Below are 122,773 nucleotides of genomic sequence, written 5' to 3'. Positions count from 1 at the left end.
CAATGATTGTCTGCTTTTTTTTCTTACAGTGGCTGTGGGATATTATGTTAGGTTTCTTTACAGGTATAGCAGCTGTTGTCTGGTTCCTTTGTTTCGGCTCTACAGTTGTTGCTCTTGCTTTCTGGCTGTCATATTTTTGCCTTGTTTTTCTTCTTCTCACTTTCTCCTTCTCCTCACACCACCCATTCACTTGTTTCCTGTTGTTAGGTCCAGAACAAACATGGAACTTAGCAATAGTCGCATAGAAAGCAATATTCAAGCATTAGAGGGAGCCTTCAATCCACAAAGCCTTATTTCCATTATATCCACTGAGATCCCCTTGACTAAGTTAATTTGTTCTGCACAACACAGCAGCCAGACCATCATTCTGCTAGCTGTAGTGCTGGACCTGACAGGTAAGAAAATGTTGAAATAGTCCATTACATTTGAGCTGCTAAATTCTTCCTACAATTTAAATGTTGGTGACCCAAAATAAAGCGGACAGTCTGCACTTTAGGCTTGGATTCATAAATTTATGTTGTTGTGTTTTTTAATTGTTGATTTTTCATAAATTTTGAAAGCTAAATTGTGTCCTTATCCAAATACACCTGGTCCTAACTGTGTGTGGACACTAGATGGTGCGGTAACACTGTTGAATGTTTGCTCCAAGGTTGAACCTGTTGGTGCTCTTTGGGGTTGGCTATATGTCCTCTAAACTGAGGCAATAGACAGTGCCACTTGACATTTTTGCTGCTACAAATGAGGAAAAATGTGGATTTTGCACTGTAGACAACACCATTTCAAATAGGTTTATCAAATAAATTATACTCTTACATGATTCTTACTATTTAAACTATGAGGATAGCAAAACAAGCAAACATAAATAGAAGTTATTTGTGTCAAATATTCACAATCTTAAGCGACAGATTCATCTCTAAAAGGCTGTATCTGTAATGTGATTTTTTTCATGGGGGGCGGCAGACATTGTTAAACCAACTGAACCGTGTTTCTGGGTGTGTGTACTGTGGAACATATCTAATATTACATACTGATCTGTTGATGCAGTATGGCTTTCTTCAGATCTGAACAGTCTTACAGAAAATATTCTCATTTATTGTGGCCAATGAATAAAGGTATGTGTTTGTATGGATTGCTTGTTTAACTGAAGGAATGTGTTGTTCAGAAGCTTTTCTGTAACTCCACTTCTAGTCTGCAGCATGCATGTTTTTGAGACAGGAAAAGATTGGAAATAATTAGATTAGAAATAGCATTAACATAATTAATGTGGCTAGTCTGCTCATGGGAGCTGAATTGACTACAAACAGCAGTGTATCCTGAGACTCTACATCAAAATACTACTGGTATTCATCCCACAAGCCAAATTACATGCATTCTGGATTGATTCATGCTCTATTTACAGAGCTTTTTATTTGTCTTTTCCATAATACCAGGATTAAGTCCACACATGTCAGTAGCCATCTGTTAAACTCAGTACAGTGTCCCTCTTACACATAAATGATACTCATGCACATATACACAATATACTGTAGGTTACAGTGGATGCTTTTAGTATGAAAGATTTTAAAAGGGAGGGTTTGTTGAGTGTGAACAGTTATTTTGAGTGGGCCAACGCCCTCACACCTGGTTCTAATGACTTGCCTATGCAAAAAGGAACCAACAGTGAGCATCCCTTTGCTAATCTGCTTAAAATCAGCATCTGCATTCTCTTCCTCTTTCTGTCAATGGCAAACTCACACACACACACACACACACGCATACAGTTGAGGTTGACCACAGGGCGTATCCGCTTCAGTTCAACTGAACTAAAAGCCTGTCACATTTTTTTAAAGCTTTATTTCTCTATATGATGTGCACATGCTACAAGGAAAAAATAAATAAATAAATAAACATCCTCTATGCTTCTGCTACTTTGGTTAATAAGTCATGATAGTGTCATCCCTTGCCTCTTGTATTGTAATCTAATATGGTGATTTTACATCTGTGCATGTGAGTTGTGTGCTTGCCAAACAGACTGTAGATAAATAAACGGCTCACTCGTTTTGCTGCTTGGTGCATAAACATACAGCTCACAGGATGTGGCCACCATAAAGAACTGTAATTCATAACTGCCCCCCACCCCCCAAGGAGAAAAAAAAATCCATGCTAGTGTGCAAATTTTTCTACAATATCGCCGTGGCTTGCAGTTATTCTAACAGCATGGGTAATACCATGGTTATTATCTATGGAAATAGCCACAGAGTTTTAGATTAAATATTCAAATGTACATGGGGTCACAAGCAGTTATCTTTTCACTTTTTTTTTTTTTTTTGCTTCATTTCCTTTGTTAGACTCATAGAAGTTGAGAATAGAACATATTAAGTCAAGTTTGACTGCCTAAAGCATTGACTTAACTTATATTAATTTCATGTGTGTAAATAGTTTGCTTCCACTAGTGTTCTACATCTGTGAAGCAACCAGAGAGTAAAGATGTCAAATCATGGAACAGAGTGAATGAAATATATTCTCCTCAGTTGCATCAAATCTAATCTTATTCATATAGGTGGTCCTGACTTTCCACTTGTGAATTCAGTAAGCCACAGTGCACAGCAGAGTGGTTACTGTGTGAAAATGTGTGTGTATATGTGTGTGTACTTTCTCTTCTTGATGAGGGCACTAAGATGAGTGGTGAGACATATAGCCTAATTAGATTTAGAGCTGTTCTAAAAGAGTCACCGTTAATCCCCACACACTGACTGGCAGCAGTCACTGCAGCTAAACATCGTTCCTGGTTGAGAGACTGCTCAACTGTTCTTAAGTCCCACATCTCTTTTGGGTTGGACTGCAGAGTTTGGAGTGCTTTCCAGGCCAGAATCAGGCTATTCTGAGGAATGTGGTCATAGTGATCTCAGAAGCTTGGGCCAGTGGGCTCGAGTGTAGGCTGATGATACGCTGATGATGCACCTTTAACCTGAATGGATCCTAAATCCTGACCAGACATTCCTCCTGCTGAGCAACTTGTTTATTCTTCCATCTGTTCCCTTTGGCCCAAGACCAGTTTCAACAAAAAAACAGTGACCATTCATTCTTTCCAGGCTATTCCTACACTGCTGTTCATGTCTAAAAATATTTGTCTTAGCTCTATAATCCCTCTGCAATAGCGGTCTGCATTAACTTTGTGTACTGTCTGCCAACTGGACAGTGATGCAGATGCATAAATTGAATTCATTCTTGATCATTTTTGCAAAAGTGAGAGACAGATATAAAAGGTTTTCCGCAACAAATGTCAAAGGATGATTTTTCCCTTGAATTAACTGTGCAAATTTATTTTTGTCACTTTGTCACTGTAAAGTCATCTTGTAAAAATACTCAGTCCCAATTTCTATTTAGATGCATAACAAGTGGTCCACTCTGTTCAGACTCTTAAAGCCTAATGGATGACTTAATTTGAATGGTGAAAAGCACGTTGCATGTGACAACGCATAATTTTGCACCGTGGCCAGCATTTGGCAGTGTCTGTGCTGTAGTTATAATGATAATAGAATTAATTCCTAGTCATTAACAGCCAGTAAAGCCCACAGAAACAGCAGAATAATTATGTTTTGTTTATTTTTGCATCGGAATTGTATTTCCTGCAGGAAAAAGTCATAGGAGATTATGAAGATAAGGCACCTGCTGCTGCCTGTGGGATGGGTATGTAGGGAGTAATTCTGTCAAAAATAATGCATTGACAGAAGAAAAACAGGGAATAATTACAGGCTAATGGATGAGGTGCTGATCTAGCTTTGCCTATTGATGCAGGTATTATTTTTTGATAAATCTTAATTGTGATTTAGTTTTGAAGGGTTAATCATATCATATAGCAATTGAACCAGATCTATGATGGATGATCTGCATCAAAGAGATGGAAAAAGAGGAAAAGCTGTGCTCCAACTATAAAAGTAGGTCCCTCATTCTGGCATCGAATGCTACTTTGCACATTAGGTTTTAATGAGCTGACTGCCACTGCCAAAAGTACAAAATGTGAAATTGCTTGTAGCATATTTCCTTCTTATACTTCATGGAAACATATTTGCACAATTTTAACAAACAGAGACTAATAAAGCATTCCTAATATTAGTTTGAATTTCAAACTATTTTAAAGGTCTCTTAAGTGGCTACAGTTTCTAATTGCAGGATTCACATTTTGACACTAATAGCAGGATTCACAGAACGGGGAGGAGACTGTGGGCAGTAGCAGAACAATAAAAAACAGAGGAATGAATTATCCAAAGTAATTCACAGCATTTATGTTCTAAAGCACAAATAAGCAGCTCTGTACAACTCCATTTGAGGGAAATGCGCTAAAATGTTGGAATAATGTAAAAGTTCTGTATCATACTCTGCTGAGGGAGTGGAAATGTGTGTGCTGTCTATAGATTTTTAGATCAACCAGAAAGAGGAGAATTAATTTTATCTGTAACCTATTGTTTTATAGTTCACACAGCCACATGCTGTTCTATACAAACTAACCAAAGGCTGCAATAAAAAAAAAGAGAAAGCAAAAACAAAACAAAAACGTCACTTCAAACTGGAAACTAGGGTATTACCAGCAGAGAAAGCTAATTTTCCTGTAGAAAAATACACCAACACACTTGTTTGTCATTAGATGTGACTTAAGGAGATTGTTTCTTAAATAATATATGGAATCATTTCACTAATAAAGTTACAGATACTGGCAACTTATAGTAAAAGAAAAGTTTCCCAAAAGCCAAGTTGTTAACATACAAAGCTTATGTTTTCCTTTCGCTCTTTATTGTAAAGTTTTATGGGTGTGCTCTTTTAAGGTCAGGGCAAGATTAATATGGCATAAACTGGCCTGTAAAGATTACTGAATATTTATTAAGAGAAAATAAACATATGTAAGCTGACAGTTTTCCCGAAATGCAAAGCACAGAAAAAGGTTTGAACCACTGCACTTATGACTCAGAGTGCACTTCTTCTTGCCCGCCACTGTTGGGCAAGGATTACCCTCCATACACACTGTGGGCGGTGTTGTGTGGAGCCACACCTCCACTGCCGCTGTTACTGCTGCGGGACTGAAGCTGAATCCGCTCACCAGATCTCAACAACCACCAGCAGCAGTGGCCTGGCCGGAGTATGGTTTCTGTACGGAGCGCATAGATGTGCAAAACCCCTGGACTATCCGCGCGCTGGAGAGGCCAGAACCAACCTCCGTGGGGAACTGTCTTCATTTAGTCATCAAAAGGGAAAGAGCCACGGGGAAACCATGGCGGTAGAAGAGGAAGGTCTTCGGGTTTTTCAGAGCGTTAAAATAAAAATAGGTAAGAAGAAAAATCCCTACCCCCAGTCTGAACGCCTTTAATGGATGGCTCCATATTTACAGGGGGAGCAGGCAAACAGTGAGATCTGGCGACAGGACGGACCCAGATCTATGTTGTTCTACCTTTTATTGTAATTCAGATCACACACTTCCCCCTCAGCGCACAAATTGAGACTACAAATTGTGCAACTAAATAAGTTAAACGAAAACACCAATAATAATCGAGAATATCAAAGCTGTGTGGGACATTGTGGGAATTTGGCAGCTGGTATTTGTGTGTTAAACTTGAACCAATCTGAACACTGTTCAGACTGGACAGAAAGACTCCACAGCTGCAAATATCCAGATGCTTTTTCTGTCCAGTTCTTGGTCTTGTAAATCTTTTATTACTCCATAATTGCTGCTATCCATTCATGTGGTTTGCATCCCCGTTTCTTTCGCTCCCTCCTCAAAAAGCATGTTTAGCTATTGATTGTTAACCCAGATTTCTATATTTAGATATAGCTGGTCTCAATGTGTACCCCTGATTTGTAGGTGTCATAGTGCATACATACCTTGTGAATGGAGCCATGAGGGGCCTGAGTACAGTTTGTAATGAAGCCTTTGGTGGAGAGGACAGTAATTTTTTATGTAATCATGTTTGTCCAAAAACTTAACTTACCTAATAACAGATATAATATAAAAATGTAATAATTGTGTAATTGTATCTAATACACTGCAATAATAATAATGGTCAGCATGGAAAGTATTTATAATAATATTTTAAGTTCTACATATGACATGTGCTTAATTTTAAAATTAAATTTTTGCACAAAGAGTACCAGTCATAGCTCCCCAGAACTTAAAATTATGTCTTTGAATAGTTTTCTGCAATTCAAGTCCAAAGATTATAAAACGGTATCACTGTAAAAGTAATTAAAGCTACAAGTTTTGACCCAAGAAAATCTCTGTAAATTGTGCAAGAAATTTTAAAACGTTATTAAAATAGCTAAGCCATTCACAAGCTACTTGATTTACTTTGACTTCAGGGGACAAGGTTTAAATTGCTGCTGCCTTGACAACATATCCACACTACTGTATATCTTTGCTTTGTTTCCATGCAAAACCATTTAAAGCTGAACATCATTTTCTGTTTGCACTGTAAATGTTATCTTGGGTCAGTATGGGGCTGACTGACACCCGGCACCCATGTCATCCTGTCTGTGCTGTGCAGTTTGTTTTGACTCCAAACACATGACAGAAGGGATGAGCTTTGGAAAAAATGACAACAGACATGCAAAACTGTAAGGCTGTGGGGCGATGCCAGTATGTGACAGTGACACTCCACTTGTCCTCTTTTCAGTCAAGCTGATGTTTTAAAGCCATTACCTACAGAATAGAGGGAAAGAAAACAATCCTATTTAATTGTCCAGCCGCACTTAGATAATGTACACCAGGGAAGGGTTGTAATATGGAAATAACAGTTTTCTGCTTTTCTGAATGGGTGCTCAGTCATGCAGCAGCTTGAGTTCCTGTGAATGAAAACTGAACGACAGGAACACCTGTTTTGGATACAAATCTGCCTTTCAATAACGTCAACAAATGACTCGGTTCCTTTACTCAAGTAAAGGTGTAGTTAAAGTACCTAAAATAAATGCGGCCAAATAACCTTTGTGAAAGTTACATGCAACTTCATCAATATTGAATTATCACTCCTGAATTAATGTTATGTTGGAATATTTTGTGACATAACAAATAGATGTGTATAATTTCTTCAATCGACAGAAACATAACCTACAGCCGTATCTGCGACCCTTTTTTTCTGTAAAATAAATTTTAGTTTTAGCTTCTCAAATAGGAATATTCCAGTATGTGTTCAGTTTTATTGTAAATATACATTTGATAGTAAGATTTGGAACTAAAGAGACTTGATTGGATATTTGTCAGTCTTGTCGTAAAAATACAGAATGTCTGTTTCTGAAACCATATTTCTAAGAAATGGAAATTTCTACATAAGTTAATTAACTTTCAATCCTGGAAAATTCATTTAATTATACATAAAAAATCATGAGTTCATAATAACTGCTGATGTTCATGAGAAACCTTGATTTTGTCGTCACTTCCAAGACCTCAGTGCTTGTTCTGAGTGACAAAAACAGAGTTTACTGTATGCTGTTACCAAGCAGCATTCATACTCGTCAGTCGGATCCCCACAGTGCTCTGCTCCCAGTAATGTCTATGAAACACTTGCATCACATTGTTTTCATCAAAGTCTTGTCCTTTGGAATAAGGCTATGGTTGGCTGATGACTCATAGCTGAAAATCATCCACACATTTGAAGAAAGGAAAGGTTTTTTATTGTTACACTCTGCCAGGTGATGACTCTTCTCAGTTTCCTGGAGGAACACATGAACGTCGGAAACTGAATGGGGCTACTGGGCCTGAGTCCGTACTGTCTGGGCAACACAGGAAACAGGAAACTACCCCCAATTCACTTCCTGATTGGCTGGAATAGACTACAAAAGAATTGTGTTTTTTCCTGCATGGCAACAAGCTAATACAAAGCAGATGTAGTGAGACACAGAGTGGGGGACAGTGGTGGTGTCTCACTTTCAGAAGCAGACTGTGCTTCATCTGTCAGCAACTCAGCACTTGGAGATGGGAATTCTCACTGGCACAGCTGGAGTCGGGAATAATTAACAACAACATATGTGCTTTTGGCCTCTGCTGCTGCGATAAACATCGTTTGACAAATGCTGGCACACATATGAAACAATATCATGGCACGCATTAGTGAGCACCTCTTTAAAGAGACATGTAAATCAAATTATACATTTTTAACTCCATTGTCCTACAGGTTTGTTGTTACAAACAAACACACAGAGGTACCTTCTAAAGCAACAAAGATTTAATGAGGGGGTTCCTGCTTTGTTTGTTGCACTCACAGTATGATTCAACACCGGCATGCTTACAGATATATATTCAGCACTCTTGAAAGTGATAAAGCTGCAATAAATGTAAAACTGTATGATGTAGGTGGAACTAAAAAGAAGACTTCAAGTTCACAAACATGAAAGTAATTCACAACTCACAACTGAAACAGTTCCACCATAGATTGGCAAATGTTTTAAGAAAAAGGACATTTGAGTTTATTGCAGTCTAATGAATTCTTTTATTGCAGTTTGTATGAATTTTGGGGAAATGTGGGTTTAGTGTGTTATATAAGCATAATTTAAATGAGATTTTGAGGTCTAAACTATGTATAAAATATGATGTTATCAGAAAACATAATATAATCATTCTTAAATCAGCAATTAGTAATTTTTGGCCACATTTTTGTAGCATAAATAGCAATAAACCAACTTTTTGATTTGGAAATTTACAAGCACATTTCTACATGTAACAAGCAGAAAATATGCTTGTTTCCAAAATTCATGGTTCTAAAAGACTTTAAGCTGCTTGTGATGTTAAAGTTGGATAGGTTTTGTCCGCAGTTGGGAGATGGATCCACCTGCCTGTTTTAGATCTAAAACTGAATGAGTATCTGCTGAGCTGTGTTTTTAATTTATCACAAAGGTCACCTCAGCTAACACAATACTGTCTAAACTAAGGGCTAAACATGCTAAATGTACCCTCTCCTTGCACTTCCATCATCTGAAAAACTGAAGCTCAATGTATTTTTTAACATTTAAAGACAATATCCCTGACAACAACATTATATTTCTATATTTATATTCATATACAACACTATATTTCTATTGTTAGCTAACTGTATTCATACAGTTAGCATAAAGCTAGCCATTAGCTTCACGCTACTTTCCATTTTTTAAACCTGCAGGTCTGCACTGCTAAAACCTTTATTGTTTGACTGTAATATGGTTTGACAGAATCACCAACACAATTTAATAAAAACTAAAATGTGAGTTTGGTTATATAAATGTAAAAGTACGACTCAGAGCGAGAGTTGAAAAAGTTCTCATTTAGCTGTCAGAGTATTAGTGAAATTTAGATGAACTTGTTTGACATGTGTATACGCCATGCAAATCTTTCTTGAAGTCTAAAATTGCATTATTTTAACAACTCTGCTGTTTTCTTTTTTGTTGTTGCTGACACAGTAATAGACATAACAGCTAAGAACAAGGACACCAAAAGCTGCTGAATGTCTATTCTATATATACACTGTAGTTGTTCAGTAAAATCAGTCAGAATAATGCTGATAAGGACTCTGAGACAGAAGAAAGAGAAATTGTGGGTTGAGAAGCTAAATCGTTAGCTGAAAAGCACTAAAGAGCTCCCTGGTGAGGTGGATATGTAAAAATGATCACATTCTAGTTGAACAATGTCACTTTGATCCATTCTGTATGTAAAATCATGAACTCCTGCAGCTTTAAAAGAAAATATAAGGAGAAACTGCTCAGTCATCAAAATAAGTGTATTTTGTTATCTAGATGACAGAAACAGGTGCTTGCAACAATTACATGACCAAATTTGTTGTTGGTGGTGCATTTGTGAATATTTACATTTAGCTAGTTTCGCCATTTTATTGGTAGAATGTGCTGCTTAATTCCAAGTCATTTTAAATTAAGTAAAAATTTATTTTGATCCATATGGTGAAAGAAACCCTATACACATCATGTAAAGCAGTGGTTCCCAGTCCCAAGGGGGTCCCCCAAAAGGCACAGGGGGTCCCCGAGGCTTTGAACATTCAGAGCCATTATAATTAATGTCCACACATTGGACTTCATTCACCAACTGTTCTTACAAACAAATTTGTTCTTAAATCTTACTAATGTACATTTTATGAAAAGTGTGAAATTCACCAAAATCTTCATATCTCGGGTTTGTTCTTGGCTAAGAACAAATCCTACAAACACTAAGGTGCAGTCTTACAAACATCTGTGTGCTGACGCGTTCGAGCAAAAATAGCATTTGTGTTGCTTTCTGCTGTTCTGTTTTACAAACTACAATAATAAAACTACAGTAGTGTTTTGTCAGATTTTAAATAACTTTTGGTGAAATGCAAAGCAATTATTTTCATTTAGGATAAATAACAATATTGCAGATCCAAATGTTATGATTTTCCTCAAGGGAAAATAAATTTATTATTCATCCATTTCATTTATTCAAGAACAAGTCACAATCAAGACAGATCTAATTCTGTTGTTGGTCTTCCTCTAACACCATCAGTGCAAAAGACTTCACACACACCAGATCTGTTCCCTCAAGAATATCACTCCAGATGTCTAAATCACCTGTGACTTTCAGATCCACCTGCTGAATGTGGTCTTTAATAATTAACATTTACTACAACCGTGTCTTTTTATAATAATAATGACTTTATTGAGAAATCAAGGTTATTTCCTGGTTAATAACACCTGTCAGACTCACCTGGAGGATTAATCAGATGCGCCACTATATAGGTGTGGTTAAAATGATGCAACAGCAGGAGGAAATTTGCTTTACAAACTATATAAGGTGCAGTAGGCCTTGTAATGAAATTTTATTCTACAGTGTCCCACTTTCCCCTTTAGCCACGGCACTGCGACGTGCTCATGGGACCAGGCTGCAGGCTGCTGTCCAAGTTCAGGAGTAATTAATGACCCGTTTGTATATAAAACCATTTTTATATTATTTGAAGCTCACCATGTGATTATTTGTGATCAAGTAAACATGAGGAAGATTAGGGTTCATTGCACATCTTCATTAATATCTTTTGTTTTCATTAATCATTTTGTCATTCTGTTTATTTTTCCCAATCTGTTGTCCTCTGTGTCTGTTTGCACACGGCTGTAAGTCATGACCTTTTATGGGCATTTTTTGGGCGTTTTCCTATGCAAAGTAGGGCCCGGCTAGTCTGTCCTGTCAACTTCCGAGAGATTGGTATTCACCATTCTAAGAGGAAAGATACAATTCTGTGGTCTACAAGCATGTTCATGAATCTGATGGAGAGTTTTTGTAAAAAAAAAAAAAAAAAAGAAAAAACCTCCCAAGTGCAACTTAAGAACAAAGTTAAGAAGATTTTTAAGACGATATTGGCGAATGAGGCCCATTTCCTTATTTAAATAAATAAATAAATTAGGCTACATGTTCTTAATTTAACTTTGGCTTTGTCAAAGGACAGGACTCAGAATACATTATTTATGATGAGAATCTCACTTTTGAAAGCATAAAATCAAGCATGGTTTCAGCACAGGGTGGAGCAGGGTGTCCATGGCTTTTTAGTATTTGTATGAATGGGGTCCCCAAGGAAAATAGGTTAGGAACCACTGATGTAGAGGGTGTAAAGTGCTGGAAGTCCAGGAAACAAGAGTCAGCGGCTTAATTGGAGTTAGCCTGGAAAGAAAAAAAATTGAGTTTAAGTCACAGAGGCCCCCATCGTCCCCTTGACCACTGGCCAACAAAGGTTCTCAAGTTACCTCCTGTTCAGACTGAATATGGGACATGTCGTGATGAGGTGGGGGAAATACTGGAGTCCTCCCACTATTCTTAAAATAAAGACTTTAGAGATATGACAAGTTTATTTTGTGGTTGTTATGTTCATACAGACACTTATTCAAAGCTCTTAATTTTGTCCTAGAAAGGTAGCTCTCTGGGAAGTTTCTTGTAAACGTATGTTGACTGTTGAGACATTTAGGCTTTAGGCTGGTGGAATAATCCGGGTTGAGAATGGCAGCTCTCCTTGTCTCGCTAATGTGTCCTCCATGAGAACAAAGTACCAGGAATAGTGGGAAGTGTCAGGCCCAGCATGCAGGGTCAGCGGGGGTAAATAAAGGACTGGAAGACTCAACCAGAGAGCCACTCCTTCAGCATGTCCTTCAGATGCCCTGTGTGAGAAGTCGTTTGGGACAACCTTTAACTGCTAATAATTACATAAGTATGAAAATATTCACTTTACAGATGATTCTCAGGTGTCACTAAATGTGGAAGCAGTAGTAGTAGTATAAAAGCTATAAAATTTTGTTTAACCCTTGCAGGCCAATTGGCTTCACACATGCTGATTAAACAGAAATTGCAACACTGTTTCCCTCCTTTTAAAACACCAGCAATGTCATCTTGCCACATGCAGGGACTTAGGCCCAGCTCACACTCCTTTTCCTGTACTTGCAAAAAATATAACATCTCACCATTGTGTTTGCCAAGCTTGTTTGTGAATGTATGAAGGAAGGTGGTATGGGAGTATTGACCCTTTTTTTAAATAGTTTTTTCCAGAAGTCAAGAAACAAACAGAGAGTATTCTGAGAATAATGTAAATGAGTAAAAAGCCTGGAGGGAGCATTGAGGTTAAACTGTGTCCTAACTCCTGACCAGGATGTGCAGCCCATATAAAGCTGTGAAACCAGCTCTCTCAGTTCAGCCTCTCTTCTAACTGCACTCACAATATGTACCCACACTTGCTTAAAAGATTCATGTCCTGCACGAACATTTGTGCTTTTAAAAGATAAATATCCCACACTGCTACAACACATAAAGGCTTGTGTGTGTGTGCTTATTTGTTTACTTTAGTTTGACTCAGATTTTCCATTGTGACTAGCACACTTGTGTGAACATTAGCTCTAGGATGCACTAATACAGAGAGTGAGTTTGATCAGTAACTGTATGTTGTTTTATCACAGCGATGGTGGTAGTGTGCAGTCTTTAACTAGAGCCTCTGTGTTTTTTTCATCCTGTTCCTCCACATGCAGCTCTAACATCTACTGGGCTTGTGTGAAAACTTCAGGCCAGAGCAGCTCAGCTAACTTTTTTTTCATTTTTTTTCTATCATGGTGGACAGTTTGTGACAAGCAGCTCTGCATGTACACGTTGGGGTGGTACAGTCTGGTGCCACAGCTGCAAATAGCTTATTAATTAAATCCAGATTTTTAAGAACAGAAAAAGACTTAATACTCTTGAGGAGATGTTTGAATTCATCTTAAAGCTCATTTCTTGGAGTTAAATGTGTTTATATTTACTGTAGACATAAATATGGCTTAAATTAAATAGCAGGACAGTTCAGCTTTATGGTAATGTATCATCCTGTGTATTTAACGTAATCCGATGTGGTGGGATATTATGTCATGGAGACTTTTCCCCTCCCCCATTGGAGGACATTGTTACAGAATTGCCTGAATGCCTTTTTTTTGTAACCTGGGTTGTACACAGCAGCTGCTTCAAAACTTTTGACCAATCAACTAACCATTCAGAACTGACTGGACCTTTTGGGAGGGGTGTGTGTGTGTTGGAGGGGGAGTCCTTAAGGAGACAGGAGCAAAAACAAAGCTTTTCTAGACAGAGGATGATGAACAGCATGGCAGCAATGCACAGTGAAAAAAATTGTCTTCTAATATGGTTGAATAATTGACGCTAAAACTTAGCTGCTTTTGGCACCATCTTCGGCCAGTGGAGAATCATGCTGCATTAGTGAAAAGCAGACCCCTTTAAAGCCTACTGCTGTTAGATACCTTTATACTGAGGAGGAACAGGTGAGTTTGAGGTCTGATCATGAAAAAGAAGCTTTTAAAAGTAAACTGATTTTTAGTGAGCTTATGTTTCAACATGAACTGGTTCAAAGAGTTGCTGTTGTGCACTGCCTGTAGACCAAAACAAAGGGAGTAATGAGCCACACCCCCCTCTACGTCTAGCCCCACCCCCAACTCGCCTCTTCTGTGAATGAATGTGCAAAGTGCAAACACACCATTTTGTGGAACATATCGAAGTAACTTAAAACATTCATGTTGTCCAGGAGCAGAGCTAACCCTCAGTCAAATTGTAGCCTCTTTAGCTCTTGCAGTGCTCTCCTCTTTGAAAACACAAGCCCAATGTTAATCTGGGTTATGTCTCTTTCTTTATCCAACAACTTCTTTGCCAGCAACCATAGTTTTTTAGAGGTACTGTCAGATCCTGGTCGTCTGCAGGTGAACGTTTCATTCTACTCTCCACCATTTCACTTTGAAAATAGGAGCTGCAGCTGCCCTTGCTTGCTTGCTGAAGACTTTTTTAGGGAGGGAGGGATGAGGGCTCCAAGAGGAGAGAGGAGGCAGTGATTCACATGAACGTACATGAACGGACCGGCTGGTAAACACGGGGCTGGAGATCAACACAGAGATGGTGTGGGACATCATGCTATACTTCAACTGAAATTACACCTCTAGTTCTTCACATAGCGATTATTTAATTCCTTCAGTCTAGAAATGAAGAATTTCCACTTATTGCCCCTTTAATATCCTCAATCGTAATGTTTAATCTGAGCTGGGCCACTTCATGAGCGTTTGCCTTGGCCTTGCCTTGGGTTATTACAGAGATGCAAGCATTTTCTTCCCTTTGAACATTTTATTGTCATTAAAAATCTTATAATTTAGGGGATTTTTTTTGCCTTTCTAACCAAGATCAAAAGGGCAAAGCCAAAGTTTTACACAAAAACATGATCATGTAAATGTTTAATTTGGGTTTAGTCTTTAAATTTAATGTAGAGTTTGTACATGGCAAGAGAAGAGCGTTGAGGTATTTAGGGAAACATGGATTTCTATTCATTTTTGACAGTTGCGCTACGTGCACATATACTGAAGAGATTACGCAAGATACTTTGCCTGTTTTTATTGTTTTGTCTTTTCTTGTATGAAAAGGTCTTTGAGACCTGCTTGATGTCACATGACTTGTAATTTCAACTGTAATCAGAACCCAAACTATCTCCACTGATCGAGAACTAATTCGGTTCTAAGTTTGAGAGACATGTTTAGAGAAACTAAATATTACCATATATCACTGTTTGATGCTCTGCATAATTTGAATATGTTCTCTAGATGTTGGGACCTTTTAAAGAGTGAGTTAGAGAAATAAATGAGCATATAGTGAATGTAAACAAAAGTTGCAACCCTAGTTTCAAACTGTTGTGTAAAATGCTTTGAATATCTACAGGAAAGGCCTGTGACTGTTGCGTACGGGTGTGATGTTTTAATGTTTGTCTAGTCATAGTCAAAGTCAGTAATGCCTTCCAGTTTGGTTTCACTTCTTGCTTTGCATCTCTAACTAAAACATCAAAGGAGCTAAGAATTACCAGTGGGATGATATAAATGAGTTTCACTCCTTCTTTCCATTCTCACGGTGTCTCCCTCTGTCTTCCACACTTGCATAGTCTCAGGGGTAACTAGGTTGTTCGCTGCTTTTAAACTTCATCTTGGATCCAATTGAAATTCCTTTCTCCTCATCTCATTTCCTGTTGTAGCTTTCTCCAAAGCTAACTGCACTCTAGTTTTCTATCTGGCTGACTTCTCTCTCTTTTTCTCTCCAGTCTTTCTCCTCTCTCACACTCGATTGAGTACACTGCTTGTATTTTCCTCACTGACAACCCCCTCCTTTCCCTTTCTTAAAGCCTGTGTTTCCCAGGCCTGCTCATAGAGCACACAGCCACTGAAAGCATTTGTGCCTGTGTATCCTCGAATGTGTTCATGTCAGTGAAGATTAGAGTAACGAGTCAAGCAGCAAAGCTGTAACTGTACACACAAGTGTGATTGACTGAATCTGGTGAACAGTGGGAGAAAAGGAACAAAGCCTTACATTCATGACCCCTTTTCAATCACTCGCGGCTCCTTATTTCTTCCATTTTGCCTTTATTGCTGTTTTGCTTTTACTTCACTTTCTTCCGCAGTGTTGAAGAAAATAGTAAGACATTTTATTTACATGTGTTTGTCTTCGTTGCTGTGCTCCTGTCATTGTTTATTTTGCCACAATTCTGCACAAGACCCCCATGTTTTGCATGAATACACAGGCATGCCATGTATGTGTTATGGTCCTGTTTTGCTCCGATACCAGTGCAAGATACTCTTCAAGGGCAGCGTCAGTAATGGTTGATGAAAAGAAAAAGCTGGTGGAGTTTTTTGTTTGTATTTGCACTTGCATACAATCTTGAGGAGAGAAAACAACGCTGGAGAGAGTAAAAGAGGGAGGGCTGACAAAGGGAAGCATTTTAAAACAGGAAAGTGAAATCAAGTCAAAGCTTGTTTTAAAATAGAAAATGAAAGCAGCAACACGAGAGATATCCTACACAGATGAAGACAAAAAAAAGAGGCTTCAGATGGTAAATGAAAATGGATGAATGAAAGAGTTTGATAAGACAGAGGATTACAGACTTGTTTATAATGAAGTCTTTAATCTAACATGTTGACTGGAGGGTTGCAGAACAGGCTTATCTTTTTTTCTCTCTCTTTCCTTCACGCATAAACACTCAAATATAAAAACCTTAAACTTGGACATTCCTCCCTAGTTTTTCTAGTAAAAGTGATCCTTATCAGTTCAGACAGAAATATAAGCTATCCCATCACTGCTGTCTCCCATGACAGGAATCTGCTGTATGTCACACAGTGTCTATGGTATTGACTGTTAGTTTTAGATCTTTTAGCCACACCATCAGCCAAAAGTTTGGATGCACTTACCCATTGGATTTAATGGAAAAGTGTATGAATTTATGAAGTGTAATTGTTTTCTGCTTCTGAGTAGTTTAAACATCTAATATAGTCCCTGTGTTGTGAGAATGTAATTATATGGACCATTCTCAGTGATGTTACACTGTTCTTTTATGTTACCATGTTGGGTGGCAAAAAGCTAGAGTGAGTATTAACTGTTTCTCATCAGGGCTAGCGGACTTAGCACTTTACAAACCAATATTTTGAAAAAAACATGAACTTGCTGGTGCTGAAAATCTGTATGAATTTCCAAATTCCTGGTTAAAAAAACTCCTAAACATCTAGCTGACGGAAATATTGCTACCCGAGTCATATTAGAGGCTTATAAATATTTAATGGCAGGATGGATATCAGACCTTCTGCTGTGGAAAGTGCCCCAAACATAGTGTTTCCTCTTCATGTCAAAGCTGAGTAAGAAAACAGCAGCTGTAGAAAATGTTAACACGATGTAAAAATCAGGGATGTCCTGGTGATATATTTAGGAGTTAACCTTACTAATAATTACTGTGAGAAAGCATTGCTATTTTAAGACTTGTTTTGTTTATTGAGACTACAAAAGAAAATACATGTCCAGCTTTTCATTAACACTGAAAACTGCCGTTGCCGTGGTGATCCGCGGTGAAGGTTGAATTTGTCTAATATCCAACCAATTTCACTGTGGTCACATTTACACTGTGAGATAATGCTGCTTCACATAAAACATGACTTACATATGAACTTATTATTTGACTGTCCTCCTGGTCACACATGAACAATGTTTTTATGTTTTTGTATTTGTTGTTAAATGAAAAAAAAAATTCTGTTCAAGAGTTAAACAAATTAACAAGACCATTTTAAAGACTGTATGTAATGTAGTGCAATGAATTTGTACTCTTCTCTTTTTTGCCTTTTGTCGTCTTTCAAGTTTTTCCAGCTCATCCTTTTGCCTTCTTTTCTCAGGAGTGCAGACAAACACAAAGATTGACTGGACATAGGTTAGGGGCAACAGGTTTTCTCAATTTTACCTTAGGGAAGACAAAATTAGCCTCAGTTACATGTTGGTTAACAACAGACTAACGTGAAGTGTCTGGTCAGACTTGAAAAGTGTACAAAACAAAATGTTTGATAAACTTACCACCTACAAAGTGCTTACTACACAGCTGAGAGCTCTCTGACAGCTGCAGTTATCTGGTTTGATGGCAGCAACCCATTTAGCCCGTCTTTCAGAGTCAGCAGGCTGTAAAATAAAATCCCATTCTTGGGATGTCGATTGGAACATCCAAAAGCACAACACGGATGTACCATTATATTTTTTTTTTGACGCAAAAAGCTAGCTGTAGCTCCTGAGCCAGGTAGCAGTATGCCTGATTTGTTTATCTTTTTGCCGCCCACGGGTGTCACAGACATGCAAGTCACCAGATCAGTCATGAAAGCTGATTATGGTCTATGCAAAAGAGAAAGGAAGGAGGATGTAACAGCCGAGATGTTGGTTTGACAAGTAGTGTATTAGGTCTGGCTGAGTCTTATGAGTATTTTGATTAACTGATTCACTGGCTCTTTTGAAACTGAATGTAGAAGTGAATCTGATCACATGGCTGCCATCTTGTCAATTACACTGAACCTTTTTTTGCTCATATGCAGGGATACTTTAACAGTGTAACAAACATACACACAGAGCTAATGCTAACTATACATCAAATGGATATTCACCTTATAATAGTCATTTGCTTTGCTTATCCTCTGAATGGAGTTGTGCATGTGAATAGATGTTATTCTTTAAGACTGTGTCCGCATTTTACTTTAGTTTTTTTTATACTGTGTTTTTTGTGCCTTTTTTTTTTTAGAATTTACTGATGTTTTTTATATACCTCACATGCATATAGTTTTTTTCCCCCAAAACACGAGACCTGCTCATCTAACCAGGTTTAAGATTGACACTGCCTCTTCTTGGGACAGCAATAATATACCTGCTGCAGTCAAATAAATAGTGGTCCAGCAAAGTGAAGAAACAGACATGTGTAGACAAACTGTAGTTGTCAACTCCAGGTCCAGAATGGTGATGCGGTTTTCAAAGGTATCCCTGATCAAGTTGTGCTAAGTGATGACGGGAATGCAAAAAGTAATATTACATATTACCCCTTTAAATTCTATGCAGGTTTTCAGTGAATAACAAGCAATGGTATTTTCCCAGTTACTCACATTTAGACAGCTACATAACATCTCCATGGATGGTGTGATTTTTGTCCTTGCACCAATCCTGTTGCTACTCTGAAACATGATGTCCATTTTTCACATTCTGACAAAAAACAGATATGCCTCTATCCTCTGTCCTCTGATGGTTTTAAAGAAATTTAGCAGGTAAAATATACACCTCTTGGACAGAAAATTTTACTAAATCTCTTGGATAGTCGTTGAAATTTGACATATGCAAATGCCATAAAATGTGAACATTATACAAACTGTGATCATATCCTTTTTTTGTACATGTTTTTCCTGCTCTCCAGGAGTCGTAGTTTTTTTAATTTTTTTATGGCATAAGTTGAGTCATGAAAAACAAAGACAGCTGAAAAAGCTGTGGTAATCCCATGTTGTTCTGAATGACCTGCATGGTGCAATCCAATCAAGTCACCTTGCAGGTCATTAATACGCACGTGGGTGAAAAACAGAGATTGGAGGGAATTTGGGAGTGCACTGTGAATAAGGGGGATAGGAAAAAGGGGATAAGAGGATGGAGATGAATTAAAAATAGGAGAATAGATGAGAGAGAGGCAAAGAAGAGGTGGAGGGAGGTCTAATAACAGAGGCAAGTGAGGGGATAAAGACAGATAAGAGAGAGTGACGTCACCTCACACGCAAGAGCTGCAATCTACAAGTAGAAACAGTGGAGTGTGTGTCATGTTGTGTAGCTTAGGTGTCTGCTGCATTTGTGAATGAGTGTTGTTGTGAGTTGTTGTGTAATGATTCACTCAAGGCATGAATCAACTTCCAAAGAAGCAGTCATAACACAGTTGTATTGCTAACCCCACAGAGAGCAGTTTATCACCTCTTTGTCTCAGCAGGATTTGCGTTTGTCTGCTGTGCAGAGATACCAGATAGTTCTTTTGTTCGCAGCTGGTTGCTTATCATTCTGATTGCAAAAATTGTGTAAAAAAGTCCAACATTTTTAATATGATCCTTGTATAGTGATATTGCAGTGAAGGATTTTGCCAAGAGACACCAAATATGTAAATATGTCACAGGTTTTACTCAAACAGTTCAAATACGTGTTATGACTAATATGATTACTCACTTCCTTTCAGTTATGATACATTTCACCTTTCCTATTTACAACACTGAAGTGGTTTTGTGATGATATCTTGTTCCTGGGGACTCCTGAACCAAACCGTCACAGAGAAACAGAACAGCTGTAGTATTTTATATTTGAATAGTCAAGAGTGTAGAATCATTGAGAAGTCCCAGAGGAATACTGAATCAATGTGCACAGATGATGGTAGGAAAAACTACTTCCGTAAAGTAAGGGTAGGTTATCCGTTGAGATGTTTCACAGCTATGAGCATATCTGACCTGCTTTTCTTGGTGAAGCTAATTTTTTTATTACATGAAAGATTGCACATTTATTTATTTGATTGCTTAAGAGTCATTTCCTCTGTCACAGGTATCACAGCTGCAACACCTGTCCAAAGAATGATTAAGCCACTCCCACGCTTAACTGTTGGAAAGGTTCATGTTCAAGTACTCTAACTAATACTGTAAATAGCTCATTTTGAATTTAATCAATTCAAAAATTAGCTTCCAAAATGCATAAGGAAAGGTTTTGCTATACATATTTCTCCAAAAATATTTTTTTTATGTAGCACCAGTCCAGAGGCTGCTAAATCCTCTTGAATGTCTGTTGATTGTATATCTGCTTTCTTTAAGGATGATGATTGTTGGGAACAGGTTTGAGAGGTCAGATTTAAAAAGTGGTGAGATTACCATCACCTTAACGAAGTTTATGAATAAGCTGCTGCCTTCACAAGCTTCTGAAGGCCTTAGACGTCAGTACAAGTAATCTCACAGCTGAAATCTCTTGGGATGCGTAAACCTTTGCATGCTTCCTTCCCTCTTTTTCACTTTTAAATAGTACCAGACTAAAATAACAGCTTTCACTGTGAGGAAGTTGCTCATTTAAAGCCAGAAATAACAGAGCGAGACATAGCAGCATCAGACTCCCATACAGACAATGGGACATTATTGGAGCAAGCTCTGACGATGTTAGTTAACACGTGTAACTCTAAACCACAGAGTCTTGTGGGTCCTTGGGGTGAGGACAAACAGAATAAGGAACAGATCACTGTGCAACATGGATCCAAAGCTTCAGGAAACAGACTATATTGGTCCTGCAGGGCTGGAGCACCACCTTTGTGGTTTTGTTCTTCCGTGTGCAAGTGTGTATGTATGTGTCACTGGGTGGCTGGACCACATTTTTTTGAAAGGGTGTGCTATCTGTCACACAAATTTGATGAACAGATTGAGCCTCAGCAGAATTCAGGAAATATCCCACGCAGATTCTTTCATTCATAGATCTGACAACACAGACACCAAAACCGCTGTTAAATGTCATGACATCAAATGTGCATCTGTCCTCCACACCACAGCTCGATCTTTGCATGTCCAATGTGAAAGTTGTGACCTCGGCGGAGTTAAGCACATTATTTCTGCTGTCACATTTATTGGTGTGATGATAATGAGAAAACCTATAGACTACAACACACATCCCCAGATGGACATAGACATGCATGCATTCCAGGCCTTGACATTAAACTATTTTATGTTTTACTCAACCAGTTGCAAAATATACTTGATCAAAATGAGGAACGATTAAAAAAACATTAATGGTTAACAACAATTATAGATAATTTAGAGACCGAATACACAGTGGGTGTGGCCAGTACATTTGTGACTGTGCAAGTACAATGTGCTGTATGTAAGTTCAGGAACATGAATATTTACAAAACCTGTGCCTTTCAAGAATGCCATAACACTAAAATTAAGAGTTTTGTGCAAAGCAATATTTGTAGCAACTTAAGTTGTTGAAACTGGTGTCTAACTAGGAATCTCCTTAGGAAATGAATGGAGAAGGAGCGACGTCGCCTCCAGTGTATCGAGCCCATTAGAAAGCAGGCTGGTTAAAAACAAACCATTAAAGTTTTGCTGATCAAGTTGCGCTTAACAGTAACCTTATGCTGATGATACTATGCTCATTTTATTAGGGTGTATGTTCAGTAAGTGACCAAGCCGAGTACACCTTTTGTAAAACAGCACTACTGAACTTTGCAGATATTTGCAATATGGCGTCACTTAGCAAAGTCTAATTCAGCATCGGTCTTGTGTCCTGCTTCTTCTCTGAGCTCTCTCCACCCAGTAAAAGTCAGTGTGGTATTAAATCTTGTCTTATCTCTTGTTTTTTGGTTTTTGGTTTTCGGAATCAGCCGTGGTATGTGTTCAAAAAAGCCGACGTGTTGATATCTAGTTGCATGCGTATGGCACAGTGCTGTAAAGCAAAATGCACCTGTAAAGTGATGTGCCGGGCTAAAAAACGTGCGGTTTCTCATAGACCTGTCGCGATAAGCAATAAGTCAATTAATTGCATGGTAAGAAAAAATGAGCGCGATAAGTTTGCCAGCCGCAATAATTTTTATTAGTCCCCCCATGTTCCTTTACCATAGACTGTGTATGACAATAAGTTTCACTATGGAGTATTTCGACTGGCCGCTCTGTTTTCTTGCGGAGTGATCTCTCTGGCGTCATACTTGAAGCAGCATGTTGCAGCAGGAGACAGTGGTGAAGCAAGTAAAGTGGCTTCTCACACTCTCACGCTAAACCTCTGATTCTCATGCTGAATAAGTAAATAAGTCGAATGGAAAAATAATAGCTGCGAGCACTTCCTCATTTATTGTTTCGCTGCTCCCCGCATGTAGGTATTTTTTTTAATACATTGATACAAACTGGCAGTTTTGCCAGTTTTCCCTGCCTGAGCCTCATGTTTATTGGTTTTTTTAAATATATATTTTTCGAAAGGCAATTTTGTTATTATAGATCATACTTATTGTTTTTGGTTATGTCTGGTTTTCATTCATTGTTAATGAGACAGAGTCCATTCTATTTGTTTTTGTTTTGTTATTTAGAATTTCTTCCAGTTCCAGTGGAAAATGTTCTTTAAAAATGAAAGTTTATTGATCTTTGAAAGGGTGTACTTGCATTATTATAGCATTGTCATTATATTAGTTGAAAATGGTCTTAAAATGACAACATTATCGCTTTGCGCAACATTATCGTTTATCGCGATAATTTCTGAGAAAATTTATCGCACAGCAAAATTTGTTATCGTGACAGGCCTAGTTTCTCAGACCTGGGACACTGTAGGGCATCAATGGCCTCAAGGAATGTAAATAAAGAATGTCACTGTGCCGTCAAAACATGGCAGAAGCACAAAGTTTTGAGGTTGGAAACTTGTGCTGTGTTGCTTAAGGACTTCAATTCTGTCACAATGTAAACAAAGTGAATTGGTCATTGAAATGTATTTAAATCTACGCGTTTTATTTTTTAAGAACACTTATTAAGTAACAGACAACATCATGTCATTCTCTAATCATAGCTGACCCAACTCTGTAGGAATTTCTTTAAAGTTTCAGTTTGTTGCTGCTTTTTTGTTTGTTATAACCATTTGGCTTTATTGGCTTCTTTCCTACTCAAACTCAGAAGGTTTTAAATCTAAATTTAGTCAGTTGCTTGCACTGTGTGTTTGAATCTCACAACATGAGAACTGGTCCATGAGTCATGAACACAGCCTGTGATTTCTAAACAGACGTGTGTTTTATTTCTTTGCTTTGTGTGCATTCACTGGTCTTAAATAAGTTATCCCTTCATGCCTGAATCAACACAGTCTTTTTTCCTTCCCAAATGACAGTTGTTTACTCTCTATTTCCTGCTTTTCTCACTTTCAGGGGAAGCAAAAAACATCCCACCATACCCGGGGCCAAATAGGATGAGGGACTGTTACTGCACTGTCAACCTGGACCAAGAGGAGGTCTTCAGGACCAAGATTGTGGAGAAGTCACTTTGGTGCGTTAAACCCCCCCCCCCCCCCCCCCCCCCCCCCCCCCTTGTTTTCCATGTAAAATCAAAGTTTTTCCCTAGTTCTTTAGTTTCCTTAGAAGCCATTAGAAGCTCCAGGAATTTGTAAAAAATGTCATGATGGTCATATCAAAGAAGAAACTGCTCAGGTAAGCTGCACGTCATCTTTTGAGGACTGTGCATAACAACCTTAAGGGACAATGGACAGCAGATAAGAAAGACAGGCTGAGTAAAAGAGGAAAGGTTTAGCTGAGAGGGAGTCCACTAAACTCAAACAGGCTCAAACTGATGTATATATAGTTTTTGGTATTTTTATGGACACAAAACTTTGTATTCAGTTGCATTGCTGTTTAATACAATAGAATCTGGTATAAATAGTAAAAGTACCTCATAAGTCAAGCTTGAATACAAACTACTGATTGAATTGAGTCAGATGCTCAGCAGATGGGTATGTATGGTTTTCCTAGAAGTGATTAAAAATTATAAATGGCTGAATATGCAGGGTTAAAATTGATTTATATGTCTGATTGTCATCCATCCATCCATCCGCTCCGTTTCGTGTCTGCTGAGTAACAGAAGAAGTCAGTAATTATTAGCAGCTTCCCTGAGGGCTCAGCTCACGAGATACTCATTGCTGTGATTTCTATGGTTGTCATTTAGGTAAAGCCTACTGTGGAAGTAAATGTGCTTTCCAGCTAGATGTCACAGACAGACTTTTTGTTGCATGCAAACAAGCTGGGGAGTCACATTTCATGTGATTAATGGAAAGATGTAAATACCTGCAGGCTTTATTTTTCTGTATGTGGAGCCATAAATTGACCAAATAAGTCATCGTAGAATGAGAAAGAGGAAAAGATTATCAGTTGAGATGTTTAAAAGGAGGTAAAAGTTCACTTACAGACTAACTGCAAGCTGAAGACACACCTTGTCAAACACCACAGAAAATTGTTACAGAGACGGGAACAGTTTACAGATTAACTTATTAAACTTTAAATCAGTCTGGTAAATGATGTGATAATGCAACTTTTAATAATGAACTGATTTAAAGAGGCCTTTCAGACACTGGCCAGATGCTGTCATGGCTGTTAGTTTTGTTACTTGTACCCTTGTGAATTTAGCATAAGATGAGTTATAACCTCAAAGCATGTATTATAACAGATTTCTAAAGCCTCAAAGGCAGATTTTTAGTTTACCCAAATATAAAACATTTCAACTACTTTATAATCTTAACCTCTGTGACTTTTATTACGAATTTTCTCATAACCTTATTTACAAAACCAAGCTGCAATATTAAGGATTTTGGGATCTGCTTATTGAAATTTCTAACAGACAATTGCCATACTCATTTCTTTTTCACAATATGCCCTTTTTAACATTTTCAGCAAGCTTCATATATTCAAATACATTTGTTTTTGTTGTAAACCTGCTCCATCAGACGAGTGTCTAATCCCAGTTTGTCTCATGCCTCCTCTCTTCTGCAGTCCGTTCTACGGGGAGGACTTCTACTGCGAGATCCCACGTAGCTTCAGACACCTCTCCTTCTACATCTTTGATAGGGATGTCTTCAGGAGGGACTCTAGTATCGGTGAGTTGACTATTCTGTTAAAAAATTGCTTTTTCAGACTGGAATTCTCAGACTGAAAAAATCCAAACTCAAGCTTAAAGTAACATAATAAATAAAGAGGACCATTAATTCATATCTTACAGTAATAGACCTTTGAAGATTTATATAGTGATCACAGGTGTGCACATTTTAGGTACGATTATATCACTCACATCTGATCTCAGAGCAACCACCAACATAATTACTTACAGACTCAGCCTCGCTGTGTTTTGATTGGCTGTCACTAGATGTTTATATTCTTACAAGCACTGATTGGCTTCAGGTATCTGTCTCCATGGTAACATGCTGAGTCAGTGATGTTTCATAGTAGAATGTGACTAAATATGAAATCTCCAGCCAGCAGCTGGTTAACATCTGTTTGACTACCAGTACCAACACTCAGGTTCTTCTCTGTACTGAATCAAGCTAATTTCTGGACAGCAGAGTCACCCCCTTTTCAGACCATCAATAACTTTTATCCAAATTTTTACTTTTCGTATATTGTTTAAAGGGATGCCTTAGAAATGTTGCTTGTTCTCCTCTCCGTGGTGCAAACATCTAAAAGGCATCTTGCAAATAATGCAAAACCAGTACCTCTCTGTGTGCACTTGTTTCCATAAATACTGTAAATTCGACATAAAGCTGGCTGAGAAACCTGGTTGCAAAGACAACTGATAGATTTTATGTGTTTGTTTTACATTGAAATACAGCTGTTTGGTCAAAATTTCTCTTAATTTTAGAGCTGAAGATGAAAGGATTTCCTGAGGGCATTAAACTAAAGATGATGAAACTTTTCAAGCACATTTAATGTACACTTACAGAGTTTCAGTGAGGAAACATTGAAAAGAGCGCCATCCCAAAGTTGGAGCACTACAAGAGATATGAGCTCTCTGTGAACTTTTTCCCTTGATATTAGCATGTAAGTAGTGTTGCTTGCTCTCAGTTGTCCTTAAGAAAAGCCACGTGATGCAAATAAAGAACTTCTATAAAGACACTGACTCCTTAAACATACAACAATCAGCAGCCATGGGCTCAACATGATTCGCATAAAGCAAGACAGCACTATAAGAAGACAGCAAAGTGATTTCAGGTGACTGCTTCCTCAGTTTGCAGTTTGACGTAATTAAGGAATGTCAGTAAACAGGAACTGTGGAGGTCAAGTTGAGATTTGGAAAAATGAGAAAACATTCTGAGAAAAATGTCTGCTGCATTGATAGAGACAAATTAACGTCCCTTTGAGTCTGGAGGTTTTGGTGTGCTTCCCTGTTTGCAGGAGCACTTGCACTAATATGATGTCTGTGTTAGAGTAAACAAAGAAAACCTTTCCTGCATCCTCAACAGAATTTAGCAGATCTGAACAAGCCTGTTTAATTTTGGAAAAACATGTTCAGTGGACTAATAAGGCTGAGGTAGAACTTTGAAGTTACAATGAAAATATATGTTTGGAAAATTTCATGAAAAAATTTCATGAAAAGAACATCTCTTTAAGTTTTAAGTATGGTGGTGGAGCAATCATACTTTGGCCATGTATTACAGTCAGTGGCACTGGGAACATTTTTATAGCAGTGGGAATATAGCAGTGGGAATATTGGGATTCAATTAGGATGAAAAATTATTGACTTCTACAACAAACTCCTCACCAAAACTGGACTTAAAAAGATGTTACTCGAACTGAAAACATACAAACTCGAAGCTCAAAACCAGACTACCACAGCCAGAAGACATTGAGGATTGGATGTTTTCACTCAAACAGACTTTAAATAAGTTTAGGTGTTTTGTATGTTTTGTATGTTCCATCTTTTTGTAAAGCTTGTCAATACGTCTTTAAAGCTGCTCTCTATTTTGATCTTGTGTTACACATCAGATATCTTGACTAAAAAGCTGCTACATGTCAACTCGTGGACACTTAGAGTTGCTCTGTTTTGATAAAATCCTGATTTATTACCATTATTAGCATCATCTGACAAAATCACCTCTCAGTTAATGTATGACGATCTCCTCTGGTGATGTGTTCCAGAGTGTTGCAACATCAGACAGACTTCAGTCAATAACTTGATCCCCCTCCCATGCATGTATGCTAGGACAAGTATTGGGCAGCCTTTTTCGTACTTTGCTGTTCGCATTGACAGAAAATTTGAACAGGGGTTTTTGCACACCACAGTAAAAGGGCTTTTAGTTTTCCTTTTTATTCAGTTTTGTCCACATCCCTCACTTGTTTTGTGTGTGTGTGTGTGTGTGTGTGTGTGTGTGTGTGTGTGTTTTTTTGTTTTTTTTTTTGCTGTAACAGGGGTTTGAGTTGTTGTTACTAACAGCTAGAAACATTGTATTTTGGCACTTATTACTATTTAGTGGACTATTTTCCATTTCCACCCCCAGCATCATCTTGGCTGGAAGATTAAATGTGTGAATGCTTTGAGATAACTTAATTTTATTTATTTTTTAATCTCTACTTTGAATCTTCTACTGTCTTTAACTTGATCAAATTCGTATTAAATTATAGCTTTTCCTCCACATTTTACATTTTTATTCTTTTCCTTAAATCACCTCCTTTTTAAAAAAAATAATTTTAAAGGTAATTATTATGTTGTAACTCAGGAATCACCCGGATCTTCTCAACTTTTTTTAAAATTCATTTAGCAGACGTTTTTATCCAAAGCAACTTACAGTAGTTAGGCAGTAGTGGTAAGGGTCTTGCCTAATAACCCAACCAGAAGGTGTTAATGGGTGTTAAGTTTATGGGTTAAAGGGCATTAATGTTTCCAGTTGATATAAAAGTGAAAAGGTGTGTCTGTTTGTGAGGGTGGATGTGTCTCTCAGTGTTTTTGAGTGTGTCAGTGTATATATTAGTGGCTTTGTTTGCTGAACACAACTGAAAAACCTTTGCGTCACTGCATCTCTTGTTTACGTCACATGTGTGACTGTGAATGGTTGCAGGTGCATAAAAATATAACATATAATATATTTAACAAATAATATAACATAATAAATTCACTTCTAGGGGTCATCAGAGTATTTCTGCTCCAGGTGCCTATGTGACTTTAAAAAAACAAGATGGATGGTGTGTGGATTTATAGTACATGAGCAGACATGTGAGCGTGTGTGTGTGGGCGTTTAGTTGTAGATCACATCTGAAGATGGAGGCTTTTTTGGATGCATAAGGTGAGTCAGGTTTCTGAGCTCATTTGTTTTTGTGTGTTAATGTGTGCATAGGCAAGGTTGCGGTGCAGAAAGAGGATCTGCAAAAATATCATGGGAAAGACACCTGGTTCCAGCTGCAGCCCGTCAGCGCTGACTCAGAAGTGCAGGTCAGTACAGACAGAACACACAATCACACTCTTTTCTTCCATTTTCTTTGTTCTTTCCTTATTTTAACAACCAGTCTAACTTCATATTTTCTTCATCCTATGTTGTAGAATTTTCCTGCTTTGTTTCAAACAAGGCTGGAGATATCAAATACTGCATATCATACTTTAAAACTGCTTTTTGGAGTCACCATCAGTTGCTGCTTGAGTCGTAGACTTTGTGGGCAGACTTGTATCTGAGGGTCTATGAGAGGAAATGACGCGAATGCAGCTGTACTGATGCACTTAATCTTGCAGGAACGTACATTATACTAAATTTACATTTAAGTAAATTATTACACTAGACATCAGGTAATGTTCTACTTTTATGCAAAATCTGCCTTTTAATAAAAATAGCTGACCATTTTACATAAACACATTAATAAAAAGCTTCCTCTCTTGCAGCGTTTGTTCTATCTTTAGGAATCTTGATGTTCTGTCTGATCAACATTTGAATTTTGGATCTAATTACCAGCCTTACTCAGTCCAGATTAAGTCCTTAAGTTATGGAGAATCAGAATGGAGCAACATTCTGGACCAATTCTATAAAATCTAGTCACCATCCCAATTTGTGCCTCCCTTCATTGACTTCTAGAAGAATTCAGATTTGATTAAAAACTATTACTCCGATATAAGGCTCTCCATGGCTTGGCTCCATTATAGATAACAGATTTGTTGCACCCCTCTTTCAGTGGTATGCCTGTTTCATCTTCTGGCTGAGTCTTCTCACCTGCTCCCCTTTTCACTTTTAACTCCAGAGATTACCAGTCCTTTGAGGTCTTTGCTCTTAAATTCCAGCCTTCCCCATTTTATCAGCAAATCTGCAAGATGTCTCAAACAAAAGCTAAAAACATCTTTCTTCAGATTAGCGTTTTCAAGAATATTTGTCTGCGGACTTCTTTAACTTAGTCTAAACTTTGACTTGACTTATTTTATATTGGATTTGGTCTAGTTTTTGAAGCACTTTGTAGTTCTCTAACTCTAGGTGTTATATCAAATAATTCTTCTTCTCCGTCTCACAACCAATAAACATATACTTGAAGAGGAATGTGTGATGTGTAGCTGACATCATCAAGTAACTATGTGGACTGTATGTCTTCATGCATACATGACTTTAACATTAATATTGGAATTTTTGCATATTTGATAGTAAATGGGACCTGAGATGATTCATCGATAGAAAGACAGTTGTATCAGGATTGCAGCTGAAAATCTGACGTATGTGTATAGTCATATGAAAACAAACTCACCCTGCATACAGGATATACATAGATGTATTTGGGTGAATCTGTCGGTATGTTTGTGTAAGAATCAGGACAGAACCCAAACAAACACAGTGTACAGTATCTGCATCTGAAACTTATGACAGATCGCTGTGATGCAGTTCTGACAAAAAATCTTAAAAATTTTTTACATTTTTGTTTTGTTTTAAATTTGTCTGAAATGGGGACTCAGAGTACTCCACAATGATTGAACAAAGATATAAAAAAAAAAACCAAAATAACTTATTTGCAAAAGCATTTTAGCCATTTCACTTTGGGAAATTACCTTTAAGTTTAAGTAATCTTGGGCATGATCCTGCAGTACAGTAAGACTGGCATGTATTGCTCTATAGGGACCCTAAAGACTCACAATTAACTCTTGATGAAGTTTTTTTGGATTCGAACGTTTTTTTTAAATGAAATTTGTCAGTACTGAATTTTTCATGTCTGGTGGGACCAGTGATGTTGTATGTTTTAGAGACAGTGGTCCTGAGGAAAAGACAGGTGACACAACTGGAGGTAGTAGACTTTACAATGTTGAGGTACTCTTTGATTGGTAACAAGGATCAGGGATGAGTACACCAGGGTAGGTCTGAGCGATATGGCCTAAAAATAAAATCTCCAATTTTTCATAACCAAACCCGATTTCCGATTTTAATCGATTTTTTTCTTTTCTTTTACAAAACATGAATAAACTTATTAAAAACATTTATTTGTTTATACAGATGAATGCCAGCAAAAGTAAAGCATATAATGTCATAGCTTTTCCACCATATAAACGACTTCATATCTTACATAGAAATATGCGACACAATGCATCCGTGATCTCTTTCCATCTGGATCCTTATCATACAGGATCCACTGCAGAAATAATTCCCCTGATGAAGGTTGTCTCTTAACCAGGGTTTGTGGGTTAAGTTGACTTCTGCAGCATAGAGAGCAGCATTTCTCACTGCAGTTATACGCACAGTTAAATCCCAGGCGTGAGTGAAAAGTCACTTCACTGAAAATCTGTCAAACAAACACCGTTCTGGTGTGGAGGGAGGGCTAAATCTGCTGCTAACTAACTATGGAAAAAAACCCAATTTTTATCTAAATAAATCTCCAGAAATAGAAAATTCGATTTATCAATTTTATCGATTAATCGCCCAGCCCTATACCAGGGGGACAGCACATGTTAGATGTTTTGGAGACAAAGTCAGAGAGTCCAGACTAAGGTTGTTGTGGCATGTACAGATGAGGGAGAGTGAATGTATGAGGTAGGATAGGGTTAGATGGAGCAGGTGATTTGCTGTGGGAAACAGCTGAAAAGGAGAAGAACAAGAACTCTGTTTTTACCATCTCAGCTTGCCTGCTTGACATCACAAGCTGGGCTTCTGATATCCTTTTCGATTTGCTTTCAAGTGATATAAAGTATTAAAGGTGAATTGAAAGCATGGAAATGGAAAAATAATATATTCATTTACTTTCTGTTTTGAAGAAGATATAATTTGTATTAAAAGATGCAGCCTGGTAAATTGCTTCAGACCTAGCAAAGATTAAAGATTAAAATTACATAATTCCCCAGTAGTTTTTGGTCAGAGGTGGCAAACAATAAACTCTGAACCAGATTCTTCCTCTTACTAGGTTTTGGTTTTAATACAAAGCACTTAGAGACTCCTAAAGAACGTTTCCATCACTTTGTTGCTAAAGCCCCGAAGACGTAGCCCTTACTGAAAATACTGATGACAAAGAATGTGCAGTCTTACAGTAAAAAGCAGACGTCCACAGATGTTTGAAGTTATAATCAGAACAGCCTTATTGACTCATATCTAGTTCCTGCTGCAGAACAACATCCCACAGAATGATGCTGCAATCGCCGTGTTTGACTGTGGGCATGGTATAAATGAGTTGACAGCCTATGCCTCATTTCCTCCACACATTATGTAGGAAACCGTAGACAAATTGTTTGATCTTTGTTTTATTAGCTGAGAGTATTATTCATAGTTGACTGTTATTTTGCCTTGTAGTGGCAAATGACTTCTCTTTCTCTGCTCCATCGTAAAAGGCTGATTCCAGGAGTACAGAGCTGATGGTTGTCTTCATGCACAGGTTTCCCATCTCCACAGCAAACTTCTAGGTGTTTTGCTGGGAGGCCAGGAAGTCTGTTGGTGCTTTCAAATTTTTTACATTTTAAATTAAAAGAGTCTGCTGTGCTTTAAAACACCCAGATCAGATGACACAGACTCTAGGTGGTAAATTAATTTGAACTCCAAGTTGTGATTTGATTTGCTGTTCTTTTGAGTTGGAGAGACAAGCAAATGAATTTACGTCTTTCATCTTCTGCAATCTTAGAAAGATATTAAATGCTGGGAGCGCACATATACACATAAACACCGTAACATAGCAATGTCAGCATTTGCCTAATATTGAGTAGGTCCTCCTTGTGCCAGTAGGGTGTGTGGAGCATGACCTTTTAAGGGTTTCCTGGAGTTTTTTGTAATGGGATGTTAGCAATAGATTGTTTGGATCCTGTGGGTTGTGGTGCGTCTGAGTGGATTGGGCTTGCTACCAATTAGATTGGTATCTGGGCAGGCTTTCAAACCTGGAAGCCAGGTGAAAAGTTCAAACTCTTTGCTGTGTTTGTTTGAATTTGGGTTTTTAAAAGGCCCTTCCATGCCAGCAAACAGGTTTGGATAAGCAATATCTGGGTAGCTTGTTTATTACAAGCTATAGAAAAAAATGTGTCTTGTTTCATGTTTGGGTCAGTTTCATATTTTTTAACTTTCATATTTAAAATATTCTAGTAATGAAGTAAGCAGAGCATTTTTTTGACACTTGCAACATACTTTTTTGTTACATGTACAATATTCTTACTATTCACTGTTCAGCACTGTCACTCACCTACACACAGACACACTCACAGACAGAGTGAACAGTGAGCAGTAACATCTGCAGACAGATGGGTGTGTGTAGCCCCGGAGCAGCGATCTGAAACAGAGACACATTCATCGGAGGAGCCGGGGAGAGGAAGGATGTGTGAGAGAAGCAGAGTGCAGAGAGAGAAGCCAAGGAGATGGATCAAATGAAGTAGGAAGATAGAGTGTCTCTCTTCTCTTTTCAATAGAGGACACATTGTTTGGCCTGTGCACACATGTGTGTGTCTAAGTGCTTGTGTTTCTTCCCTGCGCTTGAATCGCCCAGAAAGAGCAATGCCTGTGAGTTTGCATACTGATGTTGTTAATTAATGGAGCTTTTCTAGACAGCTGCACCACTACACTGTCATTATGTCATTAATCTAATCACTTCATAGGAGGAATATCTTTAGCATGACGTTCAGGCTCGCAGCTATTTAGAGGACAGAGGTGTGCTGCTTGTTCACTTGTGTATTTTTGTTTCACACGACAACTTTCAGGTCTTCCAGACTTTGATATGCTATACAGTTTCTTATCTTTACCACTATGTGATTTTGATTGGAAGTGTTTTCAGAACTGAGACCTGTCTAAAACAAGCTAGCAGATTTTAGATTAGGTTGCACTTTCAAAACACAAATTCAAAATTGAACATTGTTGGTGTTTCCTGCAGGGAAAGGTGCACCTGGAGCTGCGTCTGAGTGAAGTCATCACAGACAGTGGAGTCATCAACCACAAACTGGCCACACGGTGAGCACACACTCACACATATGATCCAAGCTTTTCATTTCACATTGCTTTACATGACTATCCTATGTTCTTTGTTTTATTGGACCTACATGGACAGAAGAGAGTTTATTTCACTGAATTTTGAATGAAAGATCCACTCAGGGCATATTGAAGCATTGTGAAGAACTTTATTAAATGTGACTGCAAAGGTACATAGTTAGAAAAAAGCTGTGTTCTATGTTGGACCTGCGATGGACTGAATTGGAATAAGCAGTATAGAAAATAGATGAATGCTTAGAACAAGCATTTGTTTTGATGTTGTGTTGGTCTATTATGATATTGATTCATTTCACTTTATGAAAGACACATGCAGGTCCCTATATAAAAGAAAAAAGAATAGAAAATAAAAAAAACAAATGGAAAAAAATTATGAAATATAGTCTATTGAGGTAGTTTGCATTGTCATTACAGAAGTAGTGACCCCAGGATGAATGACGTTTGCTATGTAAAAGCTAATGGGGGATTAAATCAGTCACTGGAAGTGTAATTCACATTTGTGTTTAGTCTTTCTTTTCTGCTACATTTCAAAATTGTTCTTCAGATTCACTTGATTATATGGAAATGTGGCTAGTGTGTGCAAATTGAAAGACAAGTTAGTTCTGTTTTACTCTTACCGGCACATTGCCACATTCTCAGCATGTTACTGCTGCTCGATGCAGATCAGTGAGAAACCATCAGCAGGAATGTGTACTGCTTGCTTAACTGCATGTGTTTGGGCTCTTGTCTTCGTGCATGTATACAATACAATCCAAACAAGGACTCTTTTCTTTTAAACATGAGGGAACAAAAATCCTTTGAGCAAATAATGTTAACTAATTTATAAAACCTGATTTAAATCAGCATTGATGTTGTTCTAACTCCAGATGATGTTGTGGAGATTCCAGCAGGATTTCTGTTGCTATTCTGTTATTGTCATGCTTATGTGCATACCTTGCAATCATGAGTGTCACAGTGGTTTCAGTACACGCTTTCAGAGTGCTTTATTCCACCTCTGTGGTGCATGGCCGGTTGCTTAGCAACAGCTTTTGGCTGGCAGCAAGTCGGCTCAAGGTTTGAGGTTTACGTTTAGTAAGTCTCCTTTTGAAAGTGTGAATCAAAACACTGGTGTTGTAAAAATCACAAAGTCAATATGACATCCCAAAAACACTGTCTGTGTGTGATCGTATTCATACGAGATAAGTGAACTTGTGTAGGAATGAATGATACACTCATGGATGGATTATTTTCTGTGGGTTTGTTTCCTAACTTCTGTTGCACACAGCAGTGTGTATTCTGATGATGAGCCAGCATGGCTCTGTTTCCAGAGCACATTGTTGGTAAGGAGCTTAGAGTGGAGAGCAGGAGGTCATCTAGTCAGATTTCTCTAGAAAGACACGTGTGTGAGAGACCGAGGGAAGGAAAGAGCTGTGTACATTCAGCTCTACAACCAGAGAAATCATTCACAGCTCTGACAGCTTCAGAGTTGTGTTTGAACACAGAGAGAAGAAACTGTTTTTAACTCTCTCTGTTTGCATTGATTAAACTTTTTAAAACATCATCTAATTTAAATTGCCTACATTTTCTCTTCATTAAATATAATCTCTTGATACCTTAAAACTGCCTCTAGGGATAAATTTGGAAAATGCAAATTAGTTGCACCCGTATCGCAACAAGCCGCCTGGCTGCAGACACTCACTCTCAACTGCTGATAATGTGTTGCTAATGGTTAATAAATAAACCTTGTTCCCAAACATCAGCTTGGATGGTCCCACCTTGTAGCCCTGAGACTGTTGGTATGCTGCAGCTGCAAGGCAGCAAGGCTCAGCTGTGGTGGTGAATGCTTGAATAACTAAAGATATATCTTACAACATATAAAAAGACACATTAACAGGATAAAAAACTTTGAGGAAAATCACTTTCGTTTCATGTGGCACCTGCACCACCTCATTTTGTTGTCATTGTGGTTTTACCTCATAGTGAATGTCACTGTTTATTTTGAAGCTCTTTTACATAAAGCTTTTACTGAAGTATCTGAAACTTTTTCTCAGCAAAATAACTCATCACTGGTTCAAGTGTGGGGCTTTAGAAGCGCAAAGGTGTCATACTTCACACTGTGTGAACCATTTGATGACACCCAGCTATAGTTTATATGAAATGAATGGATAAATGTACAGTTTCGATATATTTTTGCTGAAAAGAAGCAGCTGTGACGGAGACAGATTCAAATAATCAGCAATACATATGTTTAAAGTGGCACTACTTCTAACTTCAATAGCAAACCTAATCATAGAAACATTCAATTAGATTATTCAGATAACAAATGTAATAAATGTATTTAGTCCTGTTTTGTCTTAAGAAATTTACTTTTACATTTACTCTTCATACTTTAAGTTTATATTCAGTGAATACTTCTTTATTTATTTACTTTCAGTTATGTAAAGACGTGCAAATAACTGTAACTGAGTTTTCAATCTCCACCAGTCGCCCTAAAAAGTCAAAATTTATTGTCAGTGACTCATGTAAGTTTTACCAAAAGGCATTTAACACAAAAAACACACCAACCGCAGTTTAGTCGAGGCTCTGCTGGCAGCACCTACTGTAGCCTCGAGTTTCTGGAGATGAGCAACCCACCCTCAGGTTTCATTTTTGTTTTCAAACACACAACCACAAATGTCACTGACTCAAATGACTCCCCTTGAGGTTGAGCTGTAGATTTCACATAGCTACGTATCTCAGGAGCCAAAGAACAGCCTTACAGCTTTTTGCACATATTCGTGTTTGCCTTCAAAGATTTACACAAAGATTGTTTAGGAAATATCAAAATAATTCCTCTACCCCAGCAAAACTGACGAGCATTAATGTGGGTGGTTGGGCAAGACCATGAATGGCATCTGAGGACAAGAAGCATCCTATAATCTCTGTTCTCATTAGTGTAATAGTGCAGCCATAACGACAACAACCTATAATCACATCTTCATTACATATGCAGGTTATTCGGGGTGGCAGGCGGGCTGTGATGTAATTTGTTTGCTTTTTGTTTTCTGTTGTCTTTGTGAGAAATCCTTTTTGACAGGAAACGTAGGCGCAGAAACACATTAACCTAATATGAGTAATGTCGACTAAAACAAACAGGTCTGGTTCACTGCCACTGTCTGGCATGTCAGAGCTCACAGCAGTGATGACAGAGAGAGGGGGGGGCAGGACTGTAGGGCAAGCAGGGGTTATATAAACGAGCTTACTGGACAGGAAGTGCTTTGGCATTAGCTAAGCTTAACCCAGCCCATTTCTTACTCCTTATTAGGGACCGGTGTGTGTGTGTGTATGTGCTATCAGGGTGGTGCATGCTGCTGCATGTGTGTCAGTTCAGCTTTGGGCAGCGCTGTGATTTGCTGTGTAATTCGTCATGTGGTGTGACTAGTGGCGCATCACCATGACACACAGGAACTGTTTCGTCGTGCTGGATGCCCTGTTTGGGTGCTAATCCCCTTACAGCATGATGTCATCGGGCAGCAGGTCAGCCGTTACAGACAGGCAGATATAAAACATGCTGAACTCTATGTTTACACATGTACAATTAAAAAAACATGTGAAATCAAAAGCAGAATACCAGCGAGTGCATGGTGCATAGTCTCTCTACTACTGCACACTCTGGTTGCAGAACGGGTAACCAGTGCATGATGATAGCGCCTGTTTCTGTCATAGTTTGGTCTCACTTTTGTATAATAGGTGGAAGTGATTAAATGTGTTGTTATGTTTAGATTCAGTACAAATAAAAAAAAACCCACACATTTTCTGTAGGAGAAGTTTTGAAGAAGCTTTTAGTTGCATTTTGAGTTGTATATATCAGTATAGGAGAGACTGTGTGACCTATTTATCCATGTGTTCATGCCTCTTTAAGCACTGTGGTATTGTGAGTGAGTATACTTTAATTCTCTGTGAAGTAAATTCTCTGTGGTTAAGGAGCGTGGCTCTGCATGATTGTCCGTGCAAACGTGTGATGAGATTTATCTGGATTTGGTTTTTAGAAAATGAACGTCATCATTATTTTACATAATACAGCTGCATTAAGCCATGTTTAGCACAAGAAGACTGAGAGGCTCCTGAATAAACTCATCACAACTGCAGCATTATCTGTTAATAACACGATTATGTAAGAGAAAATACTTGATGATAATCAAACTTCCAAACAGCCAGCACTTTGTTGGGATGATGGCATAGATTTGGTTATTCTCAGGTTTCCTGGAAACATCTTCAGTTTTCTACCATGCAAGAGGATTGATGGCAGCACTGAGACTGTGTGTGGGGGCCGATGAAGCTAAAAGCTTTGCAGGGGTGTTGGATTGGTCAATTCTCAGTGGGCTTGCCCGTTTATGTGACACTTTGTTATTAGTCCCTTGACTCTTTGACAGTATAGTTTAAAGAGCTTGAAGAGTCTTGAGGGAGAACATTGATTGTTTTCTGTGACCCTGGCAGGTTGTTTATTCTGGCCCTCGTTTTTGGGTGGCTATTATTGTTTTTAGGATGTTTAACCCTTTAAGACCTGTTACAAGAAGATTGTGCAATTTTGTGTTGATACATTCCTGGTTTCTGCAGAGTGTTGGAGTGCCAAGGTCTTCCAATTGTCAATGGCCAGTGTGATCCCTACGCTGCTGTCTCCTTACTAGGTCCTTCAAGGTGAGCTTTTGTTCATGTTCATAGTTTCATTTTTATGGCTTTGGCTAAATTTGGTTTTATCCTTCTTCTTTGTCTCAGGTCAGAAGCCAAGAAGACCAAGGTGAAGAGAAAAACCAACAACCCCCAGTTTGAGGAGGTTTTCTATTTTGAGGTAGTTTAGCATTAACTTCACCTTTAAACACATGTTCTCATGCTGAGTTTCAATTAAAATCTTGATCATTTACTGCACATGCTGTTCCGTTCGACCACACAACAAGCTTATGACTTTGTTTACTGGAGCGTTGTCATAGTGAAACATAAAAACACAAAGTTGCAAGCTCGATAATTTTAATATTGAGTTAATACAATAAAATTCCTTATAGAAGAAATTGTATAACTAGAAAAATGAAAACATCGGAAGTGTGAACATCAAGTTCTGAGTAATTTTCCTCTAGTAATACAGTAGATATAGTTCTCACTCTGTTTCACACTGCCCTCATTAACCCTCGCTCGCTGCAGCACTGCTCTGGCATTTTTGTTCTGCTCCTCCCTCTGGCCTCCTCGCTGCAGCAGACAGCAGGACAAGAGTATGATTGATTCCGACAACCCAAACAATCTGGCCCATTGATTTCTTACTGACAAGACGGTCTTATTTACTACCACATGAACACAACTGCACACACACAGTGGTGTTTTCTGCCCGAATCCACACTTCTGTGTCTCACACACACAGACCATCGATCATGTCTCTGTCATGAAACCATCCTTTTTTTATCCATGCAAACATTCAAGAACCCCCAAAGTGACACATTCAAGCAAAATATCAAATTATTTTATGTGAACCTTTTAACTTAAATATGTTTCTAGGTTACACGGCCACTTAGCTACACAAAAAGGCAGTTTGATGTCGAGGAGGAAGATGTGGACAAACTGGCACTGAGGTAAGTTGGTTTCCATCTTAACTGGGATGAACAGGACGCCCCTTTGAGCTTCTCCCATGTTTGAATGTCATCATGTGGCTTGTGTTCAGGGTGGACCTGTGGAACGCTAGCAACCTGAAGTTTGGGGATGAGTTCCTTGGAGGTGTGCGGGTTCCTCTGCGGGTCTTGGGTCAAGCTGGAGTGCATGATGCCTGGTGAGAGGAGCATGATCTCAGTTTTTATGGTTTTTCCACTCAAAAAGTGCTGTGCTGTACCCTTGATGCACCTGTGCTGGGTCTCATGATCGTTATCAACAGTTTGTGCTGCCATAGCAACAGCAGGGACATCAATGTTGCACCAACAGCTGTATTTAAAGAGTTTAATTAACCAAATTAGACCCAACAGAGTTGGGTTTATTTAACCTTTCATTTGAAAAGCTAAACACTTTGGATTGATCAACACTGAGAGCAGTGCTTTGAGTATCAGAGCAGGGACAAAAACAAAGATCATGGCAATGAACCAAAACACGAAATTATATGCAGTAAAACCAAAACAATGATGTAAAAGACTTTAAAAACAGCTGAAAGACATTAAACCTACAGTTCAGAACGTCTACATCCAGGTGACGTCCTTTTACATTCAGTCTGTTGGCAAACATGTTTACACATTGTAGATTTAGCCAGCTGTCTGTTCTAAATGTCATTAAATGTGGTGTCTGAGCTAACTTTGCTGTCAGGCTGGTTGTGATGCATTTTAAGCTAACCAGCAAAGATTGGTTTGCTAGCAGCTAATAAAGTACCTGTGAAATTTGTGATGCTGCAGATTTTTAAGTAATGCTTTTGTAAGCATTTTAGTCATGAAAAAACATTAAATTAATGTTAGTCTGAGGTTGAAGATATTACTCAGTTTCTGAGACATCACCATTTCTTCAACCTTTTTTAAACTTTTGGGAAATGTTGCTGAAATTTGTTATCTAGAGACAGTGTTTAGGTGATTATTCTCTGTGCAAAAACAGGACTGCAGATTTAATAAATACATCTATTAGCACAGCTAATTTAGGATGATGGCTGTGGTTTTGATGCCCGTCCCTTATTTCCAGGTACTTTCTGCAGCCCAGAGAGAATGGAGGAAAGTCTGTGAAGGTAGACGAGCTCGGCTCTCTACGTCTAAACATCGTTTACACCGAGGACCACGTCTTCCCCTCTGAACACTACACTCCCCTCAGGGATCTGCTGCTGCACTCTGCTAATGTTGAGGTACGTGAACTTTTCCATTTGCCATTTTGACCCCTGCAGCTTCTCGCACCGTTAACTGTTTCACTTGTCTCTATTCAGCCCGTGTCGGCATCCGCTGCTCATATTCTGGGGGAGGTATGTCGAGAGAAGCAGGAAGCTGCCATTCCGCTTGTGCGTCTCTTTCTTCATTATGGCAAAATTGTGCCTTTTATCAGCGCCATCGCCCACGCCGAGGTTAACCGCACACAGTGAGTGATTTGTTAAATTATTTCTAAATCCAACTCAGCAACAATTTATATAACTAATGTTGTAGCTTTATGATTGTTTTAAAAATATAGATTTATTCATTGGAACACATCCAAAGGTTATATATGTTAGATTTGTAATTAATGTTGCATAATAAATCAGTAAATGAATCACAGCTTTTGACATTATCAATTACAGTGATAGTAGAAATCAGGTTATATGGGAATAAGAGCTAGGTTAGCATTTTGATCTGACTGTCAAAATGTTGCCATTGTAATAATTTTTACTTTGGATATTCAATGAATAAATAGTTTATTTTTTCTGGCAAACTTTGGAGTCACGTTAAAACAAAACAAGATGTAGTTTTGATCTAATTAAAAACCACTAGATCTTCTTTTGTAGGGATCCAAACACCATTTTCCGAGGAAACTCACTCACTTCTAAGTGCATTGATGAGACCATGAAACTGGCAGGGATGCACTACCTGCAAGTCACACTTAAACCGATCATCGATGAGGTGAGATATTACAGCACCCCCATGCATTTTTCCCCCGTCTGCTCACAGTATGTGTCTCTCAACTTTACCAAATCCCTTTCTCTCATCTATTCTTGAGGATATTGTGGAAAATCAGTCACAAGTTTCTTTATATCATCACAGATCTGCACAGAACACAAATCCTGTGAAATTGATCCAGTGAAGCTCAAAGAGTCAGAGAACTTGGAGACAAACAGGGTAAGAACAACAGTATATGTTTATCATTTGTTTGCATGCATGATGTGGCTGTGTTATCTGACACCTCTGACCGCTCCATCAGGAAAACCTTCGTCAGTATGTCGACCGCATCTTCAACGTCATCACCACCTCTGGCGTTCGCTGTCCCACCGTCATGTGTGACATCTTCTTCTCTCTGAGAGAGTCTGCTGCCACTCGTTTCCAAGGTAACTCACTTTCTGAATGACTTAGAAGTGATGCAGGAAAGCTGGTCACAAGCAACTGGAAATGAGGGACAGTAAAGAACAGGATGAGTAAAATGCCCAAGGACACTTTTTTCTATTTGCCTCAGACCACAGAAAGGCTTTTTGTGCTCTGCTGCTTGTGTCAGTCCCAAAATCTCACAAGCCTCCCACACACTCTTTAAGGCTTATGTGCACTCTAGAAATGTGTTTGCCTCAAACTGTAGTGCCTCCTGTTGGTCATCCTTCAGCACTGCAGCCATACAGGCAACAAGTGCTTTTGAGTGATAGTTATATTGCTATTACTTGGCAACAGTGCATTGCTTCAACATTTAAAATTTAAAAACATGCATCTTCTGGTTGTACTTATACACATGAAAGCATGTTTATGTGGAAAAAAATAAACCGTACAGCTAAATAAATTGCTGCAAAGACCAAAATTCACTTAATGTTGTGTCAGCTGGCAAATTGTAATGCTTAAAGGTGGACAATTTTATTTCATACTCACAAAATCAATGTTTCTACTACAGCATCATTTAGTTTAACGCAAAAATGGCAAGTGAAAGCAAATATAGCTCAGTTTCTAGCTGACTCACACAACAAAAGGATTTACTACTGACATGTAATAAAGATGGGCATAGAACTTACTTTAAATGTTCAGTTGGGAATGGTGGCTGTCAGTGGCCAAAATTCTTCTGGACATAAACATGTTTTCATCTGTGAGTAGATTCAGTTGCCTCAGGTGCAGCGATGACTGCACTACAGGTAAATACTTCAAAATTGTGTACATGTGTACTTCTTTTATGAGCATTTTAAAGCATTATTTATCCTAAACAGTGCTCTATCACCTATCAAACAAAGCTGGTACTACAGTTTTTAAGCTAAGAGGGTTCTCACATCACACACAGAGTTGTTTTTTCATTCAGAAACACCATAGTAAAAACAGTGGCACAAAAATAGTAGCTGCAATGTATGTGGATACACTGCAAGTAGATATAAATGGTTCATGATAAGAGAATAAAAAATAACTTTAGTTAAGAAAAAAAAAATATTTTAGTAAAATGATCAGATACCAATAGAAATACAGTTTTTAATGATGTATTCTTTTTTTTTCTTTTGTCATTGACCTTTAATTTTGTTACACACTGCACCTTTAAGCAAGTACAATACGTTTGCTTTCTCTGCTTTCCAGTTGACCAAGATGTCAGATACACAGCGGTAAGCAGTTTCATCTTCCTGCGTTTCTTTGCTCCAGCCATCCTTTCCCCCAACCTCTTCCACCTGCGGCCACACCATCCAGTGAGTCTGATGTTTCATTTCCACACATACACACACAACACAATGTTTATATAATCATGTATGTCTGAAAGCAGAAGCTACTCAAAGTGTTAAGAATTTTCTTGATAGGTTTTATGTAACACAATCTTCTTCAGTGGAAGACACATTTCAGATGTTTATATTTCTATTTTAGCTTAAACGCTGAATGTTTCACTTTATTCTTGACTTTGATGTGAACTCAGCAGGCTGTACTACAAAGTGAGATTAATGATTTACTGAGCTATGTTGAACTGAGAGGCAACATTTTTGGGTCATGGAAATCTTTTTATCTGTTGGTCACCACGGTAACTGACTCCAGAGAATGGTAGCATGATAACCTATCCCTGGGAAGTTTATGTTTAGAGTTTTGGATTAAATCCTCAGAAAAGGATGTCTGAAAAAAAATTATTTCACTGATTCTGGTCCAGACAGCAAACTCAGACTAAAACAATGTTCAGTAACATAATTTCAGCATTAAATCTCTAAAATGTTTACATTTTACCAGTAATTTGAATTTTAATATTACAAAAAGTCAACATTTTTGACCAGAACTCAGTGATGGAGATTGTCAGCTGAAGGAATATGTTAAATATCCAAACCTCCTGACCCAGCAAAGAAGCTTTGTAGTTTTAATAAAACTAAATGTAGATCATGTTAACATAGGAACCATGCTTTCAGTAGGTGAATTAGATTTAACTTCCATGGTTCAGCATTGCTAAATTTTCTTCTTATCCAGTAAAATATCTAAGTTTTGTTATGTGAAACTCCTTTGAAACAAACAGCAGCCAGTTATTAACATATTTTCACACCTTTCTGCTCATTTGGACTTCTTTTTTGTGAATGAAGCGCCAAGTCATTTGTGTATTTGTGCAGACACTAAAAAGGCCCATCTGAAGATGAAAGCCTGAGTTTACAAAGACAGATTAGAACCACTGCTTTAGTATCTGTTAAGAGTAGAGCTTTTAGATGTGCGGAACAGCTAACACAAAGAAAACCTGGTTGTGTTGAACGTTTGTAGTACACCTCTTAGGTCTTTGGAGTTACATTACTAAGAAAATATTTTCAGTGTGGTGAGAGGAGATAAGTGTTCTCTAAATTCATGTCTTTGTGTGCGTAGGATCCCGCCACCTCACGAACCCTCACCCTCATCTCCAAGACGATCCAGACTCTGGGAAGTCTTGCCAAATCTAAATCTGTGAGCCTCACTTTTGACATTTTTGTGACTCTTTTTTCAACCCCCAGCCTGGGCTTCATTTATCTGTACCTCATTTTAAAGTGCTAAATTTAAACACAACTTGACATCGTTTAATTCTTTTTTTTTTCTTGTCAAGGCCAATTTCAAAGAGTCTTACATGGCTGCATTTTACGACTACTTCAACGAGCAGAAATACGCGGACGCTGTGAAGAATGTGAGTGGCGTACTGTGAATCTTGTATGTAGTAGACACTCAGTCAAATCTTATTTGTTGCCTTGTACATCAGCTTGGTAAAACAGGGAATGTGTTTTTTAACAAATGTGTGTGTGTCAGAAAAGTCTGAAGAGAATCAGGGGATGTTAACGCATTATTTTTCACGGCCAGAAAAATGATGTGCAAGACTGAACAAAAGTTACAGCCTCACTTATTTTAATAAATGACATCACTTGCCTCCACAGTTCCTGGACCTGATCTCTACCTCTGGCAAATGGGATCAAAAGAGCATTGAGACACCAATTATGCTCAAAGAAGGGTAAGGAGCTAACTTACTCTGTTATTCATGGAAAGAAACAATGCAATTAAAATGTGCAAATGTGCAGCTATAGTTAACTCTTTCACTACCACTTCAGGGAGGTCCTCTATAGGTGATATTATAATGGTTCAGAGAAATTATGTAGCAGTTGCATAATATTTCAGTAAAACTACCCCACATGCTCTGGCTCTTACCCTTATTTATGTTGGGGTTTTTATTATTATTATTATTATTATTATTATTTTTGCCTTCTTTACAGACTTATTAGGGTTACGTGGATTTTTAACTATATATATATATATATATATATATATATATATATATATATATATATATATATTATACATAAACGTTGAGTAACTCTTGGTAGAATAGCTGAAACTCCAACACCACTGTAGATTAGGTGGGTATTCTTTATGTCAGGTTTTTATTTAGCAACAAACTGGCATAAATATGAAGTCTTACGTAACAAAAAATGGCTAATTAAAGCTGTTTGTATGGTGTAACTACCTTAAAACTATGCAACAGTCTGGCAAGTAACTATTTTACAAAGAGTAAAGTGGCAAGTTTTAGAACAGATTAAATAGGCAAAATATAGGTCATAAAATGGGAGCTTAACAGATTCCCTGTTTTCATTCTGTATGCAAAGTTAGGCTTATCATATATCAGGTAAAGTGTTTTATTGAACTGAAGTGAGTGGAATTCAGTCTTCTCATCCATCATCAGTGGAGAATATATTTCAGTAAGATGTATTTACTTTTTTATATGTGACCTTTCATGTCTGATTGATTTCCAACGTGAATAGTTGCAGTTAGATGCATCTGAGGCAGGAAACGCAGTCCTTTCTAACAGCACATGGGCTGTTGTTTTAATGGTTTTACTAAAGAGGCTGTAAAGAGAAGCAAGAGCATCCAGCTGACAGTAGTTGTGTCAGCACCTCACTCATCACCATCCCCACCCTCTTTTGTTTCTGCTACCGGGCATAGGAGTGTAAAAGTCACTATAAAGAGGGTTGATGGGAAGGGGTCTAAAGGCACGAAGGGCAGGTAAGAGCTTCTCTAAGGCTTTGCCCTTGTGACCCCCCTCTCCCCATCCTGTGTGTGCACCGTGACCCACCCACCCCCTGAGATTCAAGCTGGGCATTTTCTTTACCACCATCATCATGCGCTACTGTAGATGCAGCTGCACTTTACTTTATATCTGGCATGTATACATGCACTATTTAAAGGTGCTGATACATTTTTCGGGCTCTGAGTGATTGTTTCCAGTCTCTGCATTCACCATGTTTGCTGTATACTGAGTGATTAAAGTAAAGTGTTAGCCTTTAAGCCTGCTTACCCAGGAGGTGTCACTAGTGCTGATGACCCGTCACGTTCCTCACCTTGCCAGACATGGTTGATGTGACAGTGACAGCAGGGGGTTGTCTAGGGTGTCATATCTGGCCCACATCCTGACTCTTAAAAGCCTTGATCCAAACCGTGACCATGTCACCGCCATACACGTAGGAGTCAGATGTGTAACTAGAGTCTGTAGGGGTGAAAAAGCGACACATGTTCCTGTAGGAGATTTATTGTTTACATTCCTGGTGATTTGTATTCGTAATCATCTCCAGTTTAGGTCTCAGACTCTAAACCCAGGACATCCTATTTACTCTCCCTTTGAAGGGACCATTCCAGTGGTTTTACATGTTTTAATAACAGGCTATGTTTACACTTCAATACACACATTTTACAAAGTTTAAATGTTTGTATAGATTTATTTCATGTTTCAGTACAGGCAGCCATTGGTTCTATTAGAAAGGTGTGTCCTAGTTTTAATCAGTTCTGTATCTAATCCATTGTAATGGCTTTTGCACACAATTACTTATTTATTAATCAAATAAAACAAAAAAAATGCAAGCTGAAAAGTGCTGTTCATGGATGTCATTAAAATTTTAAATAAAGCAAAGACTGTAGCTAAAAATGGTATTTCTTTTACCGTCCACTTCTTATTGTCTCTACATGGATCAATTGATAGTAAGATGTATAAAAAGACAGAAAATATGGATGCATGTCGATATAAATTTTGCTTTTTCAGAAAAACAAAATGCTTGCATGTTATTAATTAGGAAGTGATAAAGCTAGTGCATGCTAAAAAAAAAAAAAAACACTGCATTTATAGATGCTGTCAGAAAACCAAACCACAAAGGTGCAAAGGGCTGCACCTGGTAATTATTTTTTACTAGTAGTTTAACTAATCAATCCACTCAAACTCATGGCCACATTGGAATTAGCAACATGGGGGAAAAAGTTACAGAAAAATCCAACACAAAGGCCTCACCTGGACACCAGATTCAATTCTGGATCCTTCATGATGTGAGGCAACAACACCAACCACTACGCCATCGTGCAGCCCTGGAACCAGTCCAGTTTTGCTTTTAAGAAAATACTGAAATGCTGCAGTAGTTGCTGATTCATCAGATTTACTTGTGCTGTCACCAGTTCTTTAGAAGCATCCTTTAATGCAGCCACACATGCTACCTGTGTGTATGTGAAAGCATCACTTCTTGACCTAATGAATCTTATCAGTCTGTGGGTTTAAAGCAGTGCTTTTCAAACTTTATCTACCATGGCCCCTTTGGAGGAATAAACATTCACAGGCGCCCCCCGCCCTTATATATACAGAGCTAGGGGACCAAGTATATATATATATATATATATATATATATATATATATATATGTGTGTGTGTGTGTGTGTGTATGTATATATATATATATACTTTAACTTTTAACTATGTAACTTACTATACTTATAACATCACTGACGTGAGGAAGATGTAATAAGAAACACATTTACTGTTAAACCAAGATAAAGATATCTGCCCTCTTTCCCAGTTACCTGCTTCTCCATATCTCCCTCTTTATTTTCTCCCTTCGATGCGTTCAATAAACCCTGATTTCTGGGCTGCAGTTCTTATTTATTTATTTATTTATTTGGTGGTTGGCAAAACTGAATTGGTGCATTACCGCCACCAAGTGGTCTGGAGTGTGGACCCCAACGTTTCCAAGAGCCCAAGTTGTCAAAGCCTCAGTTTGTCTGCTACATTTTCCCAGTCCCAGACCCAAATGAGAAAAAATAAAACAAATGTCTCTTTGGAAGGTTGGGATAAAATCTAGAATACCATGTTATGATTATGTAAAAAGTCAGTATAGATGTACAGGTTTTATATAACTGAGAAAAATGTGCAAAAGCAACGGTACCCACCTTTCTTTGCTCAAAGACTGAAATCTATGATAGCTATACGAAGGCTTTTTACAGTTTTTACTGCAGCAATTATGACAGCACAAAAGCAGCTCAAAGAAAATAGTGTTCACTTTCACAAAAAAGCTTATTTGACTTCTTTTACGTTAAGGTGATGTGCTTTTTAAGCGCTTTAGATAAGAGTGTTGTGCAAGAGAGATAAAAATCCAACATCTTTATGAAGCAAGAGCTATTCCTATTTTCAATGCCTTTGTTTCTTCATTTCTGCTCAGATTTATGATAAAAAGAGCACAAGGGAGAAACCGGTTTGGAATGAAAAACTTCAAGAAGAGATGGTTCCGCCTCACTAACCACGAGTTCACCTACCACAAAACCAAAGGTGAGGTCAGTGGGTTCTCGGTATCGCCTTACAGTCGCTGTTTCCTCATCGGTGTTTTTGTATGTGTTTGTGTTAGAATCAGCAGGAAAATGAGATGGTGGAGAGAATCTGCTGAGTGGGCGTTGAGTCTGCACACTCATCATCCAACACATGTGGATGAAATTAAGTTACTGAGCAGGCAGCATGTTTAGGCATCCAATTAAGCTGTTCTGAAATTTCTTAGTGAAAAATCGAAGCAGGATTAGTGTTTGTTGTTTGATGTTTTCCTGCAGTGTGTCCTGCAGTGTATTGTGATGTTTAATGAGTGCAATTGACTGTCAGTTTAGTTTGATTTAGTTTAGCTTACACCATTTAAAATACACAAAACAAACAAAAATATACAAATAACTTAGAGAGCAAGGAGCAACAGCACATACAAATATGCACAGTGATGAGTATGTATCAGGGGATATTAGTTCATTAAACAGACAAGTAAAAAACACTAATAATAGACATTAGCCTAAGTAAATTAAAGTAAGACATTGAAATATCTTTAACAATATTTCTTAAAGTGATGTTTTAAGCATCTTCTGAATATTTTTATAACACAAGCAGTTTTTACCCAGGCTTTACATATACTTTACATGTTTTATCATTGATATAGTCCTTATTTCACAGATTCTTCTACATTTTTTAAAACATATTTATGATCTTTTAGAAGAGTCAACAGGTTGCTGTGTGCTGTTTTAGTTCTTTTTAATTTCTTTTTAGTTCTTTTAGTTTAGTTCTTTTGAACCTGTAAAGCACTTTTGTCGACTTTGTTTCTTTTTAAATGTGTTGTAAAAATCATTTTGACATCAACATTTTCACTTCCTGTGTCTGAATATGGCACCTGTTGTTTCCAGGTGAGGGAGCTCTTTACAGCATTCCTATAGAGAACATCCTGGCTGTAGAGAGGCTAGAGGAGGAGTCTTTCAAGATGAAAAACGTAAGGACCCCTGCACTTTGGTGTTTGGATCTCCTGCAAGTATTTAGTCTCTGCTCACTTGTTGTCTATTTTGCTTTCCTGCAGATGTTCCAGGTTATTCAGCCAGAGCGAGCACTCTACATCCAGGCCAACAACTGCGTGGAGGCACGTGACTGGATCGACATCCTGACCAAAGTCAGCCAATGCAACCGCAAACGCCTGAGCACCTACCATCCTTCAGCCTACCTCAATGGCCACTGGCTCTGCTGCAAACTGTCAGCGGACACAGCCCCCGGGTGTACGCCCTGCACCGGGGGTCTCCCAGCAAACATCCAGCTGGACGTAGATGGAGACAGAGAAACAGAAAGAATTTATTCCCTCTACAGCACATACATGACCAAACTGATCAAGATGCAAGGTCAGACACTTAAAAAAGCATGATTGTCTGTTTTCCACATCTATTTCCACACGTCCATTTTTTCTTTATCCCTAACTCTGCTGCCTGTTGTCACCTGCAGAGGCTTGTGGCAGTAAGTCTGTGTACGACGGGCCCGAACAGGAAGAATACTCCAGCTTTGTCATTGATGACCCCCAGGAGACCTACAAAACCCTGAAGCAAATCGTTTCAGCCGTTCAGACCTTGGAGCAGCAGCACACCAAGTACAAACGGGACAAGTTCAAGAAGACAAAGATTGGCAGCCAGTATGTGATTTGTTTATGTGTGGTTTGGACAGACTGTTTATTTTGTTTGTTATATATACTCCAAAGCTGGCTTTGGGCCTATGAAGAGAAACTTCCTTTATTCAGCCAGCAGATGGTGCAATGGTACAAGAGAATGTAGCTCATAAATCTGAACTCTAAAATGATTTTAACTACTACTGTGAGCTATACCCTTAATTATCACTGCAGTCCAGTCACATCAGATTTTTGTCTCATCTCACCCCCTCCCGCTAAACACCACCTTTCTCTTTTTGTTTTTCAGGGAGCATCCGATTGGAGACAAGAGTTTTCAGTGCTACATTCGCCAGCAGTCTGAGTGCTCCACCTACTCTATCTAGCAGTGGCCCTGTATACTGTTTCCACTCTGCCCAGAACCAGCATATCTTTCTTTACTGCAGAAAAAATATACCATAACACAGCTCTGTGTGTAGCGTTGAGTTTTAAATCTTCATCTCTTTTCTAAGCAAGGTAAAAAAGAAAACCAGGAGTTCCCATGCCAAATAACTTTTAAAGATCGTTCAGGAATCAAAGATGCAGATTTAATGAGAGTATAACCTGATTTTTTTTTTTTTTTTTCAGTAGCAGTTTTAAGACTCGCTGCCAGACTGAAAGAGCTGTGTTGTGTAGATCCACTTTTTCTCGCAGTGTCTCAATGTGCATTTCTCCAAATTGGAAAAAAAACAGTCCCTTCTTTGATGTGACCAGAGAACGAACATTTTCACTGGACAGTTTTGACAGTGACCAACACGCACTTTAATCGCCTCCGAATCTATGGATGAAAAAGCCTCACAGCACACCTTCAAAGAGCTTTTTATCTTTTTGATTTGCGTTTGGTTGTTGAAATATTCTGTTGTATTTCAAGTCTGATAGACCAAACTTTGAAAGGAAGGAAGAACTGGGGTGGGGGGGGGGTGTCGTTGACCCCATGTACATTTTTTCTTTTTCAATTTTTTTGTTCTCAACCTCCTCAGGGAGGCTGTGCATACCAAGGGGCCACAAGAAGAGATCACTGGGACCAAGCACAGCTGAGAGAAGATTGATGTTAGTAATTGAAATCACTCCACACACAGTTTTATCACTCTTTTTTTAAACCTTATCTTCACCGTTCTAAGCTTTGTCCTCTTGTGGTTGTATGTTGTGCTCCTGTGTGATGAGTACATCAGGTTAAAGGAAAAACATGCTGTTTTCTTTGCCTGTTTTCAAAGAGTTTTTGAATCCGGTTTTTAGATTTGGACAATTTTATAGATGCCAAGGTGAAGCCTCTCATTGTCACCATCAAAACCAGTTTCTGTAGATAGAAAAGGAGAGTAAGGAAGTTAAGCTGTGAAAATTTGCCCACTGTGTACATTTAGTACATTGTTATTATTACTATAATTAGTAGACATTTAGGCAAACAAAGAAAGTCTCAGGCATTGAAACCTTAAATAGATTGATTGGAACTTTGCCAGCTCAAATGAACTTGTACTTGACTCCCATGTAAGAAAAATCCTGCTTAAATGGAGTTTAGAACTGCAGTCAAAATTAATTCTGTAGTTCTTAAGCAGGACTAATGCAACAGCAAGAACCTGTCCAGTTCTCTGCTTGTCAGATCCACTTCTGCTATCCATGACAATTTAACAGCTTAGCCATATGCTAATGTGTAAGCTAATAATGTTCAGTTTCTCTTCACTTTATTTTTATTTATTGTATATTCAAGAGGGAGGTAGAATCATAAAAAAAATCCACTGGATGTAAGTCAGTCCTATTTAAAACATGTTCTGGCAGAGTAGGGGATTGGATTATAAAACCATACAGGTGTTTCCACTAACTATAACATGGCCCGAGCCTTCAAACCCCTGTAGGTCAGGAGCCCATTTAATGAAAAGCTTAACGTTTGCTGGCTCTCACATACCTTTATTAGGTCCCTAAAAGTGACTTATACGGTAATAAAACTGTTTCATATTAATATGCATAAAAAACTAGCTGCTGTGGAATCAGGTAAACTTGCACATCCCTTCTTCTTCTCTGTGCTTCAGCTTGACCTCCAAAGTTCCTCTCTGCAGTCCTGCACAGGTTAGTAGCTGTGGCGGCTATAGAAGTGGCAGGGATTGACTGATTGACCTCTCCCAGCTCAAAACTGGTTGTTACAAATTGCAATAAAAGTATTACAGGGATTTAAACAAACCTGATTTTTCAGTTTGGCCATTTGGAAAATGAGAAAGAAATATAAAGAAATTCTTCTTTATAAGATATGCTCATACTTAGTAACCTTTAGGTCAAGATCACTATGCAGCATAGGCTCAAATATACCTTTTTTTTTAACTCTGTATGTTGCTGAAGCCCATTAGTAAGGATGTTTTAGGTTCTCTTCAAATTAATCCATATACTAATATTTTAACCAGTTTTGTTTCGAGTTATAATCATGATTGGATTGTGTGTGGCTGATTCTGTTGCTCTGCCAGCCTCGTTGTTGTTTTATTCTTTAAAAATGAAGTCCCCTCCTTGCTTGTTTTTTTTCAAAGCTTATTTATATGCATTCCTCTGAGAAGTCGTCTGCTGTGAATCTTGTCAGACGGCAGCTCAGAATCTGTTGAAGGTACAGGGATTTATTGTAACTAATCAGCTGTTTTGTGTTGATCTCTGCTTTGCAAAGGCAAACGCTCTAATTGACATAAGCGCTCACTCTTGCCAAAACCAGTGCTTGTTTAAACAGCGACGGTGGCCCTCCACGACAAACCAGAGGCAAATTTTGTATTTTCCAAAACTAAATATATGTGTAGTGTAGCCTCATGGGTGTTACTGTGATCACAGGATCCAAACCAGTGCCAGTCATCACTTTTCTTAAGCTTCATTTTTGAAAAACAAACAAAAACTATCTTAAATATCGTAGTAGCAGTCAAAAGTTTGGATACACAGACTCACTCAAATTTAATGGGCAGTTCTGTCCAAACTTTGACTGGTACTATGTGTAAAACAGCTTATAACTGTTTTAAAAACAGTTGAGCAGTTTTTCCTGTGACATGTAATTCTTTATCAAATATGTTGAACTTTAAGGTTCTAAACTATTTGAATCCATTTTCTGTATTTTTTCTGTCATACACAGATCTTGAACTGAATGACTGAGGTGTGTGTATTTTGTGCTTGTTTGTCAGCGTGAACAGAAGTGACTGATGGGTTTTATTGCCAACTGATTTAACCTTGTGTTACAGGTCCTGAGCAGAGAAGGTAAAGTGTCACTTGTTAAAAACAACCACTGCCTGTAGTTATACTAAAGACACTGTTGCTCCGCTCTGGCCTGATGTAGTGAATTCTTCTTTTCCTTCTGTAAAGAACCTCTGTTCTTACTTAAGAAACCCTTTGCCAATTTTGTTCTCCCCAAACATTTTCTGTAAGAGAACAGTGTCGCTTTAACTTCTAAACTTTGGTGAGTGTTTGTTTCCATCAGTTGCTAACTCTCCTCAGGTGTATGAAGCTCATATTTATTATAATTTTCCATTAAAACCTTCCCAGAAACATCAGCTGAGGCGGTGCAGTGATGGCAGTTACGGTAACGGTGCCTCCCTCATCCTGAAGCCCACCAAAGGGGAATAAGTTATGCAATAAAGATGATATGCAATATTATCCCAGTTTAACACATCTTCTGACCTTTTTTCAGTAAAATGCATATTCAGATATTATAAAGGGAGAACAGTGTATTTTGTACAAATATTTTAAAAGTATTAAAATAACCGTGTTAAATGTGTATATAAAAAAATGAATGAATGGTGAAAACGTGATGTTTTTTTTTTCCTGAACTAAATGAAACCAATATTAATGCCAATGTGTCTGTGTCCTTTATTATTTAACCCTTTATGGTACGCATTATGATACCAGTGAGGAAAAAAAAAGTTTGTAGTGTTTTAATGTCTCAAAATAGACCAAATAAAAATAATCTGGAGAAATTTTATTTTTATTTTTGGAGGTTTTTGGGGTTTGTTGCCTGTAGGCAACATTGTGCCATAATTATAGGCAAAAATATTCAATAACATCCGGAAGTCACAATTCATAAAATTCTAAATTCAAAAGAATTATAAAACAAACTCTTTAAAGGTTTCTTGGCTAAATGTTGCCTTATAGGCAATATTGTACCATTTAGGAACAACCCACTGAAATAATCATATAAAGTGTAATTGTTCTAAGTTTAAACTACTTAAATCAATGAAGAAAACTATTACCATAACCATTAAAAAAAGTATCAAATTCTAGTGTTTGATCATCACTGCTTCATTTCATTGCATGTTTTCTGTCAGTCCCCTTTGTCTTTGGTGTTCCTGCTCAATGCTTATGGAACTCCATGAAGGACAGTTGCTGGTTAAACAGTTATCAAAAAAGAGCTTGTGGGATTGGCTGGCTGGGAAATGCTTGCAAGTCACAAAACAATGATGCTACTTGCCCCTGTATCTGGCATGCTATTTATTGGTGAGATTTGGCCAGTGTGGACCTCAGAGTTGTACACATCCCACTGTTGTCATTCAAGACATATATCTTGTAACCTCAGCATTATTTTATTTAATTATTTATTTATTTTTGGATTGTACTGTTTCAGGCAAATTGTGCCATTTTTCCCTTTATTTTCCCGAGAGGAATTTGCTCTGTACTGTCAGAGAAGGGGATGTAGGGTTTTATTGCCTCCCAGCGATGCATTGACATGATGTTGGCCACACAGTCAACCCGAGAGGATGAATTCCAGTACATCCGCGATCCTGGCAGCCCATAGTGGCTTGTGTGGATCACACTGGACAGCAAATAGATTGGTTCGCTCGATCATGTTTTCAATGTAGAGGTGGGTTAATAGATCATCCCTGAAGCCTTCTATGGGAGTCTTCCCTTTTGTGGCTTTTGGGAGGCTTGTTGGACTGGAAGGATATTCCTGCACTTTTTCCACTCCAGATCCTCGGCCTTTTCTATTGCTTCTGAAAGAGGAATTGCAAACAAGCAAACTTGCTGAGCTTTCAATAAAAAATATACAGAATAACTGTAACTGGGTTTTACAATACACCCCATCTTGTGCTGTACTAGAAATACCTTTCACTGTACTGTCACTTTGGCTGCCCTCATCCCTTTCTCTTGGCAAGTATTCTTTAGGCTCATCCTTGTCACTACTTAGTCCTTGGTCATCGTCACTGTGCTCTGCTGGAAGTTTAATTTCTACCCTATTCCTTAGAGGGGCATCGAATGAGGCTGAATTCAGGAAAATAGAACAGGCAAACTTCACTGGTTTGCCTGTGATATAAAAGATCAAAACATAATTATTGTAAATGATATGCTTTTGAATATGATATATACTTAAACACACTACCAAAATACATATGCATTTTTTACATATGCAATTTCCCATGATGGCTCGTTGTTTCCTCAGGGCACCAGCTGCATTTTAACAAGTTTCCAGTATTAAATTAGTAAATAAGTTGCATGGAACTATCACAGCTTTAAGTTTACTCACCTATTAGTGTGAATATATTTTTTTCCAGACAAAAAAGGACTGGGAAATAACGTTTTGACAGTCTTGTTTTGCAGCAAGATAGCAGAGCTGTCTCCTTAAACGAGCCCTCCCAAAAAGGGTTTCAAAGTGGCTTCAAGTAGGTCGTGTGACAAAATAAAAGTATTGTTATTGGTTCCCTATAGATTTCCCTCTTTTTAAAGTATTGCACCATTTAAAGGGCTGCATTGTGGAGACATGACAGGGCAAAAACGGATTTGTTGTCTGGGGCAATGTGGTACTATAGAGGGTTACACTTATATCAATAGATTTACTTTTTACGGGAACCAGTAAATTTTTTATTTTTGTGTTTATATTTGTGGCACTTCATCTGTTACAATGGGGACATTGTAACAGATTTTTTTTCTTTTTTTTTTTGCACAAGTTATAAAACTGAATGTGTTAGACAAAAAGCAAATTTGGTAATTTACTAATGGATTAAAATAATCAATTTTTTTGCATCTGTGAAAGGTGAAAACCATTAAACCTTAGCTTTCAGTTTTTGATGACATGGCCCACTTGTGGAGCAGTAATTGCATCCCTAACATTCATGGTATCTTAATCAGTTCTGCACATCATAGAGACAGAGACATTTAGAGACATTTATCCTATTCCTCCTCACAGATTAGCAACAAATCTGGAATGTTGTAGGATTTCATCTCATGAACTTCTGACTTTTAAGTTGGTCCCAGTTCTTCCACTTGATCCTACCACTCTCATGTAACATAAGGTGTCTCTCTTATGAATCAAGAAGCAGTGGTCATCCAACTCTTCCACTGGGCTTTGATGTTAATTTGTATGATTAGATAACTATTACTCCTTGATTACTTAAAGACAGAAGAGTTCTTTACCTCAGAAAAATTGTAGGTCAAGGGAAGGAACTGGGACATTCTTTTGCTGAATGAGTTTTTAGGATTGCTGTCTTGCTGTTACGTTTGCTGTCTCTTGTAAAGTTAAAAGATTTATTGCTAAGCATTGATAATTTATTGTTATTGTAATTTCGTTGCACCTTTTGTTGCAATGACAATAAAGTTCTATTCTATACGACAATAATAAAATAAATACATTACAATAATACATTTTTAAACCTTTTGTTTGCAAAGTTACTATATTATATCCTCATAAAGTATACTTAATAAATTATAAAGTACACTTGTAATTTTTTTTCAAGCTTAAAACTTTTTTTTTTTAAATATACACAGACATTTAGAAAATTACTAGCAGATTTCTAAGCATCAGTGAAGATGGAAAAGTCCATGTTCTGTATTAGTCACCGCATAATCATTAAAACTTACTGTAATATATAATATTACGTAATGAGTGATTGTTTCTAGAAATCCTTTGTGCTCTGGGCCTCTGTCCTGTATTGTATTTAGTAAACCCATTTTCTGCATGAGTTCAGCTACGTTGAGTAAACAAAGGCAGAGTGTGAGTGTGTCAGCAGCGCTCCCTAGCTGCCTCCGTGTCCGTTTCCCCCTCCTCTCTCTACGAAAACACTTTCGGGAAGAATAAAGTTTTTTCGCCCTCACACGGACCTGCACTCAGCCAGTCTTTACCCAGAGCCAAACCGTGGCCTAACAGGAAGAACGGCTCGACTATGTGGAGACAGAAGCGGGCTCTAGGGAAACCCTTGGCGTGTCTCGTATTACTTGTGACGCTCGTCGATGCTCATCGATGTAAGTACCGTTTGTGGTTTTTGCGGCGTTCTGGGGCAGAACTAGGAAGTAATTCACGAGGGAAAACCTGTCAAAGTGTATTAACTCTTAGTCTAATCTCCCAGTTTGAAACGAGAAGCGACCAACCGGGAACGGTTTCAGGATTTTGTCACCGTTAAGTGATTGTCCGTGGGGGTCACACAAAAGCCTGGACAACATGAGCTGCTTACAACTACAGGGGGCTTATTTCTGGGAAATAACGGTTTCGCAATGAACCCTTTTTAGGCCAGTTCACAGAAGAGCAATTAGGTTGGTCCTTGAAGGCAGCAGCAGCCTCATGAGCCATCTGTCATGAGCAGAGAGGGGAGTTGCATTCCAGCATGGATCAGTCATGTTTTTATTGTTTTATTATCATGTAATAATCACAAATGTTGCCCTACACAGTTACAAATTCGTCCTGACAAGCGAAGAGTGTGCATCAACAGTGGAGAGAAACTGTAGTATGTTTTAAATGAACATGTATATGTGTGTGTTTTCCAGTCCTGAGCCAGAGGACGGCCTCCCAGTTCTTGAGCAGGCATCGCAGAGCCAACTCTCTGTTTGAGGAGAGCAAGAAGGGCAACCTGGAGAGAGAGTGCATTGAGGAGCTGTGCAACAAGGAGGAGGCCAGGGAGATTTTTGAGAACCAACCAGAGACGGTGAGACCTGAGGAGTAGATGGTGGACAACTGAAGCACATCTCAGATTTTGAGAGCAGTTTAAACAGTGAATGACAGGACATGAGGTCAGTCTGTCAGTTAATGAGGAAAAAATGAGCACCATGAGATGAAACAAGCAGAATGGAGGAAAATACAGGTGAACATGACATTTAATAGATTTGTTAAATGTGAGAAAATTACATAAATGAGTCACAAGTCTCTACAGTTCCAGCTGATGTCTGTGGCAGTGATTTTTGCTGCTTAACTGATGGTTCAGTAACCTGAAAGACAGGTGGTTAGAGCAGATAACAAATGAGGAAAAATGCCCTCAGCAGCTGAGAATAGGTCAACCTCTGACTGAACTTTTCCTACAAACCCTGGTTTGTAGGAAAAGTCCAATGCAAAAAAGAATGAAAGAAAGAAGCTCTCCATGTTAATTTTAATAAGCAGTATTGTCAGATGTATATCCGTGCTTTTTTGCATCAGTAAGAAAAAAATCTAATTCTTGATGGTCTGTTTTGTTTTTTCCAGGAATACTTCTACCCTAAATATGTTGGTGAGTTTGCTAAAGTCTTTATCTTTCTTAATTTACTCAAGTGCTTTACACAAAGGTTGCATCAAAAATAATCACAATAATACACTGCACATAATTTCCAACGCTATCCAATAGTGTGATATAATTTCATACTTGCCCTCTTGTAACCCTGTTTTTTTGCAGCGTGTCTGGGTTCCCACCGCGTCGGCATCAACAACCAGAACTCAGATTCAGACATCCCATCAGACCTTCGCACCTGTGTAACAGGTGAGCGGCTTCACCTGAGCTTTTAATGACGCTTGGGTGAAGAAGCAGCTGTTAAATGATTTCATTTGTTTTGTTTCTCCAAAACCAGAGATCAGTAACCAGTGCACGCCGTTTCCGTGCTACAAGGAGGGTTCGGAGCGCTGCGTGGACGGTCAGGCCTCTTTCACATGTGTGTGTAAGCCTGGCTGGAAGGGACTGCGCTGTGAGGACGGTGAGCTCTTATACGTCATCTAGGATTTTTAGCTTTGTAGGTTTGTAGGTTTTTAATATTAAAGCCCTTTGAAGTGTTTGAACTGGCTTCTGATACTTGTTGCTGTGTGGTGTGTTGATCTCGCAGACATTGATGAGTGTTCAGATCCTGAATTTCCAGCAGGATGCAGCCAAAAATGTAACAACTTCCCAGGTAGTTTCCGCTGCATGTGTGAAGAAGGCTACTTCATCAATAACAACATCAACTGTGTGGGTAAGAAGGCTTGGCAAATTCTGACATTTGGTAGTCACCATTTTATATTAGGAACAGATATCATTATAGAGCTTTGTTCAACAGCTGAGCACACACCGGCTATTTTCCTTTCTGAGTTTCCTTTTTATTTATTCGTGTAGATGTTGGAACCCTGCATACGTCAAAACACAAACTTTGTTCCCTCAGCTGTTCCCCCTTATTTGTTATTTCTGAAAATGACCTGAGGTTACATCTTACACAACAGAATGTGAATGGCCTGTAACATCTGAAAAGATGGACCATCCTCTTTTTTGCTTTAAACACAGCCACACACTCACAACTCTGAGCTATTTGAAGCTGCTTAGTTTTTTAGATACTTATTGCCTGATTACTGCATATTTGTACATGTCCTGCTTTATGTGGGTAGTTCACTGTTTATCTTGTGAGTGTGTTCAGTACAAAGTCTTCACAAACATGAACTCATTCAGTTTCATGAATTTGCTTTCTGTATTCATTAGATGATCTGTTGAGATTAAGTTAAGTGTACACATGAATGTGCACACAGTCATTTTCAAAGCTGATTAAAAAAAATGAGAACTCAATCTGGAATAATCCCATGCTTAGGGAAGACATTGATGCAGCTGTGCTGAAGAAAATGCATCCTTTGTTAAGGATGCATTAAAACACAGTAAAATTCTTCTTGGCATATCACAATTTGTTTGGGAACCCGTGGTGGGTCAGTCATGAAGGGGTTAAGGACTTTGCTCAAGGGCCCAATTGTGGGCGCTCTGTGGTGCTGACGCTTCAACTTTTGACCTCTGAGACACCACTGCTTTAAGACTTAATCCATTTATCAATGAAAGGGCCTTAAACCTCTATAAAATGATCTGTAAATCGAGGACACACTTGCAAACCAGTTACTCATATTTTAGATTCTAATAAGATAATTTGCACACTGTCTCAAACTGTTTTCCAGATATCAATGAGTGCCTGTTGTACCCCAGTATCTGTGAAAAACCAGCTAAATGTGTCAACACACCAGGCATGTATGAGTGCCAGTGCCCGCCAGGGTTTAAATACAACTTCACTTCCAAGACCTGCAATGGTGAGATTTCTATTTACCGTTTCACTCTCAGTCCCTACTTACACGTGGCATTCACACACCCCTTAATGTGTTAGGTTTATCCCCACACATGTAATTTAGCACCACTTGTGCTTGTATCACACTTCCTTTTGATGTAGACAAACATTTACACAATTATGGTTTGCAGAGTCCTGCAACACTGCAATCCTGTTTCTATCCTGATCTGCTTTGTAAGGTAGACTGATTACTTATAGTTAGTCTGCAAGTCAAAAACAATCTAGCCAGACTTGTAAACCCATTTAAAATTTACACAGCTGACATATATAAACCAGCCCCTACTATCCCCAAAAGTGGTCAGTGGGATCTTAATGCATCCTGGCTGTGCTTTTGATCGGATCGCCCAAAATGTCTGTTAAAAGCAAGTTTGAAAAGAATCTTCCTACCTAGAGTCATAAAGTCTGAGAGGTAACAAATTTGAGTGGTTTAAATCTAACTGACACAACACATCTCCCATTAATACAGAAATCAGTGCTGGTTAAGTCTTCCTCTTCTGTTGTTGCAGATGTGGATGAGTGTGATCTGAATGTGTGTGAGGGGACTTGTGTAAACACGGTGGGCAGCTATACATGTCACTGTGATGGTCGAGAAGGTTTACAACTGGCAGGGAATCAGCGATACTGTGAGAGAATCCCTGTTTGCGTGGACTTGTGCGACCATAAACACCCTGAGATGCTTTACCTGGGCGAGCAGTTTGCAGGCCTGCCTATCATCTACCTGCGCTTCCGCCTGCCAGAGAACACAAAGTAAGTTTTTACCACTAGTTCGTACACACCTATTTTTTATGCAAATTGCTTATCTTGAACTGAATACCCCTGTTTTTCTAAACCTTCTACTCCCAGTTCAGTTCTGCTTATTGAGTGTGAAAACTGGTTCTTGAACGTGACAAAAAAAAGATTTCAGCTTGATATCATTGAAAGATGTGCCACAAATGCTATCAGTCAAACATTTTAGAAGTGGACTTTCACTCTATTGACAACAGATAAATGCTAAAATCATATGTAAGATCCAAAAATGTAAGCAAATTGAACAACAGCACAGCCTAAGAAATAAATAAACATCACTACCCTCAACTACGCTGATGTATCTACGAATTTATTATCCCCAAAATGTCAACATTATTCTTCTGTAGTTGAATCTAGCAATATAGCAACTGTGAGTGGACACACTGGCATTAACAGATCAGAACAGAGAAGAATAAAAGCACAGGCAAGAAAAAGATTTATAAGATATTATTTGAAAGAAGAATCTGGCATGTGGAATTGTTTGGTTTGTTTTTTGTAATTACATAAAAGCCTGGAAGTTTGTGTAACACCAGGGCATAAAAATAGCTTGTTTTGTGCAGGGAGATGAAAGTACTGCAGTTTGATGGATGTGCAAACTCACGTCTCTCTCTCTCGTGATAGATTTGCAGCTGAGTTTGACTTCCGAACGTTTGATCCGGAGGGAGTTGTTCTGTATGCAGAGTCTTCCCATGACTCGTGGTTCATGTTGGGGCTAAGAGCTGGTCGTATTGAGGTCCAGTTCAAAAACCAGCACACATTCAAGGTTACCAGTGGAGGAAAAGCCATCAATGATGGACAGTGGCATGTGGTAAGAAAGTGCTGCAGTCCAGCTGGGTGCTGGATAAGCAGCTCGTCCTCGTTTGGCTGACAGAAAGGTGGCTGTGCTAATCAATATGCCGAACTGATGAAAGATGCACTGCAATGTGTTCTGATGCTTAACTCTGTATTGGTATAAAATGTTATGTTGTTAATGTGTAACACACAGATTTCTGTTGATGAGCTGGAGAGCAGCATCAGTGTGAAGATCAGCAAAGAGGCTGTGATGAGCATCAACAGCCCAGAGAGTCTCTTCACTTCTGTTAACGGCAAATTGGAGACCAAAGTCTACATTGCTGGTCTTCCCAACAGGACTGACAACGTCATCAAGCCTGTAAGTTGGTCAAATTGCACACCAAACAGGGCACACCATTCCAGAGAAAAGTACAAGTTCAGTGTTAAATGAATGTGTTGAAATGTCTGCTTTGAATCTGCAATACTGCGCCCATCTATCAGATCAATCCCCGACTCGACGGCTGCATCCGTGGCTGGAACTTAATGAACCAGGGAGCATCCGGGGTAAAAGAGGTCATCCAGGAAAAAAAGAGCAAACACTGCTTTGTGTATGTGGAACAAGGATCTTTCTTTTCTGGGGCAGGACTGGCACATTTCAACATAGACTATAGTGAGTAAGTTAAGCTTTATTAATCCCTGTGGGAAAATTTAGCATTTGCTTTTGATCTGTCTTGAGTGCTTAAGGGCAATGAGCAGCGGTACTGCAGCGCAGCAGGACTAAAGGCAATAAGAAGGTTGTTACCAAACATGTTATTTGATGAAAGGAAAGTAAAGCAAGCAGAGTTAATATAGGAGCATAAAATTCCACATTAAAAAAAAAAAACTTTGGTAGGTTTGGAACAAAGACCTTCTTCATACTGTAGTACAGAGGAGCACAGGTTCAAAGTGGGCTTCTGTGGTCCACCTACACGCTACAGGCCTCTCTTTACTCTTGAAAGGGACTTAATTCATGGATATGACTAAATGTCGGAAATTTTCCTCTGGGCTGCTCATTCATGCTGCCAGTCTCACTTTCCACAACATCCTGAAAGTGTTCTGTTGAATTCAGATCTGATTACAGTGGAGGCCGTCACAGACCACTGAACTCATTGCCATGTTCATGAGACTGGTTTGAAGCAACTTTTGCTTTTGCTGGAAGTTGTCATGAGAAAGTGTTAAAGATCACTGCTGCCACTTGACTGAATAAAGCGTGTGGATAAAAGTTTTCCTTATGTATGTATTGTTTGGACCACATTATCTGTGCTATGACAGACATTTAATGTTTTAGGCCTTCCTGAAGAAGTGCACTTGTGTTTTGAGCTCAGGTGAAGTTGAAGGTGGCTAAAGTTTCTTCATTTCCAGGCTGACAAAAGTCATGTATTTATGTTTTCTTTGTGTGTGTAAGTAGGTGATTCTGGGAGCTGGAATGTGGATATAAAGATGAACATGCGTCCATCCAGTAGCACAGGCATCATCTTTGCTCTTGTCTACAACAACATGGTCCCCCTGTCAGTTGCTGTGGTAACAAAGGATGAAGACGATGCTGTCAGTTTATTCATGTTTGTTGGAAATCAACACATATGTCTCTTTGCATGTCTTCACACTTGATGAAACTTGTTGTTTTTGCCTCTGCTATTCAGAACTTGCAAGTGTTTTTGGATGGTGTTTCCGTGGCAACATTGGACTCACTGATGCTGTGTTACCCTGAGCGGCTGACAGTACAACTGAATGTGACTGCCACAGAAATCCAGATCTCTGCCAACTCCTCCACTGTGACCTATATAAAGTCTGACGCCCTGCAGGAGGCACTGGAGCGCCTCAACACCACCATGCAGAACCGCATCAGCACATACATTGGTGGGATACCAGGTTAGTTCAGAAAGCACAAAAGTAACCACTTCTAAAGATAACCATCATTTCTCATTCACACTACAAATGGTATTGGCTCCCTTCTTCCTTGAGTTGGACGCTTCAAACAAGATCTAAACTCATATATGTCAATATAATCTGATGCAGCCATGTTTCCCTGCAAAGCCACGTACAGCCACATCCATACATTTTCCTGTACTTATGGACAGTATAGTGAGTCAAAGATTGGCTTACAACTGCTCCTCTCTGTTGAAGTAGCGGGATACAAAAAAAAATAAAAAAAAAATATGACAATGTGTGGGCAAACTGGCTATTTTAAATTTAATTTAAATTTGGTTTAATTTAACCTTGCAGACTCACTGACAGAGAACATAAATTACCTCAAAGGATGAAATAGGGAACTGTGTTCAGAGACTGACTCTAAACACAAAGAATGCCCAACACAGGTTTTATTACTGTTTTTTTATTCTCCACAAGAGACAGCATCAGTTCACATGACGTCATCAGTAGGAGTTAAGACCTGACTCGGCTAGAGCTATAAACCAAATCTGGTATCTCAATATTTTTTACCTGAATCATGATATACGATACATATATATATATCTCGATTTTTTTTTTGTCAAGTAACCAAAGAGACTATTCTAATTTACAGCCTTCAGTGCTAAATATACTTTTATTAAGGATCAGCAGCACATGTGCATTAAAACAGCTGACTAAAATTAAAGTACCGTTATATTAAATTAAATGCTCCTAAAACAAAATCAATTTAAAATACTTTACAATGACCATAACAAAAATACAGCTGTGCAAAATGCAAACAATGCTTTTAACTCAAAACAAGCTATCTCAATATAAACCATATTCCCTCCTTCTATTTTGCGTCTGATAAAGTCTCGATATATTGCCCAGCCCTAGCTCATCCCACAGTCTCGATTCATACAGAAACCTCTTTCTGTGGTCACACATTTACTGGATGACTTTATGTAAAACCAACCTCATGGTGGAGCTGTAGGAAAGCTGGGAGATCAGTACTCAGTGGGAGATGTTTACTGGAATAAGGAGTTGTTAAGGTCATGTACTCTTGACAAAAGTGGCAAACACATTGACAAAATTTTACAGCACATATTTATAAAACTTGCAGCCACATTTTTTTCACTTTGAACAACTTTAAAACAATCCCAACCTCTAATTTTGTGCTTAACCTTTTAATGTCTTTGATTTTATATGTGTATAACAAACATCTTTTTGTGTTTTATATGTGCCACCACTTTGTCTCAGATTACATCTCGTTATCTGCCACCCCCGTGTCAGCCTTTTACCACGGATGCATGGACATCACCGTCAACGGGAAGCAGCTGGATTTTGACGAGGCTCTCAGCAAACACAACAGTATTAAGTCTCATTCCTGTCCTCCTGTCTCTGCACCTGAGACTCATCCAAATCCACAACATCTGCACAGAAATTAGCCCTAATTAAAGAATCACACTAAAAAGCTCTCAAATCAGGCAGCGTCCCACAGGATCCACCTCTTGTGATATTTTGGGTAGATATTGTATTAAAGGTTTTGTCTTTTGCTTTTCACCCACACAGTATTGTTGTATCTGCCTTACAAGTTTTATTTTTGGAGTTTTTGGTTTAATTTTTTTGTTTTTGTTTTGTTTTTTTGAGTCACAATGACAGCTGGTTGGAAGCTGGATGATCTAGTTGTAGCTGTTTGTTGCAATAAGTTAAATGTGTTCCAGGAAACTTTGAAAAAGAGCTGAGCTCTGTAACACCACATGGTGTATGTTGAGCAACAGATGGTTGCTTTTGTGTAGAAGAATAAACAAATGGTCAGTGTTGGCCAGGCTATGACAGCCTTGCACCTGCTACTTAATTATGGTACTATCTTTATATTTCCAATGTTTGGAGACGACTTCTTGAAACTGTGGCATTAAAAGCCACAGAGGAGGAATCTGAGCCTGCTGCCTTTATATTCAATCCAGTTTCTTTCTCTTTGTTGAATCACCATCACTGATCTCAGATACCAGCTGAATACATCCTACAATATCTAAACTGTAGAACTCTTGCTTCTTTTCCATTCAGGATTCTCCTGTGATCATAATTCACCTTGTATATAAACAAACCATCTTGAATATTTAACTTAAATGTAGGACTGCGTTTTGTTTGTGTTATGTTTGTTTTAATAAAACTATCAACGCAATCTCATTTTGACACTTTTTTATTTTGACACTGGATTCTTTTGCCATCTTGTCTGAGCCAGAAATCAGGCCCCGAAGGAAAAAGTCCTGTCGGAAATGCTCAAGAGTCTGTATCTTGTTCAGCGAGGGTAATTGTTTTGTATGATGTTATTATGTTAAACACTTCCCAAGACTTCCTACGGCTGTTTGTGTCTTAAGTCCTTGCTGACACACCAAACTCATATAGCCTTTATTTGCAAAACATTGATTCCCATTTATTTTAACATCAAGGGATTTCTACTCCATTTGGTGATTTCTGATGCAACTCAACAAAGATTTTTTTCCACTTAATCAAAATCTAATTTAACAGTTTTTAAATTACACTTAATCCTTTTCTCTCTCTCTCTCTCTCTCTCTCTCTCTCTCTCTCTCTCTCTCTCTATATATATATATATATATATATTTAATAACTCAAAAAGAAGCAACAATGGTTGTTTCCACCTTGGGTCCATTTAAATGGCAAAATGCATCAATAAAGCTTGAAAAATATTAAATATATTATTATGCTGGAATTCATTTTTTTCAATTTGATACAAAAGCTTCATTTAAATTTACTGACGTATGATTACAATATCTAATACAAAGCTTTTTCAACTTGTACCACTCTTCACTCTCTCACTGTTTTGTCTCAAAGATCTTTATTGTACTAAAACTACAATTAATATTTTATGTCATATCATATGAACATTGAAGGTTTTGCAAAAGTGAGTCTTTTTAAAACTTAGGCCAATTGTTTAACTACATGAAAAACACTTTTTTATATACAGAGAATGGAAATGTAGGGAGGAAGCAAGTCAACCCAGAAGACAAATATGAACTGAATTAAAGAGAAATAAAAACAAATTTGTCTGAGGGTTCACGATAAGTGAAACAGAAAGCAAAATTATTGGGAAACAAGTATGTTCCAGGAATAAATGATAGTGGGAGGTTTTTAAAGTTGTGTAATGACTCTACTGATGGAATAGGTAAAGCGAAAGATTAAGCATATTTACTTCAGTTAAAGTTCAAATGCTACACCTGAAAAATACTTAAGAATAGTAAACTGTGTTTTAAACATTTTAAATATGCAACTAAATGTATTACACTGAGTAAAATTACATAGTATTATACCTATAATCAGTCAGGCCTCAACTCTGCTGTACAGTAATAGTTTTGATGCTTTAACATAAGAAGCAGTCTTGTATATGGTGTCAGGATGTTTAATTTGTATGAATAATAATAACCTTACTACTGATATATAATGTAAAAGTAAGTATACTTAATTTTTAATAGATAATAGATAGTTAATAGATATCGTATAAGCTATTTGCCTTTTATTAACCACAAATGTACAACAGTATAAAGGCTGGTTTATTAACATGTTTTTCAACCCTGGTCCGCGGAGACCCCTGCCCTCCATGTTTTAGATGTTTCTATACTTTAACACACCTGACTAAAATGAATGATTCATTAGCAATCTTGCAAAGAACTGGGCGATCAATTAATCTGAATCAGGTGTGTTGGAGATGGAAACATCTAAAACATGCAGAGCAGGGGTCCCCGAGGACCAGGATTGAGAAACACTGCATCACTTAGGGCTGCTCTTATGTATTTGAAAAAGGGCTGTATAAATGAAGATGAAAATAAAGATAAGTATGTTCTCTGACTTAATGACAGATGGTGGTAACAAGTGACAAACACATTTTTTCAAAAGAGCCAATGTTACTTATGTTGCTGACGAGTGTGTGAAATAGGGACGCACAAGGGTTGAGGGTGGTGGGGTTTGAGGGTAAGGCTTATTCTTAAAAGCAGAGCCAGGGCCGCACTTCAGCCTGTAGATTTCCAGCAACTATAAGAACAGCTGGACTTGTGTTGATCCTTCCCCTGCCAGATATAAGACTTTTTTTTTTTGTTTGTAATACCGATCAGCTTTTTTTTCTTTTTTTTTTTTCCAAAATTGATGTATGTAAAAATATAGAACTACTGCTTGCAATCATTTTGCACCAGAATGACACAAAGCTGAATAGCTTGGAAATACTTAAATTACCAGTATTCTACAATTACTTGAATAAAAGTACTTAGTTACTTGCCAACTCTCTGCAGCAGCCACGCGGTAGTTATTAAAATAAGCGAGAGTTTACCATCGCGTGCCAGTTTTTCTCGTTTACCCGTTTGATTGATGGTAGATTCATTCACACACCCACGACCACACACACGCAACTGAGAAGAGGAGGGAGGAAGGTGTCTGGAGGGCTGCATCATTACAAACTCCTGCCTGCCTGCATTTCTCAGAGTGACTCCCCTTCTGAAGCAGCAGCAGCCGCAGCAGCAGCAGAGACGTGCTGTCTTTCTCTGCAGGCTTTCAGTTCCACAGAGGTCGAAACACGGGAAGCAAAACACACACAGACCGCAATGGGGACGAGCTGAGCCGGAGAGACAAGCGATCTGTCGTGTTCTTTTTTTTTTTTTTTTTTTTTGTGAAGAGAACGGTGTGCGGGACAGGCGTTTGGGTCGCGGCAGAGATTTCACATCAGAGACGTTAACGGCTAATGATCGGAGCTGCATACCTGAATACCTGCGGCGGTTCGCAGCGACGTTAGCGCTCACACTTGAGAGTGAGACGGGACAGAGAGACTACAACGCGGGGCGGGAGAAAGTTTCTCAAGCTTGGCGCCACCTTAGCGGTTAAACAATGCGGCTGACCCTGACAAAGTCGCTTTCATCGGCTGTCCTGCTAATCCTGCTGGCTGTCCGCTGGTCCGACAGCAGTAAGTAAACAGTTACATGCTAGGTGGCTAGCTAGCTCGCTAAGTCTTTTTTTAACATTCGAAACATTAGAATTGTGGCTGGTAATAAATACCTCAGTTGTTAATGCTTTTTTTTTTTTTTTTTTTTTTTTTTTTTTTTGGTTATCTGGGAATGTTTTGTAACATTTTCTTGGCCCAATAAATTTCTTTGCTCCATTAGGTAACTGACCTTGTCTTTGGATCCTCTAGGTAAATAAATAAACTTTGCCTCCTCCCTTCCTTTTTCAAGTTTTAATGTCTCCTCAAGAGGCCAACCAGTTTCTGAGCAGACACAGGAGAGCAAACCAAGTTTTCGAGGAGACTAAGCAAGGGCACTTGGAGAGGGAGTGTGTGGAAGAAAGGTGCAGCAAAGAGGAGGCCAGAGAAGTGTTTGAAAACGACCCAGAGACGGTGAGAATATTGAGAGTTGTACCTTTTCCAGTCAAGGTTGTAAGCCAGACTTCATTCTCCTAAGCTCTGCAGTGCCACCGTTTAAATTATCGTCTATATCCTCCTGTAACTTTAGCAAAGTCCCTTGTTTACTTTGTGTTGACTACAAACTGATGACTGTGAAGTGATATCATACTAATGATTCATTGTGTGGGCTGCTGATAACTGTCAGCGTACATAATATTCCCATGTTGAAACCTTGACATGTTTTTTTGTTTCTGTGACAGACTTTGAGTCAATGTGACTAAGCTTTAGTTTACCAGTTCTAGTTTTTGTGCTTACACCTCTGTCTCAACATTCCCCTTTCATACTTCTGTGCACACAAAAACACACATGTTCTGTTATGTGTTTTTGCATAGCTGAAATCTGCATGGTTTAGGCTGTTGCCAAATGAAAAGGACACCTTGACAACAGATCTATTTCTCTTTAAAACATCTGCATCGTTTTATGTTGCACCGGCATGCGAATCCTTACGCTTAAATGGATGCCAGAGATGCAAACAAGTCCTCTGTTTCTGAGTGGTTTCTATTTATTTTTTCTCTGAAAAGGAACAAGTGAGTGAGAAATGAGTTGCACGTTACGTCACTAATCTGCAGACAAGCTCACACCTTTTTTTTCTGTGCTTGACATTTAGTCACAAATAAAATCCATGTCGTGTGCTTGGGAATATTTTCTACAGATTAGCTTCTGTAAGACTGCTAAATATGGACTACATGTGAATATGCAAACAAGCTCCTGAGATATAAATAGCATTATTTGTCTTAAGCAGTGGATCTAATCAGGAAAAATGCTCTGTAAAATTGTTTAATATTATTGCTCTTGCAAATAGTCACTTTGACCACTTGATTTGAGATTAATGGTTAATAACAGTACAAGGAGGTAGTATTTTGCAGCATTAGGCTGGTTATCCGTTGCGCTTTAACTAACACGCAAAAGATTTGACGTAGTGAACTGAGAGAGACTAAATGAGGCAATCTGTGACTCAGATTACTTGTTAGATTAGTCAAGTAGAGAGATACTGAAGCTGAAGCAGGACTGAGGGAGTGAGGATAAAAAGCAGAAGGAAGCAAAGAAGCAAAAGCAAAAGCCAGGTGATATTTGAATTGCATAGATGCTCGCACCATCAGAAGAATAGCGATTGTATGCTTGGAAGTTTTCTAAACATGTCGTGACACAAAGCTGCAGTCTCGTTCGTAGCTGCATTATTCATTCTGAAAGAGACCACCTCTGACTTTGCATTTTCCTCACTGCAGTTTTTTGGCTCTGCAGAGAGAAAGAAAGGGAGAGGGAAACAGAACTGTCTTTCTTGGGTCATCGTTGTCATCACATTTGATCACACCTAAGTTTCTGGTGTTTGGCAACTTTTCAAGAGGGACAGGTAGTCGAGTTGTCACAACTGAATGATGTTAGTCTTTCTAGATCTGGAGCCACACTGCTTTTATTGTGGAAATCAGTTGCTGCATGAAATTGTGGAAATAATCAGGCTTAATGTGGTGCAATTGTTCTAAGCTTTTTCTAAATGAGTCAAGCACCTGAGCTGCTGCATTGGCACCATCTGCAGCAAGTCCCTGTGCATTCAAGGGCAGCCTTTTTGTTGGTTAATCTCTTTGAAATTTGAACCTACATGTGGAGGAGTACTGCAGCCAAGAGAAATGAGGGGTGCTGCTTTTATCAGGAATGCAGAGAATTCCCAGAAAGCCCCTGGCAAAGGGCTACACCCATTACAAAGAGCAGAGCAGATGACAAAGAATTTAATTTAGTACTTTATTTCTTTAACACACAAACATAATGTTTGTTCATGAACTGCATGCAGACATCAGGTGTCAAATAAAACCAAATCCCTAGAAAATGTCAGGTAATAAAAATCCTTTTGGCTCTTGCTTCACTTATTTTGAACTGTTTAGATTTTTGTCTATATGCCCGCATAACTTTTTCTTTTCTGTTTTTCCATTTATCCCTGATTTAGGATTACTTCTATCCTAAGTATTTAGGTAAGTGCTCACTCTGCCTAAAACCTTGCATCCCTACTCACTTCAGCTGCCTTGAAGGATTATGTTTGTCATCTCTTCTTTCTGGTATAATTTTTGTCTTTGTCTAGCCTGTGTGGAGAAATATGGAGATTCTGATAAGAAAAAACAAGATCTGATCACGTGTGTCCATAGTAAGTTTTTATCTTATTTTTTGTTTAATACATGCCTGAATCATCATCTAATTTTTTTTCTCAAACTGTCTGTGCTCATCCTCCATGTCTGTCTGTTCTTACTGCAAATAATGCTACATGACATTGGGATCTAGTTGTATTGAGGGGATGTGCTGCACTGCAGTATCGTCTCTCTGCATCGCTCTGTAATACTCTAAGTGCAAAATGAATAAGATGCATAAGTTCTTTGTCATATCCAGGTCAGTCTCAGCAGCGTGGCACACCTAATGGGTTCTGTGCCTTTTAATGTAATCTTGCAAGCGTTATATGTGCGTAAGTGCAGGTTTTTATGAGTAACAATGCAGCACTTTGCTACAGTGATGCTGCACATTGGTGAATGAACGACACACCCCTGAAGTCGTCACATACTCACTCTCTGGCTGAATGCACCAGCTTCTTCGTGAGCTGGCTCGGTGGAGGAGTGACGTGAAGAAAAAAAACGTCTGACGTGAGTGGAGCACATTTCTGCTGCATCAGGATACAGAAGACCTGAACCAACCCGGCTTCACTGCTATTGGTTGAGGAGTCTCCGGGGTTGGGGTGGGTAGGGGGTAATTCCATGACTCAGCTGCAGCATCGTGGGCACTTAAAGATACGGTACTGCTTTTAACACCAAATGTCAGCACAGAATCTCGTTCTCATCATTTCTCTTGCTGTCCTGCCAATCTGTCTCCTATCTCAGTGCGGTCTTGGTGGGGTCCCAGCAAAAAGGGTCACGGCTTTCCTCTAATTCAGTCGATGGAATATTGCCGATACGTCATATTATTATGGAAAGACATAACAAAAGCTGATTTGTTGTAATTCTTAGCACAGCAGATAGTGTGTTATTGTCCCATTCATCTTTGCTTCTGTTGCCTTAGTCTGCAGTTTGTATTGTTTTGCTAATTGCTCTGCAGATAAGAGCTGAAACTAGACATCTTTTCTTGGATCAGCTAGATCTTTCTATGCTTCCTTGTTCAGTATAAATGTGTGAGCATTTATGCACATATGCCCAAAAATGTCATCAACAACCCGTTTTGCCTTTTCAATTTCAATTAACTATATTTCTTCCCACTACAAGGCATAAACATCTTTGCAGTGGTTTCATAATTTGAAAGCACAGCACTCCTTTGGTTCCCAACTGTCTGCATTCAGCCTTTTTTGCTCTTTCTTAATGGGTCAGACTGGTTTCCTCTCATTTGTAGTGAGCATCAAAAGTTCTTTTAACTATCTGGTGCTTCTCATAAACTCTTTGGGCTTAAACTCTTACAGTAAATGTTATGTGAAACTGCAAATTGTTGCTGAAATCATACCAGTTGTGTTTTCATATGGGAGTTTCTCTCTTGTCTTTTCTCCTCTTGTTTTCTTCATGCACTGTCCTTTTCTGTCATTCACTGATCTCCAGCTAACATGCCCAGACTTGTCGAGCATGTTAGCAAAAGGAAACTGTATGAAGAGAGAAAAGATGTACACACTTCTTGCACAAGCTTGAAACAAGAGGACTTAAGTGAAAATATGCAACAGAAAAGTAAAGCAAATAGAAATGAAAAGACAGTTAGATATTTGTTTGATCTTTTCTCTTGAGAGCTAGAGGACCGGTACTGTGGGAACTGAACTGGGACATCTCCGGTAGGACAGCTTAGCCAGCATTAGGCTATTTTTACTGAACTCTTGAGAAGGAGAACATAAGAAATGCCCTTCCCCTGTCTGATGTGGTATGCAGTTACACTCGGTGTATGTGTCCATTTTGTTCAGACTTTGTTTGGAATTGGTAACCAATAAGATTGATTTCTATGTCTACCTTTGTTTTTATTCCGCTTTAAGATATTCCAGACCAGTGCTCTCCTTCTCCCTGTAATCCAGTGGGAACAGTGCGGTGCGAGGACAAAAAGGGTGACTTCCTGTGTCACTGTTTTACAGGCTGGACAGGAGCCAGCTGTGAGAAAGGTACTATCATCATCATATGTTGGGACGCTGTGTGCTCGAGCTCAGCAGAGGTTGAATTTTTGCAGTGTCACACCAAGTGTTTCTGCATGTCATCACTCTGACCTTGGTTCTGATAGCTGACTGTCCTCCTGTCCAACCATGGAAAAATCAGACTTCTCATCACTTTATATTTTAAATGAGACTTTTATACATATCAGTGGAAGTCATTTGACTTGGATTTATTTTCTAGTGTGTCTGTTTTACATGTACCCCCTCTTTTAACTGCTGTTGATGGCATTGATATTAATATCCTGCTGCTGCTGTTAGTAATGATCTGTGAATGCTGTGTCAAGTCAATGTGAACTGCATTAACAGGAACTGCAGTCGCAGTTCACAACAGGAAAACATCTCTCTTTAGAGGTCAAAGCTTGTTACTATGTTTAGAAATGAGGGGAGGTTTGCATCTCTTTTAAAAAAAAAAGTGAAAGAAGAAAAATGTAACAAGTATGAAGTGTAGAAGCAGAAATTAGAAAGCAGTTTATTAAACACACAGTATGAACGAGAGGGAAACATTTCCACTGTGACTCATCCTGCCACTTTTCTGTGAGAGGAAACTTGAACGACTCGAGCTGAGCCTTTTCCACTTTATGACCACTCATGTTAGTTATTTTTAATGAATTTAATAAAATAATAAATCATAGATATTTAAGGGATTCAGTTGTATAACTGTATATGTCCATACTGTCCAGATCAGAATCTCAGAAATAATGTTTGTTTAATTTGGGAATCCATTTTTAGATGTTGATGAATGCAGCAAGAAAGATGGAGGGTGTGACCATGAGTGCAACAACACTATGGGTAGTTACCGCTGCTCCTGTCACCAAGGCTACATGCTGGTTGGACGCCACACATGTAATGGTAAGCCACAAGCCACGGATGCACTTAATGATTATTTGTGAATATAATTATTTCATTTTACTCAAGATTAGTGTTGTTTTGTCAACATTACAAACTGATTTTGTTCAAATATTCCTGTGTTATATTTAGTTATACATGTCTGAGAAGTATACATAGAGAAATATTGATCTTTTATTTGATTTAATACTTCTAAAAAGTGACTTCTGTTTTTGTTTCAGTAGTTATTGTGATGTAGTTTGACTGAAACTGAAAGAAGTCGAATCTGTGGTAAGTGATTGTGGAACACCAGATGTTATCAGGTGTTCTACAATCAATCATTTAACTCGTGGCTTCTTTAGAAGAAATGTAATTAGGTTTAGGATTTTTTGATTTAAGTGGTTAACCAGTCAGGCGTCTTTGAGATCAGGTTTTACTTCTCATATGCAAACTAAAGCTGCCACCACATTTTCCACACACTGATGATCGCATATCATATAACGTTTTGTTCTTTAAGCTAAAGAGCCAAGCACTTGGTTCTGTTACATGAACCCACCCAGCTGAGCCCACTTTGTGTTTTTTAGATGTCGATGAGTGCGAGGATCCGGGTGTGTGTGGAACGGCACGGTGTGAGAATAAAGAGGGCAGCTACGATTGCTTGTGCGACATCGGCTTTGTGTATGACAACGAAAGCAAAAGCTGTGTTGGTAGGTATATGTAGCCTTGCACAATGCCTCAAAACACACATCTACAGTCTAATGAGGACCAACTGAGGAGCAGCTTTAGCCTCAGTTGGGCTTGATGCAGCTGTGTTGTAGGGTCAAGAAAGGAATGCAAAGATTTTGGGGGGAAATTTTGAACAAGTAGGTAACAGGTCACAATCCACTGTCGTCCAATCAGTCCCTGTGTGCCTTTAGACATACACAGACTGATCAACGCTTTACCTTGGCTTGGTATATGTTAATAAATTTAGTTCAATAGATTTCTTTGTGCATTTCTACGAATTCAAAAAAATGGCATCAAGATTTACTTATCAAGTTATTTTAAAAACACCATCAGTGCAAACACAGAAAGTCTTACAAGTAGCTGTGGAGCTCATTGAATGTAATCAAGAGCTCAAGATTTAATAATCTAATCTTAAATACTGTGTTTTAAGATAGTTTTGTCCCAGATTGCTCCTCCAAAAAATATGCAGTAAAATACACTGAAAAGCTGCAAAACATAACAAATGTTGTCTTGGTATTTGATAATGCAATTAGATAAAATAGCCATAATATTAGATAGTGGAAATATAAAATCAAAGCCATCAATCACTCAAGCTTTCTATTTTGCTCTGTGGTGGGAACCAGACTTTTCATAACATCAGTATTCCTCCTCAGAGAATTAAAATTTATAACAGCCAATCTCCTCATGGCCATGTAGGGTTATATACGGAGAAGGGAGGTTCCTCTCAGCCAACGTCAAACAGCACTTGACTCAAGCGCTGTTTGCATTCCTTGATGTTTTGACAGAAAAGAAACTTGGATTTTTCTTGTATTCTGGTTAAAACAATTGTTTTTTAAATAATTATTATTAAGTGACTTTGATAACTCCACAAATAAACTGCTTCTGCTAGTTTTTACACCGTAAACATGCTTCTCTTTAATTACCTCCATCTTGCTGTGCCACTCGTCAGATGTGGATGAATGCCAGGCTGATGTGTGTGCAGAGCAGTGTTTGAACACTCCGGGAAGTTTCCGTTGCTTCTGTGATGGTCGTCAAAACATGAAACTGGCACAGGACCTCAGGAGTTGTGAGGTGCAGTAAATTAACTCTTTACCTGACGTTTCCAATGTCAGTTTCCATTGTTGTAAATTACAAAATCATCTGTGTTAAAGAGATGTGGGCAGTCAAGTCATAAAAACATTTAAATACATTTCCTCTTAAAAGAAAACTGAAATACACAAACGGTATTATAATCTATTGAATTCTATTATGCTTAAAGTTGGTATTCATTTGAATCCTAGAAAATATTAAAAAGGTGCACGAATCAGGTTGAAGCTCATGAGATGGCAGCATGTGTTGTCTAAAAGTTTATTTTGTACTTCAGCCTATAACACCCTGCATGTCACCGTCGCTGAAGAGGAATCCCCGTTCACTTTACTTGGGTCGTATGTTCAGCGGCGTGCCAGTGGTGCGGCTGCGTTTCCGCCGCAGGGTTCAGACGGGGTAAGATTTTCATTTATTGTTTTTTTTCTGTATATGTCAATCAACAGTAGTTGTCTCCTGACAACATACCTTCCTGATATTTACACTTCATGTCATACAAATGAGCTGATACAGTGATCACACCTCTTATCATGCTTCACTTAAGGAAACTAATACCTAAGTTTGTTTTTGGTAACAAATATCCAGATTACTTTGAACTCAAACATGATGCCTAACATTTATAATGTTTAAATTTGATTGTTAATGAATCAGAATTAATATTAATTTTTTATTAGCAATTTCTGCCAGTTTCAAAATGAAGACATTAATTAATTAGCAGGAGTCAAATGAATAATTTTTTATATTTGGCTGTTTATCATTTCTTGTTTTTAAAGTCATAGTCAGTTTTCTTGCATTGAAGTGACGCAGTATGATCAAAGATATCAAATCACTGAAACACACATTCCTTTCCATCCCACATTCCCTCTGATTAGTTTTTCAGCAGAGTTTGACTTCCGCTCCTTCGATCGTGAGGGGGTGATCTTCTTTGCCGGAGGCCACTTGAACAGCTCCTGGATTGTGTTAGCAATGCATCACGGGAGGCTGGAACTGCAGCTGAAATACGGCGCGGTCAGCAGGGTGACCAGCAGCGGACCTATCGTCAATGATGGCCAGTGGAGAAAGGTTGGAGCTTTGTGTCAGGAGTCTCTCTGAGCAGTTATCTACTGCCTACTGTAGATGACTGAAATCCTATTGAGTGCTTTTTTTTGTGTGTCAGATCTCTGTGGAGGAGCAGGGGCGGAGCCTCGTGATTAAGATTGACAGGGAGGCTGTCATGAAGATTGCTGTTAATGGAGATCTGTTCACACTAAATAAAGGCATGCACGAACTCAACCTCACTGTCGGAGGAGTCCCTTTCAAAGAGAACGGCCTTGTCAATCAGGTGTTTATTTGTATGTGCTTGTTTTCTTTTCTGACAATGCGCTAAAAGTCTAGGTTTTCTAAATGAGCCTCAACTATCATTACTTTTACTTGTTTATGTAGGTAAACCCACGTCTAGATGGTTGTATGAAAGAGTGGCGCTGGCTGACGGGTGAAGACACCTCCATACAAGAAACTATTCGGTCCAACGACAACATGCAGTGTTTCAGCTCTGAGGTTCCTGGAGCATATTACCCCGGCACAGGCTTTGCTCTCTTCAACATTAGTTATGGTGAAGTTTGTATATCTGTTTGTGTGGGTGTGTTGTGCATAGCATGTTGCTTACATAACTTGGCCTAATTGCTCCTTCCTGAAGCAGTTAGTCAGTATTTCATTTGTTTGGATGCATGTGAGATGGCTTTCATCACTGTACATTCAAGTTGTCAGCTTATACTTAATCTCTCTTACTGAAATTCATGTTCCTCTTCTTCCTGTTGTCCTCATTGTAGAATCACAGAACCTCAGCGTCACTTTGACCCTGCATCCAGTATCTGCTATTGGAGTGCTGTTTGCACTTGTTCACCAAGACAGAGTGCCGCTCTCCATCGTTCTTGCCGACTATCATCCCCCAACCAATGAATGGCAGGATGTGAGTAAATAAGAGTGTTCAAAAAGTCTTTTTTTTTTCTGCATTTGAAGACTGACCCTCTGCTTGTCTTCAGTTTATTCTGGTCTGTGTAGGTGACACTGTGATTGCCAGCACCCCGGCGTCCTTGTGCGATGGTGAGAATCATGAGATCCAGGTGACAATTGCAGGCAACCAGACTGTCTTACAAGTCGATGGTCAATCTGAACGAAGTGAAAACTCAGATGTTCCTACTGACCTCTTCTCACATTCCAGCACCTTTATTGGAGGCCTCCCAGGTGAGGATCAACACTTTTATAGTGATAACTTGCAGGATATACACAGTAATCTGTACTAATGTGTTGTACAGCTGCAACAAAACAGTCTTATCTTACTAAACCAATGGTGTATAATTTTGCTTTTGTTTTGTTGTTTCTTGAAATGATACTTGCTGATTCTAGACTTTTCCGGCAGAGTAAATAAAATAAAGTTTCAACATAACTGTGTTGGTCCTCGAATGGTTTATCTCAGCTGTGATTACCAGTATGTTTGCTAATTGACAGATTCACCAGAATGAGAAATCTTGTTTGCACACCGATCATTGGGTCCACTTGTCTTCTGACTCACATGTTGTTCTTCCCTCAGATGTTTCTCTAGTGTCCACACTTGTGTCGGCGCCCTACAGCGGTTGTATGGAGGTCAGTGTCAATGGACAATCTCTGGACCTGGACCAGGCCATCCACAAACACAACGACATCCGCTCACACTCCTGCCCCCTGCTGGACTCTCACTAGTGACAAGTGCTTGAGTCTGCTCAAAAACAACAATTTATAAGCAGTTCTGTGAGGCAATGGGGATAGTGTCAAATAAATTAGTAAAAGCCCTAACAAGTGGGGAGTGGTTTAGATTGGAATTTGATAAAGAATTAACCCACAGGAGCCCTCAGCTCATAGCCCACTTCTATTCTTTACACTGTGATGACAGTGCTGCCTTGAGGCATTTGCAGGGATTTTCACAGTTCTTTTCAGTATTACAACTTGAGCGACAAATCCCCAGTAAAAAGCAATGAATAGGCAAATAATATACTGCATAACATTGTCTCAAAAACTGCCCATGTATCACAGCCTTGTAAGCCCACAAGGACACACATGGTCTTTTTCAGATCAGTGTTAAAAGGTTTGTCTTAGGTCAGGCATCTTTGCCTTTGCCTGGCATCATGCGCTTAAAAACCAGATTTAACTGTACCTGTGTAAACAGTGTGACTACTCTGGTCATGTTGCTTACGTTCAGTTCATCTAATGAATTGTCCACATCCCCAAAGCTTGATTTACATGAGTCCTTGTGCTGAAAAAAATTTAAAAATGGGGACCAGATGTGCTGTCCTGAATTAGCTACCTTACTCAACAGGTGCTCAGACCTTCATGAGTGTTTGGTTCATATTGATTGATTGTAGATTTCAATCTTATTTGCCCTTAAAATGCTGAATCCCCTCCTGTACTGCAGCATGGAGGTGGGGAATTAGGCACAACTTTGTGTTTTGTAGACAACCTTGCACATCGCTGCAGGTAGAAATGGACAGCTACAAAAAGCCATTTTCTCTCAATTAGAAAAGCACTTCATTTCTGCCTGCAGCCTTAAAAATCAACCATGTGCCTAAGAAAAGAACAACCAACACAAATACGTCAACAGATTCCCTCCAAACAGGTGAACAAAGGTGCAGTACTGTAACAACCTAACAAACAAAACCATCATGTCTCCCAATGAAATGTACCCATTGCAGTGAATACACTATGCATTTTCACCTTTGTATTTTGGAGTATTCTAGTCTGACTGAATCTGACTGGTCCTCCTTCTTAAGTCACCCAACTTCATCACTAAGACCCCTTCTTTCCCTCAGAATTACTCAACCACAGATAAAAACCTGCCACACACCAAGCTGAGGATGATAGATTAGCCACAGAAGCACAGGGAGACAGGAAGGGGCCCTCTCCATGCAGGAGAGACAAACCACTGCTTTGATCGCACCACACAAGCTACTGAGAAAAACAAGAGTGCGCTGTAATATAAAGAGTATGTAAATAATGTGACTGTACAATGCTTTCTAAAGGACAGAAATAAAACACTACCTTATGTTCCCTGAAGTTTTCTGCACAGTTAAGTTGATCAGAAATAAAAAAAAAAAAGAACTTTCTCAACACCTGCGTCTATAGAAAGAATCTGTACTAAATCTGTTGTCTTCCTGAAGCAGGAATTGAGAGACTGCAATAGCCAGGGATCAGAGTAGCATCCATCTTTAGGAACTCATTTTAATTTATCGGTGCTGAGCAAATCAAAACACAATAAAAACAAAGAATGTCGATGGAGCATTTGGACAGAGAATGCCAAAAGGGCTCCAGTAATATTTTACTTCCTTCTGTAATGCATCATTTTATAGTTTTCTGATGAATGAATGCCAGAATATAGAGCTTGACCTTTTATTGTTTTTTTTTTTTTTATTATATGTGTTGTATCTTGAACTTTTCTTCATTTTTTTTTACTTTAAACTGCCAGTATGTGTATGATGCTGAGAGAAGTCTGCCTTTTGAGTTTTAACTTCCCTCCTATTTAAAAATAAAACAGCTGTATGAACATCATAGAGTAAAATTGTATTTTCAAAGAATGCATTTGTTCACTGTGTGATTGTGTTAAAAATAAGATTTTTAAGGTTTACTCTCTGTACAAGCTGTGGCTCTCAACTTTATATTCCACTCTTGCTCTATGAATATACTTGGTGCTATTTAAATGAATAAGGTAGGGTAGGTGACTTTCTCCTCATCCATTCTGGGTGCACCTCATTTTCTCTTCTTCCTTGCAGACAAGATGTTCTCCAAGCGTATATCATGTTAGTTTGAACAGTAGGCGTGTTTTAATAGTAAAATCGGTCAAAATTACAACTCAGGAGGCTCTGAAACTCATTTGTTGGCTAAATTGGAGGTGTTCAGTCTGTTGCAAATCTGGATTGTGTTCACAAATTGCTTCCCTGTGAATTCCTCGTACTTGGATTCAGCACTGGAATGTGCAAATTAGTTCTATAGATAGAATATCTTTCTGAAATATCAAAGACTGGGTTGATGATTGGTGCTATGCAGTTTAAAAGTCTTGGTAAAAAAAAAAAATAACAAAAAAAAAACAACTTATAATAAATTAACCTTGTAAATAATTGTAAATGACTAGTTGGTGTGGCCCCCAAGTTTGGGTGAATGGATGAGGAATTAACCAGCACAGATAGAGGACAGTCATTGACTCCTTGTTGGTTTACTAAAGTCTGCCACCTAAAACTACTGATTAAGTGTGACAAACCAAGGCTGTAGCAGAGGGAGCCGAGCTGAGTAGAAGCACGTTTTATTGCTTATGAATTAAACAAGATTATGTGATTTCCTCTTTAAGAAGGACACAGTTGATGAAACAACCCAGTGAAAACTCATAGTACTGGTGATAACTGTAGTCCTGGTGATAAGTGCATGTCTGGGAATTGCACTCATTTCTAGGAAATTTCACTTGTTTTCCTTTAGGAGAGATGAAACAGTTGATACCACTTGTGTGTTTGCCAAGTTTGAAGTGACTGCCAGACTTTTTGTTTGGTTCTAGCTTGTTAGTTAACTTTTAAGGTGCTGGTAGGCAGAGAGCCTTACCTTAAGACTGATTGGTGGAGATTTTGGACATGAAAGAGGCTCCAGTGATCTCATATAGCTCTTAGAAAACAAGCAAATGAAATAATTTCCCAAACTCTTGAATTCTTCAGTGTGAGGTTTTAGTAAAGCCCTTACTCCACATATGTGCAGGTCCTATTTACATATAATAATGGATTTTACGGCAGCAGCTATTGAAACCCAGCAGTTAACATGCATCATCAATAATACATTCAGTATATTGACCGTAAAGTGCACATAAATTATGAACATAAACAAACAACAGCAACATTAGCATCATTTACTCTCCTGTTCAAATTTCAAGAAAGCCCTTTTAATTTCCTGTACAGTAGATAATATATTGAGAACATAATAATATACACAGGAAGATGGAAATTACACTTGAAACTACATTAGTGAGATTTCGCTTGTAAGCAGATATGAACAGAAACATGACAGCTGCTCCCACCATCTTCCAGTCTTTATGCTAACTGTAGCTTAAGAAAAGCATCAATCATCATGTAGCCCAACAAGAAAGTGAATAACCATGTTTCCTTTAATGGTTACGCTGGAATCTAATGTTAATTATATGCTAATGTTTTTAAGATCACACTTTAACTATAAGTCTGTGACTGTGTTCAGTTAAAACCCACTAAGATGTGAACACAGAGTTTAAATGTAGTTCTGAAACTACAGTCGCCCACAAAATGTCTTGTGCTGCATTCAGTCTGACCAGGTGAAGACATCATTCTCCATCTCGCCTCGCCTGTGAATCTCAGCACTCAGCAGGCGTACGGAGGAGGTTTCTCAAAGGGGTTGTATGAGGTTCCATAGAGGACAGGAGCGTTGGGAGTTAACATATAACCTCCTGGGTCCTGGGTGGTTCCCTGAGGCTGTGGCTGGATGGGAACTTGTGAGGGCTGCTGGCTCTGGTTCTCATCACAGGGACAGGAAGAGGAAGCTCCCTCAGGGATCATCTGGGGAGTAGCAGGTGCCTGAAAGTTGCTGGTATGCTGCAGGAGAGGAGGAGAAACAGGGAGCACTTGGAAGTAGATCCATGAAATACCTCAAGTCATGTTGATATTTTTATGGGAAGTATGGGTTTTACTTTACTTACAGTAAAGATTAGCTTCTCATCAATAACCAGGGATATAGAGGCAAATGATTTACTTTAACTAACACCAAGCATTCCTTTGTTCATTACATCTGACATTTTGTCTTAGTAGGAATTTTAAAAAACATCAATGGGTTTGTTTTGTACAAACTAAGACCATTAAATGAAAAATTCACTCTGTATACCCCTGTGACCTTTTTTGCTTTACCTACCTGCATTGGTATGGGATAGTTCGGGTAGGCAGGCAGAGCCTGTCCTGGGGGGCAGAAGCCAGAATACGTGAGCATGTGCTGGTTTGGGTTGTACAGGATGTGGGGTGGTGGCGCTGGGCTGGGAGCAATCTGAGGAGTGGGTTTCTGCTTCAGGATATGCATAAAGTCAATTTCAGATGCAGTGGTAATCAAATAAATATAGGTATTAAATTCATAGCTAAATAAAAGCAGAACTGGGGTCTTCCTGTCTTTAAATAAGATTATAAACTTAATCTGCTAAAACATAACAATACAATTAAAACAACGTTCTGTAAAGAAAAATAGTAGAAAACATTAGCTTTTCCTGTATAAATTCCAGCAAATTATTTAGTTAATACATCAGTTTTGGCTGCTAAGCCCTTCTTGTAACTGTGTTGATCAAATTCAGGCAGAACAAGCTCTCTGCGATCATTAAAATAATATATTAACACACAAACTTGAAATTCCCGAACTTTACACGCTGGCTGAAACAGATGTCAGGGAGTGTACTTTCTCCTGGGCCAGTGGGCAGTAAGTAGAGGTCACAAGTATAATATAAATCCTTTGTGGATGCAAGAACACCTGTGTCAGCCACATGCAATATTACATGCCTTTATTGCACCCTGGACTCCGGCTGCCTTTAAATTATCCTTCTTATGATTTATGTGGTTTTTCTGCTTCAAAGCACTTTATGTATATATATATATATATATATATATATATATATATATATATATATATATATATATATATATATATATATATATATATATATATGTGTGTGTGTGTGTGTGTGTGTGTTGTAACTTTTCTTGGCCTTCTGCTCACCATATCCTTGTATGCTCCAAGGATGGCGGCAGTAATGATGCCCAGGAACAGGCTGATCACATTGAGCACCACTGAGGCCCAAAGCAGTCGGTGAAGGTGCATCACATCCCAGCAGCTGCTGACCCCAGTGAACTGGTAGTAGTGTGTGGGATACTCTGAGCTGGAAGAGGAAAAGGGCAGTTGTGAGTCAGTGATTAGAACTTTAGGTGGAGTATCTTAACTATTATTGCTGTTAATTGCTTAGAATGTAAAAGAAAAGATTTATTTCTGAAATGTTTTCTGTAACTGTATGACAAAAGTAGGATGTCATATATTGTCTGGGCAGAAATATCACTTGAGTACCTTCGGGAGCAAAAAGACATTAAGTTCTGTATGCCAAAGATTAAAAATACATTCATGCTGTTGGCAGTAAAAGGTGCAAAACCAGCATCTCTGGTTCCTTTGCATATATGTACAGGTGCCACTGATGCAGAGGCATATGTTGCACTTTGACCAGACATACTCGTTCATTTAAGCTGATGGTTATTTCATTTCAGAGTTTATTCTTCATGAGTCACAACAGACTAGCTTCATAGACTCGGAGTGAGTGACTAACAATGCAGATATGTCTTCTAGTGTGAATATATGAATCATTATGAAGAGGAGAGTCAGATAACAACAAAACAGCAGCTTACATCTTATATTTATCAAGCAAAGACAGATTTCTCTTGTAAAATCAAAACAATTGGCATGCTGCAAACTAAGCTCTAAGATGCTTGCTTGTCCAGTGAGACAATCTATTGTTGCTCAGATTTAATACCTCACCTCTCACAGTTGTACAGGTAGCAGCAGTAGCAGGTGTTGCTCTTTAGTTTCAAAGCGCATTGTTTGTTGAATGAACGACACGTCACCTGCAAGGATAATTTTAAAGTTATGGTTGTACCTGAAATCTGACAAAAACATGATGAGAAGGAAGTTTGAATAAGGTCATTTATGATTCTATCATCCAATTATTACAACCATTTCTACTTACTTATAGTTTTGGTTTGGTAAAAATAAATGTATTATTATAAATATATAATAAATGTATAAATTTTTGTATGTAAAAAAAAAGAAGCATGCTTGGACTGAGTCAGTTCATCTGTGCAGTTACATCATTTGACCACTAAATGGCACTACATGATTTAAGAAGCGCCAAAAAGCTGCAAGAATCCAAAATGCACCACCAAGACTTTAAAAATGATAGAAGACACATATTACTCTGTTTTAAAATTCATAATTTTCTATAATATAGAGTCATATTGATACAACAAGGACAAACACACATATGATATCAAAGTTGTCTTTATGCAGCACTTTACACAAAGGGATACATTGAGTTAGATCAGACAGATTTTCACACAAACATAATAATTTGTGATATATGTATCAAACCTGATCACCTCAGTATAGTAGCTGTCGTAAGCGTATCCTGATCCACTGGAGTAAAAGTCACACATGTCCTCCTGCAATGGCCTTATGTCCTGAAATGGAGAGAAGGTTCTTAAAAGAAGTTTCCCACATGAGACTCAGTCATTGAGAGTTATGAATATTGAGAGCGAATCTCCATAACTGTCTCTCAAAACGTGTCTGTCTTCTTTTCCCCCTAAAGCAGTTTTTTTTTTTTTTCGTTTCTTTTTTTGTTGTTTTTTTAAAAACATACTTTCTGCTCAAAGCTGCTCACTGCACTGGACTACAAAACCCACCTCATAAAACCCCACTGCACCTTATACAACCTGAAAGGTAATTAAAAATCATTTTCATAATCCAAATCCTGAATGTGCAATAAATATGACTTTTTCTATTGAGCACACGGTGAATTTATCTGCAGTGGCTTGATGGTGCTGCTGATCAATACCAGACTTTAAACTCTCATTTAAACAATTACGTCATAGATGTCCATTTAAAGGGCAGCATTGAACTTCCTGGACCTCTGCTGTTTTTTTTTTTTTTTTTTACATTTGTCAGGTTTATCAGATATCTTAAAATAAGGTTGACTCTGCATGTAAGAGTTTAATCTTTGAGTTTTGAGTATTTTCTCTTTGTTTAAATAAATTTGCCTATATTAGAGTTTTCTAGCAGACATGAGTCAGCCATGTTTGGCTAAACGCTCCTGTAGCTTCGTTTACAGGTTTAGCTCTTCCATTAGCACATCTAATCTGGTCTTTACATTTCCTCATCTGATCAGCGTGTCTGTGCGAGTCTTGACCTGCATTTCTCTAGCAAAACCTGCTTGATTCACATATTTGCTTGATCAATGTGTGTCAGAGATTAAGAAAAAAAAACAAAGATTCAGCACAGGTGTGTGAAAATATGCCATACTTACAATGAATTCTGCTGCAATGATCCCATCAACGATGGCACAGAAGAAAGACGCAATAACTCCAATACTGATGAAGATTATTGCTGCCACAAGCTTGAAGAGAAAAGAAGGAATTAATTAATCATAAGAAATGCAAATTAAAATGTGCAATTAGGGATCCTCAGATTGAGGTATTAGTTGTAAAAAAGGCCAGCTCTATTTTTATCACAGAATAATAATTAGATTTTTATTGCTTAATAATTCTACTTGCAATATGCTTGTATAAATTTTTCTAAACACTTAGAAAATACTTAAAACGAGGACTCTGCATTATATAAAAGCAAGGTCATGATTTTGTCACACAGGTGGAAGCTTGGCGTCTCTACTGGTGTTTGTCCTGAGCGTCTGGGCTGCAGGACGATAAAGGAAATGTATGACTCCCTTTCCTGCCAACACAAAGGAGCTTAGTGGCTGATTTACAGGCGAGAGCCCACATGCAGGACAGAGAGATGGCTGCTCATAGCAGCAGGGTCAATCTAATTCCCTCAATCTGACACACACACAAATCCACATCGCTTTCTCATCCAATCACTGATCAATAACCTTAAACTTGAACTTTTCAAACAAGCTGAACCATGTCACAAACCCCTGTTCCTTCTACTGTAAGACAGTGATTTTCTGATATCGTCCTCTCAGCCCAGCTGGTGGATCACAGATGTCTGATCGTAAACTTTATCGCCCAGCATCAGTTACTGACGGTTCAATCACCCCCTCCAGGACTGAAACTTCAGCAATGTTTTTTTTTTTTAGTTTATTTTTTTTCTTTTTATCTAAAATGTTGGCAGGAGTTTGTCACTTTCCCAATTTGTAATCCATGAAGATTTATTACATACATTTCTTCTTTGGATTTTTTTTTTCATTATTTAGAGCCGAGCTGCATGAATAATCCCAGTTAAAAATCATACAATACATTCACTTAATTTGAGCCGTTGTAAGCTGTTTTAGTTGCCCACATTTTTATTTCTATATAATTACATACAGCCAACACCAAAAGAGTTTTAAATTTCCAGCTTTGAAAGGAAGACACTCGTTTTAATTCTTCATATGAGAGAAAATATGTGAGAAAACTACATGTGTAAATGATAAAGTTAACAACTGCAGTGTTCCGGTTAGCCACATCGTTAATCTTAGTAGTAACAGCTGTGCTATTTGAGCCCCAGTGACTTGTGACGAAGGCAGATTACTTGTTTTGATACTGTAGATTAAAAGAGACCTTAACACATAAAGTCTGAATGATGCAAAGTGTTTTATTACAGATAAGAAAGCGTTTTGCACACCTGCCCAGGTGTTTTCACTTCCTCTTCTGGCTTCTATTTAGGGTGAAGTTGGAAAAGTGGGTTGTTGTTTTTTTTGTTTGGTGTGTGTGCGCACACAGTATTGCAAACAAGTTGTCATAAAACATACAGTTTTTGTGGATTTAAAACTAAATCAGTAGCCAGATTTTGGCAGGGAAGTTATTCTTTTTATTGGAGCTGTGGGGAATAAAAACACTCTCATGGACCTCATAATAACCATTTACTCACTTGTGTGGTTGGTTTGGTTCAGTCCGCTCTCAGGAAATTGCAGGCTCCCTTTACAGTATGTAGTCATTTAACAGTATCTACTATAAAAGGATGAAACCCTGTAAAAATAACCAGCAGCCACCTGTCTGATTTGATTAAATAATACTGGGTCTGAGGTAGATTTAAGTGTCTAAACCAAAATTAATCTTGAAACAAATGAGCCCCAGTTTGCAGTTTTAAGTCCTGATCTAGATCTGGACAAGAAAGAAGTTCTTGTTTTTGCAGAGAAATGATAGATTCCCTGCAGCTGAGTGGATTTCTCTGTATCAGATATAAACGTGTCTCTCTAGTGGTGAAAATGTTTTAAAGCAAACTGATCAGATTAAATTGTCAAAGAAATGCGAAAAGGGTATCAAAACCAGATTTTGAAATGAATTTTGAATGAATAAAGAGCAAGGCTGAGGAAATTAGCTTTTTCTGGCTGGCTTTATCTGCCACTGGTCCAGACTCTCCACTTCATTAGCAGTTCAAATGACTGATTTTATGGACTGCAAATGGAAGATGAGGCCAGCAGCAGAGACAATAGAGCCTGACAAGTGCATTACTTCACATTACCTTGGCACCAGCTGCCAGCACATAAAATATCCACACTACCCAAACTCCCAAAGCTCCAATAATACTGAATAATCAAATACAGTAAAACGTTAAGGACTCATACAGTATATGATTTTCTACTCTCTGGAGTAGTACCAATCACTGTGGGACCATTTTATGCTTTACTTTTACTCCACTACATTTTCTAGTCACTTTTTTATTTTTTATTTTTATTCCAAGCTTTACAAACATTCCTTTGTGCTGAGCAACACTCAAAACGAAGGACTTTTCCTTACAATAAAGAATGTATACATGAACATAGCAGCCTCTTTTTAAAAAAACTTTTAATAAAAGGATTTATGTGATGAACTCAACACTGACTGATTTAAAATCTTTTACATGGTGGCAATTATCAATTCTTCACACCTCCAGCTGTTACAAATAATTGTCATCCATCATTTAGAGTTGTGTCTCAGTCCAAATGCTGAATCTGTTTTCATTAATCACATTTTTCAGCTCTGCTTTGGTCTGATATTTCATATACATGAGCTTTCTGGGGATTTTTATTTACTCATTTTATTAATACAGAGAAATTGTGACCGGGACAGGGTATGGAATTTGGCTAATGTCTAGTCTATGGGCTTTGGTTTTATAAAGTAGGCAACCTTTAGTTCAACAAAGATATTTTTTATGGTTTTCTGAATAAAAACAGCTGCCTTTAGCAGCAAAATAGTTTGACAAATGAGAGGTAAAACCACTCACTGTGGGGGAAAAAATTCTCATTGTATTCTGAAGCAAAGCTATAAAGTTGTGATCAAACATCCCTCTAAAAATACTGTCACGATTCAGATGATTTTTCTTGAAACAACCTAATTTGGTCCAATCTGTTTTAAATGTATCTTCTTGTCTAAATATGGGCTCCAAAATGGCACCAGCTTCCTTTTAAACCCAAACTTCAAAGTGGTAGTTTAAAAACCAGTGGCTAATAGAATCATCGTGCGTTTTCTATTTATAGACAAATAAAACCAGTTACTTCCCTTTGCATCTCAACTGGCCTTTCAGTGGCCAGTACAGAAAAAAGTACAGAAAGAAACAAAAAAAGACAAAGAAACAGATGAACAGATGATACAACTTTTAGAGAAGACATTAATAACAAGTAGATAAAGACACTAGGAGGAATTTTATAACCTCACTAAAGATCCCTATCAGGTTACATAACAAAAGTCGCTGACCGCTGCAAGGTCTTCCTTCCCTGCTCAGTGGCCCAGTGTCCAATCATGACCACCGCTGGATACACTGCTAATAAGAAATGATTGTACCATGGCCTGTTGGGTAAAATACAGCCCTTTAAAGGTTTAGTTTTTCAAACCACAAGGTGACCATGAGGACTGCACTGTGTGAGATACGGGCAGTAACTACAGGAGTAAAGAACATGAGCTACATGAAGCGTTTAGTCATAAAGAAATCTTACAGTGTCAGTGCAGTGGAGCCTATTATCAGAAAAGCTGGGTAAGAACAGATAAAAAGGTAGTTTTTTACCTTTTTCATTTTGCTTCTACTACTATCAATTAATTTCATGGTCCAAAATGCTACTGAAATATGACAGGAAACATTTAAATGTACAATTCATTAAGATTTTTCTCCATGATCACTGTAAAAGCTGTATTGGTTATTCAATAGTGTGCATTAAAATTAGACAGTGTCATCAGTTTAGTAGCTCTGTTGTGGAGGAGTATGCAATTATCACCAGCCTATCTACTGCTGTTGCCTTATTTATTTGTTTATCAATTTAAAAAAAAAAAGTGTAAATTTTCCAACCCAACAAAACAAGCCATGCCTGTGATTATCTGAAACCTGATCTCACCAGATTTTTCAAAGTTTCTGTTTCATTGGCATCATTGGCTCTTGCTTTCTCTCTCTGTCACACCCTCATTGACCTGATTACTGATAATCGACCTTATCAATGTGATGTGTAATGTAAAGCCTTCGCTTGGTTTCACTCTCTCTTTTCATGAATATTTCTGAAGAAAAAAATTAAACCGGCAAAATATATATAAAAACTTATTGAATAACAAAACCATTTCAATTTTGTCATTTTTTTGTTGCTTTCTGCTTTTCAGTTGGCTTCATTTGTGTTACCTGTAAACACCTGTCTGCATGAAACATATTTCTTATGCAGTCTGTTAATTTCTCCAAATGGGCAGGAAGCTTATTTGCTTGGCATCAATTGATAAACTTGTCACTTCTCCCACTGTTTACATTTCAATCCACATTAACGCCCCCATATCCTGCTTTATGAGGTCAGAGGACCAAAAAGGTTGAGCGATCCAGGAAGCAAGACAAGCTCCAGATATCTCAGGTATCTGCGGCATTGTGGTACGGTTTGTTGTTCTTTAATGAGTGGCTTCACTGTGCCAGCCAGCTCTCGTGTTACAGTGTGAGCCTCAGATGCAGGACAGAAGAATTAGACACCTGTGTGAGAGCGAACATCGTGCCTCAGAGGAGACACTGTAGACCAGCACTTGTGTGGTAGTGATCACGCCATTAAAGTTTAAAGGGGAGAAATGGGAATCATGCCAGAGAGACAGACAAGATACTGGAGGTTGTCGTCTAAGCCCGCTGTTCACTCATTTAAACTCATGTGGACAACATTGAATAGTGAAATACGGCGGCATGCTTTAAACTGAATAAGAATATAACCTGACCTCCATATTAGGCTATGTCTGGTATACTACACACAGATGCTTCACCACTCATTGTATGTGAAGATAAACAGGAAGGGTTTCTTTGAAGGGTGGATTAGATTTGATACACATAAAGTGAGCCAATATGATCTGCAGGCACACGACACCCTGGATGGCACATGAAAAATTCACAACACACAAACCCATGTACCACAGCAATGTTGACAGGCACAGGGAACACACCTCTTTGATGCCTTGGCAGTCTCAAGAAAAGGTTCAAAAGGTTTTTTTTTATTAAAAAAAAAAGAGGTATGACCTTGAAAATGTAAGAAAAGCCAGGCATGCCCCTCTGGACGCTCAAGTTATGTTGTGATCCTAGATATTATTTTGTGTAAAGATATTTTCACTACAGGTCGAATTAAGATTGTGGATATTTCCTGAATTAACATGTTTTGAGAGCTTAATATACATTAGCCAAGTTCTGCTACTCTTGCTACTTTTTTGAAACCCTTTAGTTTTCACGGTTACACATTGTTGATTATTTTATTTTCAATCTTCAAATTTTATTAGACATGGGACAGTGATACACAAATCGCCTAGCCAGTACACTTATGTTAGCTTGGTCAGCTAACATGAGCATATATCTAAACATTAGCTAGCTAACAAGCTAAGCTAACGTTAGCTTTTCTTGATGTTAGCTTAGCTCAGATTGTATAGTTCAAGGTGTATGTCAATATTGTAGAAAAAATCTTTTAGACAAGCGTGTAAGTTGCAAAACTGGAAGCTAAGGTTGGTCATGTTTCTTCATGTTTAAGCAAATATTGTGAATAAAGTGTCACACAAATTTGGTACTATTAAACTGGTAACTTGGTGTTAGGTGTTGTATGACAGGAATAAAGAATTAAGAAATAAAGAAAAAAAATAAATGGATGTATGGCTTGATAAACTTCTTGATCATGAAATATTTTTCAGAAGCACCACTAGGACACTGTTAGGGGGACTTTAGCTAATGGAGTAGTATGAATAAATAGAAAAACTGTTTTCTGTATACAAAGAACTTACATAGTTACCTTCAGGTTAATGTTTTTGTGAATACAGGAATAGTTTCTAAGTTAATTTCTGACAATTTCTAATTTAAATGCTAAGCATATTTTTCAACTATAAATAAAATAAAGCACAATAATGTATGTAGTAGATTTTTCTCCTGAGATGTTTCAAAATGCATAAACGCTAATGGAAACACAGGTAATGTTATCAATTTTTTTAAAGTTGTGTTTGTATATGTCAAAATTTTGACAAAATGATATCTTCTGTTTTGCAAAGCTTTTACAGAATACCTTTGGGCGATGCAGATACACTGAAAACAAGAACACAAACTATCATCACTGCTACCCTGATTCCAAGAGAGTTAGGAAGATTTTATAAAAATAATAATGCAATGATTTGCAAATCTTTTAAAACAATATTTATTCACAACAAAACACAAAAAGAATAACAAATCTTTAAAAAGCCTTTTTACTAAAAAAAAATATCTTAAATTTGATAGTATGAAGATGTCTCAAAAAGTTTCGATGTGGACAACAAAAAGATAAAAAGTAAGTGATTCTAAAACAATTTTAACTAATTAGGTCAATTGTTTTAATGTCTGTGAGATCTCTGGATAGACGTGTTCCTACCAATTCCAAAGGATCCCATAGTTTCTCATGAAATCCTTAAATGCTTCAACATTTGATATGTTTTCTGTCTTCTATAGTGGATGAATATAATTGTTTTTGTTTACATTTTACACATGTTTCAGCTTTTACTGAACTGGAGTTGTTCATTGCACCTGCTTTGAAGTGTATGTTTATAAGACTTCTGCTCATTAGTGATTATTTACATTTTTAATGTTGCAGTTTCAGAAAATGTGTTGTATTGAATGAAGTTTGTGTTTTAAATGGGAAAATAAGGAGTTATTGTTAATCATAAACAATGCTGACTTGGCTTGATTCCTTGCAATTCTGCTCATCTGTCCTCCTCAGTTTGGGTTTGTACCTCCACTCAAACTATCCGATGAAGCAAATTCCAATTAAACAGGAACAGTAGGCTCACAAAAATCATTGCCCCCATCCTTCCAGTACTAGTCACAGTAAGCACAATTAGATGTGTGGGTCAAAATAATCAGGACAAATTCAGTTGTAAAATAACAGGTTTCTGTGTCGATGGTGTCCGCTTCAGACACAGTTAATGTTAGCTGGGTTTCAAGTACTGTGAATGTGATACTGACTATACTACTTAAATAACACAGAAAGCTTTTGGTTGCCCCTGTCTGCTTTCTTACATTGTATTTGTCAGCCAGACTGTTTCCACACACAGATTGATATTAGCTCCAAAGTTATTGGAAATTGTTTCAGCAGTATAACCAAGTAGGATTTATAATTTTAAGTTACGGACTTTGTCCTCTTTTAAATTTTAACAGGTCAGCTCTAGGAGCTTTAATCTTTTCAGATGATGTCTGTCTGGAGTTGTTAACATGATTATTTTTTTTATCCTCTGTTTTGCAAAGAAACAATCTAATGTTATTTATGTCCTGTCTGAAATAGAGGAGCCCTGTCAGCAACTGGCCAATACTAATGCAATTCTCCTTCTTGTCATTGAGGTCCAGAGACAAATTCACCTGACCGCAGATCCAGCCATGTACACTGACACAGGCACAAGGACCATGAACTCATTTCGCTGCCATCAAGTAATCTAATTTGCTTGTTGCTCACAGTGAAACAGTTTCCAGCAAAACAGTTTAGCAAATTTGCAAAGTCTGTAAATTGGTAATATAATCCTATAATTTATGTTGTATATCTCCTGTTTTCCAGGAACAGGAACATTTTTAGCAAATTACTCTTTTGAAGCTCTGAAGGCTGCATAAACAATACCATGACATAGAAATAGCAGATGTATACAGTGTTGTGACATTAAACAATTTAATTGTATTGCACAATTTCATAATTGACAAAAGCAAATTCCCACAATAATTATTAAAAATTTAAAAAGTCTTTCTAATAAGTCTTTCTAGGGGAATTATTTAGGGGAAAAAAAATAAATCACCTCTGCTTTAGAGCTTATATTTGAGTGTCAGATGTGACAACCAACTAACAGATCACTGTTATTCAGGTGTGATTTGTAGGGTACTGTTACATAACAAAATTATTCAGCCTCCTCATCTACTATATATCTTCACCCCATCTTCACATCATGCTGCATTCACTGCACCTCTGATATAGGAAGTTACACTCTTCCTTTTTGCTTTTGTGTGTTTTTATTAACAACTTTCTATCAGAAATTATAGTTTGATAACATGAAATATAATTTGCTGGTAAATACTTAATATATATGATTTATATAAGTGTTTCTTATCTGTAAGTATATGCATATTATTCTAAAACGTGACATAGTGACATGGTTATCAGTGTTGTTTTACCCCAAAAGGGTTTTTGTTTTTTTGTTTTTTTTTTCAAATCTTAGCTGGAATCTTGCAGTGAGACCAAACTGGAAACAAGGGAAATGTAAGTCATTAAGGCTAAAACTGTCAGCACCAAATATTTAGTTCACTGTAAGCTGGCTATGTATGGCACGTTATCTGCTCTCTTTAAAAATACAGTAGATGCTTCAAGTGTTACTGATGTGTTTTTTTTTTTTTCCAAATTAATGTTTGCATGGTAGTGCAAAGATGCACACCCCAAAGATGAGACTAAAACAGCTGATATGAACAGAAAAAATCTTTACATCTGTGGGCTTGATCACTGTATAGATTAGTAGTTCTGTAGAATATCAGAGGTGGATTTTAGCCTCAGACTAGAGCTGGAGATTGTGGTTTATATCTAAATTAAATATATTTTGGGATTCAGGTAGATTTCTTGTAACCATGTATGTAATATTTTCTTATTTTATATTTCAATTAAGCTTGATGTATAAATGAAGACCAAAATTATATTAGATTAATTAAATAAAAATAAATAAATAAATAAATAAAACACCTTGAACTTACCATGGGTCTGCGGTTTTCCACCAGATGGATGCCAACAATGCCCAAAAATGCTCCAAAACTCAGCTAAATGTACAAAGAGTGGTAGACATAAGATGGAACATTAAGCTTTGGCAAAGGTAAAAAAAAAAACAAAACAAACAAACCCAACATAAATAAACATGTACAATTATTGCTATTTTATAGCAAAGGAAAGGTAGAGATTATGAGAGCAAGTGTCACTCACCGTGATGCCAGGATAATATCCAGAAACGGGCACGTTGTCAGTGCGAGTGGCTGAGATCAGACCCACGGACAGCACTACCAGAGCCAGAGCCAGCAGCGACACAGTGACCCACAGAGCTGTTTTTCCCCGTCGGACGTACAGAGCTGAAAGGGAAAAAGATGCAGCTGCTTTATGTTCAGTGTCCTCTTTTTCCAGTCAGAGTCCAGTTCTAAAACAGACATTAATCTGTCACATATACAAATAATTTCATTTTGTTAAACATTTAAAACTTTAAAAAGTTTACTCTGAAATTCAAAATTATTAATTATACATTTAAAAAAATATCTAAATCTTAAGTAGTCTATCAAACTGTTCATTATCTGTAAAGTAAATAATAATGGATTTATTAACTGTTGCTTGTGCTTGATTTATTGTTTATATGCATCCTATTTTTTTATAGTTCGACATCAGCAAGCAGCAGTATTTTTTGTTTTGAAGTGTAGGTCCCATTTAAAGACTCATTATTTAACTTATTTTTTCATTCCAATCAGCTAACAAATAACTAGTAGATCAAATGCAGCTGAACACCACAATAACTTTTGGTACTGATATAAAACAGGATGAAAGAGTTCATGTGTTTGTTCCTGGTGAAGCATTTTTTTCCAATATTTAAGAATAAATAATCTATTGTTTTGCCTCTTTTGCTTATACATTTATGGTTCTTCATTTTCACCTAAAATGGGTTTTTACGGATGAAACACTGGATGTGGACCAACTATTTTACTGGACTATTATTAGACCCCTAGCTGATGTACCAGGACTGTTTTTGTTGCAGCATCATCTGCTACTGTTGTATAGTATGGCTTCAAAGGTAAACTGCATTTGTAATTGATCTGAAATAAGTACTGAATCTACTGTTATAATTGTAACCTGGAGTGGAATACAGTACATCATTCATATCTCAAGAATCTCAGCTTTCCAATGGTGTACAAAATGTGTAGCCATTTAGAAAGGAGACTGAATAAAATACACATTTATTTGTCAAGTCCAATCTACAGGACATCTGGAAACCAGTGGGTTAAAGGCACTCTTGCCATGGCACACCTGGAGCAAACAAACAAAAAAACTTACTTAACTTTATTAAGGATGCTGATTTGAGAACAACTGTACCTGCTTGGTCCAGTGGTTCTGTGGCAGTTTGCTGAGTTGTCCGCGGGGTTTCAAGTTGCTGCATGTTGACTCAGTCTGGATGAAGTAGCTCTGAAGTACAAACACTGACCAGGCGCTTTTTATAGTGCTTTAATGGAGGTGGTTTGTTCTTGTTCTTGTTGATTCAAAATAGTGTCCTCATCTTTCGCAGAGTCACTGGAGGGCTTCGTCTTTACAATCCACAGATCGGGATGATGAACAAACGAGAGAGACCTCTTACAAATTTTGAACACAGCTGACTGTGTGTGAGCTCAGGAGGGCTCAACTTCACTTGAAGCCTTGAGAGAGAGAGAGAGAGAGAGAGAGAGACCAATCAGCTCTCTGTGCTCACCTCAGCAATGAATTATTAATTTATTTGGCTTGCATCAGTTTTATACAACTTCAGTTTGATTAATGTTGAAATTATTTACAGAATGTGGGCACACTCTATAGACTATATAATCAAACAATGGGTATAGTGAGTTTTTATGGGGTTTAATGGGTTGCAGGCTTCTGGATGCTTGACTGGTCATGATGCTGCTGAGTAAATGTGGAGCAAAAATTTATATATTGAGCACAGTACCATCTACTGGCTAACACAGGTCATACACCTAATTTTCTTACAGAAGGTGTTGTAGTCATCCTATTTTCTCCAACTTAATATATACACAACCACTTGTATGTATGAGATTATTAAGGTGTGGGAGTCCTGTTGGATGTTTCATTTTCAATGCTTTGGTGAGCAACAGCAACAGGAGTACTGAAGAGAATTACAAAACAAGAAAATATTAACCATTCTTAACCTTTGCTGTGAGTGCTTTTCTTAGATGTTACATCATACAGCAATCATGAGTGCATCCTTGTACAATATTTGCTCTTATACAAAAATTAAAATATTTGATCATGAGAATTTAAATTTGTTGATATAAAAAGGGTCAGTGCACATGTCATTATTAAGATTTAAATTAGTCTATAACTTTGTCTTTACATGTATGTCTTTCTTTTTAAATCCTCCACACTGTAGAGTGTTAAGTAAAAATATTGCTCAAATTTCAACAGAAATTCTTTAAGCTGGAGAATTTTTCTTGGTGTTTCTTTTAAATACTCCTAATATTCAGATCAGAGCAGGCAATATATTGACAGACCTTCTTGTTTTTACTTATTTATTTGGAAACTCAGTTTATTTTAGATCATTATAATGCTGAAAAATTCCTCCCATTTCTGGATTTTCTGGAGACAGGGTTTTCTCTTGTGAGCAATAATTTTCACATTGTGTCATCTATAAATGTCACTTTCATTCATTATAGAAGTGTTCTCTTCTTTCATTTATTGTATATGGGCTTTTTTAATGTTGGTAATCAACACAAGCAAAAAGAAAACTTCACATGGGAAATTTTGACCATCTATGAATGAAATGATCTGCAACCAGCGCACAAGATTAAAAAGTGTATATACTTACATAAAGGTTAAATTCCTTCTTTCTGGGGTGTTACAAAAAAAAAAAAAAAAAAACAGTCTGACTTTTAATGCAAAATATTTATTTAAATTCATGAAAATTTCTGCAGTACAGGTTTCTGCTTGTTTACATTTTTGAAGCTTTAAAACTATTAGAATACATTAAAAACGCAAAACAGTAGCATTCATGTCGTGTCACCAACAGTTATTCATTGAAATCTATTTCAGAAGGTTTAAAGTCATGGTTACTGGTTGCAAAGGAACCCCCACCCAAAAGAAAAAATGAGAGCGAGAGAGAAAGAGAAAAATATAGTGAAATATAAGAAAAGTAAATGTTTTTTTTGTTGTTTTTTTTGCTGTTCATTCATACAGAGACAAAAAATGACTCATTCACTCATGTAAAACTCTTAGTAGTATTATTGTAAGAAACAGATAATTACATAATAAAAGAGATTGTTAGATTTTCTTTAAATAAAGAATTAAACTATGAAGCTTTGGCCTAGCAATCCAGCAAAGATGTACGCAAATATTGCAATACCTCAATAAATATTGTATTATGTTTTGGAGCTGCACTGCTTGTAAATTTAGAGAAAACAAATCATTGCCGACATTCATTCCCCCTTCAGTCCACCACCAACCACTTGCATGGAAAGTGCTCAACATAAAACAGTTCATGTAAAATCATCTTTTAATAGCATTACATTGTAAACTCTCATGACAGCGTGCATGTGGATGACTTTGGCTGCTCCAAGATGGATTCACGCCGCAGGTCGTTAGGCAAAGCTCCACCTGGGCCCCAGATTGTGAGCTCTCCGTAGATCCCAGTCTCAATCATCTCTTCTTGCCAGGGGATGGAGATGTTCCCTGAGGCGAACTCGTCAAAAAAATCATTGTCTGTGGCTTCCAGCTGCACGCCTTTGACTGTGGAGAAGGCCCCAACATGATCCAGGTCCTTGGCATACACTGTCTTGGAGTCTGGCACAAAAGGGGGTGTCAGAATCCCTGAAGAGACACAACACAGCATGGTTCAGCAAAGGATATTCACCAAGGTGTTTAAAACAATTGTTCATGTTAAAAACTGCTGACTGGTGCATGAAAAATCTACACAACTTTCATCCACCAAATACTATAATCTGATTTTCTGGGCATTGGCTGGATGAGGTAACTGTTCCAGGAATTGAATGATCACTTCTGAGTCCTTGTCAATTATATTTTTTATTATGTAAACTCGAAGTTTTAACCATGACACACTAATGCACATGAGTCCAGCTCTAAACAAACCATAACATTATTACATCAAACCTAAAAATGGAAGAAGCTCAGTCACGGTGTTTCTTGCAACAAAATCCATAAGTTCACAATGACTATGAAATAAATAAATTTATTGCAGTAAGTTGTTTATAGGATTTAAAAAAAAAAAAGCAGAACAGAAACAGAAAATAAGAAGGATAAGATATGAAGAGACAAACCCCAGGTGGCTAACTGCTGTTAAACTGATCGCACATTTGTTTCTGTCTGAATCAGACCTGCATCCAGTTTCCTCCAGTTGAGCTGGCTGAAGAAAGGGTGTGCTCTCAGCTCGTCACATGACCCATCCTTGAAACCAAGCCTCTTGTCGACCTCTTTGCACAGCAGACCCTCACAGATGGACTTGGCATGCTCACTGAACGTCTCTGGATAAGTTACAGGATCGTTCAGTATCCGCTGCTTCACCACCTTGTTCTCCACCTGATGAAATAATCCAAACCTGCATGGTCAGTTTATTATTTAACATATTCTAACTGTAATTACTAAAAAGAATAATCCCGTCCTGCATATATTTCCATCCTTCTTTTTGATCATCAGGCAGCATGAGAGGATGTGTAGGAAAAATTTTGTCTATTGCATCATTCAATGAAATTTTAAGTTTGGGCTTGTTACAGCAGTGCCGTCATCAAGCTACAATTCGGCAAGACTAAGCTATTAAAATCTGTGCAGTCATAATGGTTAAAAAAAGCAGATTTAAGCACATTAGCTAAGCAAAATTAGCTGATGTGCAGTTTACCTACGCAGCTCAAAAGAAAGAATTTGCTGTCTACCTTCTCTCCTCTGGTCCTAAATGGCCCCTTGGCAGCCAGAAACTCGTAGAGAGTGACCCCCAGAGTGAAATAATCCACAGAGTAGTCATACTCCTCTCCTTTCAGGAGCTCTGGAGCCATGAAACCTTCAAGTGACAGAAAGGAGGTCACAAACTTCAGTCAGAGAAAGCTTGATATTAACATACTCAGAAAATTTAAAAAGTTTCCTAAAATGCAACTTAGATGTATATATAGTTCATCAAAATCTGTAAAAATTTGTCAGCCAAAATTTGTTAAGTAGCTGAGCCTCTATCCAACAGATAAGTATTAGGAAAATTATTTTCAATAGAAAATTTACTAACCGAATCTAAAAATTGATGGCAACAGCATATACACACAAATAAAAATATTGAGAGACACATGAATGGCTAGAGCTCTGGAGCCTCCTGGACTGAACCGGGAGCCAGTAACAGTCTGAAATAGCATTGCATAGTAAGATTACTTTTAAAGAGTCAACTGTCAATTTTAAGCAGCCCAACATTTTAAACTTGTGGTGCCATCTTCCAGGGTGATGATGCACAGCTTCAAATAGCTATAACAGTTGTTTTTTTTTGTTTGTTTGTTTGTTTGTTTGTTTGTTTTTAATAATGTGATATAAAAAAGCACAGCAGTGATGTTAAACAAATTAAATGACCCTCACAATCGCCATATCTTTAGAAAAACAAACATATCCAGCAAGTATAGAAATGTGTCTCACTACCATCATCCCTGATTAAGTTTGAACAAGTTCTGTTTGAAGAATAGATGAAAATTCCCATTGCCACTTTCTAATTCTTGGAAAACACAAATAATTCTGAATGGATTAAAGCAGCATGTAAACGGTCAGCAGAGGATAAACATGCCAAAGGTGAAATGTCACATTTTTATTGTGGACTTAGAAAGGGGCTCTGTTGAACCCAGTGTTATGCAAACTGTAGGCTAATCAGATAAATGACATTTAAGGATATGTGTTTTGTTTGGTTTTGTTTTTATTTTTTTTAACCTTACCTGGAGTACCGGCATAGCCCTTGATTTTGAACTGATCGTCTGCCAGCTCCACAGCCAGACCAAGGTCAGAGATACGTACATTACCTGTGAATAAAAAGCAGGATAATGTCAACAACTGTGCACATTGGAGATAGCAAAATAGACATGCATGAGCCTTAGACTCACTTTAAAGAATGTGCTAACTCAGAGATATACGCATGTTTATCACTTGGTGTATTTTCCAGCATGTACACGTAATACTAAATTGGAGATTTGTTCAAAATCAAAAGGCTGTTTGTCTTTGCTGTAATTTGCCAAAAATGTCTCTATGATTTCTCTTATGCAATAAATTCACATTTAGCTTAATATTTTAATGAGATGTGAGAGATAACCAGAAGAGATCTTTAAGTATAATTAACGTGAAGTATAATTAACGTGAAGCTTAGAGTGTAGGAGATGATTAGCTTGGCTAACAGCTAACATGATTCCTCAAAGAAGTGATAAAACAATTATATGTTAGTTCTATATGTTTTTTTGTTGTTGTTTTTTTTTTGTTTGTTTGTTTGTGACTTAATTAACCTACATTAAGTAAGTTGTAAATACATTTTAAGGTGCTGGTATCTAGATTTGGTTACATTTGGACAAAGCTTAGCTAGCTGCTCCCATCTCTGAGTTTTTAAGCTAACATCAAACTTAGCCAACTGTCTCCTGGTTCCAGCTGCATGAACTGATAAGAAAAATTAAATAATTTCCTCCATCTCTCTACATAAAAAGTAAAAGTGAAATTTCTTAAATATAGAATTATTTAATTAATGCTACCAGTACCAACACTCATATAAACACTGTTTTCAAGCAAATGTTCATTGTAGCAAGGCGTTAACTCAAGATAGTCCAAGTCCTGATAATCACAGATAAGTACTGCGCTTAGTGATTAATACACAGTCAGGCAGTACGTATGTACTACACACAGTGATTCAAACGGGCAGATTCAGGTCCACACTTTTACAGGGAATGCTGGACCTTGGATCAAAAGTCAAAAAGACTCATAGTAATTAAAAATCTGCACTTCCTTTAACACTACTTTAGCTATGTTTGTCAGTGCCAGCAAGTCAGGTTGTGGATCAATTACTGTTAAATGAACTGATGACTGCGAGTCATCAGACAATCAGACAATGAGATTATAAGTTACACTACATTTAATTGAGAAGATCTTGCTACAATGCTTACGACAGTGATGTAAGGACTATAAGTGTAAGTCTAACTATAAGTTTCTGACCTTCATTGTCCAACAGTACGTTCTCTGGTTTGAGGTCTCTATAGATGATCCTCTTCTGATGGAGGTGCTCCAAGCCCTGGATGATCTGTGCAGCATAGTAACAGGCCCGTGGCTCATCAAAACCTGGGTTGTTCTCATCCACATTGTAAATGTGATACCTAGAAGAACATTATGAACTTTTATTACAAAGCGATAGTATGTGCTATCAACAAATATAAAAAAAAGGTTGACATGTGTAGATATTGATGCATGGCATAACTTTAAAAACAATCTGATAAACTCTGGAAAAGATTGTGAAACCACCTTGAGGAAACTTGAAAGACAAGATTCAAAGTTTAAAATGTATGTCAGTATGGTATTCAGGGTCCTAAATTAACACTTGACACTCTCCCAAATGGTCAAAATGATAAATTAAACAAATCATTTTAGTTTTTCCTTGCAATGCTATCACTACATTTCCCACGAATACTACTACATGACATAAAATACATCACTTGCTGTGTGATCATTTTTGTCTAAACAAATGGCAGCTTAATGAGGAGCAAAATTCGTATTGCTAAATGACTGGTAGAGCAAGAAAACAAAAATGGTAGATATAAAGAAGAAGGCTGGTTCCAAGAGAAGAAAAGAGATAGGGGATAATGTTCATGACAAAAGAGGAGCTGAGACAAAGAAAAACAAGATGTTTGATACCAAATGGCTTTTGGGTAGTGAGTGGCTGGTGTTTGAAAAGGGAAAAAACTGAATGTAATGTAATGTAAATTCTGCTGCATCTACACAGTAGGAAAAAAAATCAATGAATCATTTTATCATTGGGTCAAATAATTTTAAGATAGAGACTAAACTAGAAACTACCCAATCACCTGGACATTCTAAAGACATAGACTCGTTAACAAAAAAGAAGAAAACAAGAAATGCGTTATTAAATGCTTTCAGTTGCACTATTCTGGCTCATTTCCCCGAAAGAAATATGTTTAGTGGAAATTTTGCTTTGCTGGTAACTATATGGCTCTACCAGCTACATTGGCTGGTGATCATAGAGTCCTGAGGGTATTGTAAATATTTGCATTTAAAAATATTCCAATTAAAGCAAACCCATGTCAGTCAATAGGGACATGAAAAAAACAACAAAACAATAGTGTTCAGCAGAAGGTCAAACCTTAGGTCTCCTCCATTCATGATGGTCATGACCAGACACAACTCGGTTTTGGTCTGAAAGGCGTAAGCCAAAGAGACAATGAACCTGCTGTGGACCCGAGCCAGGATCCTTTTTTCTACCATCGCCCCCTGCAGGCAGGAGAGGACATCAGATACAAGAAGTTATATGAAGCAGATAAATGAAGATATATATCATATATATTATCATTCCTATTACCAATGTTACCATCTGATAATATTGAAGCTTTTCTGTTATTAGAAATGGAGATGTTGATATTGCTGGCCTCTTAATATTATGGGTCCTTATAAAAGTGTCAGGATTGGCATTTCATAAGGAGATCAAAATGTACTAATGCTGAGGGGACTAATCATATAAGCCCACGGGGCCTTATCATCTGCAAGGTTCCATCTAGATACTGACTGATATCTGGAGAGGATTACATGCATACAGCAAATAAGGCTGAATCAACACTCCTACCTCATGTCCTTTTCTCTTCTTCAGCCGCTTCTTGTTTAGCTTTTTACAGGCATACAGTTTTCCCGTAGCTCTCATCTGACAGGCAGACACTTCACCAAACCCCCCCTTACCCAATACACGGAAATCTAAAAACCAATCCTCAGCTACAGGTTGCATTTCCAGCCACTTCCACTGCAGGAACCTCTTCAGATACATGCTCTCCAGGAAGAAAGTGTAGGGTACTTCCTTTAGAAAGTCCATCACGCTGTCCAGAGTTTCATTGAAAAGATCATCCCCCGCCTCTTGGTGTTTCTCTTTGACCTTTGTGATGCCATTTTCTGGCAAAAAGGGACAGTAGTGCTTAGCGTCAGGCTCCATGTACCGAGACAAGATCTTGCTTGCTTTCTTGACTCTGTCTTCATCCTCAGCCAAGTTATATTCCTCAATATCCTTCCACAGACGACAAGGGCCCTTATACTCATTATTGGAGTCTAAAAACTCCTGGAAAAGACGTTTTCCGATGGGCTGGTCCACACAAACTGTTTGGAAGCCGAGGTCCAATGTCTCTCGCAGGCCTTCACACACTGTGATGTGTGGCAGCTTCAAGCGAGCATGGTATTTCTTGTCTCGGTTGGCTGCAGGGTTGGCAGTGCCATCAAAGCTCCCACGGGCAGAGATGTAGGCAGAGTTGGCCACCACTGTTGTCAGGCCACCAATATCCATGGTGACACTTTGAAAAAGAGAGGCAGCAAGACGGAAAAATGTGAGAACCAGCAAAAGCTACAGAGAAAATTTGTTACAGGAAGGCAGAAGTGAAGATGAAATCTCAAGAAGAGGCCGAAGATGAGGAAATCTCAAAAAGAACTATGTGGCTGGAAAGTGGATTATATTATTTTGTATTCTTCCTTTATATTCTTCTTCCTTTTGAAATTCAGACGCAAAGTTTATCATGCAGACAACCACAGAGAGCTCAGTGACTTCCCTCAGAGAGGTGATCACTAAAACTGAGTCCCCTCTCTTCCCTTCACACACATGCAGATCTACCTGACTCATCACCTTATCTCAAAGGGATTTATCCACCCTGTATATCTGTAAGGCTTTATCCTGTGCTAACCCATGTGCATGTTGTAAGAAATAATAGGGGACGTAAGAGGGGAAAAAGTGGAGAGGTAGGCAGAAACAGCAACAACAACAAAAAACATGACAAGAAGGGAAAGGAGGAAAATACATGGCATGCATGTTGTGGGCTGGAAATAAGAGGAATGCAGTGAAACCGAGAAACAAAGTGGAGTGCCAAGCTCATACTATTTTAGTCTGACTAGACAAGTCTTGACACCTGGAGTTCTGAGCTGTGAAAAAATATATAATAGAAAAAATATAATGTTAACTTCAAATGAATAAAAACAAGCACTTGGTTGAGAAAAAAAGGCAATCAATTTTTTTCCTAAATCAGTGTGAAGGGAAAAACAACCTAAATTGAAATTCATTTTTAGACTTTGGACTTTTTTGTTTTGATTCAACCCTTTAAAAGCTGTTAGTGAAAACCAAAAAGCTTCCAGATTATGCTACTAATGATACACTTACATGAAGACAAACCTATCAGGGGCAGTGTAGAGTCAAACACTGTGGTTTAAGATTTCAGCATACTTGTTAATTATAGCTAAGTACACACAAAGATGAGCTAAAGCTGATGTTAATGACGTATATCTTTGGCAATAAGCTCAATGATAAACTTTTATTCCCTGAAATATGACAGAAGATTATATCATAAGTTCATATTTTTATGGCTTCAGAAAAGTATCAAACTAGCCTTAAAATACCCTTTTGGCTCTGCCATTTACTCACTTCAGAGTTTTACAACTTTTCATTGTGCTATATTGCTTCATCTTGGATTGGTGGAGGAATCAGTGCTTTTATAAAACCTTCTCACCACAATAAATGCAGATATTGTTTACCTTTTCTTTTGACTACTAATATAGTAAAAATAAAATAAAAAATTAATTAATTAAAAAATACCAAATGTGCCTTTGGAGTATCATGATAAATGTATTTAAATTACATAAAATACTTTCTTTAAAAGTTTGTATTTGTTGGTCATTTTCAGTTTTATTGTGATATATTTCAGATCAACTGAAGCTAAATTTGTTCTAATGAAATAAATAAAAAGTAGACACAACTCATCCCTGAGCTACAAACTGTCCTCCCCTTAATAGGATGATGATGGTGGTGAGGTTTCTAAGAGATGTGCTGACTGTAAAGTTTGTAGGTTATCAGCTTACACAGAACAAGTCTGCTTGCATGCTCACACACACATACACACACACACACACACAAACACGTGTAGGTTTGTCTGTCACACCTGACTTCCTCAGCTTTTGGGGGTCAGATCTTTCCTTGAAAAAGCTTATTGTGCTGCGATCAGACCAGTTATATTTTATCACGTGGATTCATCTACATGAACCCGTTAATTTATCTGCTTCTGTTTGGCTTCAGTGCAGAGAGTATTGGACAAGGGACGCACACTTTACACTTTTATCTCAGATCTTACATAACATTTAAGAACAGAAGAAATACACTTGATATAAACTTAAATGTTGTAAACTTAATTTACCCAAAGAAATTCACAAACCACACACACACAAAAAAGAATGAAAGCACCTTTTTGTTTTATTTAATAAATAAATGAAAATTTCCACTACTCTCAAAATAAACAGACATATGGGAGAAAATGTCTGGTGTCTCATTTGTGGTCAACAGCACACTCATTTAAACTAACAGAGCCTCTCCATTAACATAATGAAGAAAAATATTTCACAATATTATTAACGTACACAGTAACATGTGGCATTGCACACATTTACATTGCACATGATTTACATCAGACAAGGATGCTTTGATCCCAATGAGAAATGTGCTTCCTTACAATTACACTCCGAAAGGCACACAAGTTTAACATCCACCAGTAACTAGTGCAGCGTTTATATTATATTTAAATGTCTCATCAGTAAATCAAGTCTCAGAGGTCATTCTGCTTCCAGGATTGTAGTTATTTGTGTACATTCTTAGTTTTTTAGTGCAGTGCAACATACCATGGTTTTCTAGAATGCAAGAAGGAAGATTTGTACACAGAATTAATAGATTTCTGAAAAACACTCAAGTGTTATAAAACTGATGTTCAGAGTAGTACAATGATCAGAATAAAATACAAAAAGCATTGATTAAATACAGCAGACAAGTATTTTGGTACAATCAGAGACAGTCAGTTATCAACAATATCCTACATCTGAATACAAAAAATCTATTACCAAAAATTCAGTAGAGACAGAGACAACTTTAAACTACAAGAAATGCTCCCTTAATAATAATAATAATAATCATAATCATAATAATAATTCACCTAATGGTAGAAGTGTGTTGTAGATGTGATTTCTACAAGGGAAAGTTTAAGGTTCAAAACACAACTAACTGGAAATACTGAGATTATCTCTGTGCTCTGTCCTAATGCTTACCATTAGGAGGGTCTGAACAGAAAAGAACTTTGTTTTTTTGTGCTTCTTTAAACTTTAAAGCAGTTGGGTTTTATATCAAGACAGCTGCAGACACTGTTAAGCATTTGAAGTAGTATTTCATTTATATCACCACTCTTGAAACTCATTTTCATCAGTTTAATGACTATCTGTCTGGGGAGAGAGACCAACATTTCCATGCTTCAGGTGTAGCCAGGAGACCACAAGGCCAAGGCTTTCTGTTCTGTGCACCTGTTACAGTTTAAATACATAAGATAAATCTGAAAAGCTGATAAAAGGCTGAACGTTTGGATAACAGCTGATGTTTTTGAGAGGTTTTCCCAGAATTGCGTCTCTTTTTCTCAACATTTTAACATGCATGCAAGGAATGAAAGCTTGAATGTGAATGGTCAGAATTTTGGCAAGTGGAATGCAGGGAATGTTTGTCCCATGTGCACAGATGTAGCATCTCTACATGTAGATATCCGCTCATTGAGATTAGGTTATTATTTAAAAATTATCTTAAAGCAGTCTTGCACCAACATTTTATATAACAACGGTAGAATGAACAGTACAAACCTAAAGACATTTCTGATGGTCTAAAGCAGGCTTTGAAAAAAAAAAAACACATCAAAATGTTTACAATGATTATTTTCTTCCTTGTGATGCAGGAGACTTCATTCAGTGACAAGAAATGGATGGAGCTTTGGTCAAACAGAAAAAAGAAGTAAGACTTGTGATGTGGCTGCAAAGTTTTTAAAACTCAGATGGGACTATTTTGGTCCTCTGGTCATGTGAGTGTTTTGCGTTCGGTGCGGGGAACCCATTTGTTTGTGGTAACTCTCCACAAAAGCGGAGCCAGCAGCAAACTGAGGGTGGTGACACTGAGAACCAGCAGGTACACCTGAGCAGAAGAAACAAAGACAGAAGACTTAAAAGCTGTACTTATTACCTTTTATTGGTACATTAGTATGTTTTATATCTACACTGTTTACACTCAACTAACTCGTGAAAATGAATTAAATGTTGTGTGTCAAATCGTCCTTGGACATGATTCACAATGATGAGGATTTTTTTTTAAAAAAAAGACTCATTTAGACACATCTTATTTTTTACTGCTCTATACAGCATTAAAAAAACCATCTGCAGTTCTGTTTTCTCTCCACAGATTCACATTCAGAAACAGTAGCACATACAACAACCTTAAAACCTTTAAATTTATACTTTAACAATCTTTTCCAAAGAGATAATTCATGATTTTATGTCAACACATATTTTCTGAAACTGTCTATTTAAAAGTTTTAACTCAATCATAATTTTAGAGACAAAGTCATTGCTAAAGGACATAAAGTGAATTGGCTACACTAAAGTTAATTAGTTTGTCAAAGCACAACTAAATAACATCGACTTTAATAACTTTGTCAGATTAGGAGAAACTGTCAACAATTAATGTTGTGCAGAGGCAGAGCTGAAGCACAGCAGAGTGAGGAAGGGGATCTCCAGTTTGAATTTGTTTAAATTTTCCAGTCTGGTCTAATCTGGTTTTATCTTTATTAACTGTGTTCTCTAAGTCACCAATTTCTGCAAGAAAGAAGTTGAGTTGAGAAAAAAATGATAAAAGTCTGTCTCAAACCTCTCAAATATTGTCAAGAATGGCTGCTTTTTAGTTTCGAACAAATTCAAATGAATATTTTGGGGTTTTGAAGGTTAGCAAGACAAAACAAGCCATTTGTCTGAACTTCTACATGATGTTAGCATTTCTGGCTCTCAGAATATAAAACAAGGATCCACTGGCAGCATTTTATACACCAAGCAGTTTCATAGGAATGAAACTATAATTAAAATGTTCATTATTTGCAGCGGTAAGTTTTATAGAACACCTTAAAAACAGGGTGGTTCAAACAGTTCACAATCAAGATTAAACAATAGTTCATGTAAATTAAGTAGAAATTATGATAAACATACGAAACAAATTCCAGCAGCAGAGATAAAAAAAATTCTACAAAGTTGTCACTAACCTCTCTGGAGATGATGCCTGCCCGACGTGCTCGGCTACCCAAGACAAAGGAGAACTCGCTGACCTGAGCCAGACCAGCTGAGACAATCCACCGAATGTGTCTGGAGCTTGGAGGCAAGATTACAGACAGTACCAATACAGCCATGATAAACTGGAAGGAAAAGGGGAGTCAGTGGAGTGCAAACAGAGACTGCAGTAGAAAATGCGCAGAAAAACAAAAAGATGCATGTTAAACCTTCATAATGACGAGTGTGAGTGTCAGCACCAGTAGAATGGTGAGTTCATACAGCACGAACGTCGGGAACACATGGAGACCTGCAGCATCACACAGACGCACAAGATGATTCAGTTTAATCTCACTGTAAATAATAGAAAAGTGAAGCACAATCTGTCAAAAAGGATCATGTTCTGTCTGACCAATAGAGGCAAAGAAGATGATGGCGAGGAAATCTCTGATTGGCTCAATGCAGCCCATGACCTCTACTGTGACCATGTGACCCTGTGAGGAAAGCAAAGCTCCAGCCAAGAAGCAGCCCAGCTCCATAGAAACATCCAGAAACTCTGTTATCTACAAAAACAACAGGAAAGAAAAACAGAAAACAAAACATAAAAACAGCTGATTTACAACAAGTAAAAAAAAAAACACTGCATTAAAGAACAATACGGAGAACAGAAAGACGAATAAATTATAACAACAAAAAGCATACCGTCAGCATGAAAAAAACAAAAGCTGCCATCCCCAGCACCAGGATCTCCTTGTTGCCTTTACTCTCAGCATGAAGTTTCTTGTAAAATGGACCAATCAGGAATGATTTGAGCAACAAACACAGCAGCAGTACAGCAGCCAGAGACAGCAGAACCTGTGCCAGCAGATATAGCACTCGCAGACCTCCGAACAGAAAGCTGAGGAGCACAGAGAGAACAACAAACTAACATACCTGTGTGTGTGTGTGTGTGTGTGTGTGTGTGTACTTTGAGGGTGGTGGACATGTAAAACAACAACAAAAAAAGGACAAGCTGACCTTTCCAAGTCTCCACTCTGTGCCTGAATCAGCGTCGGCATGACAGCAATGAAGAGGCCGAGTTGAACATCTTGCATCACTAACATCCCAAGGAGAACACTGCTGTAGTCCAGGTCACCTTTCACACACATAAACACAAGTCAAAACACTACCAACAAAAGTTCTTAGTAGAATTTTCTTACATATGTCACAATAATGTCAAACAACATTAGGCATTACTTGTGTGTCCTGATCTTTCATGCAATGTGTAGATCAACTAAAATAAAAATGAGAATGTGACTAAAGATCTATTTGCCTAACTAACCACTGTAAAATAAACTGAACTAATTACAACCAAATAAATCCCCCCAAAAAACAAATGTAATTCACCTACTGGCTTATTAGACTGAAGCTCTTTGCATGACTAAACACCACTGAAGGTAAGTAAGGAAACATGGTTTCAGGTTCACATGAACCTCCATATTGCTGCATGCCATTTTCATTTTACTGGAGTCATATGAACATAGCATTCAGTAAATGCTCATGTGTTTTTTATTTAAATGAGCTGGTAATCATCAACAGAACAAAGGAACAAAGCATGCTTATAATGCTGCAAAACTGTAGATTCGTTCACATCCCATATATAATATAAATGTTTACTATGTCTGCATACCTTCCTTGTCCACCCTACTTCCTCCCGCTAGAAATCGAGACACTAGTGGAGTGCTAGACAAGGACAGGCAAGTGGAAATGAAGACGGTCTGGGTGGGTCGAATATGAAGACATAGTCCCCACAACAATCCGGCCCCCACCATCAGCAGACACAGGTAGCATGACCCCTGAACTGAGGTCTTCCATACCTGGTCACAAATACCATATAATACTGATTAATATTTATTTTTTTCCAAACAACAAGTTTTTAGATTTAGGATTGCAGTGTTTGTGAACAAAAATAGAAAAATTGTCTTCATTTAAATTTTTTCTTTCAATACTTTTTTCATTTACCTTTTGAAGGCGCTCAGGTGAGAACTCCAGCCCCACCACGAACAGAGTGAAGAACACACCCAACTCCCCCAGAGTCTCCACCTGCACCATAGACTGAAAGACACACAACCAAACATAATCATGCACCCAGCACAAAGTACATGAAGGCTGGCATTATTCATTAATTATAATCTGATGTGCTTTTACCACACTCACACACACACACACCTTGATACTGTTGAGACCAGAGGGACCAAGCAGGACTCCACTGACGACATATCCAAACATGGGAGGAAGACCCACCAGAGTGCAAATCCAGCCACATGGCAGGGACAGCATCACCACTGACACCAGGTCCTGCACAAACATGTAGAAAACTTCCAGTAAGAGTTGGCTTAGTGAAATACTGAAAACTGTCATAGACTGTGTTGTTAAAGATGGAAAACAAATTAATACAACCTTTATTGTGCAGCCTGAATGCAATAAAAGCAGAAGAAGGAATAACTCACCTTAATGAAGTGATGGTCGGCTCTTGGCATTGTGGAGTCTCGTGGTTTGGTCAGAACATACTGGTTATTCTGTGAGTCAATGAGCATGCTCAGTCCCAGGTTATCCTCCACTTCTTTCAGTCTGGATTTGTTTTTCTTTTTCCCTCCATTCTCTTCATCTTCCTCCACTCTCAGCACTGCTTCTACATTCACTCCCTTCATCTAGACAATGAGCAGAAAATAACATCTGATGCGATACAACTAAATCTCCAAGTCATCTCCTGAATTATGAAACTGAGGTGTGTGGAAGGGTTCATTTACTGACCTGTTTGTTGTTGTCAAAGGCATGCTCTTCGATCTCCTCCTCTAGTCGGTCTGCTGCCTTCCTGACATCCTCCAGAATTTCATCCAACATGGACAGAGATTTGTTCTGGGTCAAAGCACTCTTAACAGCTTCCTGCTGGTGCTTCTCTGCAGCCACCAGCTCCACATATTCCTGTTCTTCCTGAAGGATGACAACAAATGGAGGCAAACGTTTGAGTGTACACTTAAAACAGAAAACTCATTATACATAGGCTCACACAGTGTACAGTTATTATAATATGTTGCTACCTTTACTGTAACTGGTGGACAACATGGTTAGTTTGCCAAGCACTGGTTACTCGAAATGATCAACTCAGACATGTTGCAGAAAGCTAAATAATTATATTAGTAGACTGACCGATCATAGCTCACCATTTTATCATAATAAGCTTGTGACAGTTGTTTAGTAAACCATGCAAATGAGTAAAATTGTTCTTATTACAGACCACAAGTGTGAATATGTCTTATTTTCAAGAGTTAAATGTCTTACAGAGTTAAATGTTTAAAACTTTAGACCCCTATTCAGCCAGTTTGAGCATTAAAAGATTTCTTAGATGAAAGTAATCATTCTGTGTAAAAAATTATATATATAAGCATATAAGCAAAAAAGAAAAATGATAAAGCAGACTCAAGAGAAAACTAAAACAAAGAAAAGGAAGAAATAAAATTTCAATTATAGAATATATTAAATTTTATATATAAAAATAAAAAGAATGACAGTGTTACCTAACTCTGTTCTGAGTCTGTATACTGTTCCTTAAATATGAGAAGCTAATTTTTTATAGATAAGTATCACTGTACCCCTGTCCTTCCTAGTGAAGCTAGAAAAAATAACCCTGGAAAAAAGCCATATATGCCTAAATACGTAATGTTGTGCATGGTTGTTTTGTGCAGACTATGTGAAAAATATTTAATTTTATTGGTTTGATTTGATATAATAAAAGAATATAGTCATTGAAGTTTATCCTATACTAAAGCAGATAAGACAGAATGCACCTTTCCTTAGCATTTAGAAAATGTGACCAGTTCTTTTCATGTTGAAATTGGAGTATCCATGGAAAAATAATGACTTTACCTTTATAGCTGCCTCCCTGAGGGCCTCCAGCCTTTGTCTGCTGCTCTCCTTCATGTTGACCACATCCCTATAGTCGCCCTGTAGCACCCTCTGTAGGCTGTGCACTGCCTGGAACACCAGGTGTTCACTCTCATTCAGCTCCTTCTGAAAAACCTCCAGAGTGTGAACCTTAATTGAGAAAGTGAGACACCACACAGTGAGTAAAGTGCAGTTTCTGGCATCCCCTTTTTTGCTGCAGCTGCCTTGCCTTGTCTTAGTGTGGCACAGTTCAAGCATCCCCATCCGAAATAATGGGAAGAAGGAGCATTGAGAAATATAATCTAAGAGTTTTGTCATTTCTAATATGAAAATATATTAGGAAGTGTCAACACACAGACAATATCTCTCACAGATTATGCACTAAAGAAAAGGGATGTATTATACAGCAAAAGATAGATTAAAAAAGTCTCTAGCAACTATCTGGTTTATGACTCCATTAGAAAACCTTCAGTGCTTGCTTTCTGTCTGGTACCTGGAAGTGTTTCTCTGGTTCTGAAAGGCCTTTATCTCGTCTAACTGCATCAGCAGCCGCTGTCAGCTTCTTGATAGCCACATTCTTCTGATTGAGGAGACCCACCAGCCGCTTGCAGTGTCTGGCCACCCAGCTGTGGCCGTGTGTGACCGCTTTATTCCTATATACCTTGATGGCATGATGAGCCATCTGGTCTTTCGACAGTACAGCGAGTGCCCCTGCCAGACCAAGGGACAGCAGCCAGCATACGCCCTGCATCCAAACTTCTGCTTTGGTCTTCACCAGGGTGAGAGGTTTGATGAAGACAACAAGACCTGGCAGCAGAAACAGAAAAGATGAAGACATTCTAGCTAAAGTTAAGTAGACAACTATACATTTAGATGCCAATTATTAATAATACATTTATGATCTTATGTGTTCTTTTACCCTTTTTTTTTTTTTTTTTTTTTTTTACAGAAAATCACACAAATACAACAGCTAACCATTAACTATTTATTCATACAGTAATTATTTGGTTTTCAAGGCTGCTTGTTCTATATATCTGCTTCATGCCATTTGTATGATACTTATTTTTTATGTCTTTTACTGTGGTTTGATTGAGGTCTCCTGGCCTTCCATATACTGTCTTGGCCCCTCATAACAGGAATAAGTATTATGAATATTATAATTTTCCAAATTACGTGCATGTTTTTGGAAAGTGAAAGTAAGCTGGAGTACCTGGGAAGAATTCAGGTATGCATAAGGTGAACATGCAAACTTTACAAAGAAGGACCCCAGCCATGTTTCACCAGGAACTTTATTGTTTCCTTATTGAAAATAATTTGAGGTATGAATGGGTTAAAGTGAGCTACTGCACCTTTTGTGCAAGCTGCAAGTTATTATTGTCATCTCCACAGGCATGCAATCTTTACATAAGGTGTGGCGATCCACCTGTGAGTTCACCAGACTACTTAGCCGAAAATAGCACCCTGACTAACATGTCACATTCTCGGTACTGCTAATTTCTTTTTCTTGCTAACATCTAATATGACATATCTTTTCATAATTGAAGAACAAAACTCAGCACCAATTTATTTTTTACACCAAACCTTTTAATACATGGCAACTTGCTTGAATGTTTTCAACTCACAGGCCAGCTGGATTGCACTTCTGAGAGCATGAATTAACAGTCCGGTCCTTCTTCCCTCCACTGGACTGCAGCTATTCTGCCAGTGTTGCTAGAAATTAGTAGCACTACTGTTCCATCTTGGACTGCTGAGAAAGAGAAACACACAAATACAAATACAAGGCCCTCAAGTGCACCTGTGCTGATAGAAACAGCAATAATAACACATTGTAGTATTTTTGTACAAGTCAAAGTACTACATTCTGTATTTTACTAAATTAGATCTGAACAGTAGACAATAGATTAATATAATAGTTGATCAATTATTATTATTAATGAATTAATATAGAAAAAATGGTATAGTTTGCTTTTATGTACTTTGGTAGTTTCATCACATAATATAAAATAATGCAAAAAATGTATCTAAACATTTAGTCACAAATAACTATAGATGATGACCTAAGTGGAATACACAATGCAACATCTGATTTTTAAAAGTGGACATTTTTAAGTATAAAGTTGCAGTAAAATGCATATCACCTGAACTTACTGTTAGCTTATAGAACACTAGCAGGAGGTATTTTAATTAAAAAAAAACAAACAGGAATCTTAAACAAGCAAAAGTGAAGTAAAATACACTAATAAATACGAAACACACCCTAAACGGAACGCATCCCAAACACGAATTAGACATACCAGAAAACCCCATGCTCGGTTAAATCGTAGAAATGTCCGATCACAGATTACTCAGTGGAGACAGATGAGTAAAGAAAGCTGCTGCTACCTTTGAAATGACAACCATCCTCGTTCTCAACTCTACGACTGCAAGAGACGCAGCAGCCGAAGAAGAAGAAAAAGTGGAAATGAACAATCGTGTTTTTATGCCGCACCACCACCAACACCCCTCCTCCCCTGCCACATAGCCGAGACCAGCGGCAGTTCAGGCGTTCCTGTTTTTACTTTGCGACTAACTTCACGATTGCTCCGACTTCCAGCCGTTGATGACAGTGTCAACAGAGGGCAGGCTAAGGTGAGTAGAACTACTGTCGATAAAATCAGTAGAGGCTGGAAATATTTCACCTCCGTTTAAAAGATTTTTTGCTTTAAATCGGATTTTATTTTTGTTTTGGGGTTTGTAAGTAACGCCAAATTAGCCCCTGGAGCTGTCAGACCAGTTGCAGCCCGCTGAGTAGTACACAAAGTACACAACGTTACTGTAGCGAACACAGTTTTGCTAACACGAGCAAATAAAATGAACATTACCAGCATTAACTTTTTTAAATAGCCCTTTAAATAAACACGAATCTAAACAAAATAACAATTTAATTATATTCTGAATGTAGTCATGTCGCTATCATTTCTATCACCGGATTACTTCCGAAACATCTAATCAGATTTGATATGGGAGTTGTAGTTTTCAGATGTTTTGTTTTTTCAGTGGAATGGGTCCGGTACTTTGAAACGGTGACAGCATCTCACGGTTTAATTTTATATTTACACATACAGAGTAATGTTTTATATCATATTATTTACTTTAAATATAAACTAATTTATTGAGAACTGTTAGGAAGTTGAGTTTTCGTCGATTGTTCATACAAAACACTCATTTTGATCCGAGGTGGTACAAGGAAGTTTACCTTTAAAATGATTATCAGTAAAAGACGTATTGATTATTTTAAGTGCTTTGTTGAAAAGTCTTTTTTATCAGAAACTGCGAGGCTAATGTTTTAACGGCACAGGGCCTGTTGACTCACAGTTCTCAAAAACTGCATTTCCCATGATTCTAAGGAATCTGCGGTAGCGCAGTTCTCCTCGCGCAGGCGTGGTAGGAGTATTTGATATCAACTTGGCCAAAACAGCCGGTGATAAAATGGTAGGTAATATTTTATAAACTGAATTTGACAGAGTTGTTTAGGCCGTTCAACAAGTCTCCATATTTATAACGACTGTCACGAGCATTTGCTGGGCTCCGCGAGATGGTGGGATCAGGGTGTCCTTAGCCAAGTGTCGCATTGCCAGAGTGATGTGTGTCAGTGATATAAGAGAAATGGAAGGTCGGCTGGTATTTTGAGATCGGACACTTGCACTTGAATTACGTACCTTTCCCTTTTTGGTTTCTCGCCTCTGCTGCTGCTCCAGGAGGAGAGCCCGCTGGATCAAAAGCTCCATGTCCAAGGAGAACTGGGTCACCAAACACTTGCCTGTCTCGGTTTGATATCGGGTGGGTCAGGTCTGCGATTCTGCAAAGACGTGCAACCCTCCCAATATCCATTGTTGATTTGTTAACTAACAGAACGTTGTGGCGCTGCTTTTGAAAGTGACAGTATTTTCGTTGACATGCTAACCTATACATTGTTGTACAAATGTTTTTAATTATATACAGGCATCACTAACCACAACCGTCCTCGCATTGTAAAGTATAGAGTATTTGTTTTTATTGAAAGTCCTGGTTTGAAAGGAAATTATTTCTTGGCACTATACTAAAGCTAAACTTCACATGCATGTCTTTGCATCCCAATGATGATTATGATCAAACTAAAGAAGAAAATCTCATGGTCTTGCAATCACAATAGTTATATGATCACGGACTTTGTAGTGGTGTAATTATTTACAGTTGTCTAAAATTTAATATCTTTAACTGTGTCCTGTGTCCAAAATGTGACTTTAATTCATGTTATAATACAGAGGATATTGCGCACTTACATGGTGTGTTAGAGTTTATGTAACCTGTATTCATCTGTGTGCCGGCTTGTTGTGCAGAACAAGTTGAAGTCATCACAGAAGGACAAGGTTCGGCAGTTCATGTCCTTCACACAGGCAGGGGAGAGGACAGCTGTGTACTGCCTGACACAGAATGACTGGAAACTAGAAGTCGCCACAGACAACTACTTCCAGAACCCTGACCTCTTTTACAAAGAATTCATGAAAACCTCAGTGGACCGCAAGAAGCTGGAACAGCTCTACAACAGATATAAAGGCAAGTGTTAGACAGGGGCATTGGCTCTTCATTTCATCAAACTAAATGCTTACATGATCACGGTTTGCTTTGTTCTGTCTGTATTGCTAACTCCTTTCAGCTATCTTTGCAGACCCCCACGATGAGAATAAGATAGGCATTGATGGAATCCAGCAGTTCTGCGATGACCTGACTCTGGACCCAGCAAGCATGAGCATACTTGTGGTGGCATGGAAGTTCAGAGCAGCCACACAGTGCGAGTTTAGCAGGAAGGAGTTCCTGGATGGCATGGGAGAGCTAGGGTTAGAAACGATGACACTGAAATGAACATTTCATGATAGATTGCTCATTTGACACAGCATACTTGGGTTTATGAAGTGTAATTTCATAAACATATTAACACAATAATGTGAAACACAACATGAAGTTGCAAACATTGCTAGCTAAAGGAGTATTTTTTTACTACTGAACATACTCTGATAAATGCGAGCCCCATGAGACTTCACATCTTTGTTGTTTCTGTCATTGTACCCTGTAGCTGTGACAGCCCTGAAAAACTCAAGGCCATCCTTCCTAGACTAGAGCAGGAGCTGAAAGACACTGGAAAGTTTAAAGACTTTTACCAGTTTACCTTCAATTTTGCCAAGAACCCAGGCCAAAAAGGTTTAGGTAAGCAGATAATGTGGGAAAAGGTTATCAATAACCCCCTTAAAAAAAGATTTGAATACTTCACCTTGTTTTTCATTTTAAAAACATTGCGTTCTTTTACTTTTTAGACCTAGAAATGGCTGTGGCTTACTGGAATCTAGTTCTCACGGGCCGATTTAAGTTCTTGGATCTGTGGAACCGCTTTTTGCTGGTGAGTATGGAAGTCTTAGTTTTTTTCCAGCTTAAAGTTTTTTTTACTTTATTGTGTTAAGTGGATATTCGAAGTGGATGGCAGCATTTTCTTTTTCCATCAGTTAAATACACAGATTATTTTGCCAAACATTATTATAGTGTTCAAACATTACCTTTTTAACAATATTAAAGTTAGAACATCTTCAATTAAGATAAAATAGAATTAAGATTAATCTTTTCCTGTGCTGTATTCAGGAGCATCACAAGCGGTCAATTCCCAAAGACACGTGGAACCTCCTTCTGGACTTTGGCAACATGATTGCGGATGACATGTCAAACTATGATGAAGAAGGTGAGTCTGTGGAGGCCACACAATGGTATCCTGAGTCAGATTTGGCCTGATCTGACTGGTCTGTGAGAGATAATGTGTTGTCAGTCATGTCTAAAATTTCTTGCATCCTTGAAGGGAGAGCCAAACAGAGGTGGTTTTTAATATTGATATTGTCTTGGATAAACTGATTTGCTCAGCTGGACAATAGATCTGTGTTAAAGGAACAGTGTGTAACAAAATTAATAGTCATTGACAAAAACATTTAATATATCATTAAAAACTGTGATTCTCTTGGCATCTAATCACTTTCCTAAAATAACTGTTGTGCTTTTATTAACTTAGAATGAGCCATTTATACCTACTTGCTGTGGGTCCACATGCATGGCAGCTGCCAAGTCTGTGCCACTATTTATACTACGGTGTTTCTTAATGGACAAACAACTCTCTGTAAAGTGAGAGCACTCTGAGCTTTAAAGCTAAGGCTCTGGTTTGTTTGATAGGTGCTAGAGCACTGTTTTGGGATAAAGTAAAAGAAATTTATAAGAAAACAGTACACAAGTACACAGTTTTAAGTATTTACCTGTAGTGCAGCCATTGCTACACCTGAGCAACTGAATCCACTTGCAGATGAAAACGTTAGGAAGAATTTTGGCCATTGATAGCCACCATCCTTTCACAACTGTTTAGCATTTGAAGTAATTTCTATGCTCATCTTCACCACTAAATGGGTTTTTTTCTTACATACATTACCTTCTTCTTTTTTTTTAAGATGCTTTGTTAAAAGTTATTCTTTTATTCATGTGGATATGCAGATGTGCATAGATCAGTGGTAAAACTGTGGGGTTGTGTAGCAAGAGGGACAGGTACAGCAGTGATCTGCAAAGACTTAACAAGTAGATGACCACACCCAAAGGGTTGGTGTAAATAGCATAGGGCTGGGGCCCGATTACTAGACCTTGGGGTATCCCAATATTAATGTGTAACCTTGAAAAAACCAGTCAGGTGCAGCTAAAACCAAGCATGTGTACAGATAGTAGGATGCCATTGTATAATATGTCAACAGTGTGGGCTTTTTATTTTTGAATCTGTATTCTAAGACATGCTGCTGACTTGGTGACTTCATTTAGGGCCTCTGTCACAAAAGCAGCATCTCAGTGCCAATCTTAAAGCTGGAAAGCTGGAAATATGAGACCTTTTTGAAAACCTGTCGTGACACTTGTTTTTAATCACCTTAGATAGGAATTGATATGATAAGACTAGTTGGATGGGGTGTTTGCTTTTGTTTTTTCTTTTTTTTTCTGAGGTGTTACCTGAGCATATTTAAATATATCTGCACGTTATTTTCATTTTTGTTGAACCTGTGTTCTTTTTTTACTTGTTTCACCTGCCGCATTAGGATTTAAACTAAGATTGCCCTTTTTGCTGTCTCCTCAGGGGCTTGGCCTGTCCTCATTGATGACTTTGTGGAGTTTGCTCGGCCAATTGTGACAGGGAACAAACACAACATGACATAATATTTGTTCATGCAGCCAATGGAGTTTGTTGCCTCCTTTTTTCCCCTCCTAAATGAGGTTTTAATATAAATGAGCCAAAAAGAGACTTCTTCTCAGGAAGTCTGTCTGCAGTTTTTCATAAAGATTGTTCTTCCAGCTGCATAAGATGCCTCGGATGTGGAGTGACCCAGAAAACCACTTTGGAAAGGAAAGCAGGAAGAGAATCAGTAGGGAAAAACAGGAAAAAAAACTAACATTTTTGTGCTCTGCAGGCCTGGACTGACTTTGGAACTGCAATATTAAAAGTAATGAGTATTACTAAGACTCATCACTAAGACTAACAATGGGGTTAGCTTTGAACTGTTGTTATGGACTCATAAACAAGCACTGTGAGAGTCAGTGAGCTTTTAGCAGATGCACAGGATTAAGATATGGATGCAGTAGGTAGTGGGCTCTTGCATTTGTGAATGGAGCAGTGTGTCAACAACTGCACGATTTGACATGTTACTATGAAGCAGTGCCATTGATATTGAGGAAAATGATCCATTTCCACAGGTTCTGAATGTGTGGCTCTCCATAACAATGAGAGCAGAAAAAATGTGAACTTGCTTGCTGTAGTATGTTTGTGTGTGTGTGTGTTTAGTGGGGATAAAATGTGTGTGTGTGGAGGGGGGAGGAGGGTCTTAGAAAATTAAGATACTGATTGACAGTAAAAATATTCAGATCTACATTTTGCTCTTCAACTGAGAATCAGAGAGTAGCATGCTTTTTGAGCTCAGCACCAGCAGAATCCCATTGTTACAGCTGTCAAGTATTTTTCTTTTAGATATCTTGAGAGAAAAAATGAATGACAGAACAGGTAAAACAAAAAACCTTTATAATCAAAATTAGTACCCAAGAAATATTTGCAAATGTATTTTTAAAATGTAAAAACATTGCAATATTTAGTTGAAATGTTTTTTTATTTTGCAGTGTGTAAATGTTTGTACTCTAAGAGAAACTGACTGGTATGTTGACTGTTTTGTATCTAGGTGAAGACTTATCACCTCTACAATCTGCACTGAGTTACACTTTTTATGTTGTAGGTTATTTTCTTTTAAATCAGCCAACACTTTATACAACTACAGAGCTATTCAGTTTACATAAAAGTAGTTTCACTTAGATTTTAATGTTAGTTTTGTTTTTCTTCAGTGAACTATATTGCAGCTTTGATTCTTTTAAGTGTTAATTTACACTGCTGGATCTTACTATGCCTGTAGGTCAATGGTGGCTCATTCACTGCCATCTATGGGTGGCAGAGTATTATAGCACTTGTCATTGTACTGTAAGCAGTTGCTACGTCCAAGACTTGAGCCTTTCTACTGATGGTAGTCAAGACCACAATACTTTTTACAAGATTTAGTGTTACTTTCTAGGTGTAATTATAAACACTAGACAAACCTGCTTATGTTAAATGCAACGTGACAGGAAATAGAGCTCAGGTAACCGTAATCTCCCAGTCAGGGTGAGCAGCAGTGTGGCTTCCTGTATTTACATCGGTGTTTGCCATGCTTTCTGTTCTAAACAACAAGACCGATCTTGTTCTGCCAGTTGTCACAATAATACATTTTCTTTTGCCTGTGTTCTAAGGATGGCGTATTTCCCTGTGTGATATTAAATTCTCATAATGATGTAACACTATGGTGGTATACATGAATGCATAAGTTCAAGGTTGAAATATCCATTTAGTAGCAAGAAAAAAGTGTCAGCAGGAGCTGATTAAAAGTGTCACATTGTTCAAAGTAACCAAGCAAGTTCAGCATGTTTCATTGAAATAGCCCTTATGAAGTGCCTCTGATTGTGTTGCAACTCTTCTGTTGAATGATAAAAGTTGTGCACAAACCTACCCAAGTCAAAGCAGTGAGATGTGTGATTGTGAGAAATTACATTGGCTGTGGTTTAGGAGCAAGAAAACATCTGGTAGTCGGTACAGTAATGTGTACTTTTAGCTTTTGGTACATTTTTAGTTGTCAAACGTGTAATCAACTGTTTCCAGTCATGCAGAGCAATCTTATCAAACCAGTATTATTTTTTGCCATCAAGAAATCAGCGATTTACAGATCAATATGTTTTGTTGCCTATGTTCAATAAAAAATATCAATAAAGCATGTAGATTTTGACAGTCTTGTAAAAGATGTCATTCTGTCCTTCACTTGTGTTGCACAGTAGATGTTTGTTGTATAGAACCTTGAATGATGATGATTAGGTGGACTATGTTGTGATAAAAACTGGTATCCCATGATTAAGGATGAAAATGTCAAGTATTTATAAAACTTGCAGCTCAAGTGTACCATAGGTCAGCGATCTGTGTATAGCCAATACAATCAT

At 38.0% G+C, this 122,773-nt stretch overlaps 7 protein-coding genes across 15 annotated transcripts; 4 read left to right on the top strand and 3 right to left on the bottom strand.

Moving 5' to 3' along the window:
* The first annotated feature begins 5,063 nt into the window (after positions 1-5,063).
* Positions 5,064-53,922, top strand: rasa3 (RAS p21 protein activator 3). The gene is made up of 23 exons (XM_041987579.1): positions 5,064-5,300; positions 23,679-23,796; positions 25,290-25,393; positions 28,622-28,716; positions 33,579-33,655; positions 38,267-38,347; positions 38,426-38,498; positions 39,194-39,267; positions 39,357-39,461; positions 40,346-40,502; positions 40,581-40,729; positions 41,130-41,244; positions 41,386-41,460; positions 41,543-41,666; positions 42,874-42,980; positions 44,116-44,193; positions 44,330-44,407; positions 44,652-44,725; positions 48,239-48,345; positions 49,230-49,312; positions 49,397-49,709; positions 49,810-49,993; positions 50,274-53,922. The coding sequence occupies exons 1-23, from the start codon at positions 5,246-5,248 to the stop codon at positions 50,347-50,349; spliced, it is 2,502 nt and encodes an 833-aa protein (XP_041843513.1). The 5' UTR covers positions 5,064-5,245; the 3' UTR covers positions 50,350-53,922.
* Positions 53,923-56,946: 3,024 nt separating this feature from the next.
* On the top strand, positions 56,947-65,201 carry pros1 (protein S). 2 transcript variants are annotated; one of them, XM_041992190.1, is made up of 14 exons: positions 56,947-57,184; positions 57,704-57,861; positions 58,392-58,416; positions 58,579-58,662; positions 58,751-58,873; positions 59,000-59,125; positions 60,081-60,209; positions 60,751-60,991; positions 61,652-61,838; positions 62,016-62,180; positions 62,303-62,471; positions 63,246-63,385; positions 63,481-63,709; positions 64,988-65,201. In XM_041992190.1, exons 1-14 carry the CDS (start codon positions 57,106-57,108, stop codon positions 65,173-65,175), a joined length of 2,043 nt encoding a protein of 680 aa, XP_041848124.1. In that variant the 5' UTR covers positions 56,947-57,105; the 3' UTR covers positions 65,176-65,201. The 2 variants fall into 2 exon arrangements, with proteins under 2 accessions (XP_041848124.1, XP_041848116.1); XM_041992182.1 differs by having other exon boundaries at positions 56,964-57,184; positions 63,249-63,385.
* A 2,985-nt stretch (positions 65,202-68,186) lies between these two features.
* On the top strand, positions 68,187-80,148 carry gas6 (growth arrest-specific 6). Its single transcript, XM_041992202.1, has 15 exons — positions 68,187-68,696; positions 68,965-69,125; positions 71,131-71,155; positions 71,263-71,325; positions 73,168-73,290; positions 74,068-74,187; positions 74,748-74,870; positions 75,839-75,960; positions 76,253-76,371; positions 76,845-77,034; positions 77,129-77,293; positions 77,395-77,563; positions 77,781-77,920; positions 77,994-78,195; positions 78,542-80,148. Exons 1-15 carry the CDS (start codon positions 68,621-68,623, stop codon positions 78,688-78,690), a joined length of 1,947 nt encoding a protein of 648 aa, XP_041848136.1. The 5' UTR covers positions 68,187-68,620; the 3' UTR covers positions 78,691-80,148.
* Positions 80,149-82,198: 2,050 nt separating this feature from the next.
* Positions 82,199-96,353, bottom strand: LOC121644332 (transmembrane protein 255B). The gene is made up of 9 exons (XM_041992210.1): positions 96,290-96,353; positions 95,141-95,283; positions 94,918-94,980; positions 86,081-86,170; positions 85,158-85,238; positions 84,541-84,665; positions 83,737-83,896; positions 82,891-83,037; positions 82,199-82,577 (listed from the first exon to the last, which is right to left on the bottom strand). Exons 1-9 carry the CDS (start codon positions 96,351-96,353, stop codon positions 82,347-82,349), a joined length of 1,104 nt encoding a protein of 367 aa, XP_041848144.1. The 3' UTR covers positions 82,199-82,346.
* A 1,716-nt stretch (positions 96,354-98,069) lies between these two features.
* On the bottom strand, positions 98,070-104,632 carry grk1a (G protein-coupled receptor kinase 1 a). Its single transcript, XM_041986576.1, has 7 exons — positions 103,758-104,632; positions 103,281-103,408; positions 102,122-102,279; positions 100,867-100,950; positions 99,841-99,965; positions 99,289-99,490; positions 98,070-98,764 (listed from the first exon to the last, which is right to left on the bottom strand). Exons 1-7 carry the CDS (start codon positions 104,457-104,459, stop codon positions 98,475-98,477), a joined length of 1,689 nt encoding a protein of 562 aa, XP_041842510.1. The 5' UTR covers positions 104,460-104,632; the 3' UTR covers positions 98,070-98,474.
* Positions 104,633-106,385: 1,753 nt separating this feature from the next.
* Positions 106,386-117,000, bottom strand: tmco3 (transmembrane and coiled-coil domains 3). 6 transcript variants are annotated; one of them, XM_041984284.1, is made up of 15 exons: positions 116,887-117,000; positions 114,811-114,935; positions 113,682-113,995; positions 113,171-113,338; positions 112,058-112,237; positions 111,754-111,954; positions 111,473-111,601; positions 111,266-111,358; positions 110,934-111,120; positions 110,282-110,399; positions 109,967-110,162; positions 109,677-109,827; positions 109,495-109,574; positions 109,261-109,410; positions 106,386-108,146 (listed from the first exon to the last, which is right to left on the bottom strand). In XM_041984284.1, the coding sequence occupies exons 3-15, from the start codon at positions 113,937-113,939 to the stop codon at positions 108,033-108,035; spliced, it is 2,025 nt and encodes a 674-aa protein (XP_041840218.1). In that variant the 5' UTR covers positions 113,940-113,995; positions 114,811-114,935; positions 116,887-117,000; the 3' UTR covers positions 106,386-108,032. The 6 variants fall into 6 exon arrangements, with proteins under 6 accessions (XP_041840218.1, XP_041840192.1, XP_041840226.1 ...); XM_041984258.1 differs by lacking the exon at positions 116,887-117,000 and adding an exon at positions 115,571-115,691; XM_041984292.1 differs by lacking the exon at positions 116,887-117,000 and adding an exon at positions 115,571-115,620 and having other exon boundaries at positions 114,811-114,932.
* dcun1d2b (DCN1, defective in cullin neddylation 1, domain containing 2b) lies at positions 115,677-122,565 on the top strand. 3 transcript variants are annotated; one of them, XM_041984334.1, is made up of 7 exons: positions 115,677-115,816; positions 117,547-117,763; positions 117,876-118,044; positions 118,281-118,411; positions 118,519-118,601; positions 118,838-118,934; positions 120,348-122,565. In XM_041984334.1, the coding sequence occupies exons 2-7, from the start codon at positions 117,589-117,591 to the stop codon at positions 120,425-120,427; spliced, it is 735 nt and encodes a 244-aa protein (XP_041840268.1). In that variant the 5' UTR covers positions 115,677-115,816; positions 117,547-117,588; the 3' UTR covers positions 120,428-122,565. The 3 variants fall into 3 exon arrangements, with proteins under 3 accessions (XP_041840268.1, XP_041840250.1, XP_041840260.1); XM_041984316.1 differs by lacking the exon at positions 115,677-115,816 and adding an exon at positions 116,570-116,659; XM_041984326.1 differs by lacking the exon at positions 115,677-115,816 and adding an exon at positions 116,926-117,007.
* Positions 122,566-122,773: the final 208 nt, after the last annotated feature.

Source organism: Melanotaenia boesemani, chromosome 1 (genome assembly GCF_017639745.1).
Source record: "Melanotaenia boesemani isolate fMelBoe1 chromosome 1, fMelBoe1.pri, whole genome shotgun sequence".
Lineage (NCBI taxonomy): Eukaryota > Metazoa > Chordata > Actinopteri > Atheriniformes > Melanotaeniidae > Melanotaenia > Melanotaenia boesemani.
The sequence above is the reverse complement of the archived record's forward strand: the minus strand, read 5'-3'. Positions and strand labels throughout refer to the sequence as shown.

Coding starts and splice junctions, on each gene's coding strand:
- rasa3 (XM_041987579.1), top strand. CDS start 5,246: ATGGCGGTAGAAGAGGAAGGTCTTCGGGTTTTTCAGAGCGTTAAAATA. Junction 44,194..44,329: donor GTCTTGCCAAATCTAAATCT/GTGAGCCTCACT, acceptor TTTCTTGTCAAG/GCCAATTTCAAAGAGTCTTA. Junction 44,726..48,238: donor CCAATTATGCTCAAAGAAGG/GTAAGGAGCTAA, acceptor ATTTCTGCTCAG/ATTTATGATAAAAAGAGCAC.
- pros1 (XM_041992190.1), top strand. CDS start 57,106: ATGTGGAGACAGAAGCGGGCTCTAGGGAAACCCTTGGCGTGTCTCGTA. Junction 58,663..58,750: donor CCTTCGCACCTGTGTAACAG/GTGAGCGGCTTC, acceptor CTCCAAAACCAG/AGATCAGTAACCAGTGCACG. Junction 63,386..63,480: donor CAAAGGATGAAGACGATGCT/GTCAGTTTATTC, acceptor TCTGCTATTCAG/AACTTGCAAGTGTTTTTGGA.
- gas6 (XM_041992202.1), top strand. CDS start 68,621: ATGCGGCTGACCCTGACAAAGTCGCTTTCATCGGCTGTCCTGCTAATC. Junction 73,291..74,067: donor AGGAGCCAGCTGTGAGAAAG/GTACTATCATCA, acceptor ATCCATTTTTAG/ATGTTGATGAATGCAGCAAG. Junction 77,294..77,394: donor AGAACGGCCTTGTCAATCAG/GTGTTTATTTGT, acceptor TTGTTTATGTAG/GTAAACCCACGTCTAGATGG.
- LOC121644332 (XM_041992210.1), bottom strand. CDS start 96,353: ATGCAGCAACTTGAAACCCCGCGGACAACTCAGCAAACTGCCACAGAA. Junction 85,239..86,080: donor TCATTGCAGCAGAATTCATT/GTAAGTATGGCA, acceptor TCTCCATTTCAG/GACATAAGGCCATTGCAGGA. Junction 84,666..85,157: donor ACGACAGCTACTATACTGAG/GTGATCAGGTTT, acceptor TGTTTTTGTCAG/ATTTCAGGTACAACCATAAC.
- grk1a (XM_041986576.1), bottom strand. CDS start 104,459: ATGGATATTGGTGGCCTGACAACAGTGGTGGCCAACTCTGCCTACATC. Junction 103,409..103,757: donor AGAAGAGAAAAGGACATGAG/GTAGGAGTGTTG, acceptor TCCTGCCTGCAG/GGGGCGATGGTAGAAAAAAG. Junction 99,966..100,866: donor GGGCTATGCCGGTACTCCAG/GTAAGGTTAAAA, acceptor TGTCACTTGAAG/GTTTCATGGCTCCAGAGCTC.
- tmco3 (XM_041984284.1), bottom strand. CDS start 113,939: ATGCAGGGCGTATGCTGGCTGCTGTCCCTTGGTCTGGCAGGGGCACTC. Junction 110,400..110,933: donor AAGTAGGGTGGACAAGGAAG/GTATGCAGACAT, acceptor TGTGTGTGAAAG/GTGACCTGGACTACAGCAGT. Junction 109,411..109,494: donor TCACACTCGTCATTATGAAG/GTTTAACATGCA, acceptor TTTTCCTTCCAG/TTTATCATGGCTGTATTGGT.
- dcun1d2b (XM_041984316.1), top strand. Junction 118,602..118,837: donor TGTGGAACCGCTTTTTGCTG/GTGAGTATGGAA, acceptor TGCTGTATTCAG/GAGCATCACAAGCGGTCAAT. Junction 118,935..120,347: donor GTCAAACTATGATGAAGAAG/GTGAGTCTGTGG, acceptor CTGTCTCCTCAG/GGGCTTGGCCTGTCCTCATT.